Here is a 144,179-nt window from a genome sequence, read left to right as displayed (position 1 = left end):
GTCTCTCGGACCTGTGAGTGTAATAAATGTCTCTCACTTTCTTACGCCTCTCTTGTGTTATTTCATGTCTGCTCCTGACTGATTATCAAAAAAAACCCTGTTTTAAGTAACATAATGATCACTTACAACACAGATGGTTTATCCTCAAGAAAATTTTTACTAGAGATGAGGAAATGGTTTCCCATTGTACAGAGAGAAACCCTGAAGCCCTCTAGCTGGAGGTGCCTGGCTAGACACGTGTGGGCTGAGAAGCCTGGCCCTGCTCTCAGCCTCTGAGTCTCTTATCTCATCCCTGAGACGCAAGGACACAGCCCAGGGCATCTGAGACACCTTCAACCTCTTATTCTTGCTTCACCAGAAAGCCAAGCATAGCAACGTGTGCCCAACACTTGTTCAGTAAAACCCTTCCCCCTGGTGTAGTTTTAAAAAAGTCCTTCAGCTGAAGATATTAATATGCTGAGGCTATAATATTTGGGGGAGCGTGTCCTGGACCCGATAAATGACAACAGCATTCTCAGAATCGGGGTCAGCTGAGGTCACTTTTCTTTTTGCTGGACTGGGGGACTCTGCTTGTTCCCAAGGTGCACTTGGGCTGGTCACCAGGGCAGCGCTCACCAAAGTGTGTTTCTTGGAAGCCCAGACTGCCCGACCACTTTGAGTTATTCCTTCATGGTCTGCACTCTCACCTCCTCAAGTCTGTACCCAAATGTCACCTTCTCAGTGAGGTCTTTCCTAGCCACTGTATCTAAAAATGCAGCTGTTCCCCCAATACTTCTCCTACCCTCTCTTCTTTTCCCCTCGGGACTTAGCACCCTTAACAGACTAAATATTTACTTATTTTGCCTATACTAGGATGTGCGTCGAGAAATTGTTTTATTTACCTCATGTCCTCAGAGCCTAGAACCTTGTCCGGCACCTTGTATGTACTCCATAAATATTTGTTGCATTAATTAATATTGGTAAAATGACAAGAAGGTACATACACCTTGCTTTGCAATGTTGCAATTCCCTAGTATGTTATAGCATCATTTAAAAAAAATTTTTTTTTAATTTATTTATTTAATTTATTTTATTTTTGGCTGCGTTGAGTCTTCGTTGCTGCACGCGGGTTTTCTCTAGTTGTGGTGAGCAGGGGCTACTCTTCGTTGTGGTGCGCGGGCTTCTCATTGCGGTGGCTTCTCTTGTTGCGGAACACGGGTTCTAGGCGCACAGGCTTCAGTAGTTGTGGCACGTGAGCTCAGTAGTTGTGGCTCGTGGGCTCTAGAACACAGGCTCAGTAGTTGTGGCGCACGGGCCTAGCTGCTCCGCGGCATGTGGGATCTTCCCGGGGCAGGACTCGAACCCGTGTCCCCTGCATTGGCAGGTGGATTCTTAACCACTGTGCCACCAGGGAAGCCCTGTTACAGCATCTTAATATCTGCAAAATCTTCCCTACGCCTTGCCACATTCTGTTCCTCACCGTAGGTTGACACAGCCAGCACTATTGTAACATTACCAAATTCGGGTCTGCTCCCTCCTGAGGTAAAGCCAGCCTCCCCACACAGGGTTGAGGTGAAGGAAAGTGCGACGTTTGTTGCAGGAGCTAAGCCACGAGTACAGGTGGCTCATGCTCAAAAGACCCGAACTCCAGGATGGTTTTCAGGGAAGGGATTTTAAAGGCCAGGTGAGGAAGGGGAGTCACAGGGTATGAGATCAGCTCGTGCACAGTTCTCTGATGGGTTGGTGGTGAGGTAACAGGGTGGTGCCACAGGGCACCAATCCTCAGGCTCTAGTAGGTCTGGGGGCCACATGCTCATGGTCATCATGCAGTTAACTTCTTCCATTTGGTGGGGGTTTTAGTGTCTGTAAAACCACTCAGGAATGTGCATCAGACACTGTTATTCATGTCCTTCAGGGAGGAACTAAAGATTCTGTGACTGCTACATGGCTGAACTATTGTTTCAGTTGTTACCAGTTCTCCTGGTCCAACTGCTATTTTTTATTATTTTTTGTTACTACACGTTCACATCCTTTCAGTCTTTAATTTTGAGCCAGCCTTTTGTGAGTCAGGGGAGGCCTGGGAGACCACAGCTTTTCTACAAACAAGAGGCAGGCAGAGGGCACGGGGGTCTGTCCCAGGAAGGCTCCCAAAGAGTCCTGCTCAGTTTCGCTATTAGGATCCTCATTTTGTGAAAAGTCAGGCTCAGAGTGGTGAAGTGATTTTCCTAAATTCACACAACTGAGAAGTGTCACGGCATCCCACAGCGGTGTGCTATGACTCTTGAGTGTTTTCTCCTTACAGGTGTGGTTAGTGATTTAGGGGAGATGCAGAGAAGAATTCTGAAAACCTTTGATGTTTTTCAAAGAAAGCTTTGATATTTCTTAAAGCCCAAGCCTTACTCTTTCTCCCCTTTCTTCTGAAGAACAATACATTCATCAAACAGCATTTATTCTGGTAGGATCAACGATCAGATCAGAAACATTTAAAGAAAAATGTTACCTTTTTTTCTTGCTAAAGAATTTCACATTTTGGAAAACATCCAGGTGGGAGCATGGGCAGGGTCAGGCTACAGGGTGGCTTGGGGGCTCCTCCTATCCTACCCCACACGGTTTGTTTCCTTCTCAGCACAGGCTTGTGGGGTGAAATGAAGCTACATACCACTGGATGGGGCTCCAGACGACATGTCCAGCCTTGTTTCTCCAGAGAACCAGGCTGAATGCATTCAGGGACCTCCAGGAGAATTTTGTTGATTATAGCCGGCAAAAGCGCAATGGCTGCAGACAGACTTGGGTTCTGATCTCTGCCTTGCCACTTGCCATCTGTGTGACCTTTGGCAAGTTAATTAACTTGTCTGAACCTTGATTCCTTATATGAAAAACAGCATCGATTCTTGTGCCAGGCTGCCTGACCTAGAACCCTCGTTTCTCTGCTAACCAGGTGGGTAAACTTGGGCAAGATAGGTAACGTGTTCTGTCCTGCTTTCCTCATCTCTAACGGGGATAATATCAATACCCAGATCTTTATGGTGATGTGAGAATGATATCATCACATTTTCTGTCTTGCTTTCCTCATCTCTAACGGGGATAATATCAATACCCAGATCTTTATGGTGATGTGAGAATGATATCATCACTCTACCACTGGACTCAGTTGTTTCTTACGAGCACCGAATGAAATACATATGTTGTCTTGGGTTGGCCTCCCGCGGAAGCAGACGCTGTGGCTATAATTTGGCTGTGGACCGTTCGTCTGGGAGCGGGGTCTCAAGAGGCACTGGGAGGGGGTCATGAAGCTGCAGGAGAAGGAAGAGAAGGCGGCTGCCAGCCAGGTGTGCCCTGTGGCCAGGTTACCGCTGTGGGCGCAGGAGACGCCGACCTGGGGGCGGGGGGCTTTGGGAAACTGGGTCAGACGTGCCGGAAAGCTGTGTCTCTGAGGGGTGAGGGTTGGCTGCCGTCCGCGCGCTTCGGAGCTGCTTCTCGAACATTCAGTCTGAGCAGGGCTGGAGCAGCTTCCCTGCAGGGGCGAGGGCTGCGGGCAGGCACACAGCGCGGTTCCAGATTCCGGTCCTGCGCAGGGCGCGCACCAGGCAGAGAACCTGCCTCCTGTTAAGTTTCCAGTGCATGTCTGAAACCTCCCCTCTGCCTTTTAAAAAAGTTTCCATGGCCCGATTCTATCCTTCAAGTCTACTCTGGCTATATTGGCGAGTCCCTCCAAGGAGTGAGACAGAGATGGAGGGCCAGTGGTTTGCTTGAGAGGTGACACCACGGTGTCGCGCGGTGGGGGGCGGGGGAGGGGCAGGGAGAAGACAGCCCCCCCGCAGAGGCTGCATCATCAGCTACCAGGGTCCCGGGGCGGGCGCCTGGGACTCAGCCCTTCGGGGACTCTGGAGCCTTTACAGGTACCTCAGAACCATCTCTGCGCGGGGCAGGGATGCTGGGCGGCGTTTATCTACCAAGCCCCTGCCCGTCACGGGATGATGGCTGCATTCTTTCTCTCCAGGGTGAGGGAGGATTGTGGCCCGTATCTCTCTTTCCTATCGTATTTCAGTGCCCGGTTCCTAATAGTTAAGGCGCGGGTACCCCAGGGTAAGAACTAGAGGTTAGTGAATTTTACCAGCTCTCATCCACGTAGCTTCTGTTGTATCAGAAAACAGTTTGAGCAAGTTCTGGGCTAGGACAGTGCCTTTGGGCCATCACCTCACCATCCTCATTAAGGCAACACCGCACCGGCTCTGTCCCTTCCTGGTGTGGCAAGTGGAGACACGGTTGCCTCACCCTGCCTGACCCTGCGCTGACACCTATGTGACCCAGACAGAGCATAACCCAGGCTCTCGGGATGTCTGAGCTGGTCTCTCCCAAGTGCTGTTCGCACGCCACGTCCGTGTGGCAAGCACATCCCAGAGACTGGAATTGCAGTTGCTGATGCCAAACACATTTCAGAAATGCTTGGGGGTTGAGTCAGGCTGGGAGTGATTTCACTGAGTGAAACGTGCAGCTGACATTTCTGGTGGCTCCGCTCCTCCAGGCTGGGTTACCTTTGCTTCACGATGGTGTAAACCACCAGGGGCAGGACTTGCAAGCGACGGCTCTGCCAGTTCCAGCTCAGGCTGCTCCCAGGCTGGGGCGCTCACTGGGATGGGGGCGGGTAGACCGCTAGGTCAATCCAACACCATTACTCCCTGGAGACTCTTTATCACGGGATGGTCCTGGCTGCAACTGGTTTGGAAGACTTACGGAGCACCTCAGACTTACATGCTAAGAGCCACAAGACATAGATCATATGCAGAGTTCTTCAAGGAGCTAGAAATCTATTTGAGGTGATAAGCATAAACAGATTGGCAAATACCCAGCAATTCTCTGCAGCGTATAGGTGTGCCAAAAAGACATAAATAATAAAAATGACTGCAGGATGCAGAGGAGAAAAAAGATAGAGCCTATCAGCTGATGTGACCAAGGTTAATCACCATTATAAGGTGGAGACCAAGCAGAGCCTTGAGATTTAGGTAGGTGGGATTTAGGTAAGTCAGGAAGAAGAGGAACAGGAAGATAAAACACATCCATTCAAAAAGCACCCAGTAGCACAGAGCAAAGCCTGGACTTCTCAGTCTGTCACTTAGGGCCTCTCCTTTCCACCTGGGTAGCTATCCTGATCTACAGTCATGCATTCATTCCATCGGAACTTCCCTGCACTTACAGTCTCCCCTCAGTGTTCCCGACGGATTGGGTCCAGAATCCCCACAGAGTCCAAAATTCTGGGATACTCAAGTCCCTTATTTAACCTATGCACATCTCCCCATATATTTTAAATCATCTTTAGACTGCTTATAATACCTAATAATACAATGCTAACCTATGTAAACTGTTGTCTGTATGTGGCAAATTCAAGTTTTGCTTTTTGGAACTTTGTGGAATTTTTTTTCTGAATATCTTTGCTCTGCGGTTGGTTGAATGCACAGATGCAGAGCTGGTGGATTTGGACGGTTGACTGTACTCTGCACAGGCATTATTTTGTGCACTGCAGATACAACAGTGAACCGGACGGGGGCGGAGTATGTGTCCTGGTGGCATAGACGGGTGATGGATATATGAATAGGTAAGAAGCCAAGGTGACGTTAGAGATTGTGGTTAGGGTGGTGTCTTTTCTATAGGTTTGTTGGGAACGGTTTCTCTGAAAGAGACATTTGTGTTGAGTCTTGAATGAGGAGAAGGAGGTAACCACCCAGAGAACGAGGGAAGAACTTTGGCCAGAGGAACAGCAAGGGGAAAGCCCAGAGGAGGTAACGGCCTTCTCCTGTTCCAGGGACATAAGAAGGTCATGGGCCTGAGATGGGAGGTGCGGTTAATGCAGGTGTATTACGGTGAGGGCAAGATGGGGGAAGTTGTGCACGCCGGAGAAAGGGGTTTAGGGTTTTATAAGAGGAACGAGAAACAGCAGAGGGAGGAGATAGCATGATTTCTACCTTGACCAACGTATGGAAAAGCACGCGAGCCAGGCACTAAAGGTGAAAGCAGAAGCAAGGAGGGTCCACAGGAAGCCTTTGCAGCATTCCACGTGAGCAATGGCTCCTGGGCCAGATGGTGGACATGAAGACAAATGGGTGAATTCGAATTTCATTTTGAAGTAGAGTGTACAGGACCCACTGACCCCTTACCCCGTACCATTCCATCAGTAATCCGTGTCTCATCCCAGTTCCTCCCAACCCATATCCCACACACACTTCAACCACAACAGACAAAGCTCTCCTCCTCCAGCCACATCCAACCCTCACGATGGCTCTAAAATAGAGTTTATTCATCATAACTACCTCTCAAGGCTACTCTCATCCTTCAGGACCAGTCACATCTGATCTCTCCAAAGGCCTCCCAAATCCTCCATTAGAACTTTCCTTCTTTAATACTCCCTTTGTACTTTATCCATAGCCATCGTGACAATCACTTTAAAGTGGAGGTATTAATATGATATTTTTTTCAGCTTTGGAGGTACCATTCCACTGAGTATCTCCCTTGATACTGCTTCTGATGCAGTACACACTCAGTAAGTGTTATATTGCATTGAATTAAAGTGAATGACATAAAGAGTAAAAGTCCAGTATTTTAGCGTGGGGAAACTCTCCAGGAACGATGATATCCTGATAATGGCAGTAATGATAATTATGATGACAACTATAATGATGACATTGATCACAGCCACCCTTCACTGAGCACCTGGGATATACTGGACACTTTGCTAAACGCTTTCCACATTTTATTCTCACAGCAATCCTACGATGCAAGATTTATTATTATTGCCATTTTCCAGATGAGGAAACTGTGTGGTAGAAATATTAAGTAAGTCACTCAAGCTCATACAGACAGTGAGGACAGTGCCTTTACTCTTAGAAAGCCTTGCTCTAAGGAAGATCTCTAGGATGCTTGTACAGAAGGTCAGGTGTAGGGAGATGGGAATAGAGACAGGAAAACCAGGTGGGAGACTCTTGTGAGAGTCCTGGCAAGAGACGGTAAGTTTGAACACGTGCAGTTCCCACAATGGAGAAGAGAGGATGGATTCTAGACACAGTAGTTGACGACTAATTGGATGTAGGGAGTGAGAGGGAGGTAGTTGAAGACCCTGTCAAGGTTTCTGTTGAGGCAGTTGGGTAGCTGTTGGCACCAACAGACTCTACGGAGAAAGCAAGACTTGCAAAGAAAAATAGCTGGACATACTACGGTGTGATGTGTTGACACTGAGACATCTGTGAGACATCAGTTCTGCTCTAACACTTATTTTGAAACCTTGAATTGGTTCCAATGTTATTAATACATTAAGGAACAGTTTGAGAATAACGAAGTTTTGTGTCTGTTCATGTGTGATTTCATCTACAAGAAGCACTAGGTGAATACAGAAAAGAGAACTGAGCTGGACCAAGCCACACAGGAATATCAGAACTCACATATTCACACACACACAGATACATACGTCACACATCTACCAGCTACCTCAGGTCACCTGTGTTATGAGCCACTCCTACCCACGTCTAGTACTACACATTTCTTTTTTTTTTTTTCCTGTTAAGCCTTTGGCTATATGGAATCTACTCCCCAGTACTGTTTTTTTTTAATATTTATTTATTTGGTTGCACCAGGTCTTAGTTGCAGCAGGCTGGCTCCTTAGTTGCGGCTCCAGGGCTCCTTAGTTGTGGCATGTGAACTCCTAGTTGCGGCATGCATGTGGGATCTAGTTCCCCAACCAGGGATCGAACCCCAGCCCCCTGCATTGGGAGCGTGGAGTCTTATCCACTGTGCCACCAGGGAAGTGCCGTCCCCAGTACTTTGAATTTTCACTAGTGCAGTGATAATTATTGTTAATAATCATACAATTTTGCGTAACTGCAAGTTCAAAAGTATTTCTTAAGTTATCAGTGACAAAATGATGAGATATTATTTATTAAAATTTCACTAGTAAGTGTATTTATCAGTTTTTAAATCTTTTGAAAATGAATACATATATATATATATATATATAGCATGTATGAAATTTTAGATGATTAAATAAAATTAAACCAACCAGGACATGATTTTATCCAACCATATTATATAGTGAAGTGTTTGATATAATATAAATAGAAGAAAGTACTAGGGCTAATATTTTGTATCTACAATTTATATCTAGTTAACTGGAAATTACAACATATTACTATGCTTCATGCCCTATGAATGCAATAGATATCTGACATGGTAGAGTTAGTTTCTCTGATTGTTCACAGGGAAAATTATATCCAGCAAATCTGTCATTTACGTATGGGTGAAACCACGATGAGTGATAATGTTTTGTAGTGCTACATGTTTCTGAATGATTTCACATATCCCTCTTTCTACCACTTCACAATAATTCACAAAGTACAGTGATTCCAAAGCACACTTCTACAGGCAAACTTCAGGTCTTTTTCAAGGTAAAGTGCTGTATTTATTGCAGTATTGTGTACTTCTTAACTGGTTAATATGTGTAAATTGTAACATTGATTTTATTAGGTTTCATCTTTTTTTTTTTTTTTAATGTGTCATGAATAGAATTCTGGACTGTGGTTCCCCTAACCCTATTTTTTCCCTATAAGCTCTAGTGCTTTTATTGTGTAATTTTGCATAATGTTGCAACATAGCTGGGTCCTTGATCAGAGGTTGTCAAACTGTGGTCCACAGGCCTAATCTGGACGATTGCCTATTTTTGTGAATAGAATATTATTGGAACACAGCCATGCCACTTTGTTTATATATTGGCTACGGCTGCTTTTGAACTACAGTGACAGACTTGAACATCTGTGACAGAGACCCAGTGGCCCATAAAGCCTAATGTATTTAGTCTCTGGCCTTTTACAGAAAAAGTCTGTTAATGCCTGACCTAGATCAAAAGGAACATGAAGGATACAAATGAGGGTGTCTAACCAAAGTTAAGAGAGTGAGGCTAAGTTCTCCAATCCGAGCTCATAAACCCTTCATTCCAAAGTCAAGGTCAAGATAACTGATACAAATAAACACATTTGCAAGAGGATGAAAGAACTCAGTTACCAGTACTGCATACCCAACAGACATAATAAATACTGGGAAAATATTTTTGAAAAACTATGATATTAGATGTTTCCAAAAAATCATCAATATATACATCATGGGAAAAATTAGAACTTTCTTGGGATTTCTTAAATTTATTTCATATTTTTAGTTGTTTTACTTTGAACTGCATATGGCATGGTCGGGGGTGGGGGCAACTCTTCCATACTTAGGGCCTACAAGGTCTTAATTCAAGGAAGAATTGTGTCTCCAGGACTGGACTTTACAGGCAGGCCGACAAAGGGCTGTCAACATTTTGTGGCTATTTCTCTTCCCAAACCACCAACTGTCTTTTTAGAAGCTGACCTGGCTCTTCTACTTTCCAATAGACCACTTCAGTATAAATTCCAGCCCCATCATTTTCTGTTATTTGGGGGAAATTAGTTAAGCGCTCTCTGCTTCTTAATTCTCATCTATACATTGGGGATAGATAGTCGGTAATCCATGTAAAGTTCTTAGAACAGTATCTGGTGCACATTTAGGTGTTCAGAAAATGTTTTTATAAATGCCTGTTTAAACTCCCAATATACGTTCCCCCAAGAATATTTAGTAAAAACTGAAAGGGGAGAAGTAGGAGTGGCATCTTTTCCACTTAGAAGGAATTAGTCTTTTCCCTATCAACCTTACATCTTTGAAGTTAAACCGTTCTTCCTGTCCTAACTGGTATAAAATGGTCCTTCAATCACTCTTTTACCCATAAGAATGCAAACCACTTTTTTTTTTTTAAACATCTTTATTGGATTATAATTGCTTTACGATGGTGTGTTAGTTTCTGCTTTATAACAAAGTGAATCAGTTATACATATCTCTTCCCTCTTGCATCTCCCTCCCTCCCACCCTCCCTATCCCACCCCTCTAGGTGGTCACAAAGCACCGAGCTGATCTCCCTGTGTTATACAGCTGCTTCCCACTAGCTATCTATTTTACATTTGTTAGTGTATATATGTCCATGCCACTCTCTCACCCTGTCACATCTTACCCCTCCCCCTCCCCATATCCTCAAGTCCATTCTCTAGTAGGTCTGTGTCTTTATACCCGTCTTGCCACTAGGTTCTTCATGACCTTTATTTTCCCTTAGATTCCATATATATGTGTTAGCATACTGTATTTGTTTTTCTCTTTCTGACTTACTTCACTCTGTATGACAGACGCAGCTCTCTTTACAATAGCCAGGACATGGAAGCAAACCACTTTTGAAAGTACTTTAGTCCAGAAGGAGAGGAAGAGTGGTGACCCATAAGGACGGACACGCGAGGTTCTCTACTTAAATCATCACAACTGTAATGCAGGCGTCGCACTATCCTCACTTCGTGGGTGATTCAACCAAGGTTTAGAATGGCTCCTTAGCTTGCTCAAGACACATAGTTTCTTTGGCTTTATTGATGGTTCTCATCCAGGAGCATTTTTGCCCTCTGGGGGGCATTTGGCCATGTGAGGGGATGGAGGTGGGGCAGGGTAGGTAGGTAGAGGGCAGGGATGCTGGTAACATCCTACAGTGCCCAGAACAGCCTCCAATTACCTGTCCCCAATGTAAATGGTACCGAGGTTGAGAACACTGGGTGAGATCACGCTGCTTCAGAGGTGTTTTTATTTGTTTTGTTTAAAGAAAATAAGTGAAAAGAAAGTACATGCATATAATGAGACAGTCTGGGACCTGGAACCTGGGATCCTTTGCTGCAGTGCTCGCACCTGGACAAATGTCTCCTCAAGCTACAAAATACAGAGGAACTATAAGGGACTAAAAATAACTGCGTGCATGCACAGTTGGGGCAAATTATGCACAACAAGATACAAAAAGACCAACTGCCACTTCTGAGGAGCCAGGAACAAAAGCAGGGGGTCAGGAGCAAAAGCAGGGCACTGCGCATGACTCCTGCACTCAGCACCACCTAAGGGGTGGGCAGACCACCTAAGCCACCCCTCTGGCTGGACCCCTGGACCCACCCCTATAAGGAACCAGCTCGCCCCTCCTTAGGGAGTGAGTGAGCAAGGGAACCTGTTGCTTGTTCTCGCTCCCCTCTGCTGCAGCAGGGGCCCCAGTAAAGCCTTGCCTGGATTTCTTGTCTCCTCTGATCAATTTCTATTGATTGGGGAAGGCCAAGAAATCTGATTGGTGACAATAAGATTTCTAAAGAGCTTGCTGAAATGGTTTCATTCGATTATTATTCAATGTTACTGATGAAATGGGACTCTTTTCTAAAAGTCTTTAAAGTGGATGATTTAACATCTATTTTTAACCTCTTCCACTGCTCTCTGAGACTTGGTAATATGGCTTTTTGTAAAATGCTTGGAACATGTCAAGGAGAGAGGGAGATGCTTTTCGACACTGCAAATACCAAGTGGACATTGCCCTACATTAGCAGAATTCCCTGAGAAGAAGCTCAAGCGGCCAGACGTGATTGTTAGGGCCACTGTGAATTATGCTGTGCTAAGCAGTGATACTTAGAGGAAGTGTTCTGGGGTATTTTTTTTTGTAAAGCTGTGATTCACATCCCTTTGGGACTCTGGCAGACAAGAGGCAAATGCTGTTGCTGCCTCATTCCAGTCCGCTTACAGGAGAGGGCATCCAGCTACTGTGATTTTTGGCTGCTAAGGGTTCATGGCTGCCTCCAGGGAGGTCATGCCCCTTCCTATGGAGCAGAGGCCCAAGATAGACTTGTTACTGACCAGGGTTCTTGGTCTTCCCCAATCAATAGAAATTGATCAGAAGCCAGACATGAAATCCAGGCAAGGCTTTTGGGGGGCCCTTGCTGCAGCAGAGGGGAGTGAGAACAAGTTAAATGTTCCCTTGCTCGCTCCCCGCTGGGGAGTGAGCTGATTCCTTACATGGGGTGAGAGTAGGGGAGGATCCAGGGGTCGGGTCGGAGGGGTAGCTTAGGTGGTTTGCCCACCCCCTTTGGTGGTGTTGTGTGCAGGGGGCATGCACAGTGCCCTGCTTTTGCTCCTGACCCTCTGCTTTTGCTTCCGGCTCCTCAGAAGTGGCAGTTGGGCTTTTTGGACTTTTTGTATCTTGTTGTCCATAATTTGCCCCAACTGGACATGCACACAGTTATTTTTAGTCCCTTATAGTTTCTTTGTATTTTGTTGCTGGAGGAGACTTTGTCCAGGTGCGAGCACTGCAGCAAAGGGTCCCAGGTCCCAGGTCCCAGCCTGTCTCAGACTGACAAAGGGCTGTGAAAGGACGGTCCCCTGCCTGAAGGAAGACCATCTCCATGGCACACTTCATACTCCAGAGCTCTCCATGCCATCTGGTTGCAGCTGGACGCCGGCTACGATTTTGCTTAGATTTCTTCCCCTGTTCTATTCGACTCCCTACACCCCCTTTCTCCTGAGAGCAGCCCCCAGTACATCACTTTCACAAAAGTACCCACTGGGGCTCTGGGTCTATGGAACCTGGCCCCAAGACACGTGGGGTCAGCAAATCCAAACGATGAGGAGTATTCCAGGTCCTTCTTCACGGCACACTCTGTCCTCCACTGCAGTCCTGCTCCTCAGCCAGGGGCCCGAAGGAGATGCAGGGGACCCACTGGAACTCAGGCAGGTGTGGTCGGAGAGGATTCCAAGCTCTACCTGAGGAGCAAAGGTTTGCTGGGAGGTTGTCTCTCCCAACCCACACTTTTCCCTGAGAGTGCAATTTGTCTCTTGGGCCTGAAACCAGGCCCCAAGGCAATGGGAGCTTTGCCAGACACCCAGCTCCCATCAAGGTTAATGGGGAGGAATTTTTCTTACGTAACCATTCTTAATCAATTTACACATTTAGGATTATCCACACAAAGTAGTCTGTGAAACTGCATCCCTTAACAATACTATTAATCATGTCTTAAGCGAATAGATCTAATTGAATGTTACTCTTCTCTTCCACGATCCCTGGAGTTCTAGAGAAATAGCTTGATCTATTTATACTCCTCGGTTCACAAAGACAGATTATGGTCACCAAATAATTAAAATGACAATTAGGGCTATTTCCTAATCATAATTCTGCAAACAGTCCTTGGTGAATGCAGGCTTTTTTTTTTTTTTTGGTAATGACAGGTTTTTAAAATACACAGTCATCGAGTTCAAGGGAAATTTATGTTTTTTCTCTTTATTCTGACCACATTTCCAGATGAACTTTTTTTTCTAAGTGAACACACACATTTATTTATTCATTCCTCACTTGTTAGTCTAATATCACCTGTGGACCAGGCACTATTCTAGGTACTGAAGATACAAATATGAGAATAAACAACAGACAGACAAAACCCTGCCCTCTTGCAGCTCACTTTCTAACAGGGAGACAGATAAGAAACAGAATACACTGATAAATATACAGTATATTATGATATCAGATGTTGATAAATGAAAGGAAGAAACATTTAGCAGAATAGCACCTCACCTTAATGAAGGAGATGATAATTTAGATAAAATTGTGACACAGTGTTTCTCATCAGATGACAATTTCGCCGAGACCTGGAGGAAGTGAGAGAGCCAGGCAGATGGGTTTTGGGGGAAGAGCTTTGCGTCACGGAACAGTTAGTGCTAAATCCCTGAGATGCCAACATGATTGGCAGGTTCAAAGAGCATCAGGGTTGCTGAGTGCAGGCCAGATGGCAGGATAGAGCATGGGGTCGGCAAGGAGGCGGCTGTGTCTTACCAGAGGTGCCAAATAGCGTGGGCAAGTCAGTTCTTTTTTTAAAAATTATTTTAATTTTATTTTGTATTATTTTTTACTGAAGTAGAGTTGATTTACAATGTCGTGTTAATTACTGCTGTACAGCAAAGTGATTCAGTTATACATACACATATATTCTTTTTTTCATATTCTTTTCCATTATGGTTTATCACAGGATGTTGACTATAGTTCCCTGTGCTGTACAGTAGGACCTTGCTGTTTATCCGTCCTCTATATAATAGTTTGCATCTGCTAATCCCACCCTCCCACTCCATCATGTGAGTTCTTCATAATCCCTCCTATTACAGGACACCTGGCTTCCTCTGCCCCCGTTACTAAAGGCTAGTGACACCTCACTTATTATGGCAATCAAAAATATGCCCTACTGATTTCCAATGGCACACTGGGATGTGGGATTCGTCCCAGTGAAGGACTAAGCTTTCCAACAAGGAAGTGACATGATCAGGTTCATATAGTTGAGGTCACTATGGCTGCTGCATAGAAAACAGATCGAATGGGTGGAGAGTTGAAGAAGAGCAACCATTTAGATGGTTCTTACAGTGGTCCAGGTGAAAGACAATAATGGCCAGACTATGAGGTATCAGTGGAGGTGGTGAGAAGCAGCTGGTTTCGAGGCAGAATCTGAAAGTGGAGCTGGCAGGATATGCTGATGTTGGAAGTGTCCTGGAAAACGTTAAGGTTTGCTGTTGCCATGGCTGTTCTTGTTTTGCTTATCATGTTCGAAATAATGCAGATGGCTATTTTATCCTCTTCTGTGTGTCATTTGTGTGTGTGTGTGTGTGTGTGCGCGCGTAAGCGTGTGTGGAAGCCTTTACATCTGAGTGTCCCTTCTATCCCTGGCTTTCCTCGCCTCGACACTACTGTGCTGGAGAACTGTTCTGTCAATTGCAGGATGTTTAACAACATCCCTGACCTTTACACACTAAATGCAAGAGGGCAGTATGTGCATGTAGTACATTCCTCCTCGTGTGACACCCAAAAATGTCTCCAGACATTGTGCAGTTTTTCTAGGGAGTAGAACTGTCACCAGTGGAGAATCACTGCTCTCAGCAAAGGTGGCACCGAGGCTGTCTCTACCGGAGTGACCTTGGGCAAGTCACTAAGCCTCTCAGGGCTCAGTGTTTTCCTTTGTGCTTATCATAAGTGTGAGCAAGATGTCTGCTAACCCAAGCTGGAAACTGTATGAATTAGTTAACCAACTCTGTCTTTCTAAGGAATTAACTTCCACTGAATTTCAGATGAGCAGTGTCTCAAAAATATCTTAACAAAAACACAAAATTAGTTTCTCTTTTGGGAGTGAAAAAATGTCCCCACCAATTATACAGCTCATTTTCTCAATGTTGGCCAAGATTTGAACAGGGAATATTTGCTAATAGGCATTCCCAGATTCTGAAAAAGCATCTGCAATTTCCAGGACCATTGAGGACTTATAACCAGAGCTGTCCATGGGTGGTTTTCTGTGGTCCTTATTGGGCAGTTTGGTCCAATAAAGTGTAGCTGTTTGTTGACGATATTGAATTATGGCAGACACTGCTAGGGATTATTCTGCTCCATCACATCTGCTTCTTTGCCCAATTAGAGCTGTAGGTAATAATGGTACATTTTCTCTTATCTACCCTGAAATTTGTGATTGAGAGGTGTTCGTGATCAAAAGGATGGCACTCATTTGAATAAACTGAGGCTGAGATGGGCTTGTGGGCTCTCCTCTAAGCAGTGTGGAGCTGGAAACACAGCCTGGGCCTCTTCATCTGAGGTCTGGGCTTTGCTGGGCACAACTGCAAGGTCTGCTTTTTTGCCAGATGTTGAGGAAGCGAGTCAGCACACAGATTTACCATGGGCTATGAAGGTGCATTTACAAAACCATGGATACAACAGAAAGTCAAACCACATTGTTATATATTTGTGTATGTGTTGTAAGATGGCTGAAAGCTATTCTCTGTGTGTGTGTGTGTTCTCTATTTGGATGACCTATATGTAGGGTTTCTACTTTATGAAATCTATGGATGCTTTTTATTAAATGAAAAAGAAAAATCAATTTTCTATGTGTAATGTCTGCATTCTAGCTTTTCTAAGCTTGGCCACTGCCAGAGATTTTTAAGGAAAGCAGAGTCAGCTGAATGTACCTGCCTTTTTTGGCTTTTCCTGAATTCTAGATGGCCAGGGATTTCTTTCCTGGCCATACTCAGTTGTCAATGCTTGATGCTAAATGGTGGATTGATTTGTGACATTGATTAAATTAAGCAGCATATGTACAGAGTGGTCCCAAGAGGGCTGAATCTGGTGACTGACAGGAGAAACCTTGAAGATGACTTTCGTTATTCTGACAACTAAGCTCTACAGAGATGGCAGTGATGTGGTCCACCATGAAGAAGGCCCAACATTTATCGAGCATCTGGCCTCTGAAGAGCTCTGTCAATCAGGGTTCTACCTGGAAAAGTGGTTGAATAAGAAAACAGAATACATTTATATCCCAAGGCAGGTCATCAGCATACATTAGAAGGCATTAGGTCTACTTATTGGAAGTTCTAATAATTTCATTGGCCAGAGGAATTGCAAAGAAATGATTATTCCCTTTATTCTTTCCTTCAACAAATATTTGAACATTTGTTTTCACAGAGCTTAATGCTAGGCAGAAAGGGGAAGACAAATTCAATAGGACATAGGCCTTCTCTTAAGGAGTTCATGAGTTCATATGGTTCAGACTGACATGGATAGTTCTAATTGGACTACATACACATGACAAAATAAAACTCATCCAGTGATAGAGGAGAGGTCACATATGCAAAATGACAGAAAAAAGTACAGTTAATTCTAGTTATGAAAGGAGATGTGTTTAGTGAGTATCTTAATTTGGATGCTTCAACCACAAATAACAGAACACTGTATGCAATTAAAAGTGGCTTAAACAGGTGCTGGGGATCTTGTCAACATGCAGATTCTGATTCAGTATTCCTGGGGTGTTACCCAGGATTCTGCAGCTTTAACACGTTTGGAGTTATGTTGATATAGTTCGTCCAGTGGCCACCCTTTGAGCAGCAGGGACTTTTAAAACAAGATTTTGTATTATCTCACATAACAAAAGTTTGGAGGTAGGAAGGTGATGACAGGGCTGATTTAAAAGCTCAAACAACATTCATAAGGACCCAGGCGCTTTCCATTCTTCTTCTCCCCATCCTCGGCGTCATGGCTCTGTCTTCAGGCTTTTCCCTCAAGGTCTCGAGATGGCTGCCAGGGCTCTAGGCATCACACACAGGCATGACAAAGTGCATGAGCAGCAGAAGATGAATAGTGCTCCTCTTGTGATTCTTTTCAGAGGAAGAAAGGCCTTTACTAAAAAATTCTTGGCACCAAGCTTCCCCTTAGTTTCCAATGACTGAAATCATGTCTGATGCCCGTCCTCCACTGCAAAGGCTGCTGGGAAAGTGAGTCTGAAACCGAGCAGGACCCTGTGGGGTTCCTGGTCATGGAAGCCTTTCTGTGTCACCCATTTCTTGTTTGTAGGGAATAGACTTCAGCCTCCATGACCTTCCCTGAGTTCCAAAGGGCAGGTTCAAATAGTTGTTAGTCAGGGAAGGGAGGGGATGCAGAGACAAGGGAGGAGAAGCCAAGACACAATAGTGCAGCCTTGGGGCAGGGCCCTGGTTCCCCCTCAAGGGATACACGTAACAATATCTTTGAGCTGTTTCGAAGATACTGAAACCCCTACTAGGGGGGAGAAGTTAAAGGTATGCTGCCCACAGGCATGTAAACCCCAGACGAGATGTAATCAGAAGGTTGATGATGCCGACTCCCACTAACCAATCAGAAGAATGTCCACTAGCTGATCACACCCTCTTTGAACCATTACTATAAAACTCCTCACTACCCCTCCAGGTTGGGACACACAGTTTTGGGAGTATTTGCCTGCTGTGGCCCCCTTTGCCTGGCAAAGCAATAAAGCTCTTCTTTCCTACTTCACCCAAAACTCTGTCTCTGAGATTTAATTCAGTACTGGTGCCCAGAGGCCAGATTCTGGCTGCAAGTGTCCAGCTGCTACAGTGAGATACGGGCTCTCATGGCAGAATGGTGGGGAGGAGAATGGTCATTCTGTTGGGCAGTCAACTGCATCCATCAGTGGGGCTGGCGTTCTCTTGGCCATGGAAATCTTGTAGGGCTAGGAATACCCCGCTGAGCTGGCACAGGGAAGGGAAGATTGCCATCCATCATATCACGTGTCACTTAGATTATGTCAGAGCCATCTCTCTCTACAGGTGCACGCCTCACCCCCCCTTTCTGTTGTCTGCATTCAGAACACTAACCTTTCTCACCTAGAGGACTGTAATCGAGTCCTAAATGACCTCACTACCCCATCCCTCCATTTACACCTCTCTCCATCCTGCATAGAGAGTCAGAGACTTCTAGCCTGCAAATGCGACTGTGATATACCTTGTTCAAAATTCTTTAATGGTTCCTCATATCCTTCATGATAAATGTTAATATTAAAATATTAACTCCCTAGTATAGTATAGTCTTCAAGTCTCATTGAAATTTCCTCTCTACTACTTGTCCTGCCAGCTCTCCCAACACTCTCCATTAAAGGTCAATGTCTTTGGGGGGGTTCCCTGGTGGCCTAGTGGTTAGGATTCTGAGCTTTCACTGTCGTGGCTCAGGTTCAATTCCTGGTCAGGGAACTGAGATCCCGCAAGCCACGCAGCATAGCCAAAAAAAAAAAAGTCAACATCTTCGATGTTAAAGAGAATACTAATTCTCTTTAGTATTGCTAGAGACCAACGGTTGCTAGGACCAACGAGTAAATTCTTTGGGTGTAAAGTCATCTACTTAAGAATTCCTTTCAATATCTCTGCAGATCATGAAAAGTGATGATTGGAATTCCCCTGATTTGGAACATCTACATTTTCTGATCTACTCCTTATGCTAGATGCTTAATTATCAAGGTCATCTTCAAGTATGCCAGGAGGCTCCAGTGAAGACTCTAGGGTCTTTCCACTCACTGAGGGAGTCAAAGTCATTTGGAGTCAAAGTTCGTATTTCCTTAACATTACCCTTAGTTTGCCTTCCCTTCCATGATTGATTAAGTTCTACCCAAGACTGGAGGACTTTCCAGCGTACTGACTTTTCAATAGGCATGGTTTTTGTTTATTGATGTCTCTGCCCAGCCTCTCATTGCTTTTATTATTCAGCCAGATGTGGGTCATAGACTCCTTCTTTTCCCTTCCTGTCCCTCACAGTCCCTCTCTCCCCTACCAAATCCAACATGGAGCCTGTCATATCTTAGGTGCCTAGGGAATGTTCTTTCCATTTTCTTTCTTAGGAACTTATTTAACACCTCTTATCAGGTTTGGTGCTAGGGGCTTAAAGATCCAACACATGGCTCCAGACTGTAGGTGATCACACGTGTTCTCCATGGCCATGTTAGTTTGATGGTTGCCATATTGAAAGCATGTCCATGGAGCACTGACAATGGGGAGGAAATAGCCCTTAGGTCTTCCTGATGGGTTAGGAAAGACAATTTGGGGAGGGTGTTGGTGACAGAAACCTAAAAGCAAGGAGAACCCGGCTGCAGAAGTGGAGATGCCATTTCCCTAATGATTAGTGATGATGAGCATCTTTTCATGTGTTTGTTGGCAATCTGTATATCTTCTTTGGAGAAATGTTTATTTAGGTCTTCTACCCATTTTGGGATTGGGTTGTTTGTTTTTTTGATATTGAGCTGCATGAGCTGTTTGTATTGTGGACACAGGGTGGGAAGGGGAGGGTGGGATGAATTGAGAGAGTGGCATGGACATATATACACTACCATGTGTAAAATAGATAGTGGGAAGCAGCCGCATAGCACAGGGAGATCAGCTCGGTGCTTTGTGACCACCTAGAGGGGTGGGATGTGGAGGGTGGGAGGGAGACGCGAGAGGGAGGAGATATGGGGATATATGTATACGTATAGCTGATTCACTTTGTTGTACAGCAGAAAACTAGCACAACATTGTAAAGCAATTATAATCGAATAAAGATTATATTACAAAAAAAAAAAAGAAGTGGAGATGCCAGGCAGGATCCCAGTGAGAGGCACACGGGTGTGGGGAATTTGACAGAACCCGTGAGCCGCTAAGCTTGGCTGGACCTAGAAGAAGGGGGAGTGGTAGAAGGTGAGGCTAATGAAAGAAGCAGCAGATAATGAATTCGGAGGCTGTATGGGAAGTGAAGACTTTTATCATGAACCACTGAAGAATTTTGAGCATGGCATGTCACAGTCACATCTGTAGGCTAGAGGGCCACTCCAGCTGCTGTGCTGAGAAGGGAGGGAGTGGGAGAGAGCCTTTCAGGAGGGAGTTCAGAGTTCAAGTGAGAAATGACCATGTTCCGAATCAAGACAGCAGCAGAGGGTGTCTGATAGCGTGGTGTGGACCATTAGAGAGCTATTTGGGAGGTACACTTGGTTCTGTTAGGTGATGCATATGCAAGAGAAGAATATGCCTTCCAGGTCCCTTCATTCTGAAGAGATCCCCCCTCGCTGGAATTGCTGCATGACTTCTTGGGTACAAAGTTGTGTGCCAGACATATCCAGGAGCCTGCAACTGTAACTCAGGCTTGATTCCTGGTCAAACTCTGTAGCAAACGCCTCTCCCCGCTTAACTCTTAAGGAATTGAATACCATCGCTCACAGAAGCAGAGCACTGGCCACGTGTGAGTATTGCACTTTTCCTCTTGGGTATGATCTCTATTTTTATTGAACAACTGTCAGGAGACCATGCAGCATTGCCAAAAACACACCGAAAATAGAATGAAGGCAATTACCTCAGCAAAGATTAACACAGAAAGTAAAATTGCACTTATGTAATGCTCATCTTCCAGGTACCGAGACCAGCCTGCCGCTGGTTTCTGTGTGTCTGTTTCAGCATCATAATAGCACCATCCCTGACCACGTCGGAGGGACCGACTCTCTCCACGATTCCCTCTTCCTGTGTTCTCTAAGCCTTTTCTCAGAGCAGACACCGGAACACCGAGTTGCTCCCAGGGGTGAGTTCCCAATGAGACGCTGCAAACAGATGAGAGATGATATTAGCTAACAACATTTCAGCACTCCTCTGGTGTTTGGCAACTACTTGTCAGTGAACTTCAGGAAAATACTTGTTTTTTTGGAGAACGTCAGGCCTGAGAGGAACTTTGCAGACGACTTAGGCCGATCCTCTCGTCTTCCAGGGGAAATCACTGAAGCCTAGGGGATTAAGTGACTTGACTGTGACTTCCTTTGTCCCTTGAGTTTAGAGAAAAGACTGAAACCTCAGCCTCCACCCCAACAAGGGCATTTCCCCTACACCCCTGGCTTCTTGCAAAGAAACAGGGACGATAGGAAAAGCTTCCCTGTCAAATCCCTAACACCCCCCGTGGGTGGAGAAAACTTTAATACAAAAGAAGGAAATCAACCCCATAATTAGATACAGCACCGACTCAAGACCAACTAGCAGCAATATTGTGCTGGCTTCCATGAGAGCTACAGGAGGAAAAGAAAACCTGCCTCAGCCACTAGAGCCTCACATGTGGGTCTGCTGGAGTGATCCCATTTTCATAAAATCCAGCTAATAACAAAAATAGCTACAACTAATTGCTAAGGAGGGCCACTTGGGCATCTATTGTTAAGGTCACCCTGCTTTTTTCCCCCCCAAATCTCTGGCGTTGCAAACTGAGCTGGCTCATTGCAGTCTATTAAACTGTGGTCATAAAATGATTAACCTCGCTGCTGGAACTCTGACCACACCTTGTCAGGCCAAATCTTATAGCAGAAAAGTAACGGGGGGACATGGAAGATAACGGAGATCTTAGGAACAAATGGGATACCTGAGACACAGTGATGATTCTGTCCTGTGCACCTAGGTCCCTATTATTTTAGTTAGAGAGAGAGAGGCTATTTGCCAAATACATTGATGTCATATACACTATCTCAATTAATTCTTAAAACCGCCATATGAGAGGATTATTAGAAAATGTTGTCCCTTATAAGCAGAAAAACTGAGTCAGAAAGGTTTTGAACCTCCCCAAGTTTGGACCTTCTCTAGTTTAGACCCACTTAAAAAAACTATTCTGCTATCATCTCATATTTACAGAAGAGTTGCAAGTTTAGTCCAGAGCATTCTCATAGACCTTTTACCCAGCTTCCCCTAATCTTAACATTTAACATCACCAGGTAGACCTAACTTTGACAGGTTTATTGAGACGTAACTCACATACCATATAATTCACCCGTTTAAAGTGTACTGTTCAATGGCTTTTTTAGTACATTAACAGATATGGGTAACCACCACTAGAGTCAATTTTAGAACATTTTCATGACCTCAAAAAGGAACCCCATACTTTTTAGCTATCACTTTCCTTCCCCCTCCTCCATCCCAACCCTAAGCAACCACTAATCTGGTTTATGTCCCTATAGCTCTCCTGGACATTTCATATGAATATGATTATATAATATGTAGTCTTCTGTGACTGGATTCTTTCACTTACCATAATGTTTTCAAGGCCCATCCATGCTGTAGCATGTACAAGTACTTTATTTCTTTTAATGGCCAAATAATATTCCACTGTATGGATATAACATATTTTGTCTATTTGTCACTTGATGTATATTTGGGTTGTTTCCACCTTTTGGCTTTTATGAATCATGTGGACCTATTCTAGAATCAAACGTAGAATCAAAATGTCTACTGTATTGCTAACAAAGCTGATGGGAGAACATGATCTTAGATGTATAAGGACCTGGAGGGTGTCCTAATATATCACTCTTGAATTAAATTCACTTATCCGTCCAGATGCTAATTAAAGACCTTTCCTTGAGGGCAAATCCTCAAACACATGGCCTATGGATTTACCATCACCAAAAGGGGGGAATGTAATGGATAATGCTCAGTTTCTTTCTTCAAATTCATCAAGCCGGTAACTTGACCTTCTCCTTTAGGGATCAGTAGGGGCCAGAGAGATGACTTAGGTTACCCCAGAAGCAGACCCTTGAGATAAAGGTGAGAGTTCAATTTATTTGGAAAGTTCTATTAGAGGTCTAGGAAAGGGAAACAAGGAAGCCAATAAAGGCTTCACTTCTGAGCAAGTTAGCGCTGCGGATAATTGGGGCACAGTGATGCTGAGGGCCTCTGGGAGACAGTGTGCAACGTGCCTTCGAGTCATAACAGCAGAGGAGTTGTGTAGACTCTCTACCCATCAACTCCCATCAGTCACTGGGGGAGAGGCAGTCAGACTCCTGGCACTCCAGGCTACCCCGCAGAGGACCAGGTGCCTGCAGTTGGAAGATGTGGGGTTGAGAATGGAGCTGCCACCGGTTGATGGTGGAGGACCAACAGTTACCAGGGACAGGGGGTGTCATGACGTCCCCTTACGGAAAGGCAGGGGGAGCAAGAGGAGGGCTTCCATCCTGACGACGAGACTTTCCAAGGAGACGCTGATTAGTGAATACCAGAGGCAGCACCTCCGACCTGCACTTATTCATCTGTAGAATGAGGACTCATTCTGTGTTCACTACACCCTTGATAACTGGGGCTGAAATAATTTATGAAGCAATATTCCAGTCCAACCCTACCCGGAAGATATTTCTGCCTATAGATATATATGTTAATACCTAATTGTGGTGTGGTGGAGAGAGCACACATCTTGGAGACTCACGCTCCTGGGCGCAAATCTTGACCCCAACCTACATCATCTGTGTGCAAACTGAGCGAACAGTTTAGTCTCTGAGAACAAGTTACCTCAATGCAAAGTTGTCCCCCACTTCCACTCCAAAGTCTGGTAACAAATTACATGAGATGCTTGATGACACGTGGGACTGTGGCTGGTTTATAATGTGAGTTCAATAAGTGGTAGTTTTTCCTACTTCTCACTGGGAGCAAGGAAGAAATACAACGAAGAAATACATTAACTCATTCAACAGATATTTATCAAACCCCTCCTATGTGCAGAATTCTATTGTCATTACTGGGGAAAATGACAAAGAATTCAAACCTCTGGCCTCATGAAGCCACCATTCTAATAAATCACAAACACTCGGATCCTGTTTCTACATGTCAGGTCCTATGTTTATTGCCTAGAAAAATAGGGTTCAATTTATGTTACTCACTGGGCTTTTAACGTCTCAAAACGTAAGCTTCATACCAAAGTGTCCCCCAAACGTTCTCTCTCCAACCTTTAATCAAATATATTCTGAGAAGCATTTCTCAAATATTTTTTATGTTGCATTGGTTGGAATCCTTTTGGTCCCAAGTGACAGAAACTTTGAACTTGTTAAAGCAAGAGACACATTTATTGAAAAGAGACGATGAATAAAAAGCTGTGGCTGGACCTCCAAACAGCTGGACCCAGGGACTCAATTGCTGTCCCTCTCATATCTGTCCCTGTGTGGCAGCTTTATGTCACACAGCAGTGTGGCTTTCTCCACATGGCAGACAGCAATCCTGCCCATGGTTTCTACAATTCACATCTTGTATCATAAGCAACCAGAGAGACTAACCGAATGCTCCCAGTTTACTAGCCCAACATTCTGATAATTCCAGCTTGGGACAGGGATTCTCTTGGGTCATTCAGCTTTGTAGTTATATGACGTCTCCCATGGCCATTCTATGGCTGGGGGACTAAGAGGGCATATCACTCATATGTGGAATCTAATTAAAAAAAATGATACAAATGAACTATTTACAAAACAGAAACAGGCTTACAGATATCAAAAACAAACTTACGGTTACCAAAGGAGAAATGTGGCGGGGAGGGATAAATCAGGAGCTTGGGATGAACATACACACACTACTATATATAAGACAGATAACCAACAAGGACCTACTGCATAGCACAGGGAACTCTGCTCAGTATTCTGTAATAACCGATATGGGAAACGAATCTGAAAAAGAATGGATTTATGTATATGTAAAACTGAATCACTTTGCTGTACACCTGAACTAACACAACACTGTAAATCAAGTATATGCCAAGAAAATTAAAAAAAAAAAAAAATAGGGCACTCCTAGAACTCTATAGGTGCCCATACTACCTGTCAAGACATAGAATCCCCAGAAGGCTGATTCTTACATCATGGTCACCTTCCTGGCAGGAAGCATGTATAAATAGCTGCTCTGAAAGCTGGAGAAATGAACAGACAACAGAGCTAGAAGAAGCCACATCTTATTCAGTCCACATAAGGTGCCCATCAGTAGAAATGAGCCCACAATCCATTACTACCTGCAAATTTTTCTAGTATGTTCAAAACAAACACATTAAAAAGGGATTACTCACCATTTATGTGTCAGGGAAGTGATAATAATGTCTTTATCACACATATTAATATTCTTGAGCGCTTCAAAAGTACTGTGGAACTTAAAAACATTTTCCGGTTTCAGAGAATTAATTAGCTTCCCTGTGGAGCAGCTCACAAGCAGTATTGCCAACCTGGAGATGGAATGATTGAGTTCGAAAGGCAAACGATGCTGAATTATTCATCTTTGCAATAAGGATATATCAGGCATCCACACCATGTGTGGCTCTGGGCTGAGGGTTGTGAGGGTGTAAACAGATTGAAATAAAGTCCTTGCTCTCAAGGATCTTACAGTCTAGTTGGGGAGGTGACCTCGTCAACCTCTAGCTCTAATACAAATCAAAACAAAGGGCCCAGAAAGGACGGAGAGACATGAGAAGCTACAGGAGGCTATGAGGGTATGAAATAGGGCTGGGAAGAAAGTTAAATTGCAGAGGCTCATGAAAGCCATGTTTAGGAATTTGGTCTTTCACTATGTGGAGCCACCGTTAAATAAGTAAATAAATAAATATTATGAGTTCATTTAAATGGCTAATCGTAAAATTATTGTTATTATTTTGGTACTAAACAATAAACTCATTTCTCCCACCTCCACCAACCCCTAAACCAACGCCTCTGGTAACCACTAATGTGTTCTCTGTATCTATGAGTTTGGTTTTTTTGTCTGTTTGTTTTTGTTTTTGGTTTGTTTGTTTGGAGTCCACATATGAGTTGAGCTCCTACAGCGTTTGTCTTTCTCTGTCTAACTTATTTCACTTCTCATAATACTTTCAAGGTCCATCCATGTTGTCACAAATGGCAGGATTTCCTTCTTTTTTATAGCTGAATAATATTCCTTTATACATATGTAAACTACGTTTTCTGTATCCATTCATCTGTTGCTAGACCCTTAGGTTGTTTCCATATCTTAGCTATTGCAAGTAATGCTGCGAGAAACATGAGGGTATAGGTATCTTTTCAAGACAGTGATCTTGTTTCCTTCAAATAAATACCCAGAAGTCGGATTTCTGGGTCGTATGGTAGTTCTATTTTTAATGTTCTTGAGGAACCTCCATACTGTTTTCCATAGTGGCTGCACCAATTTACTTTCCTAGCTAGTCCTCCCATTCTTAACGAAATAATCTCAATACGTGGAAGAAAAATGGATCCATTTGCCTAAATCTTTCAAATGATCGGTTTGCCTGGTGAGTTCTGGATGAAAACTTATAGTATCGTGTGAAGACTGGATGGTTTGTATAATGGGCGTTTCTTAACATATCAGATGTTCATTACCCGTGGAAGTTCTGATGCCTACGCTCTCTTTGTGAACCAAACTGCCGCGAAGTGAGCAAATCTATGAGAAACTGTGGAGAGATGCACACAGAGGGGTCAACGTGGAAGGAACGTGAGGACACGGCCCTCAGCTCCTGCCGGATGTCGAGAGTGCAGTGCAGGCTTCCAGGCACGAGAGTGAGCCATTCGGGAGGTACTGAAACTTCCAGCTCTGAGTTCAGTGACCCTCAGCTGACCCAGAGCCCGCGGAAATGAGCCTGCCTTCCCGAGAGCCTCGTCCAAATTCCAGATTCAGGATAATGAAGGATTGTTATTTTAAGCCAAGAAGTTCTAGGGTGGTTCCTTATAAAGAACGGTTAACGGGAACACCTTCCACAAAAGACTCATGACAGTAACACCTTTTTGCCTTGATCCCGTTCATCCCTTGGACAGCAGGGTTTTAGACACCCCAACTATTCAGATTTCAGAAATTCAACTCAAGGGCTCAGAGAAATGCATTTCCATTTCTGCGGAGAGTTTCAGAGGGAGACGATTCAAAATTCAAGGAATTTCCTTGACACGCAAAATTACTGAAACATATTGCTTCTAAAACAATTGACCCCTATTTCTAAAACGAGTTAAACTGAAAACACCAGTAAATGATGTTTGCCTCTGTACTTCTGTAACATTCGTAATATACACAGGCACGTTTTACGAAAGCTCCACCTCCGACCCAGAGGGCCCACTATTGTAGATGTGAAGGTCACAGACTCTCATGGCCCTTCAGTGCCAGGCTTTCTTCTCTGATTCGCTAATCACAGGTTACGAATATAGCTTCTCATCCCTTCTCTCGCCTCTGCTTTTTTTTATTGGCTCTCAAGATAAGGCAGGGGCAGCAATCGGCCAGCTCTTCATATTAAGCAGGATATTTTGCTGAGCTGGGACTTGACTCCTAGTTGCTACAAAACAAATCTAAGTTTATATGGAAGGTGACAAACTCCATGCCCTGTCATTTATTCTTTTTATAGCATGGGCGATACCAAGAGTCAGCAAGTCTTGTTGATTACATGAATCGAGGAGAGCAGAAAGCATCCTCGTCTAGAGATTTCCTGTGTCAATAGTTAGAAATTGTTTGTTTTAATTAAGAGAAAACTAATTCCACTGCTTCTGATTACTACATACATTTTTACAAAGAAACCCATAATCCCAGTATTAACAGGGATAAACACAGTTTATCCCTCTTAATACTGGAGTGCGTATTACTCTAGATGGGAGTCTAAATACATATAGATGTAATAAAAAATGTATTATACTTTAAACTCATTTTTAAACATTTAACGATTGCCAAAGAAAAACATATGGAGATTTTACTATGCCCTAGGCACTGCACTAAGTTCTTCATAAATACTATTTCATTTAAAGCACAACACTATGAGATAAATAACGTCAACCCAATTATTGGAGGTCACGGTCACAGCTGGCACGTTGAAATGTCTGACTCTAAACCGAGATCTGTCCATTCCAGATTTTAATTTTCACTATTCTCTCATCCCTGCATCTGATTTTTTCAATTAAAATTGTATTATAACCATCATTCCTGACACTATTCACCTATCCACTACAACAACAGTTGAATGTCTGACTAATACTCCATTTATAGTTCTTCAAAATATTTCACCATTTCTCTCTCGTTAAGACATTTGAGTTTGGTTTTGTTTGTTTTTAATTTTCTACTAGTATCGATATAAACAACGGCAATAAATACCCTTGTAGATAAATCTTGTTGTACATCCTTAATTACTTCCTGAGGATGAATTTCTAGAAATAGAGTCATCGGGACAATGACATACAAACATTTTATGCTTTCAATAGTAAAATTTCCCTTCAGAAAAACTATACCAAATTACACACCTGCCATTTATTTATCTGTGAATTCATTTAAAACAAAACAAAAAAACCCAAATAAACAAAACTACAACCTTTCCAATCTCAGTATCATCTTAGAAATAAAAATATCTTAGGAGTCTTTTTTCTTTTTTCTTTTTTCTAATCTCCTACACATTATGGACCTTTTTCACAGTGCGTACCTGATCTGGGGTATCTGTCCTATAATTCATAGAAAGTGGAGACAGAAAACAAAGAATGATTTAAAATATCCCTAAACCACAAAGCACAAACAGTCAGCAATGAAATACTGCTCTAACAGTTCAAAAATGCATCCAGAATAAGAGAGACTCATAGGGAAAAAAATGAGGAAATCTTGGCAGGATTCCAACATACTTGACACAGGTTACAAAATGATAAAGATTTTCTGGTCCTTCTCCACCTGGAATGGGTTTGCTCTAGGTTTTGGCAGCTGAGTATATACCACTTGCCAGTATGCAGTTGTGCAACAGCTTGGTTTTCTTTGCCTTTGGAAATTCCACAAACAGAGGTGGGGTGGTCAGTGGGAAGATTGTTTAGAAACAAAAATGAATTAAATAGTGTTACATTTCTAGGTCATAGGGGCTGTGAGTTTAACTTTTTGTGTCTTCTCTTCCACCCAAACTCTGAAAAATTTCATCGCTGAGCCCCTTTAATTTTAGGGCCACTGGGATTTAGCTGAAAGAGAAAGTGACCTTCCGCTGGTTAAGCTTTCCTTGAGTACGTTACCCATTAGATACAAAACATTGCTGGATGTTGCAGTGGAAAAAAATAATAATAATACAGGTCAGTGAAGCAATAGAAATCTATAACAAATCTATAAATATGTAAATTCTGCAAATGATTGGCAAATACAACTGTGACAGCAAAGAGAAGGGAAAGATTAATTCTACCTGGTGAGGGGATGAGGATAGGGGTGGAAAAGAAGGTGGTATCTGTAGACCGTGGCAAGGCCGGGTCCTCTGGACCTTTTTTTTTTTTTTTTCTTCTTTTGGTGTAGATCTGATAAAGAATTGAAATCATGAAACAATAACATTATGAAAACCAATAATTTGCTTTAATCTTACACACACTTTCTTCGGGGACATATAGACTCCATTTCGGCTGCACGTTCAAAGTCATCCTGGAAGAGGAAGGAAAAATTGAAATTTCTCACACCTCCTCTGCTTTGGGAAACTGGACTGGTTGGGGGTAGGGCTCAGGGTCCAGGACTCAGTCCCAAAACTTTGGGCTTCAGGAGCTGCAGGGGACCATTCCGGGGTCTGATCTTGTAGTCTTCGGGGCAGGGGTATCCCACTTTTTTCACCCTACCGCAAAATCGCCCAGTGCAATACTTAACACCCAGTAAGCAATGGTTTGTCCAAAGGATTTCATGCATCAGCCTTTTCCCTCGTTAGAGGACCATCCCCCCATCAGCACGTTACGCTCCCTCTGCCAGCTCGGTTCATCTCCGATCTCCAGAGTTAGAAAAGCAGGAGAAAGCATCGGCCCGGAGTACCCTGAGAGTGGAGCTCTGCCTGGGGGGGGGGGGGGGGCGGGGGGGGGGAGGGAGGGCGGCGAAGGCGGCGGGCCGAGCGAACACTCCCACCTCAGCTCCCTCCCCCCGCAGCAATCGCCCAGCCCCCGCCCTCTCTCTCCATCCCGGACCACCGCCCGCGAGGCGGGAGAGCGGCGCCCGCGCCGCCGAGGCTGGCTCCGGCGGTCACGTTCGTCCCCTGCAGCTCTTGCAGTCCCCTCCTCCCTCCTCCCCGGCCCGGGTCTGGAGGCGATTCCCCTCTAGCGACTGAGCCGAGCGTTTCTGGGCGAGCGGCGCTTCGCCCCCTCCCGGCTTTGTCTCCTCCTCCGGCGAGGCTCCGGGCCCGGCGCAGGGTCTGCAGCGGCCGCCGCAGCGGCGGGAGCCCAGCGGTGCCTCCCGGCGCGGCCGCCCGGGGCCGCACCCTCTCTCGGCGGAGGCGCCGGCGGACAGCGGCCCAGCCACGCACCGCCCGCGTCCCGCGCACCAACGCCGCAGCCGCCGCGGGAGAACCAGCCCACCCGGCCGGCCGGGTCCGAGGCCGGCAGCCCCGCTGGCAGTCGGGTGGGGACGGCGGCTGCTACGGGTCTGGCAGTGCTCCCTGCGCTGCGAGGATGGAGCAACCACCCCGGCCGCGGACCGGCGCAAGGTAAGGTGCAGCCGCCTGTTGCTTTTCGCAAAGCGCGGCATCGTCCCCTCGGCCCGGGCGCCTAGGCCATCCCTCCCGGCACCGGTAGAGGACAACTATCACCCCATTTCTGAGTCTTGTCCAACCACCCCCCCACCCCGCCCCCGGTTCCCTGGCGCAGGTCCTTGGAGAGATCCCCTCCTGGGGAGTTGGGGGCGGGGGTGGGTGGTCTACCCTCTTTGCTCGCGTGCCGCTGGCTGCAGTGCAACAGTCTGCAAACTTTTGTGCCCCCTCCCTGCGTGGTGCTCAGCCAGTGCGGTGCAAGTTGCGTGTCCAGTTCTCGCTTGCGCCCTTCCCCCACTCCTCCCCCCCACCCCACCCCGAACCTCCCCTCGCCCTAGGCATCTGCCTGTTTTCTCCGTGCGTTCTTGCCAGTCGACTTTTCGCTCCCTGCAGCTCCCGCTAGAGAGGCGAGGGTTTGGGACCCAGCGGGGCTGATCTTGCCTGTAGGGGTTGAGAGGGAGCGGAGATGGAGAGGTGGTATATAGGTGGGACGTGGGGGGAGGCTGCCCCCGCCCCTGGGGCTCCGTCCGGCGCGGCGGGAGTCGGCCCGCTCTTCCATTTGCCACCTCCAGCTCGGGAATGAACCCCCTGGAGTGGCTCGAGGCTGTGCGCCGTGGGAAGGCAAGTGCAGCTGCGGGTGGGTGAAGTAAGTGGTTAGGGGAGGGACAGGGTGCTGGTGAGGCGGAGGAGGAAGCTGAGGATGGGGACGGATCTGGTTGAGGGTGGGACCAAAAGGCTCCGCTAAAGGGGGCGAGGGGCCGGCCCCGGGCCGCCTTCAGACGTGGAGGAAAAGGAATTTGAGCCTGGTGGGGGGCGGGGGGCCGGGTGCGTACAGACAGATGGCGGAAGGGTTGATACCTGAGAAACGCAGAGGGGCAGACCCGAGCCCTGGAATGCCGGGCCCCGGCGGCCTTGGGAAGGCAGGCTTCTGGGTGCCTGGGATGGGGCGACCTTTCTCCCCGGGAGAAACAGACCTCCCGATTCTGTGTACGTTGGCGTCTTGGGCGGTGACTGAGTGGTCAGATCAGGGACCAGGGGAGCTTTTCCCTGCTCGAAGAGGACCCCCGTGTCCCCTCCTTTCTCCGACACCGGCTTCCACACCCTTCCACTCCCCACGCCCACCCTCCCTGCCCCGCGCCGGGGAGTTAGGGATGTTTCCACGGCCGCAGGGTGGGAAGGGGATTCCGGTACTCCGGCGGCAGGCTTGGGTGCTGGGTTGGGGAGAGTCCCAGCGCCTGGCGAGTAGACCTCGGTCCCAACTGGTTGGAGGACAGCGCAGGGGGCGGAGGCTGCAGTGGGAGCCCCCGCCCCCTCTCCCGCCCCTCCCCACCTCGCACCTGGGCGGAGCGAGGGACCCGGGGAGCCCCAGACGCCCGGGAGGCTCGGAGGCGCGGCACTGGAGGGCGTGCGGCGAAACGCAGGGCGCTGGGCTAAGGAGTGTGGGCATCGGGTGAGGGGAGGCCCGGCTCCCAGACCCGGGGCCCCAGGCAGAGGTGCGTCTGCCCACCTCTCAGCCCCCCAGGTAGATCCTCTGGTTGTTGCAGACGCTTTGGCGGATGCGGAAAGGCGAGGCGCTTTCCTCCTTTGCACCCCGGCAATGTGGAAGGGGGCCTAGACTGCTGTGGCGAGGCAAGGGCGGTCCCTGGGATCCTCTGATGCTGGCGGGGGACACCCCGGGCTGTCAAAGGCCTGGAAGCGCCTCCTTTAACCCTTCTCTCTCTGAGGAGGTGCACGCCCCTCTCCAAGTGGCGCCTTGGGCTGAGAATCCAATCCCCGGCTGGTTCCTCCTGGCTCCATAGGAGGCGAATTTGGAGGTTGCGTGGGTCAGGAGCCCCGTAAATCCCTCTGGTCTTCCCTGTGCAGCTCTCCCACGTGCAGGCTTTGAGGGGCACCACCGGCTCTGCGGTTGCCCTGCGGACATCTTCTGCTCTCCGGACCCGAGCTGGGAGAAAGCAGAGCTCAGCGCAGTCCCCTTTTCTGGGCCCTACGCCCTGGCCAGACCATTCCGGAAGAGACATCGACTGGCCAGGACTCCGGAGGAATCCTGAGTTCGGTCACTCCCATCCGGCCCCCCCCGGACGCCGCGAGCTCCCTGTCTCCCCACAGCAAGCTCCAGAGTCCCAGGCAGCGGACAGGGGATGCCCTCGGAGCAGGCTGGGGTGCACCTGCTGAGCGCAAACTCCACACCCTCCCCGGCCAGGCGTCGAGGGGGATAGAGCGTTGGCCTCCTCCGAATTCCCTGGATAACCGAGGTAGGATCCCAGAATTAAGTCCCTCACTCGGCACCACTGAACTCTGGACACCCCAGGACCTGGTTCTTTCTGGGTGCTTGTCGCCCGGTTTTGTGCTCGCGCCACTTGCTTTGCCTGTAGAAACAGATTGGAACGTGTCCCTTGGCAACTCTTGAAGGAAGACTTAAAATCCACACCAAGGTGTTTTTTTTTTTTTTTTTTTTCAGGTTGCTGAGCTATTCTGGGGAGACAGGTAGTAATAATAACCATCAACACTTGCATTTACTCTGTGCCAGGCTCTAAAGATTTCATTCATGGGCACTAATCCTCACAACAACCGTGGAAGGTAGTTATTACTCCCATTTTATTGGTGGGGAAACTAAGCCATGGAGAAATTAATTTCCTTGCTCATTGTCACCCAGCCAGTAAGTGATGGGACTGGTTAGGCTTGCGGGTAGAGAACACTGGTGTGCCCCCTTCTTTGAACCCCATTTGGTACCAAAGAACCTTTGTCCCAGGGAAGCATGGGCGAGGCCCCCCATTTTCTGCTCAAACCCCAGGCCATGCTGGCAGTGCCATCCTTGCCCTGGAGGCCCCTGTAGCTGTGACGCTGGGGAGACCGATGGTGCATATACCCCCTCAGAGCCCCATGGGGCGCACCTCCAGAGGATGGGATCCTGGCACCAAAAGCAGATTTAGGGAATTGGCTGCTGGCACTGGATTTCTTTTCTGAATCTTTTGGAGGACATTCCCTTTGTAAACGTGAGGAGAAATGGAAGGGGGATCCGAATGTGAGCAGGGCTCTGCTCTAGGGCCACACACTGTAGACACAGTATTCTGCAAATGAGTCCCTTTCTAGTGACCGAATCACAGAATATTAGAGTCGGCTCAGATATCACCCTTCCCAATCCAGAAGCCGGGAGGGGCCTTCTTGATGTGGTCAAGGCCACACAGTGTGTTTCTGGTACCACTAGTACTAGAACCACTGTCTTCTGACCCATGGTCAAAATAAGCTCTGTTTATGCATGTATAGATTAGGTTCACTGTGGCTGTTTTTCAGCATCTTAAAATTAATTCGTGAAAATTTAATTAGGGAAACGCTTGTTTATTTAAAAAGTAGACCATTTTGCTAATTTCTCATAAATGCCTCCATCTGCATAACCAGAAAAAGCCGCTTTCATGTAGTGGATAAACCACCACAGATGTGTGTCTTTTGACAAACATTGCAGTATACTATTGATGAGCCTTCCAATAAAAAAATTAACTAACCATGCAACCCTTTAGATGATTCTAAATAAAATTTAATGGATTCTCAACCATTTTAGCCAAGTCCTTCTGTCAAGTTGAGTGGCTCTGTCCTGCCCCAAACCCAATTATTTGTGAAAATAAGAAAATGTTGGACCTCAGAGGGAAAAATCCTTTTGAATCCAATGAGATGATTTGGTGTTATTTCTTTGGGACTTCTGACCATTGGGTTAAACTTTAGGCCGATGTCAATTTGAGGCAAAATCACATCTTTCTAGTGGACATACTTGAGGCTCAGAAAGGGGAAAATAATTCTTTGTCCTTTTCTCACTCGCTGAGTCCCTTTAACAAAGGGGACTTTCTCTAGCAGTTTAGGGATTCCATATGCCCCTAGGCATTCTTGTAGGACAGAATTTTGATTTCTAAGAGCATCCCATGTCTTTTCTCTGTAGCTACAATACTAAGATGTTCTTCCCCTGGAGCTGAACCAACAAAAAGTCAGTAAACAGAGAGGAGAATTGGGAAAGCCTGTTTCTCAGAGTCACATTGTGTGTGTGTGTTTGGGGGGTGGGCGGTAGCTAAGAGTTACAGGCGGATGGTGGAAATTTGGTGCCTTTTATGTCACCTGGAACAAGATTTCCATCCCTGATGCTGTGCTAAACCAGGACAGAGGCCCTCGGGCAGTGATGAGTGGGGTTGGGGTGAAGGAGGAAGAGGCAGAGGATGAGGGGGATGGAAAGGAGGCTTGGCTGATGAAGGGCCTTGGGGTGGCAGAGATGGCCCCGGAGAGCCTGCACTGAGAGATGCTGTCCTTCCCCCCCTTCCCCTCCTACCCACCTCCTCAGTCCGCCATCTGTGTTGGGTTGACTGATCTGAATCCCAGCGTCCTCAGTTATCTCAGGGGAAGCATTCACTTTCTAGAGAATTCATTAGAAACGCATATTGTTTTTATGTAAGGAGGGGAAAATATGCACAGATGCCCCAGTCCTCAGGGAGAGCCCTGAACCTCAGATCATCCCAGAAGGGTGATCTTCTGAAGGTGAGGATACTGCTTTAGTTGGATTATTGCAGTGTTAGAGAATAAAAGATGTGGCATTGAAATCAGGTGTGACAAGATCCCAGAGGAATGGTTTCTTTTTTGGGAACCTCAGGAAGAAGAATTCTTTTGCACCTGGGCAGACATCCTGGTTTCCAATTCCTAGCTTTTCAGGGGTGTCAGGGAGTTAGCTGTATCCTTATCCCATGTGTGTGGTCCATACCCCCTCTACTTACTTACTTACTCATTCCTGTGTGGCCCACATAACACTTCTACTGGGGCAATTCGTTGGGGGTGTATTTATCTTAAATCATATAAACACAAGTTTGTTGACAGAATAACAATTATTATTAAGCAACAGGCTCTGGGAAAATGTTATTTAAAAAAATAAACCTTTTTGTTCAGAACACAATGAATAAATATTTGTATGCAATACACAGTAAGAAGTATCGATAAAATTTTTGGTTTTGGTGAGATACTTAAAAATAAAAGAGAATCAAGAACCAGAGCATCTGAACTTGACCAATTTTTAATAACAAGAGAAGCCAAATAATAAGGATCTGTGGAATTTGAAGAGGACAGCAGGGGGAAGAAAAGAAAAAGAAAACATAAGCAAGTAGAACCTGAGAAGCTATTCCCTCACGGATTTTATTTTAAATAAAAACATAATATCTTAATCTATGTTTAGATTTGAATAATCCATAGGATTAATAGAGTTACTATTTTATCTTCAGATTGTGGCTTCCATGAGCTTTATTCTACAAGTGATTGGGAACCATGATGGCAGCCCTTGTACCTGCCATACTAGTATCTACCTACCTGTGCTTTGTAAAAACCTGGTGAATTAATACATCACAACATGACCTATGAAATGACCATTTGATATAAGAATGAAGTCTGCAACCTTCTCAAGAGCTGACAGGCCTGGAACATATTTTTCCAAAGTGAATAAGCTAAGAGTAAGGGCTGTATAATTCATTTAAATAAAAAAAAAAATACATATTGAAAAAGAACCACCCGGATAAAAACAAGATTTTTCTCTTTCAGAGGATAAATTAACAGATAGTGAAGTTTATAAAATTTATGGTTTCAATTTCTCCTAAGCTCTCTGAGCTGCTTTTTATGTTAATACTTGTCCAGTGACAGTTTTTGAAAAAGGATTTAAGACACTTTTTGAAAAAGGATTTATGCCTTTTTAAAAAATTCATTTTATTTATTTATTTTTGGCTGTGCTGGGTTTTCGTTTCTGCGTGCGGGCTTTCTCTAGTTGCGGTGAGCTGGGGCTGCTCTTCATTGCGATCCACGGGCTTCTTATTGCAGTGGCTTCTCTTGTTGCGGAGCACGGGCTCTAGGCACGCGGGCTTCAGTAGTCGTGGCACGTGGGCTCGGTAGTTGTGGCTCGCGGGTTCTAGAGCGCAGGCTCAGTAGTTGTGGCGCACGGGCTTAGTTGCTCTGCATCATGTGGGATCTTCCCGGACCAGGGCTTGAACCCGTGTCCCCTGCATTGGTAGGTGGATTCTTAGCCACTGCGCCACCAGGGAAGCCCTGTGCCTTTTATTAGAAGTAAAATGGAAAAGAAATATAAAAAATAAAATATTGTGAGTCATTCTCAAGCATGGAACAATACAAATTTAGATTGGTTTCCTTCTGTTTCTTCTTTCTTTCTTCTTCTTCCTTTTTTTTTTTTTTTTAGGTCACTGATAGAATTTTCATCCTGCATGTAAATAATCAGTACGTTGCTGGCAGAGACAGCTGGACAAATATTTCCCCTGGTAGTAGCAGGAAGAAGGCACTGGGCACTTGTATATTTGTCCACAACTAAAGCGCAAAGGTCCTGGCTTCTCCTCTAGTTTTGTTTTTTTTTTTTTTTTTTTAATATTTATTTTTATTTATTTAGTTAGTTGCAGCGGGTCTTAGTTGTGGCAGATGGGCTCCTTAGTTGTGGCAGGTGAACTCTTAGTTGCAGCATGCATGTGGGATCTAGTTCCCTGACCAGGGATCAAACCCAGGCCCCCTGCATTGGGAGCGTGGAGTCTTATCCACTATGCCACCAGGGAAGTCCCTCTCCTCTAGTTTTTTAACCTCAGTTCTGGTCTAGAAAAGCAGTCCTTGCATAGGCCTGCATACAGAGGGCTCGCCCTGGTAGCAGTGACTAAGCAGTGTCCCTTCCTTGGCTACACTGGGAATTTATGCTCTGAGAAGAATCCTGGTCCAGCTTGCTGACCTTCCCTAGACATCTGGTCATGAGCAATTAGCAAGCAGGAAAGTTTTCCATCCTTTCTACAGATTATATTTAAGCTTGGGTTGGCAAAGTCGCGTCATCTCCTGCCATGGAGTGTTTTGTAGTCATTTATTTGGGTGGTCGGTCTGTTTTTTAGTTGCTTCTCAAAAACACTTCCTACCAACAAAATTAATACCCTTCCCTAACGAAAGGTATGAAGTAGGCCCTTGGTGCTCAGAGCATCTGCTACAAAACTCATGAGAGAGGGATGGCTGAGAGCCACCAGGTCAGGAGGCCCAGGAGAGAGGCCACAGAGAAGCAGTGGAGGGGGGGGTAGGGAGAAAGGGAGTAGGAGGGGCAAGCATCAGGGGAAACGGACCACCCAAAGGAAGGGGGCCCAGCGGTTAACACAGGAAGACTGAGAGATACTTGGTAAAAACCAAATCCAAAGGATAAGGAAAAAAGGCATAAAAATAAGAGAAGATGAAGAAAGCTAATGGGTGTGATAAAGGCCTGAAGAAGAGGTGTACAAGTTATTAATAATGCACCTAAATAATTCCTCAAGGTCTAGATCAACCCAGAGGCAGGCTGAGACCTCAGCCAGAGGGCAGGCTCTCTTTCCCACACTCCCTGTCCTTGGTTAATGTGACTTCTCCATCACCAGGCCAAGGGCTCTTCATCTTATTTATGCCATGGTGCCCTTTGGCAGTCTGACACATTTAGGGACCCTATGTTTAGATATATAAATTGCAATACGTAAGATTATAACACGAGCTGTATAAACCATTGTGACCTACTAGTGTACGCATAACAGGATCTGATGGTGGGCCAGTGGGATGAGTATAATGCTGCTGTGGGTGACTGCAGACCTGCACCGTGATAGGGAAACGTCCCATCTGTACGCTTGGGTGGCAACATCACCGGTCCCGGTCCTGTGCTTAAGGTCTGTGGCCTGCATTTATAATAGAGTGAAACGCTAAACTGTAGTTCAACATTAGTAAACAAATTCATGACTTTTGTCCCATTCGGGTTCATGGGTTGCTTGAATCCTGTTGATAGATGCCTTGGAGGTCTGCGAGTGGGGTGACCATATCATTCATGGCCGGGATACTTTTGAGAATGAAAGGGAGCATAGTTGTTCCTCTAAGAAGTGGGTGTGAATTGGGATGGGCCTGGGCAAATTGTAGCACAGGGTCCCTCAGCTGTGGAGACCTCCTTGGGGTCTCTCTTCCCAGATCAGTTTTCACTTCTCTGGCCCAAGGAATTGGCATTATCTGCCCTATTCCTAGGGATCACCCTTGTAGATACTGATGGGCATTGGGAATGTAGAACACCTCTAGCTGAAAGAAGCCACATGTCAGGGCCACAGCCGGGCGATGGGATGCCTTTGTGAGAACTGGAAAATGGGCTCCCTTGGAGGAGCCGCACCTTCTGGCTCCTGGCTGTGTGAACACCGGCCTGCATTTCATTTCCCAGTGGCTGCCTTGGCCGCATGTCCAGAAGCCTCGGCCAATTTCTCCTGAAGTGAGCTTGAATTATTAGACTACAGTGCATTTCAGCCCAAAGTTTCAACTTCTCCCAACAGTTTTTTTTTTTTCAAAGCAGAGCTGCCACAATGGCTTTTCAAGGTTCACTTCCTGTCCCTACCCACTTCTTACTTATCAGGAAATGGCCTCAGTGCGGGCAGGTGGATGGAGACCCATGGGAAGAGGCCAGGATCTGGAGAATTCTTAAACTGGGTCATAAGACCTCGAGTGACGGAGAAGGACTGAGGTCACGGAGTGTTCCCGAAGCACGTGGCTCATATTGTCCGGTGCTGGGGGAAGATGACCGCAGGTCCCTGAGCCTGGGGATCGCCGTGCGTCTGTCTGTACTGACTGGTGAAGTGGAACCTGCTTAGTAGAAAAAAAGTGTCTTCTAAGAAAGCCTGTGACTCTGCAGGGGGGGATGCAGCATCTCAGAAACCTTGTCTTTAGGTGCATGTAGAGTATTTGATCAGGAGCTGGGCAACCAGCTTTGGCCCTAACCAGCTGGGTGGTGATGGGCTGGTTAGGATGACTGCCCGCTGCTCCCCTTCCTCAGACAGAGGATGCTTGGAAGCTAGATGGTTTCTGAAGCCCCTTCCAGTGCGGTGGTCTGCAAGGGCATTGTTCTATTTATACGCCATTCGGGGGCCTTCCTCTTTAAGCGGGTCCGGGCTCACTTTCCTGCTTAGGGCTTCCAGACCTTACGTACCACAGATCCAACAATGACAGATGGGGACACTCCGCCATCCTTAGGGTCTGTGACTAGAGTGAGGGGATGGGGGTGGGAAGGTGGAGGGAAGAGTAGCCGGGAGGCAAAGGGATAGAGTAGGAAAGGAGTGGACCAACTGATAACTTTCCTTTTGCAACAGTAATAATCGCTCAGGAAAGATGGAGGGAAGATGGAGGAGGAGTTCCTAAAATTTTGACTGTGTGTTCATCTGTGTCTCACTCTTTATAACCATGTAATCATGTGAATCCCTGCTAAAAACTTTTCAGTTACTCCTGGTCGTCTCCAGGAGGGTTACATCCTTATGATGGTTTAATAGGTCCTTTGTCACCTGGTCCTGCCTATCTCTCCATCTGTCATTTTCCTGGGCATACCTACGCCCTGGTGTGTTCCAGCTGGTGTGTTAGTACTAGTTAGTAGTGACAAGGCTTCTCACTTCTTCTCTGAAACTCTGCCCTTGGTGATGCCACACGGCAGCCTGAAATCAGCTACGGCAGGGGCATCTACACCACAGAAACTGACAGGCATTATAAAGCAGTGCTGTTTTCCCAGAGAGTCTCGTGTTAAACTGACTAGCACACACCACTGCCCCTGCCTCGCCCAAAGACTTGCACTTCCTGCCACAAAAGCTTCTCTTTCCCGTCTCTCCATCTGCACTTCCCGACTCCTGATAGCTCATCTGTCTTTCTTTCCTTCTCTCTTGCTTTCCCTTCTTCTTTCCCTCCCTCCCTTCCTTCTAAGGGTCCATCCACCTTCTCATCCAGAGGTTGCCAGACTCCGTTCTCATCCCTCTCCTGCCCCTTCATAGCTGAGTGAGTGAATCTGGCAGAATTTCCTAACTTTTAACATGCCTCAGTTTTCTCTACGTAAAATGGGTGTAATCATTGGTCGTTGTGAGGCTTAAATGAGTTAATACGTATAAGGGTACTGTGACTAGTACATGATAAGTACTATTTAAAAGTCTTTGTTTCTAATATTGATCACAACATCATGGATCGCTTGCTATGTACCCGGCACTGAATATTGCACATAGGAAGAGAGGTTCCACAAAACAAGCACAAGACAATGTTTAAGAGCCTTGAGCAAAGCCTGGTTAGTTCTTCCAGGCATATCAGAATGGACTTCATGGAGCCAGGGGCGTTGAAACTGAATCCTGAAAGACTGATGGCAAAACCCCACCAAACTGGCAAGACAGACAGAGGCATCTCAGGAGGAAGAGAGTCACGTGGGCACCGGCACACAAGAGGGAACAGCATGGTCTGTTAAGTTTCTGTGTAGCTGAGCGTGAGAGCGTGGAGGGAGAGGGGCTCTGATCATATCTGGGTTATGCTAACATCCACTGGGAAGTCAGCTGCGGTCTCCTCTTAGCTCTGCCTTTCTGTTGCCTGCAGCAGTGCGGGTCTGAGCTTCGGATTTGCCAAAAAAAATGTCAGACATCCAGATTTGTATGCGAAAGCTCCTAATGGTTAATGGTAGAACTCATTCAATTAAAAAATAAACAAAATTAACAAAACAAAGCCTATCCAGAGGCTATATCCAGTCTCCTGTGGGAGAATGGGATTCTAGGTCCTCAAGCTGTGCCAGGATAAGGTCTGCAGTTGAATACCTGACTTCGAATGTGGTTCTGCTGGGCGCTGTGTGGCCCACAGGTGAGAGTGCCTCAGGGTCTCGGAGCCCTGGTTTTCTGCCAAACGGCCTCGCCACAAAGAACCTTTTGGCTTATGGAGATAAAAGCCCTTGCAAAGAACCCGACACGTGTTAGAATTTTTCCCAGACCCCACGGACTGTGGCAGAGGTGTCCACTCAGTACAGCCCAAGCCTGATCTCCGTCACCCAAAGATACCCGGATAGCCTTACCTGCCTTTTTAATTTTAACAATAGATGGGGGAAGAGAAACGTAGGAGTATTTTTTTTTCCCCTTCATTCTGTTAAAAACATCACAAGGAGCTTGACATTCCATTTTGGAAGGCTGGGTGTCACAGATCCAGCTGAGAGCGACTGATTGCTTCTGCTTGGATTTAAGATCCTGGGGAAAAGGTGCACTCGACTTCTGTGCGGTGTGTGTTGATTGTTCCTTCGAGGGGGGGGAGATTCTCTGAGAAGCAGTCAGCCGCTCTAGGTGTTAGTCGGGGTCCTGTCAAGATCTGCACTTAACGTTTGTGAAATTTCCCCTCTTTTGAGTCCCTTCCATTCCAGGCTGGCTTTGATCGAGCAGGTTTTAAGAAAACGATCAAACCTTAGAAGAGGGGAATTATTTCTAGTTGAGGGAGCTTGGTGGATGCTGGCTTCCGTAAAGCAGAGAGGTGGCTAGGCCAGCAGCCTACTTCATCAGGCCTGATGAAAAGCACCCTGTAATTGCAGCTTTGTGATGATGATACGTTGAATCCTGGTGTTATTCTGATTTGGGGTTATCTGTATTTGTTTCCTTGTATTGCCTGATTGAACTTGATCATGAGAAGCTTTGGAGTTGCAGGCAGGCCTTGGAGTAAGGACACCTGACTTACAGAAGCACCTCAGATCTGGATTCTGGCCTCACTGCCGAGCTCCTACCACCTCTTCTCCAGGAGCTGATCTGAGCCTCAGGGTCTGTCTCACTCGCTTCCAAGCCCTAAGCCCCCTGGGTGCTCAGGACTGAGGTGTCTGGTGCTGCTGTAGCTCTCACCCCCTGTTGGTGTCTGGGGTCCCGTCCCATACCAACCACTTCAGGAACCAAACCCCAGAGAAACCAAGGTCCTCCTCTTCTGAGGTGGATTCGAAACACTTAACTTTATTGAATTAACATTATGGGTCAAATAGCACAATTGCTGTGAAGGAGGTGTTGAAGGCCTAACCCCTAATGTGATGGTGTTTAGAGATGGGGCCTTTGGGAGGTGATTAGGTTTGGGTGAGGTCAGGAGGGTAGGACCAGACACGGGAGAGCTTGCTTCCTCTTTTCCAGGCACACACGCCCAGGAAAGGCCACATCAGGATACAGCAAGAACATGGCCGTCCGTAACCCAAGGAGAGGGCCCTCATCAGACCCTGACCATGCTGGCACCTTGATCTTGGACTCCAGTCACTAGAACTGAGAGAAATAAATTCCTGTTGCACCCGGTCTATGGAATTTTTATAACAAAATTAACAGGCAGCCTGAGATGACTAATATAGGAGGTTACTATAATTTAGCCTGGCACCTAGCCGTCTTGTGAAACATATCTGGGCAAAGATGTGCCTTTTTCATACCATGGTGTCTGATGTTTACCACCAGCCTGGCACTTAATAGGCACTCAGTAACTTCTTGTTGAATGAGAGAATGAGTGAACACTAATGAATGGAGTGGGAAACATCCAATTTATAAACAAACATTTAGAAAACAGTTCATTTGAGTGTTGGAAATTTCCTGCAACTGTGGTCTGGAGATGAAGGAAACATAAATTCTTTTAGAGAAGAAGCTGTTAACACCCTGAACTTTTTACTAGTTCACCCCACATAGGGTCTCCTGGAGCGCTTCTCCGTAAAGAGATGCTGAGTTGAGCTGCTGGCCTACCAAAAAAACATAATTAACTTAATGTTAGTAAAATGACAAAGAAAAGTCATTTCTTTATACACGAGTCATAGAACCTCAACATTGGAAAGGACTCGTGAGGTCCTTTTTCATTCTAAATACCCAATGGGCAGGTCGCCATAGAAGGAAGTGATTTTTTTCTGGCAAAATCGTGGCTTTCGGGGTCCTTCTTGTTCCTCTGAGAGATCCTTCAGACGCTAGGAGGACTTTCCTCCATGGCTTTTGCAATTTGAGAATGGAGATACTGTTTCCTCAAGATGCTATTCATCTTTATTCATATCTGGGTGCAGATGAGCTAAGAATGTGTGGGTGTGGGATTTGAAGCGTCTGACGTGCTTAGGTAACAGTTGGCGTGCCAGTTGTATAATGAAGAATAAGTATTGACAGCGTTAAATTGTGGCTGAATCTTGGTTTTGGTGTTTTAAAAAAAAAGAAAAGAAAAACAGAATAAAATTTCTAAAAGCGACAGCGTTGTTTTTATGCCAGGGGAGTTTTCTAAATGTTGGGACAACAGTGCTGGGAAATGTGGGCCTCCCATACGTGTCACTTTCTTCTGCCTAGCCTGGTTTTACTACTACCCCGCATAACTTTCTTTTTAATTGGCAAGGGCTGTACTGTTTCTAAATATACATTTGTGTTGTACTCGATGGATGGAGGGAAATAGCTTTGGAAATAACAGGTAAAATTTTAATTCACTTTTCATATTGAAGGTGGAAGAGCCAACTGGTTTCTCAGGAAAATTAATGGCATTTTATTGAGTTACTAGGTAGTTACTGTTTGCTTCCCAAGCTCCAAAAACTCTAAGTCATCATCAGCTTCCAGGGCTTTCATCAGGTGAAGCTGTGCACCATTACTTCTTTAAGAAGCAATGTTCCTTTCTCCACCTTTTCTGTGTGCTGACAAGAATAGAGACAGAAATACAGAGAGACTTTCTGCTACTCACTTGTGGGTGGAGTAGGCAGTGTGAGTGTTACCTGACGGGAGCTGGGTAGCATTGTGGATTCTACTAGATACAGGTGCTTCTAGTTAAAAAACACATGGATGTTCAGGGTCCTGGATTAGTAATGTAATGCTTAGGTCAGGGAGTTTTAACCATTTTTTCCTGCTAGGTATCCTTTTGGCAGTCTAGTGAAACCTATGTATCTCTTCTTATTTTTAAAACATTTTATTTAAACAAATTAATATTTGTTTAAATACAATGTAAAATATTAATTAATAAATATTAAAATTCATATTTTTAATTTGTTTAAATAAAATGTAGAAAACATTTTTAAATGTAAAAAATATGTAGGATTACAAAGAACAACAAAAAAAAATAGACAAACACACTGATTTTCACAGAGCTTACAAATGTATGCATGACCTATATCACTGCCCAATCTGTCAACAATATTTTAAAAATTACTTTAAATAACACACTTTAATAGTTAGCTTAACCATCAGATGTGTCTGAACTTGCCTGTTATAGACTTATAGCCCACATGCCTCTCATATTTCAAAAGACAGTGTTAACTTATGAAGAATTAAAAATTCTCCAGTTTTGCGAAACTCTAACAAATAATTTAAATGGCTGATTTCTTCCCACGTATTCATAAAGGACAAGCAAGTGTAGATACGTAAGACTATAAAGCATCCTAGCTGTGTGGTCGCTAGGTGGAGAAGGCACCTTCCCTCTTTTGTAGCTGAACGACGACCAGATTAGAAATTGACTAAGAGTTGCCCCTGTATAGTATGAGGGGCTATAGTCAGGAAGAATGAACTACCATAAAGTTATGATGCACGTAAACGATATTTCAGGATTTCTGGAACAACTGTGTTGTCATGTGGAAAAAAGCTGTGATTTTTTTTACTGCTTATGTCACGGGTACCGATAATACTAATGTAGTTTGTTGCTTGCCTTGAAATTTGAAGGAAATGCTAAATTCCAGTTGGAGATCAGTGGAGAAAAAAAATCAGAAAAGACCTTCCACGGTTGTGGACCCCTTGTATTCTAGCTATGGCCAAAGTATACGGAGGGGTAGGGCATGGACCCTGAGTTAAAAACCTCTGTCTCAAGGTGTGAGTAAACACCCGATAACAAACAAAGCAGTTTTCAGATGGATAAGACCCATTAGAAGGGATTATAAAAGAATGTCATTTTCTGTTTGGTACTTTATTTAACATACATGGCTAAGGAGTGTGCTGGCCTTCGGAGAGATATGCCATTGATTTGATCTAAAATAGTGTTGGGTCTTCTTTGAGAGCGGGGAGTGTAATATTTTGAATATTTTCATCAGTGTTCATTCTTAAACCGTTTTGGGGTGGTTTGAAATAAGCCAAAGTTGTTTGAAGTAAGGCTGTTGAATGCAGAGGGTGATCGAGGTGTGTAGACCCCAGATTGGGACTTGAAAATCCCAAGGTTTCTTTTCAGAGACGACTCACCAGCTACGCTGAAGGCTGTTCCATCATGGGTGGAGGTGGGGTAGGGATGAGATCCAGAAAAGACTGTGTTTCTAACATGATAGCATCTTTGGAGTCAGCCTTTGGTCCTCTGGGGTGACAACTTTATACACGCACTTCACTCTATAGAGTAACGTTCCAAGACAGTTTCAAAATATTTAGTGACAATATTCAGTGTCACAGTTTACACAGTCTTGACTAGAACTGCCCCGCCCAGCAGAAGCATAATGCCAGCTACCTATGCAATTTCAGCTTTCCAGTAGCTACACTACACATGCAAAAAGAAAAAGGTGAAATTAGTTTGAATAGTATATTTTACTCAACCCAGTAGCTCCAAAAGTTATCATTTAAACTTAAAACCAAATTAAAATTTATTAAATGTTTTTCACACCGAGCCTTTGAAATCTCGTGTGTATTTTATACCCACAGCACATTGCACTTTGGACACTGAATTTTCATCAGAAACACTTGACCTATATTTAGATTTCATAAAATGTACCGTTGAAAAATCAGATTTACATATCCAAGTTGTAGCAAATATACTTAAGCGTTTTCTAATAACTGAATGGGTATTAGTTTTTAAATTTTAAATAAATCACAATTAAAATTCAACCTTTAGCTTCTCAGTCTTGCAGGCCCCATTTCCAGGGCTGAGTGGCCACACGTGACTGCTGGTTACCGTACTGGATGGTGCAGGTCAAGACTGTACGGGGAAAGGAAAAAAAAAAAAAAAAAAGACTGTATGGGGCTATATATACAGTAGGACCTACTATATAGCACAGGGAACTCTACTCAATACTCTGTAATGGCCTATATGGGAAAAGAATCTAAAAAGAGTGGATATAGGTACATGTATGACTCATTCACTTTGCTGTACACTGGAAACTAATACAACATTGTAAATTAACTATACTCCAATAAAAATAAAAAACAAAACAAAACTGTATGGGGCACCACTGGAGAGAAATCCATAGGCACCAAGCAGACAGTCAAAACTCATTGGCAAAATTATGGAGAGAGGCTTGTCTTTGCAGTTGTCTGTCTTTTCTGTGAATCAGTCCTATTAGTCTTTTTGTTAATCGAGTATTTTTCCAGAAGCTCCTGATCTTTTCTTTAGAACCTTTCATATGACCCCCCCCCCAAAAAGGCCTTTTCTTAGGACTATTGATCCCCTCCATCCAGGGGCATCCTATGGCTTCTGTCTCCTAGAAGGAAGGTTCAGGGATCAGGGTAGGTGATTAGCTGGAGACAGGAAGCTCATGCCTCTGCCCCAGGTTCTCAAGACTGAGAGTGAAGTTTTCTGACTCTGAGCCCCACTGGATGTCCAGTACCTCTGATTCTGATTCTGAAAAATTGGGGTGGAGCCCAGGAAACTGCATTTTTATCAAGTCTTCCTTGCTCTCCCTACCTTCCCCCTCCAAGTGACTCAGAACAGCTTAATTTAAGAACTGCTGACCTAGGCATCCCTCCTCCCACGTATTCTTTTTGCTAGTGGTTCATAAGGTGTGTTCTGAGGACCCTCTTCATCAGAAGGCCCTGTGTCTCCTTAAACTGAAGAGTTGTAGGTCTTGCCCCAAACCAGCTAAATCAGAATATCTGAAGGTGTGACACTAGGAATCGGCATTTTTAACAAGCTCCCCAAGTAATTCTTATGCCTCCTAAAGTTTAAAGACTTTAAACCTTATGCATTGTGACCACCTAGAGGGGTGGGATAGGGAGGGTGGGAGGGAGACACAAGAGGGAGGGGATATGGGGATATATGTATACACACAGCTGATTCACTTTGTTATACAGCAGCAACTAACACAACAGTGTAAAGCAATTATACTCCAATAAAGATGTAAACAAACAAACAAACAAACCTTATGCAGACCTTCCTGCTTAGAAATTTGGAATTTTTCAATTCCATCCTTTCTCATTCATCCTTCCCCGACGTCTGACCTTTAGAAACCCACTTGCCATATTTATTCTACCTCCCCTGTGTTAGGGTTATTTAACGAATATGCATTTGTTCCAGGGACTGGGGAAAGAAAAATATAGATCTTGAGATCCTGTCTCTGACTGCAGAGAGCTTGCAGACATAGGAGGGAGAGGCAGATTTATGGAAAACTGAGGTCATAAAGCACTACAGGTGGAGCGCCACATATATGTGCTGGGCACCTTGAGGACACGAAGAAGACAAGAGTCATTTATGCACCTGGGTTGGGAGTTGATGAGAATGGCTTCAAAAGGGCTTCAGAGACCTGCTACCGACCAGGGTTTGTGGCCTCCTTAATCAGTAGAAATTGATCAAAGGCCAGACAAGAAATCCAGGCAAGGCTTTACTGGGGCCCCTGCTGCAGCAGAGGGGAGTGAAAACAAACAACAGGTTCCCTTGCTCACTCACTCCCTGAGGGGGGGAGCTGGTTCCTTATATGGGGTGAGGGGTAGGGGTGTGTCCAGGGGTCGGGCCGCAGGGGTGGCTTAGGTGGTCTGCCCAGCCCTTAGGTGGTGTTGAGTGCAGGGGGCATGTGCAGGACCCTGCGTTTGCTCCCAGCTCTTCAGAAGTGGCAGTTGGCTTTTTGGGTTTTTTTTTTTTTGGTCTTTTTGTATCTTGTTGCCCATAATATGCCCCAACTGCACATGCCACAGAACTGTCCAGTCTGATGCTGTGGCTTCACAGATTTCTGCTGTGGGTGACCTTCACTTGAAACCCACAGGCAAGGGAACTCTGGAGAACAAGGCCAAACAAAGCAAAGTCAACCCAATGCAAAACCACTGCAGCTCCTTGGGACACCTGTGCTGGGTTTGGCTCCATGCAGGAGGGAGTGGGGTGATGGGTGGGACGTCCAGCCTCGAGGTCCCTGCTAAATCCATAAGGACTTTACCTCTGGATAGCAGTGGCTTCTACGTTGGAGGTGTGACCTGATAAATGAATTTTCTTTATGAGAATAACTCAGGCAGTGGTTCTCACATTTCTGGCATCAGAAACATTTTAGACTCTCAACCATGATGGAGGATCCCAGAGAGTTTTTGTTGACATGGGTTATATTATCCATATTTACCAAATATGCTAAATTAGAAGTTAAAACTGAGAAATTAAAAAAAAAAGTTTACTAATTCATTAAAAATAACAATAGTAAGCACATTTTGTGTTAACATAAAAGCAATTTTTTGTGAAAAATAATTTATTTTCCAAAACAAAAATTCAGTGAGGAGAGTGGCATCATGTTACGTTTCTGCACATCACATTAATATCTGATTCCCACGCCTGCTTCTGTGTTCATTCTGTTGTGATAGCCCATGGCAGAAAGCCTTGGGAAAACCCTAGTCCACTTGTGACAGGTGAAGAGCAGAAAAGACAAGTCATGTCTTTAGTGTCGTGTCTGTGGTATTATGGAAATAGTCTATATCATAACTGGAGTCAAGTCATATCTACAGAATGATGGAAAGAGTCTCATCCTCATCGATCCCTGGGAAGGGCCTCAGGAACCCCCCAGGAGTCCCTGGACCACATTTTGAGAGCCATTGGTGAGGAGGGTGTGTGACCAGGAGCAGGCAGTGTGACCAGGAAACGGGGAGGAGACCTCGTAACAGTGTCGGGGGAGGTGAGGGAGGGCCTGCATCAAGGTGTATCAGCGGGGCTGAGAAGGGAGGGTGAGGGAGAGATGCCAAGGAGACAGATGCCACAGAACCAACCAAGCGGGTGTGGGGATGAAAGACGGGAGAGGCCCTGAGGATGTCCTGGGTCAGTGGAGATCCACCAGCTGCTGGTATCCAGCCCTGAGCTGGCCAGGCCTCTGTTCCTCAGGGTCACAGCTGAGGGGGAAGGGAGGTGTCAGGTCCAGCCCTAGAGTAATTGTCCGCAGGTCTAAAGCTGCCTTCTATGGTGTGATTATACATTGGCAGGAATGTATCTTCTAGGATGGGCAGAGTTCCTGAAAGCCTTCCAGGCTGCGTGGTTCATGTATGCAGGGACACAGGGAGAGAAGGCTGTTTGGTGAGTAGCAAAGATGACAAGGGTTGAGGTTTGGGGAACGCCCTTCTCTTTGGGACTGGACGCATTTGTGGTGAAAGAGCATTCACAAGGCACTCAGGAAGCCAGAACGTGGTTTTACACAATGTAAGTGTGTGTGCGCATGCGTATGTGTATATGTGTGTTCTATATATATGTGTATAAATACGGTTTTATATATGTATATGGTGTGTATGGTTTTATATATAAATAGCTATATAGGCTCAGGGAGCTGCGTATCTGAAGTTGTGGATGAAAGTCCTGGTTTACCACCAACTCCCAGGGTGACTCTGGACAACCCACTAGGCATCTCAGGGTCTCGAGCTCCTTGTCTGGGAAACGTAGACGGTATGAAACGTAGGAATCGCGTGATCCAATCCAGGTATTTTACAGGCCACAAAGAGTGATCTTCTGGAGGACACAGCGATTCCATCAGTGTCAGCGTTTGCTCAAGTAATGTTTTCCCGGCCCCATTTTCGATCTCGCCTGCTGAGGGGTTGGGAAATGAACAGAGAAGCAATCCATCTGGTGTCAAGGGACAGCAGCTGGGTCTCTCAGGAGCTGCAGGTCTTGTCATTGGTTTGAATGTGGTCCCCGGCTTGGCCTGGCAACCTGGCCCCCTCTTGTTTCCTTAGTCCTTGAGAAAGCCTCTTGTGCTAATTCTGTCCACACGCGTGTGCCCACAGAGCAGTTTGACCCTACTCTGCTCAGTGATTCCCCAAGTGTGCAGTGGGAGGTGGTTTTAGATGTGCACAGATGGTATTTATGTATACTTTGATAGTATAGAAAAATAGAGCAAGCATAGCAAAACCATTTAAATTGGTATTATTTCATAGGCTAAGAGTTTAAATAAGTAAATTGAATTTTAGAAAGATTGCATAAATGCTAATGCAGGTAAAACTTGGATGTAACAAAATTCTTTTTTTAAAATAAATTTATTTATTTATTTATTTCTGGCTGCGTTGGGTCCTCGTTGCTGCACGTGGGCTTTCTCTAGTTGCGGCAAGCGGGGGCTACTCTTCGTTGCAGTGCACGGGTGTCTCATTGCGGTGGCTTCTCTTGTTGCGGAGCACGGGCTCTAGGCGCCCAGGCTTCAGTAGTTGTGGCACGTGGGCTCAGTAGTTGTGGCGCACGGGCTTAGTTGCTCCACAGCATGTGGGATCTTCCTGAACCAGGGCTCGAACCCATGTTCCCTGCATTGGCAGGCAGATTCTTAACCACTGTGCCACCAGGGAAGCCCTGTAGCAAAATTCTTGAAGGCAGGATGTGAGTGACTAATATGTGAGTAACATTAACTTAATCATATTAATGGGGCTTTTAACAAATTCAGAAAAGGAGATGGTCTTATCAGGTGATCCCTGATCCTTATACCTATGTTGGAAGTGTTTTTATTTTTCATGGGTTTGGTATTTCAGCCTAAAAATTCCTTCTGGGGACCTGAGCTTTTTATATCTACTTTATATTGGTCATGTTAGGTACTTAAAATGTTAGATTTTAACCTGGATTTAACTAAGGGAAAAAATCAGGCAAATTAAAATGAAGGGAAATTCTGTAAAACGACTGACCCTGTACTCTACAAAAATGGCAATGTCAGAAACACCACCCCCTCCAAAACAAACAGAAAGAAAGCCATGGCTTGGGGACCATTCTAGACTAAAGGAAACTAGAGGTTTGACAGCTAAATATAATGCGTGATCCTTGATTGGACCCTGGATCAAAAAATAAGAAGTTATAAAGGACATGTTGGGACACTTAGGGAAATTTGAAAATCAACTGCTTATTAGACAAGAATAGAGTTATCGATTTTAAATTTCCCAAGTGTGATAATCTTCATATAGGGGACTATTCTTGGTCTTAGGAGACTCATGGTGAAGTACTGAGGGTTGAAGTACATTAATGTCTACAACTAACTCTCAAGTAGTTCAAGCCAAAATATACATACATTCACATATACCCACATGCATACATAATGCCCATATACACACACAGATACATACACACAAAAAACACACATGTGCACATACAGACATAGACATGCAGACATACATGCCCATATACACACAGATACATACTCACAAAGACACACTTATGCATATACATAGACATAGACATGTAGACATGCATGCCCATATACACACAGATACAAACACACAAAAACACACTTATGCACATACATAGACATAGACATACCTGCCCATACACACAGACACACATGCATACCTTCACACATACACACTCACATATGTGCAAGGAGAGGGAAAGCAAGTGTGACAGCAAATTAACAGTTGGTTCATCCAAAGTGCCCATTGTGCAATTCTTGTACCCTTTTCATAGATTCAGACTTAAATGTTTTTCAAAATAAAAAGTTGCAGAAACTATTAGACTTTGTGAAGTAGAGAAATCTCAGTGATAATCTAAGACTTTCATCAAGTAGAAGTAAGTGTTGAGAATGTGGATAACAGTTTCTCGAGCTTACTACTGTTACCAAACCAAACTTGGGTCCACTCACCCGCACACAGTAAATCCAACCTACTGACACCAGGTTGTGGTGAAGAAAGTATAGCATTTATTGCAGGTACCAAGCAAGGAGAACAGGCAGCTCTCGTTCAAAAGACCTGAGGTCCCCAGTGGCTTTCACAGAAGGGGTTTTAAAGGCAGTGGGAGGGAGGGGGCTGTAGGTGCGTGATTAGCTTGTGCCCAGTTCTCAGACTGGTTGACATCAAGGTGAAGTTTCAAGAATCATTGACCTTCTGGTTTCAACCAGTCTGGGGTCTCTGTTTTTTCAGTCAGCAGTTTTCATGTGGTGGGTTCTGCTTCCCGTACAAACAACTTAGGAAGGTGTGTCAGGCCTTTATCTATAGCTTTCAGGAAACTGGGAGTTCGGTGACTCTGTGATGTGGCGGATTTATAGTCTAAAGCGTTACCAGTTCCCCAGCCCAACATCTATTCTTTGTTTCTCCATCTTCACGTTTCTCATCATTAACTCTCGATTCAGCCTTTTGCTTCCAAAGACAAGGAAACAGGGGCTTGTGCACGGTTTCACTAAGGAACGTGCTTCCGTAATGCATAGACCTACAGCTGCTCCACAGCTAAGATTCCCTCCTCCAAGTAACCGTTAGACATAGTTGGTCTCTGATCAGCAGAGCCAAGGGTGGTTCACGGTGACTGCCTGGATTCTAGTTTGCACAGGCTTTACTATGACCGCTGATCAAACAACACTGTTACGTACAGAATAGCCTCTGGTATAATAAGAATTTTGTGAATTCCGAAGTCCTTCACTAAATACTCATCAAGGACTTCCATGCTCCAGGCATTGTTCCTTGGGGCTCATGGAAGACCTTTGAGATCCTGCTTCTCATGGAAGTTGTGCTCTGGGTGGGAGGGATAGAAGTCGCTAAGCAAGGAATGAGATGGACTGGGTGATTTCAAAAATTGCTAAGTCTTGTAAAGAAAAAGAAAATCATGAGGGTGACAGGACAGAGAGTGATGAGGCAGGTGCGACAGGATAGTCATGACGTGAAGGCTTCTCTGAGGAGGTGACCCATCATCAAGCTCACGAGGAAGAATGTTTTATTTTACATGTCTCTGTTATTGACTCCTCATTCCCCCAGCCTTCAAGTTTACCCTTGATGTCAAAGTCAAGGATCTTCTGAAACCTGAGTGGTGCCTGCTGGGCTGCCACGGGATCTGCGCGTCTGGTTTATCCACGCCAAGTGACTGCAGGGTGTGCTCGTTTCCTCGTTCTCTTGTTTGATGAAGGTGGATGTTCTCTGTGTACTTTTCATCTTTATGATGGACTTTTAAGAAAGTGAAATCTAAAAACCACAGAAAGCCCATCATTTGCTCACACTGACACATGGTGATGAAAGTGAGTTATTGCCCCCGAATAATGCCGCAGGAAGTCTTCCAACCAGCAGTTTTCAGGAACGCCGCACTGGCACCCCTCTGAATTACTATCTGCTTTTGCTAATTCACTATGACAGGTTTCTAAAGCAATTCAAGTTCATGTAAAAGCGGTGACAGAGAGATTATTCAAACTTGCGTAAAGGAGGGTGGAGGAAAGAACTATATGACATTCTCCTTGTAGCACCAAGCAAGATCCACTGAGATTCATTTCCTGGAGGCATTAAATATGGTTTATTTTTTCCTTTTCAGCTACCTTTTCAGTTTCATCTGATAATTGTATTCTATCTGCAGTGCTTGAATTTATCCCAGGGCATAGAACCAGTGAGCTGATTCTCTAGCCCGGAGGCCACCAAGGACAGGATGTGAAGACAGTATTCCTTAGGATTAGAGAAATTCCAATTTTTAAAATTCAGGCCAAAATGATGTCCCTCATATAAAATCACTCAGGAGATAGGCTGGCAGGTAAAAAAGATTCTACGTAGGATTCAAGATATCTGTGTTCCTTTATTTCCCGTTTCCACCTAGGTGAACCAGAGCTGGCCTTCCGGATGGCAGGGTGTGGGCCATAGCACAGCACATAAAGGATCTAGAGTCCGAGAGCCTCGTCCGAGGTCCAGCCCCTCCACTTACAGCTGTGAACTTGGCTCAAGGCCTGGCCCAAAGTAAACACTCAGCAGACGTGAACCTGCTTTCCTCCTTCCCCCCCCGTCTTGTTTCTTTATGCCTAGTGGCTCACACTCCCACCCACCTCTCACCACCCACCCACCTCTCACCACCCACCCACCTCTCACCACCCACCCGCTCAGCCCCGGCCAGTCTGCTGGCCTTCGTTCTGTCTGTAGGAGACTCTGAACCTCTTCCTGCTCCAAACCTGCTGAGTTTGCACTTGATGCTGCTCCCTGGGTCCCCCCTTCAGATCACCCGTGGCTGCTCTCAGCTTAGCTCTCACCTCAGACGTCGCCACTCAGAGCAGCTCCCATCCTCGATCACACCAACACATTACCCTGATGGGTTTTCCTTATGGCTTCTCTCCCTCTCCTAAGTTATCTTGATGCTTCCTTTGCTGGTTTTGATGATCTTTCCACCCTGAGCTCCGTGGGAGCAGTGGCCTTGACTACTGTGGGTGCACCAGCCCCTGGCATATACTAGTTGCTCACTAAATATTAGTTGCATGGGAGTTACGGGGGACTCCTTGCGAGGTGGAGGAGCCTCGTGGAGCCGGTCTGAAGGTCAGATGGTACGAGGTTTCTGAGAGGACTTTAGGAGTTATAAAACTCTATGCAAATAACACATCGTTCAGTCTTCCCTCCCATGGAAGCACCCCTTTCCCATTGCCCCAGACTAAGGCATACTCTTCATATTCCTGCAGCATTTTCTGTAAAGGTCTGGCATTTCTGACACACGCCTTAACTCCTGATACATCTCATTAGCAGGAGTTTCAAATGAAACTCGGAGGAATTTGAAGCAAGAGGAAAAATTCTCCGGCTTGGAAACTGGTCATCAGCAAGCCGTTCCCAGGTGCAGCTTCGGTGCCGGGGAGCACGCAGAGTCCGCAGCATTGCAGTGATGCCCAGCTTTCAAGCTCCACACAGCTTCCCTGGGCCAAGCGTGGCTTCAAGATAACGGCATCCTGTGCCTGGTTTGGGGAGGAGGAGACAAATGCACAGAGTTCAGCTCAGAGGTGAGCACAGCCCTTGTTCCTTGTGTCCCTTCAAGACAGCAGTGCTGTGATCCAGGAGGGCAGCGTTGGTCATAAGTCTCTAAGCACATCCTGCCTGGGTGCAGTGTAAGGACTTTTTCTTCCCGGTCTACCTACCTTTGTGGAAAATTTTCAACCTTTACCATTTATCACCTTTTCAGGCTTCAATCAAGACGTAGCATTTAGATTCCATATATATGTGTTAGCATACGGTATTTGTTTTTCTCTTTCTGACTTACTTCACTCTGCATGACAGACTCTGGGTCCATCCACCTCGAGACAAAGTGAGAGAGTGGCATGGACATATATACACTACCAAATGTAAAATAGATAGCTAGTGCAAAGCAGCCTCATAACACAGGGAGATCAGCTCAGTGCTCTGTGACCACCTGGAGGGGTGGGATAGGGAGGGTGGGAGGGAGACACAAGAGGGAGGAGATATGGGGATATATGTATACGTTGAGTTGATTCACTTTGTTATACAGCAGAAACTAACGCACCATTGTAAAGCAATTATACTCCAATAAAGATGTTTAAAAAAAAAAGATGTAGTATTTTGGCTTTGAAAGAGCTTCATTTAAATTGTGGAAGGAAAAGAAGGGGGTTTCAGAAATCTCAATCCATGATTCACGTTTAGAAAGATGTGTTTTTTTTGGAAGTGTGACAATCATCCTGAGAGAGACTGGGTCAGGCAGTGGACAGCACTGATTTTGGATGGCCAAAGCCCTCTCGGCCACCTCGTTGTAGACACAGTATGCAAGGGTCCTGTGCCTTTTCCTCTCCCCACTCCCTCTCAGGTTTTCCAGGAAATGAAAAGGGATTCGAGTTTCAGTGGAAATTGGAATCTCTAGTTTAAGAAAATGAAAACAAACCTTGAATTTGGGAAAAAAATTACTTTATCTGTGGCTCTCAAGATGGATAGTCTCCCTCTTTATTGAAGTGTAAAGATTTTGGTAAACTGGGTCAGAAAAGGAAATTGCACATCCACTCTATTCCTCTCCCCTCCCCAGAGGACCAGATCCTGCCCACCTCCTGAGACATGTGGTTTCTTTGTCAAACTCCCAGCTTTGTCAAACTCCTCACATAAATGTCCATATCTACTGAAAAAAAAAGTATATAGCACAAGGATGTTGAGGCTTGATGCAAAAATATTTTAATTATATTCTTTTTAATTTTTAATTAGAATGAACAATGCAACACGAAATTTCTTTTTTAAGCAAAAATTTCCCTAGCTTTATTGAGATATAACTGACATATAACATTGTGTTAGTTTAAGGTGTACATTATAATGATTCAGTATGTGTACACATTGTGAAACGATTACCACAGCAAGTTTTGTTAACACATTCATCGCTTCATATAGTTATAAAACATTTTTTTGAGAACTTTTTTTTTTTTTCTTTTTTTTTTTTTTTTTATTCACACACACACACACTGTATTTTATTTTTACAAGACATAAATAGACTGACACCAAGCATTGTACATGGATGACCACAACAAAAGCAACAATGATTGCAATTACCAAACATGAAACACACTCATACTATGTCATAATATTGACATTCAGTCCAGTAATTCTCCACTGTAACAGCTCCTTTACTTTGCAGTGAAAATTGATTTGTATATTCCTTGCCTCTGAGTCCTTGTGGGATTTTTTTTTTTTTTTTTAAATTCAGACAGAAAGTCACAAAAATTATACTCATCCTCATCAGTTCACTCAGTCCCATGTAATTAATTTTTTTTTCATCTTGATCTTTTGTTAGCACTTTTATGAGTTCATCAGTTTTTCATTAGAGTTCTGAAAATGCTTATTCATTCAGTTCAGCAGTAGAGAACTTTTAAGATCTACTGTCTTAGTAACTTTTAAATAAACAACACAGTATTGTTAACTATTGTCACCAGCTGTACGTTACATCCCCAGAATGTTTTCATCTTATAACTGGAAGTTTGTACCCTTTGAACACTTTCATCGATTTTCCCTATACAATGAGTAAACTTGAAGAATGGACAATATCTGTTCTTAGAATTGAACTTCGTTTTAACAACATCCTGAGCCTAACTTATCTGTAATAAATAACTGAGCATAGGAGAAGTGACTAAATTTTTTATCAGTATCTAGAAATAAATACTTGAACCTTTAAACTTGCTTGACAAGAACCACACTTTCATCTCCTACTAAGCAGAGGCTAAGAATATTACAGTTTACGGATTTCGTCTTACAAACATTATACCATTAGACAGGTAGACTGCTAGTGTTCATGAGAAGCTAAGAGGATCCAGGGACATTGAAGGTCATGGCCATGGCAACACCAAATTTCTAACATGGACTATGCCTTAAAATCAGCAAATTATCTGTAATAAAGATAAATATAGTGACTTTATAAACTCTCTTAAACTTACATTCCTCCCTTAAGTCAACTGATAAATAAGAATGGGGCACTTTTCTCTTCTGGAGAACTTCAGGGTTCTTATATGGAGCTTTGAAGCAGAGAGTTGAATTAATTAGCACAGAAGCCATCACAAATTAAAACAGCTCTGAAATACGGTTCATTCAGGGGATTAAAACACACCTCTTTTTTCAATTGAAGTTACGTATGTTTTCAAGGAAAGAATTAGAAACAGAAGGTAGATCCTAAATTCCTAAGGGACTAAGGGTTTCACATCATCTGACTCAAGGCCAGGTTGTCTTGGGTGAGGCCAACCACCAGACAGAATGTTCCTGAACACTATGCAAGTGATTCTTTTGCTTGTTTGCTTGTTTTGGAGGACGGAAAGCTTTTTACTGGCTTTTGTGGAGAAACTAACATTTGAGCTCTAACGCTCAAAGAAAATTCTTTGTTCCTCATACTTCTCTGTATTGCTTCTTCGGGTACCTTTAGGTCAGAACATTTCATCTTTGGTTCAGAATACTGCGTCAACGAATCGAAAGGAACTTTCCTAGATGCCAGTTGTGGGACTATTTTCCCCGTACCCTTATCTTCATGGTCTCCAAATTAAAAATAAATTCAGACTCTGAGTTTGAATTTGTGGTGTTTGATCCCTTGTCTAATGCCATATACTTCCATTCTATTTGAAGGAGAATTTCCTCAGTTTGGGCCTTAATCACTTTTTGCCTTTATGTATCCAAATGTGCTCCTTCTTTACCCACTTCCTCAGCTCAGTTCTTACTTTATATTTCCACCAGATTCGGGTTGTTTTTAAAATACCACTTTGAGTGGGTTACCTCTTTGCTTAAAGCATTTGGTGACTCTCAGTTGTCTATAACGTCAGATTCCTAAACCCGGCGTGCGAGGCCCCCGTGGCCCTATTTTACTCTCCTGATATATTTCATGGTGCATCTCACGTCGGACCGTCATCCAAACTGTCGTTTGACTCTTTAACACACTCTGCATCTTCTCTCTCCTCTTCCTCTTTACTTATCCAAAGCCATTGCATCCTTTTGAGACCTGGGTCAAATACTAATGCAGAAGTTTTCCTTCCCCACCCCTGATTAAAGTAATCCCTCCTTTTAAATAAACTTCTATCTCTTGAATTTATTTGCTCTATGTTTTTTGCCTTTCGTAAGCTGTGCCCCAGACTATATGTCTTGGGGTCCCAGACCACGTCTCATAACTTTGCGTACCCCCATTCACTGCCTATCTCACCAACTTACACATTATAAGTATTGAGTAATATCTGTTATTTGCTCTCAAAAGTGAGGTAATGCTCTTTCTAATAAACAGGAAGGCTGGCTCGCTTCCAGTTTGAAGGAGTCAAATGAGCTTTTCTGTTGAGCTTCCGCAGCCACGTCAGATCACCTGACTTTCAGGATGCGAGCTGCTGTATCCCAGGTTCTGAAAGGTCCATGAAGGAAAGTGTCAAACGTATTTGGAAGAAGGGACCCTGCTAGATCTGGAAATGAGGAGAGAGGGGTCACCCATCTCAGCCCATCGGTGGCATCTTTAGGGGGGCAGTGGGAGTGGCACATCCTGGGGGCAGGTAATAATAGCAGGCACGTAGAGAATTTAAAACTAACGTGAAATGGACTCAGTTGTTTTGTTTCTTATCGTCACCAAACACTAGCGTATCTAAATAACGTCAGTGATAAAATACTCTTTCTTCCCCAAAATATGTGTTGCTGTGGCTACTGTTAAATTTTAATAATATACGTAAGCTCCAAATTAGCACATTGTTATCATTATTTAATAAACGCTGTAGTCTACGCAGAAGTTAATTGCAGGGGAGAAGTCCCAGGACACACCCGTTCTGGGACCTTTCTCCTGCTTCAGGCACAGCTCAGGTCTCCAGAACCTTTGATATTCTTGCATTTAAATAGTACCTTTGGAATAAACCACAAGAACACAATGATTATAAAAATGAATAAACCTTGAGTTACATGCATTCTGTCATTCTCTGAGGCCATTTTTCGTTTTTATTTGTGTTTATCGTTTGGATACTTCACGTATGTGATTTCGTTTGGTGAGGGCACATTTCACGATTATCACTGAAAAAATCACTTTTTCAGATAGAGGAGGGGTATGTTAAAAACGAATTACTCTGAGAGTACTATGTAGGAAGAATTTCTGTGTATCCGTTGTGCTCCTTTTACTGAAGAACAGTTTCCAAAGAGGTCTCCAGAGAAGGCTCTACACAAATGTCAGAGAGGCTTTTTCTATCCAGCAGCTGCAAGATGTGATCACTCCTCTACCCTCTCCTGCCCGATCTCTAGCATTCTTACCCCAGTGAGTTTTTCTCCATAGCACTTATCACCTCCTGATATATTATACATGAGTGTATGTGTGTGTGTGTGTGTGTGTGTGTGTGTGTGTTCGCTTGTTAGTATTGTCGCCTCTGTTAGTCTCAGGTTCCATAGGGTCAGGAAATTTGTTTTATCGACGCAGTATCCCAGGCGCCTGTCAGATGGTCTGGCCTGTGGTCGATACTCAATCCATATTTGCTGAGTGACTGAATAAATGAACGAATGAGAGAAGTGTCAGAATAAATCCCACAGAGGACTTTCGTTTATTTTCTTCTCTCTGGAGCCCGTCTAAAGTGGGGAGAATGAACAGACCTTCAGACGGGTTCCAGAAGTACCTTTTGCCGATCTTAAAAGAACGTGGTTTTCTTGAGGTCGGTGGAAAATTGCCTCAGCTTCCCTCCGCATCCGCTTAACCTGTAAACCTAACTGGGAAGGGGGCGGTATAATAAAAATGACCATATATTGACAGTGTACTATAATTAGGCCCTTTAAAATGTCTTCTCTCAATGAATTCTCAAAAAGCCATTGTATAGGTGAGAAAATGACGCCACCAGCGTGGTCATCTGGGCCTGCCCCGTCCCCCCAGGACGGGGACCGGGAAGGAAGGTCCAGGTCCCCAGGACCACGGACCGGGAAGGAAGAGCAGCTGGGGCCCGCGAGGCAGAGCCCGGCCCTTCGCGGGATCCTCTCCATCTCTCACAGCCTCTGCTGCTTTGGCACCTGCTACCGCCGGCATATGCTACCGCGAAGTGTTAGGTGTCAGCACATCACCGCACAGCTGGGAAGTGGGGCGGAAGAGAGAAGCAAAAGGACGAGCACAGCAGAGCCGAGCGTAATGCAAGGCTTCAGAGAGGTGGGAGAGCGGTGTCAGCTCAAATCCTTCAAGAATACAGAAGATGGTCCTCTGGGGAAGGATGAGTAGGAAGCCTTTATTCCAGAAGAGTCGTGCGCGAGGAAGACGGGCCATTTTCAAACATCCGTGTACTAAGTTAAGTCTGCCTCTGCAAAAGTTCTCCTTATTTTCTGTCTCACTCTTTGAATTCCTCACCCTAGAGCCCCGCTTTTTTTTTTTTCTTTAACACTCCATAAATGTTTTAGAGATAAGTCACTTTTTAAAAAAGTGCATGCATTTTTTAATTCCAAAGTCTAAAATTCTACTAACAAAATGATAACAACACTAGGGAAAATAAACAAAGCATCTACACACAGCACTACAAAAGATTTTCCGTTTTTTCTGGGTCTTTTCCTTTCCGGTCGTTGTGCATATGCATTCCCGCTTTTATTATGGCATATGCTTCTATCTTTAATGTGCTAGATCTGTTTCCAGATGGAGTTGTTTCCACGGCTACCAGTACAAGCAAGGCATCACCAGGGCCAAGGATGAACTGAAAGGGTGAGAGCATCCCTGGTAGATTTACTCTTAGGGAGAGGTCTCCCCCAAACCAGAGGCTGAGCTTGTGAGATAAAAGAATGAAGGAGGTATCAGAGAAGATTCTAAGGAAGTGAGAACAAAAGGGCCTAAAAGACTGAATACAAAACACGGAATGTAGGTGGGGACAGAGAAGAATGAGGGGAGGAGAAGATATTAGTGGGAATTAATGAAAGGAAAATGACTTGCATCTCCCTGACATTTAGCTCGGCTGATTTGTACTAGCCACAGTCTCTATCTGGACAGTTTCTCCGTGAAATCTGGAATGTCTGTCATTTTTCTACAGGCAGAGTAACGAAAATGGCAAAGAATGATTTAAAATATTCTCAAAGATGCACTTGGACATACATGTGAGGTCAGATGTTGCAGACCTTGGTCTGTTATTAATAATGTTTTAGGAGAAACAGACATGCCATTTCTCACTGATTTCAGAATCTGGGAGGCTGAGAGAGATGGAGTATAAAACAAAACCTGTAAGCTGTCAGAAGAACTCACAGAAAAAAAGCTGACAGTGTCTTTTAAACAACAGTAAGATAACCTGAAGTCTGGCAGAGATTGTGAGAGCTCTTGATCATGTTGGGTATTTTAGGCTCTTAAATCATTTCTCTGGTTACGACTCATGGCCAGGTGTTAGATTTTACCATGACTTATAATGGCACCCATTTAAACTCATTCTGAACTGCTTCTTCCGGAGAACAGACTATCCCCACCTGTATGCCATGAGGGATTTAGGCACAACCATACTGAGAGACACCATATTAAAAACAGTGGTTTCTCTAATCGATAGCATTTAGTTTATAGAGGTGAATTATATCATGTGGAAATTGGAGAAAAAAAATTTTAGTGTCCATACTTGGTGGCACCAGATGGCTATTGTTTTTTTCCATGTTTAATTAACAACCTAAAATAGCCTGCATGATACTTTTCCTAGATGTGGAAGCAGTCCAATGCTTGGCTGAATTGCGCTGCCTTCCTGTTCCTGGTGGTCTGTTTTTAATAACGTGTACAATAATGTAATAGCGTCATGATTGAAAAGCCATCAGAGATTTGGGTGTCCTGGAACAAGACCAGGGTGGACTTAGCAAGCCCAGGCCCAGATGGGTTCAGGACACTGAAATGAATGCTCAAGCCTTTCTTGGCCAATCCATCCATGCCGAGGTGAGCAAATATGAGACTGACCATCCGGTTGCAGGGGCCTGGAGAAGATCACAAGTGTCTATAGCAATGGTTCTCAAACTTTGCTGCAGACTGGAGTCTCCTGCAGAGGTTCTACAGTCCTCCAAGGCCTGAGTTCTACTCTAGAAACCAGGATTTCTAAGGCTGGAACTAAGGCATCAGTAGTTTAAAATATCTCCCAGGTGGTTCTGATACATGGCTATAAAATAAGTTACGGTATAATAATGCTCATGGGACATGCAGATAGCTCAAGGAGTACTTCAAAGAGAAATAACAAAGACTTCTTTGGCAGGGAGTAAGGAGGGGATGGTAGGTGGAAGGTACAACCTGGGCAAAAACAGAAATAAGAAAGCAGGTAGTGGGCCAGTGTGAAGTTCCTGTTGCCTAGAGCATGGAAGCGTAGAGGAAGAGCAGGGGAGAATGTCAGGGAGCATCAGAATATGCTGGAAAGGGGCTTGGATGCCAGGCTCATACCATCTTAGTGGAAAACCGGTATCACTATTCATACATAGACGTTTAACCTTAGGAACCAGTACCATAAAAATAAAGTTGTTTCTTGTTAGATACCGTCACCTGCCAATGATTCTGTCTTTAACACCTTTAACTCTTCGCAAGAGGAGATTTGCAAGTGGTGTTAAAGCTGGAATAGCACTGAGCAGGGTGGTGGCAGTGAGGATGGAGGAGAGGGGCTGGGAGTGAGACAGCTCAGGGACAGACACACCCAGGCTTTGGCCAGTGGCCCTTGTTGACTCTGCCTGGGGTGATGGGCATTTCATCAGTGTTGCCCCAGAGAATGCAGAGTCTGCCGTGTGTCAGCTTGAATGCTGAGATACCTACAAGGGGTTGGCTGAGAAACATGGTAAAAATCACAACAGCAAATCTCTGAAAGCGCTTTCAGCTCTAATCATCCCCCCCCCTTTTTTTTTAATTTTTTAAAAAAATAAATGTATTTATTTATTTTTGGCTGTGTTGGGTCTTCGTTTCTGTGCGAGGGCTTTTCTCTCTAGTTGCGGCAAGCGGGGGCCACTCTTCATCGCGGTGCGCGGGCCTCTCACTGTCGCGGCCTCTCTTGTCGCGGAGCACAGGCTCCAGACGCGCAGGCTCAGTAATTGTGGCTCACAGGCCTAGTTGCTCCGCAGCATGTGGGCTCTTCCCAGACCAGGGCTTGAACCCGTGTCCCCTGCATTGGCAGGCAGATTCTCAACCACTGCGCCACCAGGGAAGCCCCATAATCATCCCCTTTTATTCTGCTTGCAGGAAAGGCAGCTCCCAATGGTTTGATAATTCCAGGAAGAATATATTTGTTCTCACTGTGAATGAACTGAACTGGTAACATGTAATTTAACTCAACATACTTGGATTTAGAGAGTGTCACTTTTAAAATGCAATATTGAGTAACATAAGAATTTGAAATGTCATGGAATTTGAAAACTGTACCGCATGGCTATTGTCTTATATGGGCACATTTTATTTTGGTGATGGTTGGATTAGGTTTGAAGCAATGGGAAAATTGTTGTGTCCCTATGTGCGTGTGTGTGTGTGAGATGGTCACGAAGCACTAGAGTAAATGAGAATTTTCCAAAGTAAAGTTTTGAAATTACTAGCCAAAGAAAGTAATGAAAGAAATAAGCCTTCAGTCATAGAACAAATATTATGACCCTATCTTTAAAGTCAGTGGCCAAGAGATAAGGAGATGTAATTCTCTCTAACCCTCTGGAGTTCTCTTAAGGACTCTGAGAGGTGTAATCGTGGCTGTATTTGGGTTACATGCTGCTTTGATTACGTAGACTATTAGTAAAATCCAATCCACAGCCTCCTACGATGACGTGACTAAGCTGTTTTGCTGATCGTAGATCTTACTTGGCAGGGTGACCTAGAATTATTAGTGGAAGCCGGTAGTACTGGAGACAAATACGCTTCTGCTCATTTCACTAACTCATCTGTCCCAGTGGCATCAACAGCACTTACCTTTACCTTTTTAATTGTCTTAACTGTCTTTCGTAGCTGCGTCCTCTTTAGAATAACAAATGAAGAGCTGCAGTCTCTACTTCTCCACTATTAACCACCCGTATTACCCTCAGCTACGATTCTACTTGTGTTGTGGTGATAGAAAAGCTCACACAAGCTGAAGATGAATAATGCCTACTGGTGACCAAATATCCTTTATGTACCAGGGTCTGTGCCGAGCATGTCACTTAAGTCGTGATATAGCTTAAAATTCACCATAACATTATTGCTGTTTAGTGTCGCTATGTTACAGATGAGGAAACCAAGGCTCAGAGAGGCTACAAGAGCAGCCAGGATTTGCGTAGCTAATAAATGATAGAGCAGGACTTCAAACTGAGGTGTGTTCACAAAGCCTGGTCTCTTCTGCTTCTCTCCACTGCCTCCAAATGGCTCTGCCTACTTGCTCGGATCCCCGAATGCCCTGAAGAATCACAGCAGGGATGGATTTGATAGTCTCTGAAGTAGAGCAGGAGGCATGGAGCTGCTGCCCCACTGAGCTGGCATTCACTACAGCTTGTGTATCACAGCCAAGAAAATCCATAACGGATCCACCAAAACATGTCATGACTCAACACAGTGAAAGTTTATTTCTTAATCACGTGATTGTCCAATTTGAGGGCAATTTGAGGCTGGTGGTGAGGTGGGAAGGGGACTTGGCTCCACGCATTCAGGGGCCGAGAGGGACTATGGCACTCTTGTCATCAATACATAGCTTCCAAGTTTGTCACTGTTGTCTCCATTGCACTCAGCCAGGAGCAGAGCAGGCTTAGAGGTGTGTACCTGGGAGACTTTTACGGACCAAGAGGCATACATGCCTTGCACTCTCATTTCATTGGCTAGCATTCAGTTGCATGGCTATCGCTAATTGCAAAGGAGGCTGTGAAATATAGTCAAGCCATGTTTGCAAGAAGAAGAGGAAATAGATTTTAGAGAGTATTCATACCAGGGAAGAAGAAGAACGCTCCCCAGTCAGGAATCCAAAGATTGAGGTTTCAGTCCTGATGAGCCATTGTAGAGCCACTTGATAAGTTTTTCATCTGAAAATCAGAATCACCGTCCCCTGCTGCTTTCTACTCCACAGGATAATTTAAGATCGAAATTAGAATTAAATAAGATATGTGGGCATGCTTTATAAGCAACTTCATAAGACTTAGCATGGGAGAGTAGACAAAGTTCTAGACTGGGACATGGAATCCAAGTTGATATTCTTTTTTCCACTACTCCGTGGCCGTGCAAGCATGACTCACTCATTTGAGGTCTCTGAGCTGGGAAGCCTTTTCTGTTAAGTTAGAAGGAAAAGCACTTACCTTACCTTCTTTATAGGGATCCAGAGCATGTACAAATCAGCAGCCTGTGCAAAAGTGTTTGAAAGTCATTAAATGTCAAATTTTTGTTTTTCATATCACTGGGGACTATTTTACTTGGAGAGTGCTTTCTGAACCCAGACTCCCTGCTTTATCCTCTCCTCCTGACTGAATGAAGTAGGACATTTATGCACAAAATAATATTTTTTTCAAAAAATTGAAATAGATGTCTCAGCACACACCATGAGTGGCCATAAACTTCTGAGGGAACAGCCCGAATCACCTCCGTGTTTGAAATTCCCATCATGCCCGGTGTGTACAGTCCCTGCCCAACTGATACTCACTGAATTACATCCAAGTTTCTTTCTTTTTATAAACAAGTCAAATGTAAATAGTGTGTCTTTTTTGTTTGTTTTTTATATATTGGAGTACAGTTGATTAACAATGTTGTGTTAGTTTCAGGTGTACAGCAAAGAGATTCAGTTTTACATATACATGTATCTATTCTTTTTCAAATTCTTTTCCCATTTAGGTGATTACAGAATATTGAGTAGAGTTCCCTGTGCTGTACAGTAGATCCTTGTTGGTTATCTATTTTGAATATAGTAGTGGGAATCTAAATTTAAAAAAGTAAAAAATTATACAAATGAACTTATTTATAAAACAGAAACAGACTCACAGACTTAGAAAACAAACTTATGGTTACCAAAGGGGAAAGGTGGTGGGTAGGGGGATAAATTGGGAGTTTGGGACTGATACATTCAAGTTTCTTATTTATTTATTTATTTATTTATGGCTGCATTGGGTCTTCATTGCTGTGTGCGGACTTCAGTTGCGGCGAGCGGGGGGCTACTCTTCGTTGTGGCATGCAGTCTTCTCATTGCGGTGGCTTCTCTTGTTGTGGAGCATGGGCTCTAGGTGCGTGGGCTTCAGTAGTTGTGGCATGCAGGCTCGGTAGTTGTGGCTCACAGGCTCAGTAGTTGTGGCACGCGGGCTCAGTAGTTGTGGCACACGGGCTCAGTAGCTGTGGCTCGCGGGCTCTAGAGCGCAGGCTCAGTAGTTGTGGCACACGGGCTTAGTTGCTCCGCGGCATGTGAGATCTTCCCGGACCAGGGCTCAAACCCATGTCCCCTGCATTGGCAGGCGGATTCTTAACCACTGTGCCACCAGGGAAGCCCCTGAAGTTTCAAATAGACTATCTGGCCAAAGACAAAGTGACCAAGGGGCCAGCACAGTAATAGTTAGTGACACTGGCAGTAATGTGAAGCTCTCCCCGCTGCCATTCTGTCTTTGAAGGGAGGGTTTATCCTGGCTGATCACATTCCAACTTTCTTATTTGCTAAGTCACTTCTCTGAATATGATAATAGTCACTTAAACAGACTCATGCTTTCTTTCTGCATTGAGTGGTTCCAGAATTAGAGTGATTCATTAAGTTATCTTCCTTTCCCTCTTTTATTTCTCTTGTAACTTCTTAATTCCAGCCAAGGCGCTGATTTCCTTCCAGGTTGCCTTCTGAGTCGAGTCTTGCAGAGGGATGATCGTCTGGTCTGCCTTCTCATTCACTTCTGGGCTCAGTCAGCTATGAACCGACAGGCAGAGCTTGCTCTGCTAATCGTGGCGTGGGATGATTCACTCTTCCATTTTTCTGGGTTGTTGCAGGTGAGGCTGCATCTGCTTTTTTCAAGCTTTAATAAGTAACAAGAGACAGTAGAGAAAATCAGGAAGGGACCGGCTGCCTTTAGTTCTAGAATGGTTGCCGAAGTGTAGCACCGAGGATCCAACTTAGGCTAATCTTGACTTTATCCACCCACGGAACAACTAGCAGCATGTCATTCTGTAAATGGCCCCTCCAAGAAAAGAGAAACTGCAAATAAAGCACTTGCAGAGAGGGAACTCTGTGCTTCTCAAACTTTCACGTGCACGGGAATCACCTGGGATTTTCTTACCATGAAGATCCTCATGCATTCGACCTGAAGTGGGACCAGGGGTCTGGCATTTCCAACAAGCTCCCCAGGGATGCTGCTGGGCCAGCTACCACACTTTGAGGAGGGGGAAGAGTTGTTGAGGAAGGGCCCATTCATACCAAGGCCTCATTCTTCATCCATATTTTCAGATGATGTAGTTTCTGTAATAAGGAGTAATATCCAGGCTGCACTTGCAGAAACGGATAAGAAATTGCAATCAGGAGGAAAGTGGGATCTTTTATGTCTTTTCAATCTACAGTATTTTACAGAGTTCCTCCTCTGGGTCATTGTGAATTTGCATAAGTTAGGCAGCTCCAATTCTAAGATTTCATTTACACTGACAATGAACAGGAAGGTAACAGCCCATTCCATCTGAGCGATGGGATGGGCGTCACTACCACTAATTACCCGGCAGAAGGTCTCCTTAACTATAAAAGCAGGGATGTATCAGGATCACAGGGAATTAAGGATCTGGGTTGGGCTCAGATGCTAACTTGCTAATGATTTTGCACAGTACATTGGGAGTTTTGGGATATCCAAAAATAAACGTTGTGAACATGACTTTACAAATATATTTGTATGCTTAAAAGAGGAGGTGGAACCAGATACCTGTACTTCTATTAATAACAGCCACATGCATGGTGCTTCCGAGCACTTTGCAAATATCAACTCATTTCATTCTGACAACAACCTTATGAAGTAGGTACTGTTATTGACTCTATAGATAAAGAAACTGAGTCACAGAAAGGTTAAGTACATTCTGCAAATCACCAGTGTTCAGGTTTTCAATCTGGGTAGGCTGGCTCTTATCATGCTTTTCCTGGGCTCACATACCGTGAGGACATGTGAATTCAAGTTCAGACTCTGCCATTTGCACTTGCCCTTGAATAAGCTCTCTAGTCTCTCTGTCCTCATGATGCCCTGGGAACCTCTCAGGACTGTTGAGAAGTTGAAATAAGACAATGCATGCTAAACGTTATAAATTATATACAACTGTACAGACAGATTCAAAGATTAGATGGATGCATTTGATTACTATTGTTATATTTTGAATAGTATTGTGTAAATAGCCAACTTATGTTTCTTTAGTCCCTATGTTTATATTTCTGCTGCTTCCTTGGAAGAACTAGTTTTGCCGGGACCCTTAAATGAAAAGCAACAACAACAAAAATATTTTTGGATTTGTTTTCTTAGGTTTTCTGAAAATAGACTATACTGTAGAGGCTAAAAACCAGTTGACGGCCTATCAGCTGATTTCATTCATTCCTATTTTGTGATATTATTCCCTGGAGGTACTTCTCTGAAGTGTTAGCCCATCTGGATTGAAATGATTTTCCAACGCCTCTTGCATTTACTTCTTCGTTTGGAAAGGTGTTTTGTGATGAAATCAATTTCACCCTAGAACTTTGCACTTCGATGTGGATCATGATTTTTTTGTTACCTTGTCTCATCCCAGCATGGTCATCATTCTTCAAAAACCCTCACTTTTCTTAAGTTTTAATGTTCCAGCTGCACACATTTTTCTCCCTCTGAATCTTAGCAGGAATTAATATAGGGATTCCCTCACCATTGTATTATTACATCCCCCCTCAGCCCAAGAATTCAGGGGACTTATGAAAATATGGAACTGTGAGAAGGAAGGATGATGGGGGTTTTGCTTGTGTTGCTGGGGCCAGGATTTCTATGTCTCTGGCTCCTGGATGCAGGGGATGGAAGTGCCTCCTAATTATTAAATTATGAAAATTGTAATTAGAGATGAATTTCCTTTTCTTTTTGTCAGAAATCCATGGAAGTATTTTATTTTATTTTTAAAATTTTTATTTTATGTTGGAGTATAGTTGATTAACAATGTTGTGTTAGTTTCAGGTGTACAGCAAAGTGATTCAGTTATACATATACATATATCTATTATTTTTCAAATTTTTTCCCATTTAGGTTATTACAGAATATTGAGTAGAGTTCCCTGTGCTATACAGTAGGTCCTTGTTGGTTATCTGTTTTAAATATAGTAGTATGTATATGTCAATCCCAAACTCCCAATTTATCCTTCCCCCACGAAAGCAAGTAAAGTTTAAACCAGAACTTGATTCTGTTTCATTCATTTTAGCCAGTCAGAATCTGTTTCCTTTTCGGCAACAGATCATGATAAGTCTTTCAGAGTAAATATTAGAGCTGGATACAGTTAACTCTCTTAAATAAATTAGCAAATTCAAACCAGAACAAAGATGCAGTGAGTTTTATGCATGCAAATAGGTAACATTTTAAAGCTGATTTAATAAAAGGAGAAGCGTCAGACAATTGCATCATCATTTTCTTTTAACTGTGGCTTCTAAGATAGGGTTCATTTAGGTTTCTGGAGTGGCTGGTATAAGCAACTCCAGTAGTTAATATGTGTGTGTCTTCCAGAACGTTGCTTGTCTTCTCCGCTATTGTTCTAGAGCAAACATTGATAGAAAAGGATGGTCTGTGAGGACCAGAGACTTCCAAGATATCTAGGTGTGTATTTCTGGTATCAAAATATGCAGACAATAGAGAGTGTGGTCAAAGAGGCAGACCTTGAGGTCAGAGAGTATGCAGCTCCATTTCTTAGCTGTGTGACCCTGAATAAGTCACTTATCTTGCTTAAGCGTCTGTTTCCTCATCCATACAAGGGAGATGATAGTAGTACCGACCTCAGGGCTTTGTGGTGTGTGACATATCATATATTTCTTAAAAAACAAAATTGTTAAGATGAGTTAATTTTGGAAAAGAATCTGAAAAAGAAATGAATATATGTATGTGTATAACTGAGTCACTTTGCTGTACACCTGAAACTAACAAAATATTGTAAATCAACTCTACTCCAAGAAAATTTAAAAAATGCTTCTTACTCGAGGGAGCCTATTCTTCTCTCCAAAAAAAAAAAAAGAAAGTTAATTTTGATATGAATTTATCTTTGACCTACCATTAATGCATGTGGGATCCTAATAGCTCCAATAAATCTTCTTAGACCTTTGAACAATTTCAAAAACATCCTGAATGGATTATGAGTGTCTTTCAAACAAGCCCATAGAAATGCTGACCCCAGAGCTGTGTGCATCTTTAATTGAAATCCCCTCACTATACACACACACACACACACACGTATATATTGGCCTTTGTTTAGGGGAAGGTCTTGTGCGAACAGCATATGAAATGTTATAGCTTCTACTGTGGAGCCAAAAGGGTAATTCCTCTCTGAAGACTACACTTACTACCCACAGAACTAGTATAAGTGCCTACACTTCATCCAAAGCACACTACTGTTTTCAGTTCATTTTGCTATTACATAGCTATTTAAAGTAAATTGGGAAAATACTAATAAATAAGAGGATGAAGAAATGACACTCAAAATCTCAATCTTCACCCCTAAATAGTGTTAATATTTTGGTGATTTTTATGACTTTAGGTGGTTTTTTGTTTTTATTTGTGATCATACTATACAGGCAATTTTATATCTTTCCTTTTATTTATATATATAAATACATTATTGCAAAGTTTTTATAACATAATTTTAATGGCTGTGTAACATCACCCTGAACGGATGTGTTGTTGATTACCTAGCCAACTTTGTAAACATTTATGCTTCCCCTGGTGATTGCTGTCATACACACTGCTGCCATGAATGTCTCTGTAAATACTGATGCTGTGGCATTTATGGCAGTGGTCACCCGAGCCCTGCAGGTGCCAAACCTGTGACAGTCGTTAGAGTTGGAACTTGTGAAGCCGAATCCGGCCCTTACACCCTGACGAATTGAATCTCAGAGACAGAGGTTTGGGTGAAGTAGAAAAGAATAGCTTTATTGCTTTGCCAGGAAAGGGGGGCCACAGGTGTGCCCCCTTTGAGGAGTGCCCTCAAACCTGTGTGTCCCAACTTGGAGTGGGTAGTGAGGAGTTTTATAGCAATGGTTCAAAGAGGAGGGTGTGGTCAGCTCGTGGACATTCTTCTGATTGGTTGATGGGGAGGTAAGCAGGCGTCAGCATCATCAACCTACTTGTTCCAACGGGTCTGGGGTCTACATGCCTGTGGGCAGCATAGTTTTAACTTCTCCCACCTGGTGGGGGTTTCAGTATCTGCAAAACAGCTCAAAGATATTGTGATGTGTATCCCTTGAGGGGGAACCAGGACCCTGCCCCAAGGCTGCACTGTTGTGTCTTGTCTTCTCCTCCCTTGTCTCTGCATCCCCTCCCTTCCCTGATCAGCAACTGTTTGAACCTGCCCTTTGGAACTCAGGGGAGGTCATGGAGGCTGAAGTCTATTCCCTACTAGTAATTATCTGAGGATCTTGTGGCTCCTCTGTGAAATGCTATTGTCCTTAACATATCTCCCCAGCATTCCCTTGGCTGTCCCAGCAAACAATCATACTCACCTCACCTTGAAAGAAATAAACATTTCCGGTCTTTTCATGAAAGTCTTCCTTTATCCATCTCTTGAATTAGATAATTAAGTCCTTTCTTCTAGCTATTAAAGTTAGCCTGTCCTATCTTTTTTTTTAATACATCACTATAGTCAATTAATTCATTACTGTTCTTAGACTCTCTGCCATGCCCTAATCATGCTCCACATTCTGGGATTTATGGGGTTTAATACAAGGAAAACATTCTTGTTTGCTAGGGCTGATTGTCATCTGATAGACATGGTACCAACATACCAATTGCTGAAATATTGAAATGCATTAGCACAGATTAATAGTTTCTGCCACTATGTCCCCTTAAAGGGCCCCCATTCACCCCTGAACTTCCTCCCACTCCCACTATGCCCTGGCAAGCCCAGCCCCCTCTCTGAAATTTCTCCGGCATCCAGCTCCTCAGGAGCTGGATGCTATACAGGAGGTCCCCTAATACGAACCTTCAAGTTGTGAACTTTCAAAGATGTGAACGTGAGTTCGCATGTCCAATCACGTAAGTTAGCTCACATGTCTGGTGTATATTGTCACGTGTGTGCATCCTCTGCAAGTGGTTGTGCTTTTGTGTACTTTACTGTACAGTGCTGTAGAGAGTACAGTATCTTTATTTCAAGCCCAGAACCTGTGCCATCAACCTCAGACGTGAGTGAAATTGCAGCTTGCCCTCTGTCTCCTACTGCTGACGATCTTCACCTCTACCATCTCCCACCCCCACTCCCTCCTCCAGTCAGTAACTCTTCTTCTTCTTTTTTTTTTTTTTTTTTTGCATGCCTGGTCCTTGTTTTCCAGCCCAATGCTCACTTCCTAATGAATACTTTTACTTTTTTTAAAATTTAATTTTATTTATTTATTTTTTATACAACAGGTTCTTATTAGTTCTCTATTTTATACATTTTAGTGTACATATGTTAATCCCAATCTCCCAATTCATCCCACCGCCCCACCCCAACTTTCCCCCTTTGATGTCCATACGTTTGTTCTCTACACCTGTGTCTCTATTTCTGCCCTGCAAACTGGTTCATCTGTACCATTTTTCTAGATTCCACATACATGAGTTAATATACGATATTTGTTTTTCTCTTTCTGACTTACTTACTGTTAGCAGTTGCCTTATGTATTGAGGTGCTCCTATGTTGGGTGCATATATATTTATAATTGTTATATCTTCTTCTTGGATTGATCCCTTGATCATTATGTAGTGTCTTTCCTTGTCTCTTGTAACATTCTTTATTTTAAAGTCTGTTTTATCTGATATGAGTATTGCTACTCCAGCTTTCTTTTGATTTCCATTTGCATGGAATATCTTTTTCCATCCCCTCACTTTCAGTCTGTATGTGCCCCTAGGTCTGAAGTGGTTCTCTTGTAGACAGCATATGTATGGGTCTCGTTTTTGTATCCATTCAGCGAGCCTGTGTCCTTTGGTTGGAGCATTTAATCCATTCACGTTTAAGGTAATTATCAATATGTATGTTCCTATTACCATTTTCTTAATTGTTATGAGTTTGTTTTTGTAGGTCCTTTTCTTCTCTTGTGTTTCCCATTTAGAGAAGTTCCTTTAGCATTTGTTGTAGAGCTGGTTTTGTGGTGCTGAATTCTCTTAGCTTTTGCTTGTCTGTAAAGCTTTTGATTTCTCCATCAAATCTCAATGAGATCCTTGCTGGGTAGAGTAATCCTGGTTGTAGGTTCTTCCCTTTCATCACTTTAAATATATCATGCCACTCCCTTTTGGCTTGTAGAGTTTCTGCTGAGAAATTAGCTGTTAACCTTATGGGAGTTCCCTTGTATGTTATTTGTCGTTTTTCCCTTGTTGCTTTCAATCATTTTTCTTTGTCTTTAATTTTTGTCAACTTGATTACTATGTGTCTCGGTGTGTTTCTCCCTGGGTTTATCCTGCCTGGGACTCTCTGTGCTTCCTGGACTTGGGTGGCTATTTCCTTTCCCATGTTAGGGAAGTTTTTGACTATAATCTCTTCAAATATTTTCTCAGGTCCTTTCTCTCTCTTCTCCTTCTCAGACCCCTATAAGGTGAATGTTATTATGTTTAATGTTGTCCCAGAAGTCTCTCAGGCTGTCTTCATTTCTTTTCATTCTTTTTTCTTTATTCTGTTCTGCAGCAGTGAATTCCACCATTCTGTTGTCCAGGTCACTTATCCGTTCTTCTGCCTCAGTTATTCTGCTCTTGATTCCTTCTAGTGTAGTTTTCATTTCAGTTATTGTATATCTCTGTTTGTTTGTTCTTTAATTCTTCTAGGTCTTTGCTAAACATTTCTTGCATCTCCTCGATCTTTGCCTCCATTCTTTTTCCGAGGTCCTGGATCATCTTCACTATCATTATTCTGAATTCTTTTTCTGGAAGGTTGCCTATCTCCTCTTCATTTAGTTGTTTTTCTGGGGTTTTATCTTGTTCCTTCATCTCGTATATAGTCCTCTGCCTTTTCATTTTGTCTATCTTTCTGTGAATGTGGTTTCTATTTCACAGGCTGCAGAACTAGTTCTTCTTGCTTCTCCAGTCAGTAATTCTTCTTGCCTGTTCACTCGGTGCCAGCCCTTGTATGCCAGCTGTTGTACTGCACTACTGTACCTTTCAAGGTACTGTACTATAGGATTAAAAATGTCTTCTCTATTTTTTGTGTTTGTTTGTTTCTGTATTATTTGTGTGAAAACTATTATAAAGCTATTACAGTACAGGACTCTATAGCCAATTGTGTTAGTTGCGTACCTAGGCTAACTTTGTTGGACTTACGACCAAATTGGACTTATGAGCATGCTCTCGGAATGGAACTCATTTGTATGTAGGGGATTTACTGTAGCTATGACATTGTTCACACTGATTGGTTTCTGTCTCTATCTTAAGATAAACAGACAGATGTGTGTGTGTGTGTGTGTGTGTGTGTGTGTGTGTGTTAATACCACCTTTTGCTTTATTGAAATTGGGATTTGAGTCTGTAACTATAAGTTTCTTGGAGAAAATCTACCTGCTCTGGTGGTAGTGATATCATTGATTCCTACCACTGCCTCATGCTTTTACTCAATCCTTTACTGGAAGCCTTTTCTCAGATTGATGGTGGGTGATGAGGCCAACTGGCATCTCCATTATTTTTAGGAAAGCCTGAAACTGGCCTTTCCTGTTGATATTTCCCTCATTTTGGATACCAAGTTGTTGAAGTCAAATAGAGAAGAAAGGAAGATGTGAGTGTGTGCATCTTTGTTACTCCAGGGGCCTTTCTAAGACTCAAGAAACAGAACAGTTAGGCAGAAGGGTAACTGGACTCTTGTTCTGGCTCTGCCATTCTGTCCCTTTTCCTCCCAAGGCATCAGGTGCAAGAGGACAGGGTAAACTGTGTTGTGCTGTGACCCCTCCAGGCACAGTGACATCAGTAAACAACCTCTTCCAAGCCATTTCCCCAGGCTTCCCCCTATTGGCAGCGGCTTTTGGCTTGATTGGGTTCTGTCTCTGACAAAGGGGCACATTTAATGGTTAGTCTTTATGAACCACAGTTAGGGTTAGGGATAGGGTTAGGGTTAGGGTTAAGGTTAGGGTTAGGGTTTAAGGTTAAGGTTAAGGTTAGGGTTGTGTTTTGCTTCTGTCCAAATAGGAATCTGTGGAACTCATTTTGCAGTTTGCTTGTTGACAGATCACTCTGATTATGTTTTTGCTCCCCACCCACTATTGTTCATTGTACCGTTTCTTCTTCTAGTAAACTTCTGCGTGTCTTTACGTCTACTTTTATCAAGAATTAGAATTTCATTAATTAAATACTGAAAAGTTTCATAAACTTTCCATTTAAAGTGATCACCCCTAAATTGTGTTTAACTGAAAAGTCTTGTGTATTAATTGTGCCTGGTGTTTTTGCTGATTAAGCAATTCTGTGCCAGCACTAATCAGAGCTGCCTTATGTCTTTCAGCACTGATGAAGTTTGGCAAAATAGAAAAGATTATGACTCTAAGTTAATTGCAACACTCAAGCCAGAAACCTGGGTTTGTCCTGGTCTCACTCCTCCCTGTCGTTCACTACTACATTTATTCAGTTGAAGCCCTGCCAGTTTCACCTCCTAAATCTTTCCTGGGTTCCACATTCTCCTCAAGTTTAGGCGCTTGTTATATCTTGCCTAGACTATCACTGTAGTCCTTGACTTGGTCTCCTTGCTGACAGATTGCCCTCTTAATTCAGCCAGGAGAATCCTTATGCTGAAAACCCATCAGCAATGCCCATCATGCACGGAATAAAGGCCCCACTAGTTAGCTGGGCATAGCAGTCTTTCTGTGTCTCTATTTTTTTCAACTTCATCACCTGCCCCTCTTCAATTTGAATTTAACACCAGAGGAATGCCAAGTGATGCATGGTCTTCTCTGTTCCTCACTTCCATGTTTTGGTCCATGACTTTGGCAAGAATATTTTGTTCACTTTCCGTATCCTAACTCACTGACCCTCAACCACACTTCAGCAGTTAGCTTGGCCTACTACCTCTTCCAGGAATTTTGGGGGAAATGTTTTCCCAGCACTGTTGAGAATTTCAATATTGTTCTATTGACAAGATCCATTCACGTGTATGCTCCGCACCACGACTCCACTAGCCCTAAGTGCTGTGAGGTCAGAGAGAGTTCTAACCTTGTTATCCTCAGACTCTAGTTAGTACCTAGTCTAGAAAAAATTGCCAGGACACCATGCTGTAACCAATGAAGTTGAAGTTTTCACGGAAAGAGGTATGTTTGGTTTGGTTCCCTAGAAGCAGACTCTGAGCTGAAGATTCCTGTGAAATTGATTGATTAGGAAGTGGTCCTAGGAAAAGCTGGTGGGGGAGTGGGAAAGTGAGAAAAAGAGTTGAAAGGAAGGAGGCCAGGTGAGGTTGTGCTATTGAGAGAGTCCCACAGAGGGTAACTGTGGCTCAGTTCTGCAGCGGGTTCTGGAAACAGTCAGGGCCCCACCAGCAGTGAGGCAGAGGGGTGTTGATACACCCACTGTGCCAGCATTGGCTCAGGGCTGCCTCTCCCCAAAATATAAACTCCCAGTCACTCAGCTGCCCATGTAGATAGGTCAATGGGGCTCAACATTTAGCATGTGTCAGAAGAACCTAGGGGACTTATTAAAATACAGTTTGTGGCACTATTTCACCTTTTTATGGCTGAGTAATATTCCACTGTATATATGTGCCACATCTTCTTTATCCATTCATCTGTTGATGGATACTTAGGTTGCTTCCATGTCCTGGCTATTGTAAATAGTGCTGCAGTGAACATTGGGGTGAATGTGTCTTTTTGAATTATGGTTTTCTCCCAGTATATGACCAGTAGTGGGATTGCTGGATCATATGGTAGTTCTATTTTTAGTTTTTTGAGGAACCTCCATACTGTTCTCCATAATGATTGTATCAATTTACATTCCCACCAACAGTGTAGGAGGGTTCCCTTTTCTCCACACCTTCTCCAGCATTTATTGTTTGTAGATTTTTTGATGATGGCCATTCTGACCAGTGTGAGGTGATACCTCATTGTAGTTTTAATTTGCATTTCTCTAGTAATTAGCAACGATGAGTATCTTTCCATGTGTTTTTTGGCCATCTGTATGTCTTCTTTGGAGAAATGTCTATTTAGGTCTTCTGTCTATTTTTTGATTTGGTTGTTTGTTTGTTCGATATTGAGCTGCATGAGCTGCTTGTAAATTTTGGAGATTAATCCCTTGTCGGTTGCTTCGTTTGCAAATATTTTCTCCCATTCTGAAGGTTGTCTTTTTGTCTTATTTATGGTTTCCTTTGCTGTGTAAAAGCTTTTAAATTTCATTAGGTCCCATCTGTTTATTTTTGTTTTTATTTTCCTTAATCTAGGAGGTGGATCCAAAAAGATATTGCTGCAATTTATGTCAGAGAGTGTTCTGCCTATGTTTTCCTCCAAGAGTTTTATAGTGTCTGGCCTTACATTTAGCAACCCCACTCCTAGAGTTTCTGATTCAGCAGGTTTGGGTGGGATCCACCTTTGCATTTCTTTTTTTATTTTTATTTTTCATTTAGTCAGATTTTTTTTTAACATCTTTATTGGAGTATAATTGCTTTACAATGGTGTGTTAGTTTCTGCTTTATAACAAAGTGAATCAGTTATACATATACATATGTTCCCATATCTGTCCCCCTTGCATCTCCCTCCCTCCCACCCTCCCTATCCCACCCCTCTAGGTGGTCACAAAGCACCGAGCTGATCTCCCTGTGCTATGCGGCTGCTTCCCACTAGCTATCTGTTTTACGTTTGGTAGTGTATATATGTCCATGCCACTCTCTCACCCTGTCACATCTTACCCTTCCCCCTCCCCATATCCTCAAGTCCATTCTCTAGTAGGTCTGTGTCTTTATTCCCGTCTTGCCACTAGGTTCTTCATGACCTTTTTTTTTTTTTCCCCTTAGATTCCATATATATGTGTTAGCATACTCTATTTGTTTTTCTCTTTCTGACTTACTTCACTCTGTATGACAGACTCTAACTCCATCCACCTCGCTACAAATACCTCCATTTCGTTTACGAGTTCCCCCGTGATGTCGCTGCTGCTTGTCTGTGGATCACACTTTGAGGAGCACTAATTTAAGTTTACAGCAACCCCAGGGTCATCCTACAGTAAATGTATGAGTGCAGGCTCTTGGGAGTGAAACACACCAGAAGCGTTCATCAAGGGATCCACAGAGACAAGGGTAGAGCATCTCCAGCACCTGCTTCTGGGGGTGAGCTCTGACTAATGTCCAAGAGGATTTGAGCTCTTGAGAGCAGGGAGCTGCTGGCCCCATTTATGATCCAAGTAACTCAGGTCCCAATTTGCAGGACTGACTCAGCTGAGCATCCAAATTCAAACCAAACTTCACTTTGCCGTGATTGAAAATCACACTTACTAAACTATTTCTTTTTACCATCTTTGGTCATCTTTTATCCTTTCTCATTCAGTTCTGCTAAAAATATTTCCTGGAGGCACCATTGCTTTGTCTTATTGACATGTTTTTCTTCCCAGTTGAACCTTTGTGTGTTCTTTTATTATAATTGACCAAAATTTCAAAATGTTGTTATTAGAAAAAGGTAGAGTTCAGTCCTGATAAGTATAGAAAAGAGAGTTGAGACAATAAATCATAAAAATATGTACAGTGAAAGAAATAAATAACCAGATACCCAAATTGCTAAATGAGCAAGAAAGAACCTAGAGTAAAAAAAAGTGGTTGATTTGCCAGACATTCTTTGGAAATAGGGAGGAATTTTTTGGCAATTGTGGGAATTATGGTCAAACCTTAAGGTATGTTTTTATTTTACTAAGAGAGTTTCCATTGCCGTTTCCTCCTGGTTGATTGAAAGAGTTCATGGAGCTCCCAGAGTCACCTAATGTTCTCAAGAGAAGCTCATGTACTGGGAAACCTGTTTAACTTGGTGCTTTGAAATAAATATGAGAGAGCCAAGTGTTTCGTGTCATAATTAAATCTGACATCATGCTGGAATGCTTGCAAAGGTAATAAATCATTCAAAAATCATGAAACGGTCCCTTCATTATACTTGATGTTGGTGTTCAGTAATTTAAATCAAGTTCACAGAAACATACTGAGAACCTACTCAGTGTAAAACTTATTCTGTCATGCCTAGAGTGTGGCCACATCTTTATGGACCAGAAGGGAGGGAAGGGAGGGGGAATGCCCATGGAGAAAAGGAACTTTGTCCTTAGGACGCTTCTTATGGGACTTCCTTGGTGGTGCAGTGGTTAAGAATCTGCCTGCCAATTCAGGGGACCACGGGTTCGAGCCCTGGTCCAGGAAGATCCCACATGCCGCGGGGCAACTAAGCCCGTGTGCCACAACTACTGAGCCTGCGTGCCTAGAGCCTGTGCTCCGCAACAAGAGAAGCCACCACAATGAGAAGCCCGTGCACCGCAATGAGGAGTAGCCCCTGCTTGCTGCAACTAGAGAAAGCCTGCTCACAGCAATGAAGACCCAACACAGCCAAAAATAAATAAATAAATAAATAAATAAATAAATAAATAAACAAATAAATAAACGATTAAAAAAGAAGACACATGATGTGGATCCTAAATCTAGTCTATGTGTGGAAATTTGAAAGACTACAGAGAGAAGCCTTCAAGGAAGTGTATGAGGAAAATCTGACAACAAATACCTCAGTCATGGTGGAGAAGGAAAGGGCTGGAAAACATCCAGCCCATCTTCAAATTCGTGAAAGTTTATGACAAGAGGGTAAGTTGTTCAGCCAAGACAGAAGTACATGTCAAAGAAAGTATCTGATAAGTTCAGTTAAATGATGAAATAAGTGGTTTATCTTGTCCCAATTAGATTACTTTACAACTGATCCAATATTTCATCCATGGGCGAAAACAAATGAAGTTCCTTATATCAGGTAGGAGGGAGGGGGGAGTGAGTACCAACTGGCATTCTATCAGGGTAGTTATTGGGTGATTGTCTGCTGAGTCTGAGAGGAAGTTAACCAATTCTGAGTCTTACCATGAGAGAGGAATTGAGCTAAGAAAAATGTTCAGGTAGGTATGCATGTATGCATAATTTCACATACTACTGGACAGATATGGACTCAACCCCATAGGTCATAGTAAACCACATTTTTGAATGATACATGATAATGATAAATATTTACTTTATGAAAATATCATCTCAAAACTAACTATTTTAGGGCAAAGAGTTTGCTTTGAGGGAGTGTGAGACTCTGTCTTGGGATCATATGCTCTTCTACTAAAACAGACCCAATTTAAAAAAAAACGAACAACAAAAAAAGAATTTATCTAATCACAAAAGGGTTGGTGGGATTTTAAGGGTTTACTTGAGAGGAAGTATATGAACACTTATTGTATTCCTTCTACAAGCCTTTATACCTATTATCTCAACCAATCCTCCTGACTATTTAGCAGTAAATATTGCTAATTTTTTAAATAAAAATTTAAAAATTGAATGATTTTAGACATACACAAAGTTATAAAGATAGAACAGAGAGTTTCTGTGTGCCATCACCCATTTCCCCTGTTGTTCACATCTTATGTTAGTTTGGTTTGTTTGTCCCAGTTACAAATATTGGTGCACTGCCCTCAACCACACTCCAGACATTTTTCGGATGCCGCCTGTTTTCGACTACTGTGCTTTTCTTTTCCAGAGTCCAATCCAGGATCCAGATTATCTTCTGCTTTCCTGCCACCGTCTCTTCTGGTCTGTGATGATATTTCAGGCCTCCCTTCTGTTTCATGACCTTGACAGTTTTGAGGATCACTGATGAGCTATTTCATAGGGTGGAAATTGCTACACCAATAGAAATATATCGACTGCAACGTTTTCATCAAAGATAGGAATTTCAGCTGAAAAGAGGTTTCACTATTGTAGAAAGGAAATTGAAAGTCCCCAGTCCCAAACAGAGGAGTTAACCAGAGTTAACATCCGCTAAATTTTTCTCATATAACCTTACAGAACTTTGCTATGGATGTAATAGTCTACATCTGACCTTTTAAAACAGTGCATGCAGCTAGGACTTCCCTGGCAGTCCAGTGGTTAAGACTCTGTGCTTCCACTGCAGGGGGTGCAGGTTTGATTCCTGGTCGGGGAACTAAGATCCTGCATGGTGTGGCCACTAAATAAATAAATAAATAGATAGATAGATAGATAAACAATAAAATAAAATAGTGCAGCAATATACAAATATTGAATCATTATATTTTATCCCTGAAGCTAATATAATGTTATATGTTAATTATACTTCAATTAAAAAATTGTAAAAATGGAAAAGAAAAGAGGTATCATTAATAACTTTTGCCAGCAACAACATTTAAAACTAAGAATGAACAGTTTTGTAGCAATGCCTGGGCTCCTTGAATTCTGGGAATTCTCCCTCTGTGATTTTTTTCACTGCTAGTAAAGGCTCCCTTCCAACAAAAAGAAAAAAGCCTCGGTTTAGACAGGCGTACCCAATCCCATGGCCTTTCAGCCCCTGGGAGATTTGCTGAGGGTGCTAGCCTTCTAAGTGACTTCTTAAGGATCTCTAACACTTGTATTCACTAACTTAACGTAGTGCATTATTAGGTTTATTAAGGGTTCTAATTCTATATTCTGCTGAAATGCCTGGTGTCAAGAAAAGCTCCATATATTCTATACGATTAGGTTTGGCTGCAAGTAAAAAGACCTGAAAAAAAATTGGCCTGCAAATACAGAGACTTGAAGAAGGAAAATGTTTATTCTCTTCTCACCTAGGAACAATGCATAGTAGGCAACCCAGACCTGGAATAGAAGCTACAGAAATTACTTAATTAGGGACTTCAGCTCCTTCTGGCTCACCGTTCTGTCATCCCCAGAGTGTGGCCATATCCTCAGGATCCAGAGGGCAGGTAAAACTCTGGTCATCACCTCCACATTCCATGTAATAGGATGGAGCAAGAAGAGGGTGTGTCTTCTCTCTTATAAGAAGATTTTCTGGAAGTACAGAATGATGTAGCCTCTTTATAGCCCCTTAACCAAAACCTAGTCACATGGGCACTCCCCAGCACAAAGGAGCCTGGGGTGTATGATTTTCATGGTGGGGCTCTTGTGTCTGGCAAAAGGGAATATCTCTCACCAAAGATGAAGATGAGACTGGAAACTGGGGGATAAATAGTGGTCGCTACCACACTTGGCAACTCTATTCAACCCCTCATGCACATATAGACACAGATGATTGGTTTACTAACAGTTCTCAGTGCGCCATCCATGTTGGGTCTTTGGACTCAACATTGTTTTGGACCTCTCATTATTTTTTGCATAAACAGTGTTTTGGACCTGTAATTTTCCAATAACTAGATGATGGGAACATATCTGGGTTGCAGTTAAATCCTAAAGGAAATGTATTTGCTGTCTTTGTAGTGTGTCCTCAGAATGCGAGGTGGCTTTCCTTCTCCTGCAAAAAGGAGCTCTGGCAGGAGAACTGGGGAGCCTTGCTCCAGAGCACATGCTCTTCCAAGAAGTAGCAAGTAAGGCGGTTCTGACAGATCCAGTGTTGGTTACTCAACAGAATGGTTAGGTATGCGCCTAGAGCGGTTAGTAGGACAGGATCAGGCAGTTTGGGGGACCATGGTGTTACCTTAAAAGTTAACGGGGTGAAGGACTTAAGCAGAAGCGTGACAGGATTACTTGTGCAACGACAAGGTTGTTGTTCTTGCCAGAAACTTAGTTTTTGTGGAATATGTCGTGATGGTAGAATGAACATTTCAGTTTCCATAATTTCCTATGTCGCTTTGTAGGAATGGGTCCCCAGGATGACTGGGAGCAGATATTAGGGACATTTTCCAAGAATCTGAGTTTTTGTTTTTTAAAAATTTTTATTGGAGTATAGTTGATTAAAAAATGTTGTGTTAGTTTCAGGTGTACAGCAAAGTGATTCAGTTATACATATACATGTATCTATGCTTTTTCAAATTCTTTTCCCATTTAGGTTGTTACATAATATTGAGCAGAGTTCCCTATGCTATAGAGTAGGTCCTTATTAGTTATCTATTGATATTTTATATATAATAGTATGTATATGTTAATCACAACCTCCAAGTTTATCTCTCCCCCGCCCCCAGTAACCATAAGTTTGTTTCCTACATCTGTGACTCTTACCTCTCTTTTGTTAAGTTTACAGACTACTGCTGGGACGTTTCTGATCAAGTGGTATGGAGCCCTTTTGTTGTTTCTTTGTTTTGCTTTTTTGTTGTTTGTTTTTACTACTACTTGGAAAACACAGCAAAGCAAATAAACCTCCCTAAACTATTCTAGTCAGCAGTGAATGTTGTTCATTTCAACGTGTGATATTCCGGTTCTTTATTAATGCATATAGGCTGCAAATTTTTGCAGGATAACATGCTGGAATACCTTCCAAAGTCTCTTTTTAGACCATGGAGTCTTTAGTAGGAGAGAAGGGTTCAGTAGTTCTCGTCTGGCAGCTGAAAATCCTGGGGAGCCATGGATTACTTTATAAGGGTCTTCAAATCCACACGCTTATCAAACATCGTCTGTAGATTGAACAACTTAGTATGTTGCACACACGTTCAACCATTGGGTAAACATACAAATATGCTATTCATTGAGATTAATACATGCAAATGAATTCACAAGCCCCACTGAATTTAGAGTAGCTTGTTGCCATTAGTTATTTCTTTCAGTCAATGAATATTAAATAACTCCAACGGTTTTATGGGCCACAGATGCGCTGCTGTTCCAAAGGGGTTCTTGTGCTTATAAAGGTGAGAACAAAAATGCGATGAGGAAAGGAGTGCAGAGTCATTGCTGTTTCCACCCTGTCATACTTCAGCCCACGCTGGTCACATGTGCCCAGGACACCTCTTTTGCCTTTGATTTTCCCATTTAGATCCTTTCATTAAGAGGCAGCAGATTGCTCACATTGTTGGGTGATCCTTCTTTCACAGGTGGATTAACTTTAACTGGCTTAGATAAATCCAGAAAATGAAAGATTTGATTATCAAAGCAAAAATATTATCTAAATATACCATTACTTGTAAAATACGGAGATGGTGATTTTTACCTTTTTGCCCCACGGTGACCCCAAGAGTACTATGGCTGAACCCCAACCTTTGCTACTTACTTGAAATGTAGTCTTAAGATTTACTCTCTTAGTACAGTCTGTCCTATTTGAAGAGAGCAAACCAATAACTTGGAAAATAAAAGGCGTTTCCTATTTGTCATTCTAAAGAAAAAACTATCTCACACTTCATTACTTTTCTTTCTCCAGAGTTGACTCTTACTTGAAATCATATGGTTGCTGGTGAAAGATGATTTCCTGGATTTTCCATAAGCAGGATGTGTTAAAAGATACCCCTTCCCAGCCAATTATTTTAGTTTAGTTTGTTTTAGTTTGGTTTGGTTCAGTCCTGTTACTTAGGGGTGGAAACTGGCCCCCAGGTGAAAGATAAAGCTCTCCTGTTCCACTACAGTAAATTCCAACTTTAAGCACATTTTTAAAAAACATCTTTATTGGAGTATAATTGCTTTACAATGGTGTGTTAGTTTCTGCTGTACAACAAAGTGCATCAGCTATACGTATACATATATCCCCATATCCCCTCCCTCTTGTGTCTCCCTTCCACCCTCCCTATCCCACCCCTCTAGGTGGTCACAAATCACCAAGCTGATCTCCCTGTGCTATGCGGCTGCCTCCCACTAGCTATCTATTTTACATTTGGTAGTGTATATATGCCCATGCCACTCTCTCACTTCGTCCCTGCTTACCCTTCTCCCTCCCCGTGTCCTCAAGTCCATTCTCTACGTCTGCGTCTTTATTCCTGTCCTGCCCCTAGGTTCTTCAGAACCTTTTATTTTTTTTAGATTCCATATATATCTGTTAGCATACGGTGTTTGTTTTTCTCTTTCTGACTTACTTCACTCTGTATGACAGACTATGTCCATCCACGTCACTACAAATAACTCAATTTCATTTCTTTTTATGGCTGAGTAATATTCCAGTATATATATGTGCCATATCTTCTTTATCCATTCATCTGTCGATGGACACTTAGGTTGCTTCCATGTCCTGGCTATTGTAAATAGTGCTGCAATGAACATTGTGGTACATGACTCTTTTTGAATTATGGTTTTCTCAGGGTATATGCCCAGTAGTGGGATTGCTGGATCATATGGTAGTTCTATTTTTAGTTTTTTAAGGAACCTCCATACTGTTCTCCATAGTGGCTGTATCAATTTACATTCCCACCAACAGTGCAGGAGGGTTCCCTTTTCTCCACACCCTCTCCAGCAGGTATTGTTTCTAGATTTTTTGATAATGGCCATTCTGACCAGGGTGAGGTGATGCCTCATTGTAGTTTTTGTTTTTTCTTTTTCTTAGTTTTATTTTTGTAAGAGTTTGTAGAGGATTGGTTTTAGTTCTTCTTTAAACTTTTGGTAAAATTCACCAGTGACATTATCTGGGCTTGACCTTTTCTTTATAGGAAAAAAAAAATTATTTTAACATCTTTATTGGAGTATAATTGCTTTACAATGGTGTGTTAATTTCTGCTTTATAACGAACTGAATCAGCTATACATATACATAGATCCCCATATCTCTTCCCTCTTGCATCTCCCTCCCTCCCACCCTCCCTATCCCACCCCTCTAGGTGGTCACAAAGCACCGAGCTGATCTCCCTGTGCTATATGCAGCTGCTTCCCACTAGCTATCTATTTCACATTTGGTAGTGTATATATGTCCATGCCACTCTCTCACTTCGTCCCAGCTTACCCTTCCCCCTCCCCGTGTCCTCAAGTCCATTCTCTAGTAGGTCTGCATCTTTATTCCCATCCTGCCCCTAGGTTCTTCAGAACCATTGTTTTTCTTTTGAGATTCCATATATATCTGTTAGCATATGGTATTTGTTTTTCTCTTTCTGACTTACTTCACTCTGTATGACAGACTCTAGGTCCATCCACCTCAGTACAAATAACTCAATTTCATTTCTTTTTATGGCTGAGTAATATTCCATTGTATATATGTGCCACATCTTCTTCATCCATTCATCTGTTGGTGAACACTTAGGTTGCTTCCATGTCCTGGCTATTGTAAATAGAGCTGCAATGAATATTGTGGTACATGACTCTTTTTGAATTTTGGTTTTCTCAGGGTCTATGCCCAGTAGTGGGATTGCTGAGTCGTATGGCAGTTCTATTTTTAGTTTCATTGTAGTTTTGATTTGTAATTCTTTAATGATTAGTGATGTTAAGCATCCTTTCATGTGTTGGTTGGCAATCTGTATATCTTCCTTGGAGAAATGTCTATTTAGATCTTCTGCCCATTTTTGGATTGGGTTGTTTGTTTATTTGATATTGAGCTGCATGAGCTGCTTGTATATTTTGGAGATTAATCCTTTGTCAGTTGCTTTGTTTGCAAATATTTTCTCCCATTCTGAGGGTTGTCTTTTCGACTTGTTTATGGTTTCCTTTGTGTGCAAAAGCTTTTAAGTTTCATTAGGTCCCATTTATTTATTTTTGTTTTTATTTCCATTTCTCTAGGAGGTGGGTCAAAAATGATCTTGCTGTGATTTATGTCATAGAGTGTTCTGCCTATATTTTCCTCTAAGAGTTTTATAGTGTCTGACCTTACATTTAGGTCTTTAATCCATTTTGAGTTTATTTTTGTGTATGGTGTTAGGGAGTGTTCTAATTTCATTCTTTTACATGTAGCTGTCCAGTTTTCCCAGCACCACTTATTGAAGAGGGAGTCTTTTCTCCATTGTATAATTTTGCCTCCTTTATCAAAGATAAGGTGACCATATGTGCGTGGGTTTATCTCTGGGTTTTCTATCCTGTTCCATTGATCTATAATTCTGTTTTTGTGCCAATACCATACTGTCTTGATTACTGTAGCTTTGTAGTATAGTCTGAAGTCAGGGATTCTGATTCCTCCAGGTCCGTTTTTCTTTCTCAAGATTGCTTTGGCTATTCGGGGTCTTTTGTGTTTCCATACAAATTGTGAAATTTTTTGTTCTACTTCTGTGAAAAATACCATTGGTAGTTTGATAGGGATTGCACTGAATCTGTAGATTGCTTTGGGTAATATAGTCATTTTCACAATATTGATTCTTCCAATCCAAGGATGTGGTATATCTCTCCACCTCTTTCTGTCATCTTTAATTTCTTTCATCAGTGTCTTATACTTTTCTGCATACAGCTCTTTTGTCTCCTTAGGTATGCTTATTCCTAGGTATTTTTATTCTTTTTGTTGCAGTGATAAATGGGAATGTTTCCTTAATTTCTCTTTCAGATTTTTCATCATTAGTGTATAGGAATGCAAGAGATTTCTGTGAATTAATTTTGCATCCTGCTACTTTACCAAATTCATGGATTAGCTCTGGTAGTTTTCTAGTAGCATCTTTAGGATTCTCTATGTATAGTATCATGTCATGTGTAAACAGTGACAGTTTTACTTCTTCTTTTAAGATTTGGAATCCTTTTATTTCTTTTTCTTCTCTGATTTCTGTTGCTAGACCTCCAAAACTATGTTGAATAACAGTGGTGAGAGTGGGCAGCCTTGTCTTGTTCCTGATCTTAGTGGAAATGGTTTCAGCTTTTCACCATTGAGAATGATGTTGGCTGTGGGTTTGTCATATATGGCCTTTATTATGTTGAGGTAAGTTCCCTCTGTGCCTGCTTTCTGGAGAGTTTTTATCATAAATTCGTGTTGAATTTTGTCAAAAGCTTTTTCTGCATCTATTGAGATTATCCTATGATTTTTCTCCTTCAGTTTGTTAATATTGTATATCACATTGATTGTTTTGCGTATATTGAAGAATCGTTGCATTCCTGGGATAAACCCCACTTGATCATAGTGTATGATCTTTTTAATGTGCTATTGGATTCTGTTTGCTAGTATTTTGTTGAGGATGTTTGCATCCATATTCATCAGTGATATTGGCCTGTAGTTTTTTTTTTGTGTGACCTCTTTGTCTGGTTTTGGTGTCAGGTTGATGGTGGCCTCGTAGAATGAGTTGGGGGGTGTTCCTCCCTCTACTATATCTTGGTAGAGATTGAGAAGGAAAGGTGTTAGCTCTTCTCTAAATGTTTGATAGAATTCACCTGTGAAGCCGTCTGGTCCTGGGCTTTTGTTTGTTGGAAGATTTTTAATCACAGTTTCAATTTCAGTGCTTGTGATTGGTCTGTTTATATTTTCTGTTTCTTCCTGGTTCAGTCTCAGAAGGTTGTGCTTTTCTAAGAATTTGTCCATTTCTTCCAGGTTGTCCATTTTATTGGCATAGAGTTGCTTGTAGTAATCTCTCATGACCCTTTGTATTTCTGCAGTGTCAGTTGTTACTTTCTTTTTCATTTCTAATTCTGTAGATTTGAGTCTTCACCCTTTTTTTCTTGATGAGTCTGGCTAATGGTTTATCAATTTTGTTTATCTTTTCAAAGAACGAGCTTTTAGTTTTATTGATCTTTGCTATCATTTTCTTCATTTCTTTTTCATTTATTTCTGAACTGGTCTTTATGATTTCTTTCCTTCTGCTAACTTTGGAGTTTTTTTGTTCTTCTTTCTCTGATTGTTTTAAGTGTAAGGTTAAGTTGTTTATTTGAGATGTTTCTTGTTTCTTGAGGTAGGATTGTATTGCTTTAAACTTCCCTTTTAGACTGCATCCCATAGGTTTTGGGTCGTCCTGTTTTCATTGTCATTTGTTTCTATGTATTTTTTGATTTCCTGTTTGATTTCTTCAGTGATCTCTTGGTTATTTAGTAGTGGATTGTTGAGCCTCCATGTGCTCGTATTTTTTACATTTTTTTTCCTGTAATTGATATCTAGTCTCATAGCATTGTGGTCAGTAAAGATACTTGATATGATTTCAATTTTCTTAAATTTAACAGTGCTTGTTTTGTGACCCAAGATATGATCTATCCTGGAGAATGTTCCATGAGCACTTGAGAAGAAAGTGTATTCTGTTGTTTTTGGATGGAATGTCCCATAAATATCACTTAAGTCCATATTGTTTAATGTATCATTTAAAGCTTGTGTTTCCTTATTTATTTTCATTTTGGTTGATCTGTCCATTGGTGGAAGTGGGGTGTTAAAGTTCCCTACTATTATTGTGTTACTGTTGATTTCCCGTTTTATGGCTGTTAGCATTTGCCTTTTGTATTGAGGTGCTCCTATGTTGGGTGCATAAATATTTACAATTGTTATATCTTCTTCTTGGATTGGTCCCTTGATCATTATGTAGTGTCATTCTTTGTCTCTTGTAATAGTCTTTATTTTAAAGTCTATTTTGTCTGATATGAGAATTGCTACTCCAGCTTTCTTTTGATTTCCATTTCCATGAAATATCTTTTTCCGTCCCCTCACTTTCAGTCTGTAAGTGTCCCTAGGTCTGAAGTGGTTCTCTTGCAGACAGCCTATATACAGGTCTTATTTTTTGTATCCATTCAGCCAGTCTATGTCTTTTGGTTGGAGCATTTAATCCATTTACATTTAAGGTAATTATTGATTCCTATTACCATTTTCTTAATTGTCTTGGGTTTGTTATTGTAGGTCTTTTCCTTCTGTTGTGTTTCCTACCTAGAGAAGTTCCTTTAGCATTTGTTGTAAAGCTGGTTTGGTGGTGCTGAATTCTCTTAGCTTTTGCCTGTCTGAAAAGGTTTTAATATCTCCATCGAATTTCAGTGAGATCCTGCTGGGTAGAATAATCTTGGTTGTAGGTTTTTCCCTTTCATCACTTTAAATATATCCTGCCACTCCCTTCTGGCTTGCAGAGTTTCTGCTGAAAGATCAGCTGTTAACCTTATGGGGATTCCCTTGTATGTTATTTGTTGCTTTCCCCTTGCTGCTTTTAATATTTTTTCTTTGTATTTAATTTTTGAATAGTCTGATTAATATGTGTCTTGGCATGTTTCTCCTTGGACTTATTCTGTATGAGACTCTCTGTGCTTCCTGGACTTGATTGACTATTTCTTTTCCCATATTAGGGACGTTTTCGACTATAATCTCTTCAAATATTTTCTCAGTCTCTTTGTTTTTCTCTTCTTCTTATGGGACCCCTATAATTCAAATGTTGGTGTGTTTAATGTTGTCCCAGAGTTCTCTGAGACTGTCCTCAATTCTTTTCATTCTTTTTTCTTTATTCTGCTCTGTTGTAATTATTTCCACTATTTTATCTTCCAGGTCACTTATCCGTTCTTCTGCCTCAGTTATTCTGCTATTGATTCTTTCTAGAGAATTTTTAATTTCACTCATTGTTTGTTTGCTCTTCAGTTCTCCTAGGTTCTTGTTAAACGTTTCTTGTGTTTTCTCCATTCTATTTCCAAAATTTTGGACCATGTTTACTATCATTACTCTGAATTCTTTTTCAGGTAGCCTGCCTATTTCCTCTTCATTTGTTTGGCCTGGTGGGTTTTTACCTTGCTCCTTCATCTGCTGCATATTTCTCTGTCTTTTCATTTTGCTTAACTTACTGTGTTTGGGGTGTCCTTTTTGCAGGCTGCAGCTTCATAGTTCCCATTGTTTTTGGTGTCTGCCTCCAGTGGGTAAGGTTGGTTCAGTGGGTTGTGTAGGCTTCCTGGTGGAGGGGACTGGTGCCTGTGTTCTGGTGGATGAGGCTGGATGTTGTCTTTCTGGTGGGCAGGACCGTGTCCGGTGGTGTGTTTTGGTGTGTCTGTGAACTTAGTGTGATTTTAGACAGCCTCTCTGCTAATGGGTGGAGTTGTGTTCCTGTCTTGCTAGTTGTTTGGCATGGGGTGTCCAGCACTGTAGCTTGCTGGTCATTGTGTGGAGCTGGATCTTAGCGTTGAGATGGAGATCTCTGGGAGAACTCTTGCTGATTGATATTATGTATGGCCAGGAGGTCTCTGGTGGTCCAATGTCCTGAACTCAGCTCTCCCTCCTCAGAGGCTCAGGCCTGACACCCGGCCAGAGCACCAAGACCCTGTCAGCCACATGGCCAGGTACGTGGGGAGTTTTGTGCCTTTTGGGAAGCCTGAGGTCTTCTGCCATCATTCAGTAGGTGTTCTGTAGGAGTTGTTCCACATGTGGATGTATTTCTGATGTATTTGTGGGGAGGAAGGTGATCTCCATGTCTTACTCCTCCACCATCTTGAACATCCCTAAGCACATTTTTTTTAAGCTTAATAAATGCTCTTTACCCTCTCTACACCCTGCTTAGCTTTCTCTTTGTAAATTGCTTAAGTTAATATCCCTGACCCTCTCTGTGCCTGAGTTTGCTCTCAGTTTAGAGCCTCATCCTCATCATTTCTCTCCTTTGCCCCATTCATTTTTATCCTGCATGTGCTGTTCATTGCTTTCATCACAGGAGAAGTGAGGGTGGCTTAGAGAATGATGGGCATTTCCTGGAGTATGCTCAGCTCCAAGGAGAAGTTATTTCATCACTTTTACTTTCAGCAATTAGAGACAGGAAGCAGTCTCCTAGAATGTGGAGACACAGTGTGTTACTCAAAATAACTCAAGGGATTTGATTTTGAGGCCCATCCCCTCCTTCCTACTTGCTAGAAGCGCACAGTGGATGATACAGGGAATTTTCATTCTGTTATTATCCTAAAGACTTGAAGTCTTGTTTCTTCTTTCTGAGCTTTTTTTTTTTTGGCCCTGTGGCATATGTGGGATCTTAGTTCCTTGAACAGGGATCAAACCCACGCCCCCCTGCATTGGAAACATGGAGTCTTAGCCACTGGACCGCCAGGGAAGTCCCTGAGCTTTGAGTTTTTAACCTATAAAATGGAGCTCATGTTTTTCCCAGGTTGTTTGGGTCATGAAATATCACACGTGCTATAAAAATATCAGGAATTATTACTGCATCAAAGATTTTATGAGAAAGCTGAAGGCAAAGGACATTTATTTTATTTTTTTGAGTGTTTTTTTTTAAATTTTTATTTTATATTGGACTATAGTTGATTTACAATGTTGTGCTAGCTGCAGGTGTACAGTGAAGTGATTCAGTTATACATATACATATATCTATTCTTTTTCAAATTCTTTTCCCATTTAGGTTATTACAGAATATTGAGCAGTGTTCCTTGTGCTATACAGTATGTCCTTGTTGTTTATCTGTTTTATATATAGTAGTGTGTGTATGTTAATCCCAAACTCCCAATTTATCTCTCCCCCTCCACCTTTCCCCCTGGTAACTATAAGTTTGTTTTCTAGTCTGTGAGTCTGTTTCTGTTTTGTAAATAAATTCATTTTTTTTTTTTTTAGATTCCACATATAAGCAATATCATATGGTATTTGTCTTTCTCTGTCTGACTTACTTCACTTAGTATGATAATCTCTAGGTCCATCCATGTTGCTGAAGTGGCATTATTTTGTTCTTTTTTATGGCTGAGTAATATTACATTGTATATACATACCATGTCTTATTTACCCACTCCTCTGTTGATGGACACTGAGGTTGCATACATGTCTTGGCTATTGTGAATAGTGCTGCAGTGAACATTGGGGTGCATGTATTCTTTCAAACCATGGTTTTCTCCAGATATATGCCCAAGAGTCGGATTTCTGGATCATACGGTAGCTCTATTTTTAGTTTTTTTAAAATTAGTTTCTTTATTGTAGAAGGAGATCATGAGTCCGGGTATGGATTCCCAGCCATAGTAGCCAACTATATGACCTTGGGCAAGTTATTTGACCTCTGTGTATCTCAGTTTCCCTGAGCATGAAATAGAGATAATCATAGTAACTACCTCATTAGGTTAGGAGAGTGGAAAGCAACAATCCACATAAAGAGTTCAGGGTGGTATTTGGAGAATAGCAAGCTGCACTTGAGGTGAGGTGAGGATGCTGGGTGGGAGGTGGGCTAGTTACTCACTGTCCAAAAGGTCCACTCACCCAGGCTCATAGCACTTGGGATTCCAATTCTAGCCTCAGCATCTGTCGGTGTTGCCATGTGAAACAAACCTTAGCGATCACTCCTGAATTGTCCAAACAAAGGTGTGTTGTGGTGGTTAGCCATCATTTCTGCACATATGTCAAATCAAAAAAATAAAAAATCAAAGTGTTCATAGGTTGCTTTCATGTTTTTCCTAGAAGTCATAACTTTAAAAAAAAAACCAAAAAAAGAATGTGAATTGTCTAAAACTGAGGTTACGCTGTCTTTTACTTCTCTTAGGCTAAGGTTTTCATTTCAAGCAGTAACTGCAGTGCTGTGTCTTTAGACGTACCTGTGTGAGATGAAAGCCCATCTACATGGAAGGGGGATTGTGGAATTTGTAGATGGGGAGAAAAACTTGGCACCAGATTTGAGCCACAGTACAATGACAGTCTCCTTCTGTTAAGGTTTTTCTCAGCTGCCTGGGGTGGTTTTGAGGGGCAGTCTTAGGAAATGGGGCAGCTCCATGGGGTGGGGTGGATACTCAGACCTACTAGTGAGTGCTTGCCTGTTCCATACCTGATTCCAGGCTGTAACACGGCAGGGAGAAGAACCCAGTGGTCCTGGTCCCCTGGTGTGGGGTGGGTGGGAGCAGCGCCCTCAGTCTTTCTTCCTGGTTTGCGTCTCTCTGGCTGCTCTTCCTTCTATGGTGTCATAGGCCCTGTGAGGTCTCGGCCACCATCTCCCTGAGAATGTCCCCATCCCTGTTTCAGTCCTTGGATAGCATCCTTCTCAACCTTCTTAGTGAAGAGTCACCAGGTCTGACACCTGGGTGTCAGCCTAGACCAAGTTCTACCCATCGTCCCTCCTGACTATTTATAGGAGACCATGTGCTTAAATACAATTTAAAATGGATTCAGAGTAGTTTAATATGGGCTCTTGTGTTGATGCCCCATGACTTGACTTGAAATAATTGGAAACATCCTGGGATTTCCCAAGCAGAAAGGACAAGAATCCTCCTCTCGTCATTTTCTAGTTTGGATGTATATTTTCTGTGTCCTGTAGTACGATGCCTTCCCTATGGAGTGCTTTCCCACCTGATTTCAGATATAAAGGTGGATGAACTCTGCTAGTGCCAAAGGCATTTTCTAAACACAGCCACGTGACTTGGTGAGTGACACTCACTCTTCTCCACTGAATTCCTTGTTCCTGGGTTGTACACCACATCAGAAAGCTAAACAGGCTGCAGGAGACCCAGTCTCAACCCCTGGTCTTCTGTAGATGGTACATAACAAGTAATAATAAATAACAAAGAAACAAATAGATCTGCTGTTGAGGGGGTTCTGAACTAAGTCAACTCCATGATTTGAGAGAAGTCATGTAAACCACTTGAATGTTTAGAGCAAGCATACTCTGCATTTTACAGGAGAGGTTAGATTGAGTTAGTTTTTGAATTAATGGTGCAGCACCATCAGAAATGTGGCTATGACGTTTACCATATCCCAAAGTTAATTGATGGAGATTTTTCTGAAGTCTGTGTGACGTTAAATATCTCCAATTCAACAGGTTAATTATGCACATTTGGTCAATATATGTTGTCATGCTCTCACAGGACAAAAGCAAACACATGTACTGATGAATGAAAAATATTAAGATGAAATTAAATGGACCAAAATAAAATGTAAGCTCTTGACTAATGTAGCTAAATCAAAAAAAGAAAAGTAAAATATTATGCAAATTACAGCACTTGGCTTCTATTTCTGTTTTCTCATAAAAAAAGAATGAAGGATGATCTTTAAAATTTCCAAATGAATGGTATATTTTAAAACAAGTTTTCTTAAAGAATAAAAACATGCTATCAGTTACCTCAGAAATTATTGCTGTTAAAATCCAAGTTCATTGCGGAAGCAGCGCCCACGTTCTTTCTTACCCATCATACCTCGCACAGAGTTTGACCTTCAGTAAATGTATATAATAAACATTTTTAGTTAACTAGGTGGATTTATAAATGCGTACCAGACCTCACAACCTGGAAGTCCCACAAGTACTTCAAACTGAGCATTTATAAAAATGAACTCAAATTTGCTCCTTTCTTATCTGCTCCTTCCATATTTTCTTTCTCAGTGAAGAGTCACCAGGTTTGACCTGAGTGTCAACATGGACTGAGTCCTACTAATTGGCCCTCCTGACTATTTCTCAAATAGCATGTGCTTAAATAGAATTTAAATGGGTTCAAAGTAGTTTTATATTGGCTATTGTGTTGATGTTCCATGACTTGACTTGAAATAACTGGAAGCACCCTGAGGTACCACAAGCAGAAAGGACAAGAATCCTTCTCTTTAATGGTGTTTTGTGTATGTTTTCTGTGTACTGTAGGAGAATGTCTTATGTACAGAGTTCTTCCTGATTTCTATTGCATTTATGTAATAGGTTGGTAGATACCATTCAGGTAGAAACTTGTGTCATTTTCTTAAAATAAATGGAGACTTTCAGGTATAGCCTGGAAACAAAGCCAGAGATTCTAACAGTCAGGTCTGCAATGTGATACCATGATCAGTAACTTGCAGCTGACAGACTGGCGGGGCTATGAGTCTGGCTGGGTCTTTGCAGTGGCTCTGGGTACCACATCCCCCTTCTTTCAGCATTTACCACCTTCAGCCAGATACACAATCTTCCAACTACCCACCGCCTTCCTGGCGCTCCAGAGAGAGAGATGGTCAGAAAAGCAGCTAGTGGCATGGAAACAGTTAATCCTCAACTTCTTTGTTTGCCCAGAATATTCCAAGCTGTGTGAAGAAGCGCCAGTGAGGGTTGTTTCCATTTTTGCCAAACAGAAATGAAACTGGAGGTTTGATAATGATAAGGATAAAAATAAAGTTAAATGGAATATTTTTCCTTACCTTGCTGAATATATATGCATATATATTATATGTACATACCTACAGGTACTGAGATTGACAATTAATAATTATATACAAAGCATACAGGAAAGTTATTTTAATTTTTCTGCATTTAAATTCAAAAATATAATTTATATTTTAAAAAATAGAGTGATATAAAATGCTTTCATGGTTGTTTCTTAGGAAAGGCTAAGCTCTTACTCTTAAGTGTTCCCCTTCTTATTTTCATGGTGAACATGTCACTTTTAGGAAATAATGGTAGTGACAGGCTAGGCAAAATGTAGCAACCCTATGTCAGTCCTTGGTCTGCTTCATTTCCAAATTGTACACTGCTGTGAACAGTGGGCTAGAAGCGTGGTTTTGGAAGGTGGCGGTCTAGGCTTCATTGTAGGCACTGCCCTAGATTCACGTGTAGAATGGAAATGTTTGCCACTCAGAATCACGGTATAAAGTAGGAGCTGGGTAAGGTGTCGGAGTAGACTAGGAATGACACTAGTCTAGGGGTCAGGGAGCATGGATTCCCATTCTTGCTCCATCACTGATTGGTCATGAGAAAAATGTATATTTTTCTTATCTCCCCCTTATAAACAAAGTGAAAACTAGAATTCCTCTTCCGTAAATATTTGGGTGGACTTTCTGTTGACAACATGTCTGCTGGCCTATAACAAGTCCAAATAGATTTGATGAGAAAAGATTTTAATGAATATGGGATAACACTGGGTTCTTGGCCTTGGGTAGCCAAAATCTGGACAACTAGAACCATTCATTGGCATATTCATTCAGTCATCAAACATCTAAACAGGAAGGCACAAAGTCCTCAAGGATGGACATTCTGTGGTATTGTAGGTTTCTGTAGGAGAGATGATGGCAGGTGGTGACCTTGGTGCGATCACAACAGCCAGCGTGACTTTTCTAATGAATAAATCAGACCATCTTGCTTCTCTGTGTAAAATCCTCCAATGGCTTTTTATCATGCTTAAAATAAACCCCAGCCCCTTCCATGTTCTGTGAGGACCTCCGTGGTCTGGCCTCTCCTGACCTCCCTAAACCTCTCACTACCACCCTTCCCCTGACCACTTAATGGGCTTCTCACTCTTCCTCAAAGAAGCTGAGGGTGTCTCAGGGTCTTAGCACATGCTGTTCCTTCTGCCTGGAACACTATTCCCCCCACCAGCTTCATAAATCATTTCTCTGCTCAAAAGTTACCTCCTTGGAGAGGCTTCTACCAACTCTTCTATCTGAAATAGCACCCCAGAACACGCCTTTTATTCTGCTTTATTATTTTATGGAAGAAATGTCAAATAAGCTTAAATAGCCCATTTTTTTAAATTGAGAAAGGGATGCACAGAGCTTTAGTATTAACTGAAATTGATGGCGGAACCTTAGGTTGTTTCCATAGGAATCTGAATCTCCTGGTTCTTGCCATTTCAATTTTTTTTTTTCTTATATGGGTCCAATGGTATCAATAAATTGTGGCTATTGTCCCAAAGTTTCAAGAACTTTCCCAGTGAAAATATTCATGGAGAAAAAAATGACATGCATAAATGCTCTTTTTGAAGTTTCTATGTTTAGGAATCCTGTTAAGTTGCATTTTGAAATGTATGTCTTCTTAATTTAGGGATAGACTATGTCTTTATTTCTCAAATAAATAAAAAGAAGTTCTGATGGGAATTTCTCCTGGACGAGGTCTAATGCCGTGGGCAGAGGTTGTAAATTTCCTGGTGGGTCTGGGACGTAGGATTTTACATTTTATCCGTTTGCTGGAAGGTTATCCCAGAATGTCACACACACATAAGGTACTTCTGTAGTTTCCTTAAGCCTCTCTCACCCCAACTCACAAAAGTGCAGTTTCTACTCCACAGCTCAGAGCTGTTCAAACAATTGACCTTTTACACCTTCAAAGCGAATGCCTGCCAAAAGCCTATGGGTAATATGCAAACATTCTTTGGGCTTTGCATTTGGTAGAGGAAACTATAGCTGGCTTCTCCCTCTTGGTCTCCAAGAACTTTTATTTCATTGTGATCAAAAGAATCAAAGTATGCTCCAACCCAGAGAGAGAACCTATTTTTGCATATCTCAAAACACAGATTTCCAACTATTTCAGACAAGTATCCTAATCTAGAAAGATGACTTTATCTTTCCTATTTCATTATTAATCATCAAGTTTTCTTTTAGAAGCTAAAACCCAGAGGTAACATTGGACAGATAAGAGAAAATCTGTTCTTTTGTTCTCTCAAAAATGTGTTTTTGTCACTTACATGCTACACAAGACAATTTAAATACTGTGGTCTAGATCAGGCTTTTAAAAAAATAGCTTTTAAGGGAGTGAGAAAGAAGTAGGGAAAGATTGGAAGGTGAGGTAGTAATATATAGTTTCTGTTCTCATTGGCATTTACTTGTTTTTTTTATTGTTCTTTTGTGTTTATGGAAGTTCTTTTCGACAGGTAATCTGAGATCACAGTAAATTGTGTTAACAAACATAATTATAGGTGTTGATTTTATGGTTAAAAACATGTAATATTGAATACGTAGTTATAACAGGGAAAGCAATTTGAAAACGAAGGCTGAATTAAATGTACTTACGAGAACACGGTAGCACGTGAAATCTCTCTTCCTCACAATCTAATAGGCAAGAATAGATGTAAACCGCATCAATGCCACTCAGCAAGGGATGATATTCCATAATGTTGATGAACCCAAGATTATGAATTGGCAGATATGGGTCAAAATCCAGGCTGTGCCACTGACTCAAGCAAGCTTTTCTGAGCTTTCATTCCTTCATCTATGACAGGGAAGACAGTGGTTCCCACCTCTCTGGGTAGCTCTGAGGGTGGGATAGGATGATGCAATGTGTATAGAACATCTGGTCCAAAGTAAGGGCTAAATAACTATCAGCCACCACAGTTATAATCATCATTGTCACCACTATATTATCATTAATGTCAATCACCGTCTGATACTAGAGTAGAAGCCAGATGGCTGACGAACCTGGTATAAACAAAAGTATTTCTGAAATGGGCAAAGGCTCTTGAAAATGTAAACAAAAGGATTCATTTAATAAACCAGTCAGTGCAATGTGTTTACCAGAGTTAGCAGTTAACCACACCCATTTTACACCGTAGCCAAGTTATACAGTTAATACCGAATCCCTTCTCACTCGGGACTTGGCAAAAGTTTTGTAACCACTCCTTCCTCTTTGTTCAACCCATTTATTTTACATTCATTTTGTTGTTCTCACATGCTACCTAGAATTTAGGTCCCTCTGGACATTACCTGTATCCAGGTATCACCACCTTTCCCTCGCAGACTCTAAATGCATTCTCTTTCTCCTTTGCTCCCCTCCCAGTGCATACACACATATCACCTGCAGAAGAGAACTTCTTTGGTGGCTCTCTCGTCACCTGGTTTACTGCATGACTAAATTTCCTTTTGCTTTTTTTCCTGGTGGTGAGGAAGAGCTATTTATTTTCCCCCAGGAAGTCCTGCCCTTGAGATGGGAAAATACGCTTCCTGGCCGAGTGCCTCTGGAAAGAGAGTCCCCAGCCTGGAGAAAAAGCAGACACCCCCTTTGGTGGTGGCATTGTTCACTCTAAAGCACCCCTGGGCCCGTGCACTGCCCCCACTCAGGACGCTTACACCGGGGGCATCGTTACCCCAGTGGGGTGGGTCTCCCCTTCCACTGCAGTTGCATGTGGTGTCCGCCCACAGAATGTCAGCACCAAAAGCTTGCTGTTTTTCCTCCTTCTACATCAATTATCTCCTATTTCCCTTTTCCGTTGTGTTTACCCCAAACAATGCAAAATCTGAGATTTCCTAATTGACACCCTGTGTTTCTTTACACAGGCGTTCTGCAGCATGTACGAAGAGCGGCACACTAGAACAATTCTGGCTGCATTTTTTTTTTCTATACCAGTTAAACCTGGGCAGCTCAGTTCGGGAGATCTTTTATATTCTAGTCATGCTTAGTTCCTAGGCAGGCTGAGGAGGCAGCTGCACCTTTGGGAAATGGGAGGAGCTTCGGAAAGGTCAGGACCTGGGAAAGGGAAACTGAGGAGGCTCTGAGGCTTCCCTTGGCCCATCCGGGAAGCGGACAGCAGTTCAGGCCACACCTACAATAGGGGCATGGCAGACACTGGCTTGACACCGGGTGGCATTAACATCACAGCCATCTCGTCTGTTGGGTAAGTTGCAGCACAGACCGCAGCTGGAGCCTCTAACCGCTGGCAAAGCCAGATTTGAGCACTTGCAGCACCTCCGTTCCTGGGGGACCCAGCAGAAGCTCTAGCAAGATCTAGAAACATGAAGAAGGGGCGTGACAGGAGTATTCCGGGGGTTGGATCCCCAAGGAGCAGGGAGGTTCCCGGCAGGGCTTCTCCCCAGGGTTTGTAGAATGCAGATCAGGAATGAAAGCGCAGCCATTTTCAAAGGTCTGGTCCAGCGTGGACGGGCTGTGGCTATGTGGGCTCATGGGTGCCGGAGGTCTCTGCCTGTTGAAGCAGTGAATGCATTCCAGACTACACTCATAAAGTCCTGCCTGCTCCAAGGCGGTTGCTTCTACCACCCTGCCCAGGCCAGTGGTCATCAGTTCTTCTGGGCCAAGAGAGAAGCCGCTCAGGTTTCCATTTTGTATCCTGCTGCTTATCTTACAGAGTTGGGATGCTCACTTTTCCTAAAATACCTGCAACAGAATTTCTGGGGAACAAACCTCTGTTCTTACCTTATGACACTTCACCAGACACATCTTGGTGCCGGCTCTTTGGGCTGTTTTCTGAGTGTCAGGCACGGTGAAGTCTGACAGAGGCTGATCCACTGCCCACATGGCTTATTCCTCTCAGTATTTTCTCAGGATCCTTCTAGCTGAAGCGCCTGCCGTGGCCTTGTCCCATTTCTGCTGGCGAATCAGCCAACTTAGACAGTTTGCCTAAGTTATTCAGAGGGATCGTGGCTGGATGAACAATTCCCTTGGGAGCTCCCCCAAAACCTTTTAAAAAATAAAGTTGGGAAAGTTCCAGCCCTCTCTGTGAAGGCTTTGCATTTTCTGATAGTGGCCAAGGAACCAAAGGTGAGAGCAGATTGCTTGGAACTGGTCAGTGGAGCTGGTTCCCAGGGCATCAAGTCAGAGAATCATTCTACGTGCCATTTACAAGACCGGGCAGTGTCAGGAATTGGGTGAGTTAGTAGGAAAATCTTGATGGTGTCCTGGCCTTGAGCATGATGTGTGCTGCATCCGTGTTGACAGTTTTCTATCTCTTTTCTGACAATTTCCAGTCCTTTGCTCCAGCTTTCTTACTGACTTACTATAAACATATTTAGTTCAGAATGAACTTGATATCATGTGGAATTCAGAACTCTGATTTTCCCTGTCAGTAGCTCTCCATTCCCCACACTGGAATATTTACAGTGGCTCAAATGTACTCTTTTGCCTTCTTGACTTTGCTGTGTGTGTGTGTGTGTGTGTATGTGTGTGTGTGTGTGTGTGTGTGTGTGTGTATGTGTGCGCTTCCTAAAATGGTTCCTCTCCTGAGTCTCTGCTTGTCAAAGGGCTTCTCATCTTACTAGCCTGTGTCCATGGACAAATCATTAAGCTTCTCTGAACCTTAGTTGCTTTATCTGTAGAAGGAAGATAAGCAATTTACAGTGGTGAGGATGGGCTTGGTAATGCTGCATTAATAAATGATCCCCAGATCTCAGTGGCTTAGAAGGACAAAAGTTGGGGAATTCCATGGCGGTCCAGTGGTTAGGACTCTGAGCTTTCACTGCTGGGGGCGCAGGTTCAATCCCTGGTCAGGGAACTAAGATCCCACAAGCCACGTGGTACAGCAAAAAAATAAATAAATAAGAAGGACAAAAGTTTATTTCTCATTCATGCTATGTGTCCAGTATGTATCAGTGACAGGATCTGCTTTTCCCAGTTACTTATTGACCCAGGAAGATGGAGGAGGGGATTAAAAGGGTCCTTAATTCTCACCGAAGTTCTGCTCAGAATTCATTCACCAAAGTGATCACGTGGGCACAACTAACTGCAAAGAAGGTGGGGAGGTGTAGCCCTCCCCTTCCCTCAAGGAGTGCTGACGATTTTCTGAAGCACTTTGATGACAGCACCCCCTCCATCAAGGCACCTGGTAAACCCTAGAATATCATACAGCTGTCAGGCGGAGTCACTATACTTTCTCTTTGCAAGGGCCAGCATCAATCTGGAGATAAGAGAGAGACAGAGCACACACACACACACACACACACACACACACACACACAGATTGAGAGAGAGAGAGAGAGAGAGAGAGAGAGAAAGAAGTAGCTAGCGTGAATTCTACTCCAGTTCAAATACTACCTTAACCAGTTACTAACTCTGTGATCTTGGGCAAATTAACGTCTCTGGGCATCAATTTCTTCACCTGGAAAATGGGGACAGCAATTGTAAATTCCTCCAGAGGTGATTATGCATGTTAAATGTTAGCGATTGTGAAATTATCAGATGGAGTACCTGATGCCATATATGTATTTGCTTATTAAATGGAATACAACTGGCTTTTTTCTTTTAATATGAAGATGTGGTAGATTTTATATATATATACATATATATATTTCTGTGTGTATGTTTGTGCATATATGTGTGTGTATTCATCTTGTTTTTAAAAATAGCTACATACTATTCTGTTTTTTGGCCATATCTTAATTGCCATTCAATTGATTAAAACTTCCTGTAGTACAATTCAAGAAGACCATGGTTTCGTGCGTCTCCATTCATTGACCTGTTTCCTGCCTTACCCTCCTCAGATGTAGGGTCTAAAGACTGTGTCTAATGCCATTCGGTGGGGAAGTATGTCCAGATCTACTGATAATTTAGCCCAGTCTCTCTGTTATGACATCTTTATCTGGTGGCAAACATTCTCTTATGCTTGTATTGCCAAAACTTCCCCCAGATAGAAAGTACCATGTTCTTGGGTTTGGCCCCAAATGGTCACTTTCCCATTAATGGACTCAGCTGTGGTATAGGAGGCACACAGACTCTACCCCTTGCCCTCACCAGGTGAACGCCACGCTTGACCCCTTCGCTGTTCCCTGCAAAGCTTGGACCCGATCTGGGTGCGATAACATTTGCTGAATGATGTAGCTGTGACTTCTTAGTGCTCCCTGTTCCTTAGGGTCACTTCACCTGCTTCTTTTAATTTTCAATTCGAAGGCCAATCTCATTATCCTGTTTCCATTTCACTCATGCATAGCCTTTTTCTCTCCTGCATCCCGCATCTCCCCAACTTATATTTCTTCTTTTACGTGCTTTATAGCTTCTCCTGTATACACCAATATCATAACCAAAAGTAAATCTTTTAGCTCAGAAAAAAAGGACCAGCTGTACATCCCAGGCAACTGAGCTTTCACTTGTTGAGCTTTCAGGGGAGAAGCCTCTGGAAATGGGACTCTATACCCAAGAGGTTTATTAAGAAGTGCCTTTGGGCTCAACATTTGTGGACGAGATGGGCTGGGCTGGAGAGAGGAAGAAGTTTAACTGTGATGCAGGCCCTGCAGCAGCCTCAGCCAGCCCCATAGCTGCTCAGATTGGGCTGCCGTGGCCAGGACTTTCTCTCCTGCATTGGTCAGTCATTGGATGTAGGCTCTTCCTGGAAGGCAAAGTCACTCTGCCATGGACACAGTCCCCAAAGGGGATCCTGTCCATCAGCATCCCAGTAGCTGGGACAAGCCCTCCGTTGCAGGGCCGTGTGGGTGGCACATCACAGGGTCCACTGCAGAGCAGGACAGGACATTGGGAACCAGAGTCCAATCCCTTCCTCTTACATAAGCTCAGAGAGAAGAGGACATTCCCTGCCCTCTCCTGCCATCCTACCTGTGTGGGTGACAGCGGGGTTAAAGGTCTTACTGTGGTTTGCTTTCCTTTCATTATCTTTTAAGGTTTTCGTACAGTCCTTACTTGTTTCTGCTTTTGCGGTCCTTGCCATAATCTTTTCAGAATACTTTCTTTTTGTTGCTATGACAATCCGTGCATCTTCTCTATTATAATTGCTCTCAATATGGTCTCAGCACCCCTTTTCCTCTAGTTCTGAGGGGATAAGATGAGTCCAAACATGAGCTTGTTTAATAAAATTCGGGCTACTCTGTGTGACACCCTTTCCCTTTTCTTTGAAGAAGTTGCTTTTGGAGTGGGTGTTCCCCCTGCCTTTCTTCTGTCATCCCACAGATCATCTCCATCCTTCCCACTCAACATTGCCTGGCAGCAAGGGCGACGGGAATAGCACGGAGCATGGGAACCCACAGAAGAGCTGCAGCCTTCTCCCCCTTGTATACTTGCGAGCTGAGCTGCTAACAAGTGACAGAATTGATGCATTTGAATTTCATCTTCTTTCATTTCCTCTGCCTTCCCTCTGGTGCTGGTGATAATAAGGGGTGGAAAATGACCTGGGACCCAGGAGGTAGATGAAAGCGAGAACCGGGGTTGAGAGAATCCAGAGTTTGACTAATCAAACATTAGCCCTTGGCTCCTCTACCCTCCTGCAGGTGTATCACCTTGTGGCCACGGGGCAGAGCCTCCAAACAAGGAGACATTCCCAAAGCGGTCTCGGGAAGGGTGCCTGTCAGGGTGTTAACACTGTAGAGACACCTCATTGAAGCTTCCATCCTGGTCATCGCAGAAAGAGGCTCAGGTACCCCAGGTCACCTGGGAAGACATAACATGGAAGTTTTGTGATAGATTAAGAGGAAAGAGGTCTTTAAAAATATGTCCACAAACAGATACCCAGGCACTGCCCTTCTCAGGTCAGCAGATAAGAGTAGTTCTCCCCTGCAGAGGATAACAGACATACGTTTTATTTTTATTTATTTTATTTTATTTTTTTATTGAAGTATCGTTGACTTACAATGTTGTGTTAATTACTGCTGTATAGCAAAGTGATTCAGTTATACATATATATATACACATATATACGTTCTTTTTATATATATATTGTTTTCCGTTATGATTTATCACAAGATATTGAATATAGTTCTCTGTGCTATACAGTAGGACCTTGTTGTTTATCCATTCTCTACATAATAGTTTGCATCTGCTAATCCCAAACTCCCACTCCATCCCTCCCCCATCCCCCTCCCACTTGGCAACCAAGAGTCTGTTCTCTATGTCCATGATTCTATTTCTGTTTTGTAGATAAGTTCATTTGTGTCATATTTTAGATTCCCCATATAAGTGATATCATATGGTATTTGTCTTGGTCTGACTTACTTCACTTAGTATGATAATCTCTAGGTCCATCCATGTTGCTGAAAATGGCATTATTTCATTCTTTTTGACCCTGAGTAGTATTCCATTGTATATATGTACCACATCTTCTTTATCCATTCATCTGTTGACGGACACTTAGGTTGTTTCCACAGACATACATTTTAAATAAAGGACCACAGAAGGAAGGGTGCTTGCTGCTTTATTGTGCTGGGGGAAAAGTCAAGTCTCATCAGGGAATATCTGCCAGCATCAGCAGAGAATAATGACCTTTTCCAAACCACCCCAATCATCACTGCTTAGAGTAGGCTTTTCAATCACTCTCTCCTACTTCTGCCTACAGAAAGGCAAGCACAGCCCCTGACGTATATAATTGCTGATCTGCTGGAACAGATCTACCTGGATCCCCAAAGAGATAAGAGTCTACTACGTGGATACTAGAAGAGTCAGCTCTTCCTGTGGTCCAGGCCTCGGTTTCCCCATCACGGGATGAGTGCCATCTCTTTCTGCAGCTGGAGAGAGCTCGGTGTGTCAGTCCTGCCAAGGTTGCCTCGATTCCGGGGAATTCCCTGCCGCTGAGCACAAAGAGGCCTCGTAGACTCAGAGACCCTTCATCTCCCCCAGGGTCGGTGATTAGACGAGACACGGTACAGGCAAAGAGGGAAATGCTGCGAATTTAAAGTGAAAAATACAGTTGGTACAGATTCAGTGTCTGCCTGCCACTGCTTCCCCATAAATATTTTACCTTCGTGTTTTGACTTCGTGTTTCTGAAACTCGTAGGCCAGGCCAATGTCACAGGCTTGATGACAGTGTGTCTGGGGGGCTGGGCCCCATCTCGACGTGTTAAACACAGTGAGCCCTCCCAGGGCCCGACCTCCTGCAACTGTGGCCATGCTTGGCTGTCGTCTTCCTGATCTTGTTAGATGCTGGTTTTCTTTTTTTTTTTAACATCTTCATTGGAGTATAATTGCTTTACGTTGTTGTGTTAGTTTCTGCTGTATAACAAAGTGAATCAGCTATACGTATACATATATCCCCATATCCCCTCCCTCTTGTGTCTCCCTCCCACCCTCCCTATCCCACCCCTCTAGGTGGTCACAGAGCACCGAGCTGATCTCCCTGTGCTATGCAGCTGCTTCCCACTAGCTATCTATTTTACATTTGGTAGTGTATATATGTCCATGCCACTCTCTCACTTTGTCACAGCTCACCCTTCCCCCTCCCCATGTCCTCAAGTGCATTCTCTACGTCTGCGTCTTTATTCCTGTCCTGCCTCTAAGTTCTTCAGAACCTTTTTTTTTTTTAGATTCCATATATATGTGTTAGAGGCTGGTTTTCTTGAATTGGTCGCTGTCGTCTCCCCTTCCTCAGTGTGAAAAGCTACCTGTTTTTATTCTGAGCCCGACTGCAAGAGAAGCAGCTCACACTTAATGGTGCTCTCTCTCTTCCTGCGTTTCCACACGGGTTGCCGTCTAGATGAAAGCAGGGGAAGTCTGCACCCCATCAGGCTCTTAGCTTCTTGAGAAACTTCCGCTTTGTTTTCAGCCGTTCAGCCCTTCACTGAGCAAAGAGGTCCTGAGCGCCTGCTGTGTCATTGGCCCCAAGACAGCCCTGGGGAGGCTTGCACCCACCCACGCCTGGGCATTTGCTCTACCCTGTCCACACTCCCACCTGTTGCTTTAGGAACTGCTGAGGTGGAAAGGGTAAAAAGGAAAGAAGTGCTTGGTATGTGGAGGGGGGGGGCGGTGTCTCCCTCATGCGTAGATCAACTGTTTCTACGTCAGGGAGTTGGGAGACCAGCCCAGACTCACGTCCCTCCCATTCTCACATCCTGAGACCCTGTGCAAAGCAAAAAGCCGCAGGTGGGGTAAAAAGAACACACTGTCCCCTGACCAATCATTCTTTCAGCTGAATACGTATGAAACTTGGTTTAATGCAATAGCAGTTTGGTCACAATTCCTGAAACCGTCCTATAGGCAATGAAGTTTGTGACTGCAGCTTAATATTGTGATGGTTTACATGTTTTAAATTGTGCAAGCATTTAGAGGAGACAAAAGGGGAATTTGTTATCTTTTTCTGGGAGTGCCTTTCTCTTCTCTGCTTGACTTTCTTATCTTCTCCTGGACTGATTCTTACCTTTTTTACTTATGTTACCTGGCTGGTTGGCTCCCCAAGATAGAGTGAATGCTAGGATGGAGAACACAAATTCCGTTTCATTTACATTGGTATCTTATGTCTGAGTGAGGAGATGGGAAGTCTTACTGCATCCTGCAGACAATTAAATGAGTTTGGAAAGTTTTCATTTGGTTTGTTGTTGACAAAAACTAAGTCCCTGGGTGGCTGTTCATTTTTCTGGGTGATTCCCAGAGGAAAACCAAGCCAACACAGGGCCCTACATTTCCCTGTGGCACTTCGGTGAACTACGTAGTATGGAGATCTCAGTTCTGATTTCCGTTTTTTGTTTTGTTGAGTTTCCTTACGTAAAAGGAAGTTTTGGGGAAGAAATCTATGTTTAACTGAGAAGATAAAGGACTCAGGTGGAGAACAGGAAGAGGTAAAAACAATTCTAGACTAGATCCAACCCACTGATCTAAAAAGCACTGCTTCATTAACCCACTGGCGTAATTTCGTAAACAGGAGGCGGCCTGTCTGATGAGCTTTCTGTTAGAATTAAATTGTCATCAGTAATATCCAAGCAAGTTCTTTGTATGACTTTACGGATATTGGTTGTTTTTTCCATTCTATCTTCTTCTTTAAGGAGGACTTAAGTTTTTTTAACGCAGATTAGCATATTTATTTATTTAAAAAAATTTTTAATTTTATATTGGAGTATAGTTGATTCACAATGTTGTGTTAGTTTCAGGTGTACAGCAAAGTAATTTAATTATACATATTCATATATCTATTCTTTTTCAGATTCTTTTCCCACGTAGGTTATTACAGAGTACTGAGTAGAGTTCCCTGTGCTACACAGTAGAGGACTTAAGTTTTTTGAAAAACATGTATCACAGGATAAAATTAATGAGGAAAAGTTACATATTGCGTGATCCCCCATGTGATCACTGAGACGATGAAAGTAGGGTACTTAACAGAATGAAGACTCTAAGTCTGAAATCAAAGGCAAATCACATGAAGATTGAGGATGATTTATACACCACTTGGTTTTTGCTAACAGATTGGAGGGGTAGCAATTCTACTTGGTTTGACAGACAGTCATTCTGGAAAGGAAAAATTATGAGGTTCTAGAAGGAAGGATAATCTGAATGCAAACGAGTTCTCTGTTCACCTTAAATTGAAATCAGGGTTCAGGTGTCAGCCCCAGGTTATCAGCCTGGATTATTCGGTGACAATTTATGTGAGGTCACAGGTCTGGGCAGGCTTGCTGATGGGTGAATGGCCAACCTGAAATTGAAGAAAACAGTCCCTCGGGGTTCTACCTTCAGGTGTCTGTAATGGAGAGCAGGTTTCATTTGATGGGAACCTTTTACAGACAAACAATAGGTGAGAATCTCAGAGTAACTATATGCTGGCAGTAGCTCCTGAATTAATAAAACATTATTTATTTCAGTTCTGTTTCATCATGATTGTTAAAACGTAACATTTCAATTCTTCACGGGATCTCTAGAAACTTTGGTTTCCCTGTAGCTGTCTTTTTGATATTTGTCTCTGTGTCTACATGCTAGTTTCTGAAGCCTGGCAGAACTGGCGAGCACTAGGACGACTATAACACAAATGCCCAGAACGACCGCACAGGATCCTTCTCCAAGAGTAGGCTTCAAGCAGAAATCACTCAACAAAGAGAAATAACTAACATCTATTGTGCACTGACTTTGTGCCAGGTACTATTTTAACTGCTTTGCCTAAATAATCTCCATCCTCACTACAAATAGAAGTAACTATTGCTTTTATCCTCATTTACAAATGAGGAGACTGAGTCAGGCGAAGTCCTGGACAGAACTGGGGTTCCGTCTCAGACAGTCTGACTCCTGAGCCCCTGCTCCTGGCCGTCGGGCTACACAGACAGAGCACTGACTTCATGCTGGCCACTGAGCCATAGGCACCAGGGATATGGGAGCAAACAGTATTTAGATGTATTATTCAGATCTGGCCCTGGCATTGGATGGATATCTTTCATCTATGTATCGGTTTTCCTGGGCTACTGGGAGGATCCCATAACAATTTGGAACATTATTGACGATCATTGTCAGCAGGTAGAATTAAATAATTTGTTTTCTACTGACAATGTAACTGCTAATGTCCTTCAGCACTGAGCCATCACAACATTCTTGAATGAGGTTTCTATGAGACTTTAAGAAGTTTACTCTTCTAACAGTTGTTGGTATAAATCTGTTAAATATCAATCAGGCCTTGTGATGATTAACATAAATATGTTAGCTTTTTAAACGGTTAAAATGGTCGTGCGTATCAGCTAGCTTTTGCGACATAACGCTGTCCCCAGACTCGGTGGCATTTATTGCTTACAAGTTCATGAGCACCTGGGTGGCCCTTCTGGTCTTAGCTGGGTTCGCCCATGAGTCTGTGGTCAGCCGCAGGTCAGGGCGGTGACTCTGACGATCTGGCTGGGCTTTCTCACATGTTGGGAGTGTGGTTGGCTCTAGTTTGGGACAGCGGGCCTCTCCTTCACAGGAACACTCATTAGCCAGTAGGCTAGCCAGGGACTGTCCCCACGGTGGCTGGGGAGAGCCCACGAGCAAAGGCCAGAGCGTGTACTGACTCCTGAAAAGGCCTACGCTTAGAACCGGCATAACGTAACTTCTTCCTCGTCTATGGTCAAAGCAAAGCCCAAGGCCAGCCTAGATCCGAGGGGTGGGGAAACAGACCCCACCTCTTGGTGGGAGGAGCTTGCAGGTTACCTGGCGAAAAAGCAGGAACAATACAAGGCAGGGGATCGTGGGAGCCATTTTTGAGAACAATCCACAGCAAAGTAATCCGTTAACTCAGAATTTCCCAAACATACCTGGTCCCCCTGCCAAAGGTCTCCCTTGCCCTGTAGTTTTTATAGCACAACCACCCACAGAATATGATATGTGCTAAATTCAGATTAATTAAAGAACATTTTCCGTGAAAAATGAGTAGTAGTATGCCCATTTTATAGATGAAGAAACTGAGGTTCAGAGCTAAGTAACATACCCTAAAAATCATAAAACTAATAAGTAGTAAGTTACTAGCATTAATTAGTATCTAGTAAGCTGTTGAATGTCAAAGTTTGACAAGCTTAGGTATGTCTAACTCCAAAGCTCTTTCTTTGAATTACCACTCTATAAGGTTTTCAAGGCCTTTAAGGGTCATGTTATTAATGATTTTTTCAAAAATGAAAGTGGTGCCTGAGGATGAGGAAATAGGAGAGGAGAAAATTCAAACATAATAATAGCCCATTTGTTGCAGTCTATTTATAGGCATGAATGTTTTAATCAAGGGGCATTTCTTTCATTAAACAAAATGATCCTTTGTGATAGCTATGGATTATTAATTTTTTCATCTCTTCCTGCAATAAATATTTGGTGGTGGTGGGTGTTTCTGTATGGTAATATTATTTGGCTTGAGAAGGATCCAGTGCAAATAGAATTCTCATTTGCAAAACTTGTCACCTATGTTCCTTCAGAATATTTGGGGAAAGTAAGAGTAATAGCAGCAGCAGAGGTAGTATTAAATGTTCTTTAATTAGATCTGAATTGACCAATTATCATATTCTTTGGGTGGTTATACTATAAAAACTGCGGGACATGGGAGACCTTTGGCAGGGTGACCAGGTATGTTTGGGAAATTCTGAGTTAACAGGCTACTTTGCTGTAATTTCTCAGAATTTTACGTAGGCTGATGACCATTGTAATTCTCAATGAGTCCATTTCTCAGACTTCCATAACTGCAGAATATTCATTTACTTGGTGCCACTCACAGATGCCTAGTATTCTATAGAACCCTTGGGAAATCTGACCTTGATTCTGATCCCTTTGAAGGTATGTTTGGAGTCAATAGTATTTTGTCAAGCATCTGCTGTGAGAGAGGCACTATTAAAACCACATCAGAAACCCATGAAATAGGTTTTATTCTTATTGATAGTTGAGGAAGCTGAGACTGCAAGCAGTTACTCTGTTTGCTCAAGATCCCCCAGCTGGTACCAAAACTGAAAGTTGACCCTGGTTTTGTCTAACTTCAGGCCTAGGGTGTGTCCTGTAGCCTTTGCTGAGATTCAGAAAGTTTAAGTGACTTTTTAGGATGACTCAGATGGTCAGAAGATACACCATGTCTTACATACTTTTGTAGTCCCTGTAGCTCCTAATAGAAAATAGCTTATCAGTCAGTACCTACAGGCCAGTCCCTTTTTTTATTACCTAGTTATTATTATCCTTATGCTCATGGCAAAAATTGCAATAGTAGAGAAGAGTATAAGATAAAAAGTAAAAATTCTCCATACCATCAACTCCAGAACCATACTCTAAAGATAAGACCATTATCCATTTTTTATATGTTCTTCCATAATGTTTTAATTATACGTGTGTGTGTGTGTGTGTGTGTGTGTGTATCATTCTGTTTTGTTTTACACAGATGAGATCATATATGTACATTTTTCACTTAATACATGTTTTGAAACCTTTTATTAAAATATAATTGATGGGGGCTTCCCTGGTGGCACAGTGGTTAAGAATCCGCCTGCCAATGGAGGGGACACAGGTTCGAGCCCTGGTCCGGGAAGATCCCACATGCTGCGGAGCAACAAAAAGCCCCTGCACTGCGACTACTGAGCCTGAGCTCTAGAGCCTGTGAGCCACAACTACTGAGCCCAAGTGCTACAACTGCTGAAGCCCATGTGCCTAGAGCCCGAGCTCCTCAACAAGAGAAGCCACTGCAATGAGAAGCCCACGCACCACAAAGAAGAGTAGCCCCGGCTCGCTGCAACTAGAGAAAGCCCACGCGCAGCAACGAAGACCCAACGCAGCCAGAAATAAATAAATTAAATAAATAAATTTAAAAATATATATATAATTGATGTGTAACATATTATTTCAGGTATACAACATTGATTTGATATTTGTATATATTGCAAAAAATTATTTCAAGTCTAGTTAACATCCCTCATCACGTATAGTTACAACTAGTTGATTTACAGTATTATATTAGTTTCAGGTATATAATGTAGTGATTCTATATTTTAATAGATTATACTCCATACGAAGTTATTATAAAATATTGGCTATATTCCCTGTGCTGTCCATTACATCGTTGTATCTTATTTTTTTTAATACCTAGTAGTTTGTTACCTCTCAATCCCCTTTCCCTATTTTGCCTCTTCCCCCACCCCTCTCCCCACTGTTAACAGTTTGTTTTCTGTATCTGTGACACTGTTTCTGTTTTATTATACTCATTTGTTTGTTTTAATTTTTTAGATTTCACATACAAGTGAAAACACACAGTATTTGTCTTTCTCTGACTTACTTCACTATGCATAATACCCTCCAGGTCCATCTATGTTGTTGGAAAAGGCAAGATTTCATTCTTTTTTATGGCTGAATAATATTCCACTGTCTATATATATACCACATTTTATTTATCCATCCTTTATGCAAGTGTTGATGGACACATAGGTTGTTTCCATATCTTAGCTATTGTAAATAATGCTGCTGTGAGCACTGGGGTGCATGTAGCCTTTCAAATTAGTGTTTTCATTTTCTTCGGATATATACCCAGGAGTGGAATTGCTGGTAGATTCCACTACCATCTGGTAGTTCTATTTTTAGTTATATGAGGACCCTCCATACTGTTTTCCATAGTGACTGCACCAATTTACATTCCCACCAACAATGTACTAAGGTTCCTCTTCTCTAAATCCTTGCCAACATTTATTATTTATTTTTTGACAACAGCTATTCTGACAGGTGTGTGGTGATACCTCACTGTGGTTTTGATTTGCATTTCCCTGGTGTTGAGCATCTTTTCATGTGCCTGTTGGCCATCTATGTATCTTCTTTGGCAAAATGTCTATTCAAGTCTTCCCTGTTTTAATTGAGTTGTTTGTTTTTTTGATGTTGAGTTGTATGAGTTGTTTTTATGTGTTGAATATTTACCCCTTAATGGTCATATCATGTGCAAATATCTTCTCCAATTCAGTAGGTTGTCTTCCCATTTTGTTAATGGTTTCCTTCACTGTGCAAATGCTTTTAAGTTTGATTAGGTCCCATTTGTTTACTTTTGTTTTTATTCCTTTTGACTTAGGAGACAGATCCAAAATATATATATATACATATATATATATAGCTACAGTTTATGTCAAAGAGTGTTCTTTCTATGTTCTCTTCTAGGATTTTTATGGTTTCTGGTCTCACATTTAGGTCTTTAATCCATTCGGGGTTTTTTTTTTTTGTTTGTTTATCCTGTGAGAAAATGTTCTAATCTCATTTTTTACATGTAGCTGTCCAGTTTCCCAGCACCACTTATTGAAGAGACTGTCTTTTCTTCATTGTATCTTCTTGCCTCCTTTGATGTAGATTAGTTGACCATAGGCACATGGGTTTATTTCTGGGCTCTCTACTCTGTTCTACTGAGCTATGTGTCCGTTTTTGTGCCAGTACCATAGTGTTTTGATTGCTGTAGCTTTATAGTATAGTCTGAAGTCAGGGAGCATGATAACTCCAGCTTTGTTCTTTTTTCTCAAGATTGCTTTGGCTATTCAGGGTCTTTTGTGGCTCTATAGGAATTTTAAGACTATTTGTTCTAGTTCAGTGAAAAATGTCATGGGTATTTTGATAGGGATTGCATTAAATATGTAGATAGATTGATTTGTTTAACATGGATATTTTAACAATATTAATTCTTCCAATCCATTAACACAGGATATCTTTCCATTTCTTTGTATCAGCTTCAATTTCCTTCATCAGAGTGTAGTTTTCAAAGTATAGGTCTATAACCTCCTTGGTTAAGTTTATTCCTGGGTGTTTTATTCTTTTTGATGCGAATTTAAACTGGTTTGCTTTCTTGCTTTCTCTTTCTGCTAGTTCATTTTTAGTGTATAGAAATACAACAGATTTCTCTATGTTAATCTTGTATCCTGCAACAGTTCTTTGGTGGAGACTTTAGGGTTTTCTATATATAGTGTCATGTCCTCTGCAAATAGTGACATGATATTTTTTCTTGGGAAGAGAACTTTTAAGATCTATTCTCTTAGCAACTTTTAAATGTATAATGCAGTGTTATTAACTATAATCACCATGCTATACACCCCAGGATTTATTTATTTTATAACTGGAAGTTTGTACCTTATTTGGCATCATTTTTATCAGGATTTATAGATTGTTTCTTTGCTTTGTATTGATGTACCATATTTATTTAATCAGCCTTTGTGTGATGGATTTTTAGGTTCCTTGTAGGTTTTTTATTTATTCATTTATTTATGTACATATTTATATATTTTTGCTATAACAAACAGTGCCTCAATGAAGAAACAATATTATACATACATCTTTGCACAGTTATGTTTTTAATGGAAAACAAAACAAAAAAAATGCAGGGTACCATACCATAGAAGAATAGTGTACTATTGCCAAGAAAATATTATAGGAGCTGTAAATAAGCAGGTTTTTTTCCCATGGCACAGAGTTACAGCGTTCAATAATTGCCTGTTAACATTCTTTTTTTTTTTTAAAGATTGCTTTTATTAATTAATTAATTAATTTATTTTATGGCTGTGTTGGGTCTTCGTTTCTGTACGAGGGCTTTTTCTAGTTGTGGCAAGCGGGGGCCACTCTTCATCGCGGTGCGCAGGCCTCTCACCGTCGCGGCCTCTCTTGTTGCGGAGCACAGGCTCCAGACGTGCAGGCTCAGTAGTTGAGGCTCATGGGCCCAGCCGCTCCGCGGCACGTGGGACCCTCCCAGACCAGGACTCGAACCCGCGCCCCCTGCATTGGCAGGCAGATTCTCAACCACTGCGCCACCAGGGAAGCCCAAGCAGGTTTTTTTAAATACACATTTTTTGACCAAGAAATAATATCCCGTTTATCTGGTGGGCTGGGCTCTTACCAGGGAGCAAAATGACTGAGCCACTGGTCTCATTAGGTGCCTTTATGACCAAGATCAATGATGGCTAAACGAGGAGAAGGCAACTTAGCCTCCTGGAGCTGCTACCTTCCCCACTGGACGGCTCTGCATGGTTTGTTTTTGATGCTGTAGACACAGATGCAACACGCATTGGACAGATGTAACCAACTTTTTTTGGTCATTTTAAAGACATTGCTCATTATGTTATGCAATGGCCCTTTCAATGATGTAGACCATGAACTGAATTCAGATGACAAGTTGAGAATCCTTTAACCCTATTAATTTCACCACTAGGAATTTATCCAAAAGAGATAAATGCATTGATGCAAAACATTCTTTTCAATTCCACATTGTTTATGAGAACAAAAATGGGGACAAAACCCCAAAATATCTAACAAAATTATAATTAGCTGTTAGATTTAACATATAACTCCATTCACTGGGGCCTCTTTAGCTTCAAGCATAAGGTGAAATTTAAAAGATATTATCCCTTATGCTGTATGGTGACCCTTTCACAGGACCTTCTAAAAATGCTGAAATTTGAAAAAGTTTATCTCTGCCAATAACCAGTCATCCTTCACTGTATTAGATAATTACCATTTTGTAACGACATTATTTATCTTCCACTGGCTACCTGGAAACTCAGAGCTAAGCCAGGTACTTAGTTGCAGCAAAAGTCCTTAACCCAGTGTAATGGGGAGTCAGATAGAACGGACTTCGAGTTCTGTTTCTCACTTACTCTACTGTATTGGTTTCCTATGGTTGTTGAACAAATTACCAAAAACTTTGTGGTTTAAAAAAAGCACATGTCTCTTATAATTCTGGAGGCCTTAATTTTGAGTCAGTCTTTCTGGACCTAAATCAGTCTGTTGGCAGGCCCATATCTCCTCCAAAGGCTCTAAGGAAGAATCCATTCCTTGATGCTTCCAGTTTCTGGTGGCGGCCAGCATTCCTTGACTTGTAGCCACATCACCCCAAGTTCTAACTCAGTAGACATCATGCCTTCTCCTCTTCTGTGTCAATTGTCCCTCTGCCTCCTACTTAGAGGGTCACAAAGATTATTCAGGATAATCTCTCCATCTCAAGATCCCTAACTTAGTCCCATCTGCAAAGTCTCTTTTTTCTAAAAGTAACATTCATGGGTTCTAGGAATTAGGACCTAGATATTTGGGGGGCATCATTTAGCCAACTACAACCTACCTTATGGCCCCTAAAGATTTATATTCATACCCATGCAAAATATATTTATTCTACTCCAACATTCCCCAAAGTCTCAACCCATTATAGCATCAATTCAGAATCCAAAATCTCATCTAAATAGCGTCAGCTTTAAAGTCCCAAATCTCATCATCTAAATTATTCAAAGTAGATATGGGGAGACTCCAGGTATGATCCACCCTGGGGCAAAATTCCTCTTTATTTTTAAAGTAAAGCATTTGGTTCACCGTCTTGCATATAGTAGAAATGTTAGCCACCATCAGAATTATTCCCTTCATTGCATTAAGGGGAGGGTAACACTTGTAGCCTCCACATTGCCCTAGCAGAGAGAAGACAAGATATAAAATGATGATAATGATAACAATAACAGTAGTAGTAGCAGAAGTGGTGGTAACAGTAACTCTTGCTGAGAGTTTTTCATGCAACCGAAGCTTTAAGTTTTTTTTGTTTTTAATTTTTATTGGAGTATAGCTGCTTTACAATGTTGTTCTAGTTCCTGCTGTACAGCAAAGTGAATCAGTTATACATATACATGTATCCCCTCCTTTTTGGATTTCCTTCCCATTTAGGTCACCACAGGGCACTGAATAGAGTTTCCTGTGCTATACAGTAGGTTCTCATTAGTTATCTCTTTTATACATGGCATTAATAGTGTATATATGTCAATCCCAATCTCCCAATTCATCCCACCCACCCTTCCCCCCTTGGTATCTGTAAGTTTGTTCTCTACAACTGTGTCTGTATTTCTGCTTTGCAAATAAGTTAATCTGTACCATTTTTCTAGGTTCCACATAGAAGCGGTACCATATGGTATTTGTTTTTCTCTTTCTGACTTGCTTCACTCTGTATGACAGTCTCTAGGTCCATCCACGTCTCTGCAAACGGCACTATTTTGTTCCTTTTTATGGCTGAGCAATACATGTTATCTAAATTAATCCTCATGAAACCCCTTTGTGGTACGAACTATTATTATTACCCCCATGTTCATTTGAGAAAACTGTGGGATAGAGAGGTTACCTAATTAGTAAGGAGCCAAGCCATGATCTCCATGCTGCCCAATTAAAACTAGGTCCACCTGACACATGAGTCTTACGTCAGTGTGCCCTCCTTTTTCTAGTCTTGATATTCATGAAATGCAGTTTTAAAGAATCGCTGCTCCTTTCACCTTGGGTTTCCATTTTGTGTATCTCTGAGGAGATAAGTCAAACTCTGATTAGCATTCCTAAGATTCTCCTGCTTTACCAGGAAGGGGTTTCTTCTCCTCTTGAAGTTCTTTTTGTGGTTGTTTATTTTTAAAACATAGAATCTCCCCTCCAAATTTTCCTTTGAAAAAATTCAAAACTTTAAGAGAAGTTGAAAAATCGGTACGATGAACAAGTTCATCCCATCACTTTCCATTTACCAATTGTTAATCTTTTGCCACTTTTGTCTTTTTCTTTCTACATATAAATATAGTTTTGTTTCTGCTGGACAATGTGAAAGTTGCAGTCGTCGTGACTCTTGACCACCAAATCTGGTACCTTCTAAGAACAAGGACTCTCTCCTTTCTACTTATATCATGATAAAACCAAATAAATTTAAATTTGATACAATAATAGCTGACATTGTTTTTATACAAAATTTCTCCCAATCGTTCCAATAATGCCCTTTTCCAACCTTTTTTTTTTAAATCCAGAAGTCAATCTCTCACAACGCCTTTGTTACCAAGGCTGTTGCCCCAGAATCATACCCCGCCCCTTCCTCGAATGGAAACCAATTACTCTTACTTAAGTTTAAGGAGGAAGCTGCAAAGAGGAAAAAACAAGAACTGGTTGGAACCTGCTGGACCCAAGATGACAGAGAATTTGACTTCCAGTGGGTCTTGATCCTCATTATATGCTCATTATATGAGCTAAATGACACTCCCACCAGCACCATGACAGTTGACAGTTGTCATGACAACAGGCAGACAAGCCCATATAAGGACTGAAAAGGAGTGTTGCCTCAGGTCCTAACCACACCCCTGTTCTCAGATAACTCACAAATATTCTTCCCACTCTTTCCAACCCCCTCCCTTTACTGTGAATCTCCTATATATTTGCTGTCTCCAAATATACAGGAGAAGTTGACTTGCGAACTAAGTTCCTGCTTCTCCATTCTTGGCCGTTGAATAAAGCTTGCGCTATTCCAGTCTCAGCACTGGTTTTGTCATTGGCTGTGCAAATCTGATCAGAAAAAGAACCTCCCTGGCCGAGACAAAGGGTCTCAGCCCAGGCTAGGACCCCAGTGTGGGTTCAGGCAACTAATTCAGTAACATTTTTAGTTGTCACGTCTCTTTTTTCTTTAATCTAGAACCGTTCCTCAGCCTGTTCTTATTTGATTTTGGTTTTGTTTGTTGTTTGTTTGTTTTTTTCCCTTCAGTGACTCTTTGAAGAATCCTGACCAGTCACCCTGTAAGATGTCTCAAGTTCTGGATTGGTCAGGTCGCTTCCTCTTGATTAGATTCAGGTTAAATATATTTTGGCATACTGTATCTATTGAAAAAAAAAAAAAGCGCAACCTAAAAGTTGAGATTTATGTTTTATTTGCGGACAACACCCAGGTCTTAAGCCCGGGAAACAGCCTTTCAGATCGCTCTGAGGGACTGCTGTGAAGAGGTCGGGGGTGGGGGAGCCAGGATATATAGGAGTTTTTGCAAGAAACACCAAAAGATTCCTGTTCATTAAAGAAGACCAGACATCTCAAGTTAAGGAATTTAGTGCTTTTCTATGCATGGGAAGATGCAAGACTCTGGACTCGTTGAAATCATTCCTTTGATATGCACCTCAGTTTTCTGGGACCGGTATCCTGTGTGTTCACATCCTGAGTCTTTTCAGGGTGCACAGTGTGTGGGGGGGGGGGCGGGGGGGAGAGAGTGTCTGCAGCAGCTGGTGGCCTGATGGAAGGCATCCAGTTTCTATCCTGAGTTCCCTCAGGGCTCACCTGGCGGCTGTAATGTGATGGCTGCAGCATCCTTTGTTTACTGATACGGCAGCAACCTTTTTTCATTGACAGCTATATAAGCGATGTGAGAACTATTTCACAGTTGATTATGCTTAAGAAAAATAAATGTGAGGCTCTGGAAAAAATGATGATTGATATTTGAGAAAAACAACTAAATACTAAAACTCATAATAGAGCATAATCTTTGAACAGTCACTGACATTTTCTGAAGCACATTTCACACATATTTATTTTATTTTATCCTTATAATTATGAGACCAGTGAGGTGGATATTATTGGTGATAGTCCTAAGGCAACTAAGGCATGGGTGTGTAAGTGATTCAGTAAATTCCTAGAATTCAAGGAAGCTGGACTTTGAAGCCAGTTTCTGGACCTTGGGTTTGGATCTGAATCCTATACTTTTGCCACCGAGTCATTGGCTAGGGTTAAGTAGGATAAGTTTTTAAAAAATGATAACAATCGTTCACCCCACTCAGAAGTACAACTGAATACAGCATAAGTTAGTGCTTTCTAAAAGCAGCTTTCAAGTTGCCTCTGGACCCTGGAGCATCTTTGGGACCCTACATTTATGTAGATTATGTGTTAAGAGTTTGCAAAGCTCTCATGGCTGTAAATGCCTAGGCACTTACTGAGAAATAATAACAGAGAAGCAGAAGGAAACTGAGACAGATGGGTTCCCACTCAGCCTTCCTATAAACTTGCAGCATGTTGAATAATAAATACAGATGTTAGCCAAGATATAATCTTATCTTTAGTCTTTGTTAGTACCCAGAGAGGGATAGATGCTGGGTTCAAAAAAAAGGTGCTGTTTATTTGTTAGTGTCAACTGGAAAAAAAAACCCCACAACCTAAAAGTTTCCAGTTAAGTTTTATTCGGGGACATTATGAGGACTATAGCCCAGGAGAGACAGCCTCTCAGGTAGCTCTGAGGGACTGCTCAGAAGAGGTAAGGGAGGAGCCCAGATACATAGGAGTTTTTGCTGAAAAAGAACAAAAAACGAACAAAAAAACCCTAGGTAGTCAATCAAAAGATTACTGTAGTCACAAGCAAACAAACAAACAAAAACCAGACATCTCAAGTTAAGGATTTTAGTGCTTTTCTATATACGGGATATGGTTTGTGGTAGAAGAGAGGTCGTTGGGTGGGGTGGAAGGGTGAAAATGATTTTGCTTTTAGGGATGCCCAGTTTGAAGCCCCGGTGGAATCTTTTGATGATAGATGTTACCGAGTCCAAGCTCGTTCTGCTTGCCGCGCAACAGGCCAATAAATCAGGAGACGCGGTGTTGATGCAAGGAATAGCGACTGTATTCGGAAAGCTGGGCATCCAAGAAGATGGCGGACTAGTGTCCTAGAGTACCATCTTATCAGTGTCCTAGAGTACCATCTTATCAGTGTCCTAGAGTACCATCTTATCGGGGTCTGGATGCCAGTTTCTTTTATAGAACAGAGAGCGGGAGGAGGTGAGGAAGTAAAGTAAAAAGGCCATGAATCTTGCAAAATATCTCCTGGTTTTGGCCATATAATTTATTGTCCATTTGTATATCTTGTTTTTCTGTCCATTTTTCTGTTGGATCCATTTCTTATGCCTCTGGGAAAACCTTCTTGTATATTAGAGAAATCAGCCTTTTATTTTATCATTGATCATTTCACTTTGTATATTTGCCATACTGAAATTTTAATTTTAAGTACTTACTTTTATGGTTTTTTATTGGTTTGAATTTTATGTCCTAAATTGAAATACCTTCCTGTTTTTCTATTTTTGGCCTTTTAATCAAATCCTTCTGTTTGGTAGCAGAGTTGCATGGAAGCTAATTGGAAGAAATTGGTGTGTCTGGTATTCCTCTCTGAATCAAGGCATATAGCTATCTCTGAAGAGTTCATGAAACCCTGAGTGTCCCTGGGTATCCCCTAATGATGAGAAGAAAGAAACAGGAAACAAGACAGAGTTGGGTTTTTTTTTTTTAAATTAATTATTTATTTATTTATTTATGGCTGTGTTGGGTCTTCGTTTCTGTGCGAGGGCTTTCTCTAGTTGTGACGAGCGGGGGCCACTCTTCATCGCGGTGCGCGGGCCTCTCACTGTCGCGGCCTCTCTTGTTGCGGAGCACAGGCTCCAGACGCGCAGACTCAGTAGTTGTGGCTCACGGGCCTAGTTGCTCCGCGGCATGTGGGATCTTCCCGGACCAGGGCTCGAACCCGTGTGCCCTGCATTGGCAGGCGGATTCTCAACCACTGCAGCCCCGGGGAAGCCCAAGACAGAGTTTTTAATCAGCACTGAAAGAATAGTCTTCTCAGGCAGGCTGCCAAGTGCATTTTTTTTTTCTTCTGGAAACAATATTTGGTGGTTGACACCCAATCCCAGCATTAATTGCTGTAGCTCTGAAACTCGTGTGACAGGGAAATGGGAGCAAGACATGGATATAGGGATAAAATGGCCCTCTTTGGAGGCACAGCTCAGACCTGAACAGCACATCCAGAAATCCTGTAGCTTCCTGGTTGCCCCAAACATATTTGAAAGGAATGACGGTATGAGGATAGGGCAGTATAATGAGTTGAGAAATTTGAAGGGGGAGTCAGGAGGTAGGAAAGATGCTGTTTAATTTGGGCTGTCCTTTTGGTGGGTCTTCTTCCTTTTCAGGAGGGCAGGCGGGAATTGCTGTCACCACTGTTGCATCACGAGTGTGACCCCAAGCCTTCACTGTGTTCCACCCGCTCATTCTGAAGTTAGCAAGGCGGCATCTTTTCCACCAGCAGTATGGCTTGTTTGCTACTTTGGGTTTGTGGGTAGCTTCTCCTTAGCTCTGTCCTCTGCTGGATGATCACTGATGTCTGCAGAATGCCCGGTGTTTTACTCTGAGGCACACCTCCCCACGGCTTCCTTTCCTAGGAATCACTGTTTACCTTTCCAGTACTTTAAGGCAATGCCAAGCTGATAATCCCTTTGGAAAATAGTAATTCAGCACAATAGAGTGGAGAGGCAGCTCTTCTGTCCTTCCTGCTGAAGATAACCTTGATTCGATGTATTTGGGCATCTAAGGGCTCAGCTCTGTACATCCTGCATCTTTTGTCACTTTATACTGGATGAGAGTGGAGGCTCTAGAGGCTGTCATGGCAACCCAGTGATCCAGCCAATCTCAGAAGATTTTATTCCCTTTTTATGAATCATAGAGAGAAAATGAAATAGTTTGAGTCCAAACTCTTTGAATGCAAGGAATAATCGGTATTTGTACACCCAATAGGCATTCCATCCGGTGTTCAGGTGGACCATGTGGGGCATGAAGGATTTCATCTCAAGAAACTTTGCACCATTTCTTGTCTGTGACCATGACCATTGGACTGATCATTCTGGAGAAACAATAGATTAAGTCTAGAGACGTGTACTGGGAAAAAGTTCTATTCTTCAAATAAGAGTGTGCATTTGTGATTTTTCCAAAGGCCACCATTTTGACATGTAAAACCAACAGACATTTGATGAGGCAGTGCTTATGTTCGAAGTAATAAAAATAATCACCGTAGGGAAGAAAAACCACAGCTAGATTGCTCAATACTTCATTGGTTCATTCATACAATGGATATTTATTTAGCCCTTCATACAGGCCAGGCACAATGCTAGGAGTTCAGAATGTTCCTGGAATAATAATAATAACTCTAGCTAACAAGTATTGTGCACTTACTATCTATCAGGCATTGTGTTAAATGCTTTACACGGATTATCTCATATAATGCTCAAGTCAACATTGTTATTAGATGCTTTTATAATCTCTATATGAAGAGAAGGGGAGTGAGGTTTAGATAGCATAATGCTCATCAGGATTAGAGCTGAAATACAAACCCAGTGTACTTTTCACTTCTTAATTGTTTACTATTGTCTCTACACAAGGTAGAAACAAGTCCCTGCCCTCACAGAACTTAGAGTCTAAATTAGAGAACACTTTCCTCCAGATAGACTTGGAATCTGTCTCTGGAGAGATGTGGAATGCCCTCCAGAGAAGGCTTTCCTTCTTTCAGCACATACTCAGGTCGCACATGCTCAGGTGATGGAAGTCGCTTGATGACAGGGACTCCCTTTGTTTTCTCTAATCACACTCATTTCTCCCATCTCCTGTGTCCTTCTCATGTGCTGCTCACAGCCACATTTGCCTTGTCCTACTGCCACACTCTTTCTTCTCTGAGTGTCCTCCCCTCCACACCTGTTCGTGCTTTTTCTCTCCCATCTAGACAATTACTACAGTCCCCAAATGCCATGCGATGAAGTTTTGAAGGAAGGAAAACATGGAAGGGAGGTAAACTTCCACTGCAGATGAAATGAGCTGTTGACACACGGCTTAGTACGCCTAGGGGTTCATCTCTAGCATCTCTGGCATTGGAGGGACTCAGGATTCCAAAAGCACATTCATTGCATTCTGCTGTTGCTAATCTTATTTTTTCCATGATGAACAACCCAGTTCATTATGTTTTCAGCTCACATTAATCTTCCTTTCTGTGAGTTTGGTAACATTTGGAGTCATTTCCCTCTGTATTTATCCATCTGGGATCTTTAGAAAAGACAAGTTTGCAGAGAGTCATTTGTTGCTCACTGCTGTAAGGGGAATGAATGTTCTCCTTGTTTCTCAGATCCTGAGAGAGAATCCTCGGAAGTCAGGCATGGATCCCCTCCACAAGGCAGAGGGCCCCCTCCCTGGGACCCGATGGGGTCCTTAATGAGGGATGGAGTAGCAACGTAACAGCATCAGAAGTTACAGCAATCCCTGGATTCTGTTTGCCCTCGTGGAGCAGATGGGATTGGGAAAGAGCTGTAGGGGGAGTGGAAAGACTTGTGAGATTAATGAGTCAGAACAAAGTCTTTGGCCTGATTCCTGTCTCTACCACCTGCAAGCTATTTGACCTTGGACAAGTCACATAATCTGTCCAAGATCCACTTGCCTAACCTGTGAGGATGCCTGTCCTCTTTACATGAGAGAGTAGTTTTGAATGTTCACTTATGTCTCATCTCCATTTTGGGGTAAGTTCATAACCTTGCTCATATCACTAAAGTTTTCCAATTACTTTTGGCCTTTTCCCAACACTAATACATGTGTGTGTATATATATATATATATATATATATATATATATATATATATATATATATATGATTAGAAAGAAAAATAGGCTATTGAGGAAGTCTTAGAGCCTAGTATTTCTTTTTTTGGGGGGGGTAAATTTTTGTTTAATTTTAGAACATTTCCCTAGAACAGATTACTTGAAAGAAAATTACAATTTCAAAAGATATATATATATAGAGAGAGAGAGATGTATATGTATATAAAATTTAATGTTCTCAATAGATATTGCCAAATTTCTTTCCAAAACGTATTCTCAAAAGATGTGTTAATGAGGATGCTATATTATACTATTTTTATAAGCGTATGGATGGTATTTGCAAAAATTACATTGATAGAAGAAAAACATTCATATCTCATTTTATAGTTGCATTTCTTTGGCTGCTAATTACATCATTTTTTTCCAGTTTCATTGACATATAATTTGCATACAGCACTGTATAAGTTTATGGTGCACAGCATAATGATTTGACTTACATATAAGAGGCTAGTATTTCTTAATTCTCTTTTTATACTAAAAAAAAAAAAGGCTTGGAGGTGTGTGTCATATTTAAAGATCTATTGGAGAAGGGATACATTGTTTAGAAAACAAAGAGAGAATCCTTTGGAAATTCAATTAAGGACATCCTTCCGGGTAAAATGTAATCTTAAGAGGTCACAAAGGAGGCAACTCTTTTGGAGATTCCATGCTGTAGGTCCTTAGCAACATTTTGTTGTGAAGGATGGAATGCACTTATACGTTCCATAGTTCAAGTAAGAGATTTCTTTAGAGAAAATAGTCCAAATTGGGCATCCATTCAAAAGCCATGAAAAATATTGTTATCTATGGTCATTAACTGTAAAATATCAGTATGATTTCTCACTGCTGTCCAAGTGAAGGGCTCAGTTGCCTTGATGCCTCTGTTACTGTAGGAAGAAGCAAAGGGGTAATTACATCTTATTGCTGTAAAATTTACAAAGGGTTCAGGATGTGGTGAAGGCCAGTAGAAATGAGAGAAATCTGGACTGTCTGCTCTAATTCTGTGCAATGAACAACAAGTCAACATCATTTGGAAATGTCATTTATTGACAGTCCTTTCCCCCAGGACCTGGGATTTGAGCAGGAGACCCCATTACACAGATAACTCCCAGTGGTGTTGATGGAAATTACCTGCATAACCAACTCTCCTGCCCACATAAAATGCCAGATGCCTGAGAGCATTTTCAATTGCAATGTACCTCCCTTTGCAAAAGAGCTAATTGCATCTGCTTTCCTTTCCTTTAGGTACCCAAGCATGGACCGGAATAATGAAGAGATACGTGTATTAGCTGCAGCCCTTTGAACCACGCAAGAAGGAAATCAACAGTGTGGACAGGGCTGGAAGCGTTACCACACTTGCTTGTTGGAATAAATGAAGAATGGGCTTGTGATTATGCTGACATCCCAGCATGAATCTGGTGGACCTGTGGTTAACTCGTTCCCTCTCCATGTGTCTCCTCCTACAAAGTTTTGTTCTTATGATACTGTGCTTTCATTCCGCCAGTATGTGTCCCAAGGGCTGTCTTTGTTCTTCCTCTGGGGGTTTAAATGTCACCTGTAGCAATGCAAATCTCAAGGAAATACCTAGAGATCTTCCTCCTGAAACAGTCTTACTGTATCTGGACTCCAATCAGATCACATCCATCCCCAATGAGATTTTTAAGGACCTCCATCAACTAAGGGTTCTCAACCTGTCCAAAAATGGCATTGAGTTTATCGATGAGCATGCCTTCAAAGGAGTCGCTGAAACTCTGCAGACTCTGGACTTGTCTGACAACCGGATTCAGAGCGTGCACAAAAACGCTTTCAATAACCTGAAGGCCAGGGCCAGGATTGCCAACAACCCCTGGCACTGCGACTGTACGCTCCAGCAAGTTCTGAGGGGCATGGTGTCCAATCACGAGACAGCCCACAATGTGATCTGCAAGACCTCCGTGCTGGATGAACACGCCGGGAGACCGTTCCTCAACGCTGCCAATGACGCTGACCTTTGTAACCTCCCTAAAAAAACGACTGATTATGCCATGCTGGTCACCATGTTTGGCTGGTTCACCATGGTGATCTCGTATGTGGTGTATTATGTGAGGCAAAATCAGGAAGATGCGCGAAGACACCTTGAATACTTGAAATCCCTGCCAAGCAGGCAAAAGAAAGCCGACGAACCCGACGATATTAGTACAGTGGTGTAGTGTCCGAACTGACTGGCATGGAAAAAGAAATCCGTTTGGGATTGCAGTAGAATAAGTGGTTTACTTCTCTCATCCATTGTAAACATTTGAAACTTTGTATCTCAGTTTCTTTTGAATCATGCCACTGTTGAACTTTTAACAAACATGACAGCATAACAAATCATTTTCGTTTAGGTGATCCACCCCTCCGTTGTACTCCTGGTGGTATATTCCTGAGTCAGCTACTTCTCTGAACCTTAGTTCTATCCATCTCAGTATTTAATAATGAAATTTATTTTTTTAATTTGAAACCAAATAAAAGCCTAACTTTGAACCATGAAAAACAGAGTGACTTATTGGTCCAGAAAACAGGACAGTCATTCCATTGCTTTAAAGAGAAACAGACAACTCTTGTGAACCTAAAGAATGATCACAGTGAGAGATGTTATTAAGTTCTACTGTACACTGGGGCGCCATAGCTGAGCTATCAGCCAAGGAAAATATGTCAGACTTCAAAATACTAAGCCTTAGCAAACTTAAGTGATAATACATAGCGTGGCAACCTGCAGAGGCGTAAGTTGGGCTGTCTCTAGGTGTTTGCTACCTAAAAGTCGGTGTATTTAGCAAAACACACTACTTCTACTCTATGCTAGACACATGGGAAAAAAAAAGGAGCACATATTCTGTCCTCAGGATTACCTTCTGGTGGACAGAGGTGTGTGACCAACATAGAAATAGCCATGCCGAAAAGGAAGGTCTTAATAATCACGTAGCATCAACTGTGTGCAAGCATGGTGCGAGGCATTTGTATACGATGACTCCAAACCCTGACTCCCAGGGGAGAAAGTGACAACCACCCCATCTGCAGAGGAGGAAGCCGTGCGTGAAAGAAGTCCAGTGACCTGCCAAGTAGAAAGTATCAGAACTCGAACTTGAACCAAGTCTCCCTGACTCCAAAGACTGAGGTCTTCTCATTATGTTCTGACTGGGTTGGCTGATAGAGGTATAATTTACATATTAAAAAAATGCACCCATGTTAAGCGTACAGTTCCATATATTTGACAAATGCAAACACCTGTGTATCAAGATAGTCTGTCCCTGACATTGTTCAGAGATAGGAGAAAGCTCATTTGGTCCTCGGAGGAGGGAATTGTGTTTCTTCGGGTTTAAGCTGCAGTTAAAGGTCATCCTTGAGACTTGGGTGGGATCTCATCAGATGCTGTAGGTGAGGAAGGTAAAGGAAGCAGAACACAGGGATAAAAGTAGGGAGGTGTGGGGGACGAAGGGGTCTATGTAACAGGAAGCGAGAGACAGGACTGGAGCCACATCATGGGAACTCGACCCCAGACTCAGGAATAAAAGTAACTAATACTGTTTATGGAACACTTACACCAAGCACTTTCTTTGGGTTGTCTTGGTTAATCCTACCATTACCCTATGAGATAGTCTTCTGTGAATGACGAATCAGAGACGCAGGAGTTTAAGTAGTTAATTCAGGATCCTAGAGAAGTATTATAAGCTTGTAAGTAGTACTGCAGATATTGAAACCCAGTCAGTCAACTCCAGAACCAATGGACCTCTTAGCTGCTATACTGTATGCTTTGCCGTTGTAGACTTTTACTACTTCAAGTTGCTGGTTCGCCAGACCTAGAGGTTTGCAGACTCCCAAGGGATGGTTTCATTAAGAAATAACAGCAAAAATAGCCCTTTGAGGGGATTAAGTAGGAAGGAAGGATCCTTTGCCATTCTGACGGACATAGCCTTCTCCAGCTCATATGAGGTTATCTTTGGGCCTTCAGGAATCACATTTCTGCCCTTGGAAAGCACCATGGTTTCTATCCGTAACAATAGTGTCTTGCAAAGTTTAGCAGGGTGAACCCTGTGGATAAGCCAGCCCAAGATTTGCCGTCTGACATTCAGAAGAGTATGGCTGGGCTCATGGCACACACCTCACGGCCACCGGCTTTTCATGCCCGCGTTAGCCTTACTGAAAAGTATGAGGTCTCGTGTAGAAGCCTGAGATGTGAAATTCAGGATGCGGGCCCTAGAACTCCTGCATCCCCGTGAGAAGGAAGCCACATTATCTGCCTGTGCTAACTGGATTTGAACGCCTTGCAGCAACACTGGAGCTTTGCTGAAGATTTAACACCCCCTGGAGGACAACCTTATAATATATCTCTGTGAGTATTACCATAGAAAGATGCCTAACAGAATACGCTTTTTTTTTTCTCCCTAAAGAATAGAAAAATCAAGGCTTTGCTAAGATAACCTTTTAAAACAGTCAATAAATTAATTGTGTTTATCTGAGTGTGTGAATCACATTCATTTTAGAAAAGCTTTCATAAATCACATAATCCATTTCAGGTTGCTTCTTCCAAAATAATCTGTATACTCTCAGGAATAAGAGCTTATTTTCCTACTGCCCAATTATATTAGTCGAGTGAAAGTACCTGTCAAGGGGAAAAAAACCTCTGAAATGTGTTGATGTAGAGTCCTGGTCTTGTCCAGATGTGGCCAAGTTCAACTCCCACATTTTAGTTTGTAATTCTCCACATACGTAGAGTTAAAAGCACATCCTAGGTTAATCCCTTTCCCTGCCTGTATGTTTCCAGTTAACAGTGCCATAAGTGCAAGTGCTTAAAAAAACCTAATGCTTTAAATTGCCATGAATTGGAATATATAAGCCGTTGGAGGAGAAAATTAATTCTTTTTTTTTTTTTTAAACAAATAACAGGCTACAGGACCCCTTCAGGGCCAAAACTGAAAGGAAATACTCTTCCCATCAGCCTGTAGGAATGATGTCAGGGAGTGGAAAGATCTTCCTGAAGCTCACGGCTGGCTATATAGAAAAAGGCCCAATGTGCACACCCTGGCTTTGATCCCAACACGCTCCTTAATTTCCAAACCCTTGCACATGTTAACGTTACATGGAGAGCAACTTATTTTAGGGCTGTAAGGTTTTTGAAACGAACTATTATCTGAGGCACATGGCATCTTCCCTTCTAAATATTCTACATAACAGCTTCTTTGCTCAGCTCTCTCCTTTGGCATCACTCTTTTAACTTCAACCTTTATTTATTTATTTTTAAAATTTTTATTTTATATTGGAGTTTAGTGGATTAACAATGTTGTGTTCATTTCAGGTGTACAGCAAAGTGATTCAGTTATATATATATAAGCATCTATTCTTTATACTCAACAAAATGCATTGAGAAAAAAAGGAGAGATGTGAGTTACACAGTTTTACAATGTACAGGCTTGGGAGTAACTCAGATCAAGTCAGAAAATTTACTTTCTATCATTAAATGTCTGGAGTTCGTTGAATGAATGGACACTCTTTCCAAACCAAATTTCTTCCCAGAATTCAGCTTAAACTAAGGGAATTACATCGTGAAGCTTTTTCTGAGGAGCTTGGTTAATGTCTTGGAAGCTTGTTTGGTATGCAGGAAATACTTTTTTTTTTTAATTTATTTTTTTTATACAGCAGGTTCTTGTTAGTTATCTATTTTATACATATTAGTGAATACATGTCAATCCCAATCTCCCAATTCATCACACCACCACCGCCCTTCACCGCTTTCCCCCCTTGGTGTCCATACGTTTGTTCTCTACATCTGTGTCTCAATTTCTGCCCTGCAAACCGGTTCATCTGTACCATTTTTCTAGCTTCCACATATATATGCAGGAAATACTTTTATTTCTCTTTTGCATCTGCCAGAGGAATGGGTTCACTATTCACAGGCCTTCATAGATCTGTCAAAGCTTATCTTGCCCAGGCTTAGCGACTGCCTTCTGTATGATCTTGGTCAGTCAGAGATGGCCACCAAAAGGCTATCACAGCATCAATGCAGCCAGCAGAGGCGACAGGGCAGGGACTCATTCCCAGTCTCAGACAGTCCTAGACTGGAGGCCAGTGGTCTCTGAGCCTCTTCCCAGGATTTAACATGGGTTGAAACATCTGCAGCTGTTGAATAATAATGGTTATCTCAGCAGCTGTTTTCACATAGTATCAATATATATCGCAGAGATAAATATCTCAGTAGTTCTCAATGTCCGGTGGGAAACTTGAGAAAGTTACCCTCAGGTATTTTTTAAAAATTTTTTATTGGAATATAGTTGAGTTACAATGCTGTGTTAGTTTCAGGTGTACAGCAAAGTGGTTCAGTTATACATATACATGTATCTATTCTTTTTCAGATTCTTTTCCCTTTTGGGTTATTACAGAATATTGAATACAGTCTCCTGTGCATACAGTAGGTCCTTGTTGGTTATCTGTTTTATATATAGTAGTGTGTATCTGCCAGTCTCAGACTCCCAATTTACCCCTCCCTAACCTCAACCTTTTAAATGAAAAAAGTACCTGAGAATTTTAATCTAATCGTTGACAAAGTGCTTATCTCTGAAGCAAGGCAAATCATAAAACATGCCAACCCGACTCAAACAGTTTTCAGAAAGTGATGAAAAGTTATGTAATGGAAGATTTAACTTTCAAGAACGCATTGGCAAATCGTAAGGCACTGATATACAAAGTCTGCCATGTACGTGTTGTTCTTTTTTATGTCCTTCTTTGATTACCCACAATAATTCTTGTTCTGACATCCACCAGCGTAAGGCAGCCTGGGGTGTGGGTAGGTTTTTCTTATCGGTTCATGCATTGAGTTCTCTCATTTGTCTGGCACAGCTGGAGAGTGGAAAATTCTGCTTAATTAAATGTTCACGTTACTAGAGATAGGTGAACTCCTAGAATGTCAGGAATGGAAGAGTCCTAGAGATGATCTCATCCACTGATTTCTCAGGTGTTGACATTGAAATCCCTCCAGGCTTGGGGATTAGGGCTCACATCTCCATATACCCGTGCAGTGTCCCTAATAGGCCTCTCCTGATAAACTGCTCCCCAGTCTTCAAAGAAACAGAACAACATAATATTACACACAGTGAAAACATCATTGGCTATCAGCAAGTGTCTTTGAGGGTTTGGAATGCACTTAAGGTTCCTACATTGCCACAGAGTTGTAATAAAGAATATCTATGAATGTTAAGATATAATGAGAGGATTATTTTCCCTTTCACAAATAGGCCCTGGATAATGTGTTCTGTACTGTGCATGATCTTGCTTCCCCGTGGAGAGATGGAGAAGATGATCTTGGTGCACCTTCCTGGGTAGGGAGAGATGATTAGCATTTGCTTCTTTGAGTAGCAGCATAAACCCAGGGTGGTCAAGTACAGCCCTGCCGGCAAAAGGGGAGTGATTGCCCTTATGTGACGTTCTACTCTGTTTCCAGAGCTGTTGTCAGCCTGGCTTCCCAAAGTGGTACCACTGATTCATCAAGTTGGCTGGGTCTGACCCAGACAAAGTGAACCTGAGGTTAATTCATTTACCACACATTTGCAAATGCCCTCCTCAGCCCTTTCCAAATCCAAATAGGTGAAGTAGGATTTAGGGAAAAGGAAGACCTGAATTCCTCACCCCGCATTTGCCCAAACTCATTATACGGATGGTCCCAAATACACCACGTGAATTAGTGGGTCACGTAGACCCAGCAGGAGGCACTCTTCAAAGTCCACTTTTTCCATCCAACCCAGGGAATTTATGATCTTGAGGCCACAAGACCACATAGAGTCCTCATAGGGCCACATAGAGCCCTATGTTTCATGGGTGAGTGACAGTAAAAGGAAATCCATTTCTCTTTATGGTTCTAACTTCTTCAACATTAAAAGAACCAGAAACTGGTGTAAATCGCTTAAGAAGTGTGCGCTCTCACACGTGCGTGCATGCGAGCGTGTGTCCACATGCACGTTGGGGTAATATGGGGAACTGGGTCCCAAAAGCATCAGGAAAAGAGATAGTGGGAGCAATGAAAACAAAATCTATCTGTCAGTCATTTGATCTAGAGATAGCCCAGGTTTGGGTTTTCCGGGGAAATTATTAGATGTATTTTCAAGACTGTCCCCAAGTTCAGTGAAAACATTTACACTTGTCACTAATGGCAACTGAGTCGATCAAGTTTGTGAACCGTACTCTTTCTTTAGCTGATGGATCGCCTACATTTTGCTCACTATTTTCAAAAAAGAATCAGTGCATTTACTTTCTTTGCCTGTGGCCGTATGAGCTTCCAACTGACAAAAGTTTTCTGGATCTGACCTCGAAAGCTAAGCCTGTAATGAATACATTGTGGGTTTCTCTGGGGTTGGGACCAAAATTCTCTTTTTTTCTTTTATATTTCATTTATTTTTTTTCCTCAGAGAAGCATTTGCAAAATGAAAGGTGATCTAAAGTCTGGCTGTTGGGCTAAAGATGAACAAGCCAGCTATTGAGCTAATGGCATTGCTTGTTGAATAGATTTTAAAATGAAGTGGCTCATAGATAACCAACAAGGTTCTACTCTATAGCACAGGGAACTCTACTCAATATCCTGTGATAACCTACATGAGAAAAGAATCTGAAAAAGAATGGATATATGTATATGTGTACCTTTATATACATATATCTGTATCTGTACACCTGAAAATAACACAACTTTGTACATCAACTATACTCCAAAAAAATTTTAAAAGTAAGATAAAGTGGCTCATAGGGAGAAGTATGGTGCTAATTTACACAAATCCAGCTTCCTTAGGGTTGTCCACATTTCTTCTGGAAGAAAGATATAGGAAAGACGCTGGTCTGCTCTCAAGGTCTTTCATCCTCACCGACAGTCATGCTGATTCCCTGGCTCTCTGAGAAACAAGCTGCAGTGACAAGAGGAGAATGAGAAGTGAAGAAAACTCGGGAAAGTGCTACCTGGAAGCAAGGCTCTGGGGGGACAAACAGGACGGACTTTAACTGACATTGACAAGACATTTCATCTTCATATTAAAACATGGACTGAGGAATCCCTGTGTGTAAGTCACAGATAAAGAACCTTATATAAAATAGAAGAACCCTTCACCAAATAGTTTTACCTTTCCCTCACTACAGGTATCATTTACTTGGCATAGTACTAAGTTCTGTTTGTACCTTTCCTCGTTCTCACGACAGCCCTGCCAAGTGGATGCTATCATTGTTCCCATGACACAGATGAGGAGACTGAGGTCCAGAATGACCCAGGATCACTCGGCTGATGTGCAATAGCAGAGCCCAGGTCTAGTCATCTAGCCACAGTGTTTAGTTATGCTGCATCCTTTCATTTTATGAAGTCTCACCTTAAATTTCATGAGGATAAATGGAGGAGAATAGAGCAGGAGATTTTTCTTAATTGGCACAAGGGAGAAAGGAAGTTCAAAAGAAAAGAAGCACACGCTTTTTCACTCAGCCGGTTAGCAGAGCCTGTGCTTGGGAACCGCATCGGTTCATCCCCTTTTCACACCCATCCTTTCTGCGCCCAGCCCTGAAATCGCACGGACGCGTAAAGGAAACCACGTTCTTGGCGGGACAGATGCATGTGTAGCTCTCAGTCCTGGGAACGATGACCCCCAGTTACCGGGTTGCCGCTGGGACGGGGTTCAGGGTGGTGTTCAAGGCCCTGCTTTGTGGAGCCATATCTCCCTCGGTCTTCATCTGCACCCGGCAAATCGCCCTGGAAGCTCTGGCAGGCCTTCACCAGAGGGTTTTCTCTGGTTTCCACAGCACACTTTGCACTTACACAGAAGCTTGGAGGCACCAGGGAGCTGCCACCTTCTAGGAGTGGCCCACAAGCCACAACTCCTGGGGACTTGGTGGGTAAACACACGGCCCCTCCCTCGCCAGAACGTGCGACCCACTCTGGGTCATCAGAGTCTGTGCTTCTCGAAACGTTGCTGTCACAAAAAGTCAGCTTCTCTCCTCTCATGCAGAGTGAGTGTCGTATGAGCCCATAATAAAGTTCTCCTTTCCGCCTCACATGCCAGGAAATTAAGAGAAAAAAAAAAAAAAAAAAAAAAGAAAATCCGTGCTGCTAATTTAGTAACTATAGAGGATCTCATAATCCATCTAGCTGCAGTTTAATTTCCTTTATTTTGACCTGCTGTTACATGTAAGTTGTCAGTTATTCTGACTGGTTTTAATTTATTATTTGCATGTTTTTATTTTAAGTATCTCCTTAAGACCCCTCAAACCCTTGATGTCATTAAACAGGGAAAACATTTATGTTTATTTCCCACCTTTTACATTTCTCTCAAATGTATAGATTGTTTTAGGCTCATTTCTTTCTCTTTTTTAATTGAAGTAGAGTTGATTTACAATGTTGTGCTAGTTACTGCTGTACAGCAAATTGATTCAGTTGTACATATATATTCTTTTTTAATATTCTTTTCCATTTTGTTTTATTATATGATATTGAATATAGTTCCCTGTGCTATACAGTAGGACCTTGTCTATCCATTCTATGTATAAAAGCTGACATCTGCTAACCTCAACCTCCCACTCCATCCCTCCCCCATTCCCCTCCCCCTTGGCAACCCGCAGTCTATTCTCTATTAGACTCATTTCTTATTCTGTATTGCTTAAGTTCTAATTTTTTTTTATCATTTCTTTCCCCTTGCTTTCATGTCCCCCAAATGTGTGATATCCAATCATCCTTTGCTATGAAACTACATCTGCCCGAATCAACAAGATTCAGAATCAAACATAAGTTCAAGCCTCACAAACTCACAGCCCCCGAATGGATTTTGTTCATGTAATTCCCTCACCCTCTTTGGAAAGAAGGAGGTACAGGGTATGAGAGCATCACTTTCCAAATGAGGAAACTGAGACCTAGAGATGCTTAGTGACCTGCCAAGGTGTCTCCAGGTAAGAGGTGAGAGCTGGGACTTGCAGGAAGTTCTATCCACCTCTCATTTATGAACGATGAGCACCTTTGCAAGGAGAGGAGTAATGATCTGGTTCAAGAGAACACTTGACTTTTGGGGGGTTTTGAAAAATGTCCATATGCATCTCTACTCAAAGTTGGTAGATCATATTGTCATTGTTACTGTTATTTTAAGACAACAAGTAATATTTTAGTGCTTTGTTGTTTTTTTCCTCCCTTTGTGCTTTCCAACTGATGCCATATGTTATCAGCTGAGTGGTGTCCCCTCCAAAGTTATATGTTGAAGTCCTAACCCCCAGTATCTCAGAATGAGACTGTGGGGTTTTTTTTTTGTTTTTTTTTTGTTTTTTTTGCCAATGCCATGCACCTTGCACGATCTTAGTTCCCTGACCGGGGACTGAACCCAGGCCCAGCAGTGAAAGTGCTGAGTCCTAACCACTGGACCACCAGGGAATTTCCTGAATGCGACTGCATTTGGAGATAGGCCTTTAAAGAGATAATTAAGTTAAAATGAGGTCTTTAGGATGGGCCCTCATCAATCTGACTGTTGTCCTTGTAAGAAGAGGAGATCAGGACACACAGAGAGCAGGGATGCATGTGCAGAGAAAGACCACATGAGGATGCAGAGAGAAGGCACCATCTGAAGTCAAGGAGACAAGTCTCAGGAGAAACCAACATGCTGACACCTTGATCTTGGACTTGCAGAACTGTGAGAAAATACACTTCTGTTGTTTAAGTCACCCAGTCTGTGGTACTTGGTTACGGCAGCCCTAACAAGCTAAGACATCACATTAACTCTTGATTCCCAGGGAGAATTTGAAGGTTTTCTTGAGAGGCACTATGAGAAATTTGAAGAAATGCAATCGATCAATGTATGCCATCGCATGTCTGGATCTTCCTGTGTTGCCCTTAGTTTTCAGGGAGAATTTGGTTTTTGAAATGGATCTACCTCTGTCCTTTGGACATGCCGCAGGGCTGGAAAGTAAGTATAAGAGCTCTAAGAAATGAGGACTTTCGTATGGATGTATAGGAACAAGAGACAGAGTGAATATGTGATCAGGTTGTGCTGACTTCATTTCCAGAAAACAAAGACTATTTTTAAAGGGGAAAATGGCCATAGGTAATAAAACAACTTAATTGGAAGAATGATATAATCATCTGTGTGTCCCCTATTTAATCACATCTGAATTCCACCTCCTGTCCAAGCTTCATTAGAAAATTTCCCCAGAGTTAAAAATCCCAGCCACTCCATTAAACTAGTTGTCCTTAAGAGCAGGGGCTGAAAAGTGGAAAGTTTTTCGGATAAACCACAAGGTCCTACTGTATAGCACAGAGAACTATATTCAATGTCCTATGATAAACCATAATGGAAAAGACTATAAAAAAAAGAATGTGTGTGTGTGTGTGTGTAACTGAATCACTTTGCAGCAGCAATTAACACAATATTATAAATCAATTATAGTTCAATTAAAAAATATTGATTACAATAAAAAAACATTAAAAAATGGAAAGTTTTTTTTTATCAATTCCTTTTTAGCCATTTTCAGGGTAGATTGGCTCAGTTTACAACTTCAATGATCATGTCTTGATGAGGGGCTTTGAAAACTCCAACCAGTATCGTACATGAAGACCCTTACCTTTCACAGAGCAATACAGACAGTCACTGGAGCTGGCTTACCTTTGGTCAGTGGTGCACACAGCTGGCACCAGTTAGGTAGAGACTCAAAAGACTTTTCTACAGGCAAGAAACTTAGACACCAGGAAGCCCATCAGAAAACAGTTAATTGTGCCACAGATTCAGTTGCTGTGAAGGCATAAAGAGCAGAGAGGCCCAATTAAGCCAGTGTTTTAATTTGCCTTGTGGTATGGCAAAAAGGGCACAGGATTTATTTCGCTTACAAAATAAAAATAACTTGCGTTTAAACAGCTGAGAAGACAATCATGTAGAAAATGAGAGCAATATTAAAGAACATGAAGCAAAAGGTATAAAGTGGTCCAAATCCCACCACTCAGAACTCCTGTTGATATTTTCAGCTTCCCTCTGGACCGCTCTGTCTGTACACATCTGCAGAAAAGGGACATACTATGCTTGCTGTCTTGATGCATGTAATGGCTTCCTGTCTCCCCTCAACAATGGTAAGACCAGGCCCCTTAATGCTAACATGGCCCTTCCTGACCGCCTCTGTCCGGTTTTCCAGAATGATCTCTTGCCTCTATCCCCCAAACCCACTAGGCTTCTGCCTTTCCCATCTTGAAGTTCCTGGAAACTCCCACTGCCTCTCGTGGGATCCTTTGGAGAGTTCAAGCCCAGATGAGAGGGTAGTCAATTTTTGCATTTCTGAGAGACACATGGCAGAAGTGGTCAGAACGAATTGTCAGGAGCGGTGGGATGATTGGGGATGAGGAGCCCAGGTATTTATTGCACTAGATCCAGGTAGAACATGCCGATGAATTGGGCAGAGATGTGGCAGTGGAGATGGAGTTTCAGTGACTTGGAGGGAGGTTAGGGAGATGATCGAGGTCACCATCATCATGGTCACTATCCTCATCATAGTTGTTACTGCTGGGGTCGTGCTCCAACCCTAAAGTCGAATGATTTTACATGAAAATAATGGAATCAGTGAAGGTGCTTCATAAAACCAGCCTAATTATTCTAGCCGGGCCACATGATTTCACTGTCACGTTCAACCTGATGTAGCCAAAAATAGGTTTGATTTCAACTGCATCGCGGATTAAATGGTCCTACATTTTTCCTTCTGCTTGTCATAAAAGGATGAAGTTCATTTCGTTTGAAGACCTCTTTTAATGAAGGCTTTAAATCTAGAGCGGTAACTGCTTGTCACCTTGCAGGGAGATGACTGAGCCTGGGCTAACGCAGTTTATTAAATTCCTTGTCTAACACTTGACCTGAGAGCTGGAACCAGCTGGAATCTCTGTCTTTTTAGCTCCCCCCACACACGTGGGGGACCTGCTGCTTGGGAGACCTGGGCAACCTCTATATTTCATTCAGGAGAGTAGAGTATGAGATGCCTATACCTTGAGCTCACCCCCGCCACTCAAATGGCATCTCATGGAGTCGAAAAGGCCAATAAAACAATGTTCTATTATAAAGGTAATCCTAGTTGCCAAAAAACAAGATTAAGTGCAATGTTTTTAAGACTCAATATAAGAAAATTCTCCCTGGGACCCTTTTGTGTTGCAGAAATTTAACATCTACCATAAAGTAATGAAAATTTATCACCGTCAGCTAGTAACATTTATTAAACAATTACCATGTGCTAGGTATCACACTGAGCACTTCCTGGCCTTCCTTGGTTACTCTTCAGAGCAACCTTCTGAAGTAGATACTATTTTTTTAAAATTATTTATTTATTTATTTATTTATGGCTACGTTGGGTCTTCGTTGCTGCGCGCGGGCTTTCTTTAGTTGTGGTGAGCCGGGGCGCCGTTGTGGTGCACGGGTTTCTCGTTGCGGTGGTTTCTCTTGCTGCAGAGCAGGGGCTCTAGATGCGGGCTCAGTAGTTGTGTCACATGGGCTCAGTAGTTATGACACATGTGCTTAGTTTTTCCAAGGCATGTGGGATCTTCCTGGACCAGGGCTCAAACCCGTGTCCCCTGCATCGGCAGGCGGATTCTTAACCACTGTGCCACCAGGGAAGTCCCTGAAGTAGAAACTATTATGGTTCACATTTTCCAGATGGGGGAACAGCAGCATGGAGAGAGCAATGAACACACTGAGGCCACGCCTTCTCCGAGGTACAGCGGGGATTTCAGTACCACGATCGGACTCCAGCGGCTGCCTCACAATACTGCCCCATGTTTGTCATCCTCATGATAATTAACACGTGAGTTAATTCACTTAAGCCTGAGAACCTTATATATAATTATTATCCTCATTCTTTACATAAGGATTTACACCCAACATCCTTTAGTGACTCTCCAGGTCCCACGATTTAGTTAGGCAGAATAGAGACCGTAACCACAGTCTTCTCATACACAGAGGGCTGCGCTGCCTCTTCTTGTATCGGTATACGTCATTCCAAGCCTGTGTTGTCACTCTTGAAATTAGCTACCGCCTGTCATGGGGAGGCCTAGCTGGACATTTTGTGAATTAAGCGACATTGGATTTTATCCAAGTTAACAATTTGTACGTCTTAACCAAGCTGCCAGGATTTAATAACTCTTGTCCATCATAAGGAACAGACTATACAGTTTAATAACTACAGGAATATTTGATTTTCACCTATATGACAGTACATGTCAGTACTGAGAAAGTGCCAACCATTTTGAGAGTTGACGGCTATAGTTAAGGTAAAAGGTCTTCAGATAATAAATTACAGTGTATCACATTGTGGGTACATGCTGAATCCCAATTTATTAATGTTCCAATTGCTCTTCTCCATGACAGATTGGGTGCTGTCAGACATAACACACACTCTTTTCCTTGGGAAAGTATGCAGTAAATTTAGTTTCTCATTTTTCCTAAACAGGAGAGAGAGCGTCAAAACACAACTTAGTGATCCATCTAAAAAAAATCAAAAGTAAGAAAAATAAGCAGTTTTGGGGGTGAAGCAGTCCCTGTATGATTTTAGTCTTCCTTTTCCTGGAGTTTTAGCTCTGCCTAAACTAAATGACACTTTGAAGTGGCCTTTCATATACATAATATATTATTCAGAAGTCAGAAAGAGAAAAACAAATACAGTATGCTAACACATATATATGGAATCTAAGGAAAAAAAAAAAAAAAGGTCATGAAGAACCTAGTGGCAAGACAGGAATAAAGACACAGACCAAGGCATGTGGGATCTAGAGAATGGACTTGAGGATATGGGGCGGGGGAAGGGTAAGGTGTGACAAAGTGAGAGAGTGGCATGGACATATATACACTACCAAACGTAAAATAGATAGCTAGTGGGAAGCAGCTGCATAGCACAGGGAGATCAGCTCTGTGCTTTGTGACCACCTAGAGGGGTGGGATAGGGAGGGTGGGAGGGAGGGAGATGCAAGAGGGAAGAGATATGGGAACATATGTATATGTATAACTGATTCACTTTGTTATACAGCAGAAACTAACACACCATTGTAAAGCAATTATACTCCAATGAAGATGTTTAAAAAAAAATACTCCAGAGGATGGAGGAATGGGTGGAGGTATAAGTGAAACAAACTTAATAATTATCTCAATAATTATTAAAAGTGGGTGTATTCACTTCATTAAAGTGAACCCTAAGATGAACTGGGGACTTTGGTGATCATGATGTGTCAGTGCAGTTCATCCTTGGTTAAAAAAAAAAAAGTCTTAAAAAAGAATTAACACTCAGGGTAGACATTTTTGGCAAAACTGTTGTTTCACTTTTATATATGTATACATATTATACATGTGTGTATTTGTTGGATTGTGATGTAAAATGTACTTTTTAGATCAAAAAAGTTTGCAGGCCACTGTGGTTAAATTATACTGGCAAATAAAAGCACAAACTAACATCAAAAAAAAAAAAGAAAAACCAATAGGAAGAAAACAAATACTCCTGTGGTACATCGGGCCATGCTACCATCACATCTTATCTGCGGCCATGTGACCAGCACTACCTCTTTCTGGAAAGAATTAACAAGTGTGCTGATTTAGAGTCTAGGCCTTAAAAGACATCAAATACTTGCGCTCACCCCCCTGTGCTCTTGCTACCCATCATGAGAAAAACATGCGTCAGGTAGCCACTGGCCCAAAGAAGATGAAAGACCCATGAAGCAGACTCCCTAAACTTCCTGAAGCAGATCACCCAGTAGCTTAAAACAGAGTCATCCCTGCTGACTGTCAGAACTAAGAGCAAGAGAAATAAATGTTTCCTCCTTGTCTTAATCTGTTCAGGCTGCTATAACAGAACACCATGGACACGTTGCCTTAAAAAACAAACACAGTTTGTTATTCCTCACAGTTCTGGACTCCAGGAAGTCCAAGATCAACGTGCTGACAGAGTCAGTGTTTGGTGGGAACCCCCTTCATGGTTCACAGATGGCCATCCTCTCGTGGTATCCTCACATAGCAGAGAGCAGAGAGAAGCAGGACCTTTCAGGATTCTTGTAACAGCACTAATCCTGTTCATGAGGGCTTGGCCCTTGTGATCTCATCTGATCCTATGTCCCAAAGGCCCTACCTCTTAATACCATCACATTGGGGGTTAGGGTTTCTACATATGGATTTTAAGGGGACACAATTCAGTCCATAACTCTCCTTTAAGGCACTGAGGTTTTTTGGTTGTTTGTTATGTGGTATTATGTCACTGTAGCTGACTACTACAAACCCTAAGAAATAACCCTAAAAGTACACCAATAGGGATGAGCAAAAAGGTGCCCTCAAGGAATCTGCCTACTGCTATAAGTGAATGGTCCCCAAGATCAGTGGGGAGAAATGGGTCGGTTCTACTGTATTCGAAGACTGGAGGACACACTTTATTTCAAGGGGAAATAAACTATGCGTGTGTTGTGCATAGAAACAAGCCATGCCCTTACTTTGTAAAATTCTTTGGGCAAGCCTTCCATCAATATCAAAATGCCACTCTACTGTGTTCAATCTGATTCTCATATAAAAACCAAATAACTGTAGGTATGAATATCAGTAAATATTTAGCTCATTTCCAAAATTCACCATAGATAAAGTTGATTAGAATCATTCCAAGTCATGTGTCTACATTTTAAAGTGTCTCCCTGAGATTGGCCTGAAAACTTCGTAAAACTCAGAGGACACTGAACCCATGGGGAATGGAATGAAGGTTTTATAAGATAATTAGCACTTTGCTTAAGGACCAAGGTATTCACTGTATCCAAAGGCTTCCCATCATTGGGGCTGCAGCTCATTGAGAAGACATTATGTACATGGCAGAAGCATCAAGAATCTCCCCTTCACTTTCTCATTCACATCATGGTGTCAAAATGTGTTCTTAGCTGGAAGTATGGCCTGGTATTCTTTATTAGCAAAGAATCCCTCAAAGTTGTATCACTGCATATATCACAGCCATAGTGTGCTATGAATCTTGGATTTTCCATTTCCTGAGAAGTCACCTGAGGTGACTTAAATTCTACGAACTTCAGTTCTTTACTGTAAAGTAAGAAATAAGAATAACTACAGGAGTTATTATGTAGGTTAAATGAGATATTGTGTGTCAAGCTATAATACTGAGATATAAGACCTAAGAATAAGTAAGTTTCAATATTGTGTGCTGCTTTGACAGCTGGTGAAATTGGGAGGGGCATGAATGGCTTAACTACTAATTCCCCTCCCCACCACTCTGCTCCCTTGGATGAGTTCCCCAGGCCAAACAACTCTCCTTATCATGGGAGTCTGTCACGGTCCTTGCTTACCCCTGAATAGCAGGCTTCAGTTTCCTGCCAGCCCACAGAATTATTCCAACAAGCCAATCACTTCTTCCTGTGGGAAGCAGGGGTTCCCCACCTTCTTGGTGATAACGACCAGGGTTCTTGGTCTCCTTAATCAATAGAAATTGATGAGGCCAGCCAAGAAATTCAGGCAGGCTTTATTGGGGCTCCTGCTGCAGCAGAGGGGAGTGAGAACAAGTAACATGTTCCCTTGCTCTCTCCCCAAGGGGAGTGAGATGGTTCCTTATAGGGGGTGAGGATAGGGGTAGGTCCAGGGGTTGGGCCGCAGGGGTGGCTTAGGTGTTTTGCCCGCCCCTTTGGTGGTTTTGTGTGCAGGGGGCATGCGCAGTGTCCCCTGCTCCTGACCCCCTGCTTTTGCTTCTGGCTCCTCAGAAGTGGCAGTTGGTCTTTTTGGTCTTTTTGTATCTTGTTGTCCATAATTTGCCCCAGCTGTGCATGCACGCAGTTATTTTTAGTCCCTCATAGTTTCTTTGTATTTTGTTGCTGGAGGAGAAGTTTGCCCAGGTGCAAGCCCTGCAGCAAAGGGGCCCAGGTCCCAGGTCCCAGCCTGTCTCCCTGGTACTACAAAGCCTGCCTCCACAGCCCTTGTCTGTTTACTGTGTTCTTCAGCGCAACCCCTATGTAACTCTGCACACATGCAGTGTTCTCCCTGGGCTGTGAGTACCTGTGACTAATAAATATATGTCAACCTGATCTGCCCGTGGTTGGATGTCTTCTGTTTGGCCATCCCTACAAGGTAGGAATTTCTCTCCACAATGTGATAAAGAGGAGACAATGAAAACAAATACCTAGCACACTGCAAGTAATAAATGGTAAATAATGTCATAGTTTTTGAGAAAAATAAACCCTAGAATTGCTCTCAGCCTCTTAGAAACCCCTTTAATAAAGTTGCCCTTCTCTAAGACATAGAGGTGTTCATCCTCTATCTGTCATTACCCAGAGCTGACATTTGAATACTGGGGACAAAGGAGAGGAGTGAACACCACAACTGGGAAGAAATCAAGGTGCCTGCATGATCGATTCCTCCTCGACCTGACCCATAATGTAAAGGA

The 144,179-nt window shown here is 42.7% G+C and overlaps 1 protein-coding gene across 5 annotated transcripts; it reads left to right on the top strand.

Annotated features, from left to right (window-relative positions):
- The first annotated feature begins 29,755 nt into the window (after window positions 1–29,755).
- On the top strand, window positions 29,756–127,292 carry LRRC3B (leucine rich repeat containing 3B). 5 transcript variants are annotated; one of them, XM_036849498.1, is made up of 5 exons: window positions 29,759–30,364; window positions 32,270–32,658; window positions 52,981–53,237; window positions 54,706–54,956; window positions 126,048–127,292. In XM_036849498.1, exon 5 carries the CDS (start codon window positions 126,212–126,214, stop codon window positions 126,989–126,991), a length of 780 nt encoding a protein of 259 aa, XP_036705393.1. In that variant the 5' UTR covers window positions 29,759–30,364; window positions 32,270–32,658; window positions 52,981–53,237; window positions 54,706–54,956; window positions 126,048–126,211; the 3' UTR covers window positions 126,992–127,292. The 5 variants fall into 5 exon arrangements, 4 of the variants coding, with proteins under 4 accessions (XP_036705393.1, XP_036705397.1, XP_036705396.1 ...); XR_005019625.1 differs by lacking the exons at window positions 54,706–54,956; window positions 126,048–127,292 and having other exon boundaries at window positions 29,756–30,364; window positions 52,981–53,058; XM_036849502.1 differs by lacking the exons at window positions 52,981–53,237; window positions 54,706–54,956.
- The last annotated feature ends 16,887 nt before the right edge of the window (window positions 127,293–144,179 follow it).

Source organism: Balaenoptera musculus, chromosome 4 (assembly GCF_009873245.2).
Source record: "Balaenoptera musculus isolate JJ_BM4_2016_0621 chromosome 4, mBalMus1.pri.v3, whole genome shotgun sequence".
Taxonomy (NCBI): domain Eukaryota; kingdom Metazoa; phylum Chordata; class Mammalia; order Artiodactyla; family Balaenopteridae; genus Balaenoptera; species Balaenoptera musculus.
Note: the sequence above shows the minus strand (reverse complement) of the source record. Positions and strands in the feature narration are given on the sequence as shown.

Coding starts and splice junctions, on each gene's coding strand:
- LRRC3B (XM_036849501.1), top strand. CDS start 126,212: ATGAATCTGGTGGACCTGTGGTTAACTCGTTCCCTCTCCATGTGTCTC.